A 143,869-nucleotide genomic window follows, 5' to 3' on the forward strand; every position below is an offset into this window, starting at 1 on the left:
GCTACTCTTCCTAAATGGGTCAGCTTCCGGCGCAGCAGAGTCTTTAGCTGCTGCGCTTTCGGCCTTGCCCTGAGTCGTCTCCTTAATTATGCTAACCGGGCCAGGGCCACGGCTCGCCATTCTTAATAATTCCTTTCCTGTTTCTACCTAACGCCTATGTGTATGCTACACTTTGGGTCGGAGGAGAGCTTTCTTTAGAGCTTTCCCCGCAGGTTGACAGCGCGGCTTACGCTCGCTGAGAGTTGGCAACTCTGAAGCGCAGCTGATCAGTCAACTGACCACGAAGATGGCAGACCTAATCACCCAATTCGGAAAATTGAGTGAAAAGGGCTTTCACTCACCTGCAGGGGGGGTATCACCCCTTCGTCCCAGTGCCGAGCCGACGCTACTGGAGCCAGAGAGATTCTGGGGTCCAGGGAAGACCTCCGCACACTGGTATGTTTATCCTTCCACAACTATGGGTCGCTACAACCCCTTCTCTTCAATTTTAGATGTCGCACACGCGGATCACAACGTAGGAAACTTGTTTTCGCGCACTCGAATATAAAACACGTCCGGTACGCAACGACTTTCCCGCAATCACCTGCGCCTGTGTGGCGGCTTGTACTTGCGCCTGGGTGGCGGCTTTTATGAGCGCTCGTGGAGCAGCCTCGGTGTGCGCCCGTGTGGCGGCTTTGGAGTGCGCCCGTGTGGCGGCTTGGGGTTGCGCCTGTGTTGCGGCGGCCGGTGAGTGCGCCTGGGTGGCGGCTTCGGTGTGCGCCCGTGTGGCGGCTTGTACCTGCGCCTGTGTGGCGGCTTCGATGTGCGCTCGTGGAGCAGCCTGGGAGTGCGCCTGTGTGGCGGCTTCGATGTGCGCCTGTGTGGCGGCTTCGATGTGCGCCTGTGTGGCGGCTTGTTTGTGCGCTCGTGGAGCGGCCTCGGTGTGTGCTCGTGGAACAGCTTGTGTTTGCGCCTGGGTGGCGGCTTCGGGGGTGCGCCTGTGGAGCGGCTCGTGTTTGCGCCTGGGTGGCGGCTGAGGAATGCGCCTGGGTTGTGGCGACGGATGAGTGCGTCTGGGTGGCGGGTGTGTGCGCCGGTGTGGCGGCACGTTTGCTCCGGATTGGTGCCGGCGAGCTGGTCCTCGTCGGTTGGTCAGGAATGGGTGGCTCGAGTTGGAGAGTCAGGCCCCCACACTGTAATGTGGCTCCTCCATAGCACAGGAAATCCATCCCGAGTAGAAGGTCGTCCAGCACATCCGCCATGATGAGGGCGGAGACGCTGACCCGAGCCTTTCCCAGCTGGATCGTGATTCGCAGGGCCTACGTAAGCTCCCTGCCGGTTCCGTCTGCTAACTTCACACGCGTTCGTACGGCACGATGATTCTTCCCGTCGGGGAGTGCCCTTGCCAGGCGCTCGCTTATAAAGCTATGCGAGGCCCCCGTATCCAAGGTGGCGGTGAGTGGGCGTCCCTCGACCGTGACCTGTGCGCGGATACGGTTCCGATCCTGTTGGATGGCGTTGGTTACTGGGTGTGGGAGTTCGGTGGGTTCCTCGAGTGACTCCCTGATACTCGAGGCCCTTGCCCGTTTCCCGGCGTCTGATTCCGGCAGCACTCGACAGTGCGTATGCCTTGGCGACCGCAGTCCCAGCAGAACATGGTCCTCTGGTTCCGGCATTCCGTGGCGTAGTGACCAGCCTGGCCGCAGTTTCGGCAGGCGGTCCTGGGGTCGGTTGACCTGGTGGGCGTGGCCCCTTGGTTAGAGTTTCCTCCGTTGCCTCGACTGGCGGCGTCGTTGGTCGCATTCCCAGGGCGTGGCACCTGCGGTGTGTGGGCAGGGTTCGCCCTAGGTCGTGCGTTCCTGCTCTGGGGTGGATACTCGGCGTCTGCGTTTGCCGACGGGTATCCACGGAGGGGTCGGCCTCCGCGGCTGCGGGCGACTTCGTAGTTGACCACCAGGTGTGTGAGCTCGGTCAACGTCTTGAAATCCTGGCGGCGGGTGAACATCTGATACTCGGGCAGCATGTTCTCGTAGACTCGTTCTAATTCCTGCTCTGGCGAAAATCCAGCGCGGCGCATCTGGAGGCGAAGATCTACCAGGTACTCCTTGAACGGCTCGTTCACTTTCTGGAAGTGGGTACGGATCTCGTCGTCGAGGCGTTGGTAATACCGGGGCGGCAGGAAAAATTCCAAAATTCCCGGCGGACTTCGGTCCAGGTGCGTCCCTGCAGATCACTGGTTCGGAACCAGCTCTCCGCTCGGCCAGTCAGGAGGACGGTGATAGCGTGCGACAAGTACTTCCGGTCGATCCGGTAGGTATCCGCTCGTTCTTCGATGTGCTCCACGAAGCTGAGCGGATCGGAAGTGCCGTCGAAAGACAATCCCCATTTGGTCGCCTTGTCGACCACCACCGCGTAGACGCCTGTGTCGGACTGGGATGCACTGGCGCGTGCGGTGCCCTCTGATTTTCCTCGCGTCCCTGGGGACGGGGAAGTGCTGCGTGGTACTGCCAGCGTGTGGTTGCTGCTGGGTACCTTCTCCTGGTAGGGGGGTATCGGCGACGGTGGTTTGATGTCTCCGGAAGGGGTGTACTTGCGTTCCAACTCCCCAAGCCGGATCAGTGTGTCCTCGGAGTGTTCCGGTTGCCTGGCGAACGCGTACAGTCGGGCTCGTTGTTCCTCGACCGTGCCGTTCTGCTCCAGGCCGAGATCGAGAAGAATAGCCTCGAGCTCGTGCTTCTTCCTGTATGAGATCCAAGAGACTCCCATGTTGCCTGGTGTGTCCTGGTTGTGCTTGTAGTCCTGTGTGTCCTTGTAGTCCTGTGTATCCTTGAATGTCCTGGCTAGGGTGCAGGAGCGGCGATGTGTGTCCTTGGACTGTTGAGTATCCTTGAAGTCCTTGGGAAGGATGTGTATCCTTGTTATCCTGGAAGGGAATGTGTATCCTTGTGGTCCTTGAGGGGATGTGTACCCTTGATGTCCTTGAGTGATCCTGCAGATCGATGTGTCCTCCTGTAGCTCTGATGATCGACTGTCTTCCTGTAGCTCTGATGATCGACTGTTCTCGGTGTGTGTCGGCTGGCGACCTAAATACTTCTCGGCTTTGCCGGCGTCGGGCGTCCCGTGTTGTAAAGGGACCAGTTGTGCGCAAGGGAACTAAATTTTCCTAATCGCGTGGTTGCCGGCTACGGCGTCCACGTGGCTTAAGTTTGGCGGCTCTCTTTCTCTCCATCTCTCCGTTCTCTCCCGTATGACTGTACTTTTCTGTCGTGTGCGACGACATTTTTCCTCTCTCTCGTAGTTATTTTTTTCTATTCCTTTTTTTTCCGTCCAAAAACGTGTTTCCCTAGCTTTCGTCCCTAACCTCAGATTTTTCCCTAATTTTGACCCTATTTTTCTTCTGGTGGTTTTTTTACGCCACGAAGGATTAAAATGTCCTTTTCTTATCCTGCCTTGTCCCTGTTCGGGCGCCATCTGTAAGGATGCTAATCACGGGCCAGGATAAATACTCAGTCTATCCAGGGTCCCCTACAGAAATAATTTATAATTTACGGAGACAGACAGGACAAGGAGGCGGGTTCCCTAATTAGGTGTGGGTTCGAGGGGGAAAGTTTCGGTTGCATGCCGTGGTTACGCCGTCGGCCCGTCACCCGGGCAACCAGCGGACCTGGGCAGGCCAAGGGCGACCGATCCCGTCAACCGGGAGTCGGCTATCCGGCCCCGTCAACCGGGTGCCGGAGCCCTGCTAGGGGGGCGGAGGGTTACGAGCGGTCGATCCCGTCACCCGGGAGTCGACTTGCCAGCCCCGTCAACCGGGTGCTGGTGACCAAGGAAAAGGAGGTAGTGAGCGACCGATCCCGTCACCCGGGAATCGGCGTGCCGGCCCCGTCATCCGGTGGCCGGTGCTCGGACTACGAGGGAGGGGATTTTGAGCGGCCGATCCCGTCACCCGGGAATCGGTGCTCCTAAATACAGGTTATGAGCGGCTGATCCCGTCACCCGGGAGTCAGCATGCCGGCCCCGTCACCCGGTGGCCGGTGCTCCTAAATACGGGGTATGAGCGGCTGATCCCGTCACCCGGGAGTCAGCACGCCGGCCCCGTCACCCGGTGGCCGGTGCTCCTAACTACGGGATATGAGCGGCTGATCCCGTCACCCGGGAGTCAGCATGCCGGCCCCGTCACCCGGTGGCCGGTGCTCGTAGGTATGGAGGGGGGAGGGGGAAGGAGAATTTGGGAGAGATATTACTTCAGTCGATTGTGCTTTTCTTACAATTTTATTATAGCTTCTGTATACCTGAGAGTCCCTATTTCCCTATGCGCACATCCTGGCCACCCCGTAGGGATGGCCCGCGGCCGGCTCACCCGTTTAGTGGAGGGACTCCATGTCCACGTGTCCTTGTTGTTCCTCTTTTATCCGCTTCAGACTGCTCACTTCGGGGGTCCAAACTCAACTCCTCGATCGGCGAACAGCGAAGGCTGTTCGAAGCCCTCGCTGCTGCCGTCGACCGCGGCAGCGGCCCTTTCGCTGCCTCCGTGCAGTCTATTGGCGTCCTATTTCTTCTGCTGCTTCCCGCACCCGCGTCTCTCTACGCGATCGTGCTCCTCTCTTCCTTTTCGTGGCTCTCCGGACTCGGCCGTCGGTTCTGCCGGTAGTCGGCTGCCGAGAGCGCAAGTTTGGAGAGATGGTAGTGTTCCCGGAGATGATGTTGCTGACGTGGTGTCGGCGATGTTGCCGATGCTGATGTTGCTGGCGTGGTGTCGGCGATGTTGCCGATGCTGATGTTGCTGGCGTGGTGTCGGCGATGTTGCCGATGCGGATGTTGCTGGCGTGGTGTCGGCGTGGCCGGGGATGTGGCATGTGTTGGGGCGTACCACACCCAAACTCAAAAGTGATTGCCCCATCGGGGTCTAGCTAAAGGGAAAAGGGATGCCCTTCGTGGGCCTTAAATCTAACAAAGGGGTGCCCCCCGTGGGTCTTGATTATCCTTAGCCTAAACCTTATTATTCTACCTTATACTCTACCTTATAAAATACACCTAACTAATATGTACATGAGGGGGAGGGGGGCCCTTGTGAGGGTTACCTCACACCCCATCCCTTCCTCGGGGGTGAGGAAGGACCTTGACCCGGCCGCTTACCGAGATCTGCACTCTGTAGCGGACGCCGGCTACCTCCTCTAGGTAGCGCACCTTCCGGCGCCTCGGCTGGCGTAAATGTCCGTCGATGCCTCTCAATAGTGCGATGGGTACCCACCCGTCTGCGGTGACCCATCCGTCGAGGGCGCGGACCTGGGCGTTTGGCAGGGGATCCTCCGGGAGAGGCTCCTCCTCCGAGTCGGCGTTCTCCTCCTCGTCCTCCTCTGCGTCTTCTTCCACGTCCTCGTCCGTGCTGGCCTCCTCCATGGGCCATGGGGCCGGGCGGCGGCGTAGGATGCCTGGGCGGCCGGCTGGTTCGTCGTCGGGGTTGGCCGGAGGCTGGCGGCAACGCCAGCGCTGCTGGTCGGTGGCCGGCATTGGCCTCACCCGCCGCACGGGCCTGGATGGCAGAACGGCGGCCACTGCTGCAATGGCCGCGGTACCGTCAGGCGGCGTCAGTGCGCGCGCCGTGGTGGCGGCGCCCTGTTGGACGGCCGGCTGGGTGGCGGCGTCTGGCTGGGTGGTGGCGGCCGGTTGGATGGCGGCGGACGATCGGGTGGCTGCGTCTGTCTGGGTGACAGCGTCTGGCCGGGCCGTGGCGGCCGGTTGGATGGCGGCGGACGATCGGGTGGCTGCGTCTGGCTGGGTGGCTGCGTCTGGCTGGGTGACAGCGTCTGGCCGGGCCGTGGCGGCCGGTTGGATGGCGGCGGACGATCGGGTGGCTGCGTCTGGCTGGGTGGCTGCGTCTGGCTGGGTGACAGCGTCTGGCCAGGCCGTGGCGGCCGGTTGAATGGCGGCGGACGATCGGGTGGCTGCGTCTGGCTGGGTGACAGCGTCTGGCCGGGCCGTGGCGGCCGGTTGGATGGCGGCGGACGATCGGGTGGCTGCGTCTGGCTGGGTGACAGCGTCTGGCAGGGCCGTGGCGGCCGGCTGGATGGCGGCGGCCGATCGGGTGGCTGCGTCTGGCTGGTTGACAGCGTCTGGCAGGGCCGTGGCGGCCGGCTGGATGGCGGCGGCCGATCGGGCGATGGCGACCGGCTGGATGGCAGCGTCCGGCAGGGCCGTGGCGGCGGCCGATCGGGCGATGGCGACCGGCTGGATGGCGTCTCCCGCCGTGGGGATCGTCGCCAGGATGGTCCGTACGGCGGCCCGGACGGCCTCCCGCTGCTGGGATGTGGCGGATGTGGTGGGTCCGTCGGGAGACGCGGCCAGCTTCCCCAGTAATAGTTTGAGCAAGTCGTCCCCCGTGGGGGTGCTGGCTCCCGCCCGGACTGTTGCCGCGTCGGCGGTGTCGTCGGCGGCGGTGAGTGTGGGGGTGGCTTGCCAATCGGTAGCGGCGTCGGTGGCGCTGTCGGCGGCGTTGGGTGCGGGCATGAATTGACCCGTGGCAGCGGCGTCGGTGGCCCGCACCGCCATGGTGGCAGCGGTGCTGACCCCGGCTGAAGCTGGAGGGTCGGGTTCCGGATACGGGCCCGGTCCGAAAAGCTCCTCGTATGAGGGCGGTGGCGTCTCTCCGTGTGGCGGTGCCCACGGCAGTGTTTCTCCCTCCTCGTCGAGCAGGACAATCGTGGCCGTCGCCGCACCCCGTGGCTCTTCGTCGTCCGAGCTGAGGGTCACAACCTCAGCTTCGGAGACCTCCTCGGCCACCACGTCCTCCAACGTCAGCCCGTCACACCACGTGGGGCTAATGGCGGGCGATGGCTGGGCGTCGCTGTCGGCGATGGCTGGGCGTCGCTGTCGGCGATGGCCGCTAGTGGGGTGGACCCGGTTGCAGTGGGCGCGGCCGGTGGCGGATGTGGTGAGCACTCCATGCCGGTGGCGACCAAACTCGTCGGCGTCGGTGGCCGCGAGGCGCGCCTGGGGCTGGCGGCGTTGGCTGAGAGATGCAGCCCCTCCAGTGCGGGCATCGTGGTGGCTGGAGCCGCGATGTTCGGGTGCTCACCTGGGTCCCGTGTGGTTTGTCGGTCGCGGCGGTGGCGATGGTGGCGGCGTTGCTCGTCCTCCGGGTGGCGAGAGTGGCGGTGTCGCGAATTTCGGTTGCGTTCCCTTGGCATTTTCCTTTCTTTTGCGTCTTACTATTTACCGATTTGAATCGCGTGGGTCTGCAGAGCGAAGATCGCGCTATCTTTATCGATATCCGATAGCGCGATGTCCCGTGTGTATCGGAGTTGCTTTTCGGTCGATCTGGCAATTCCAATAACGAATATTTGGGATCTATGAAAATAAACAAACGTATTAGTAGAGTCCACCCCTCTTTTAGTCTGCTTGAGGGTGGTGCCCATCCTAAGCTCCTGTTCTCCTATAGTTCCTTAGGATCAGAGCCGATGTCAGAATGGAGGCGTCCGGACTGATCACGGGCGTCGTGGTCGTCGTGGACTGGAGTGATGCTGAGGCTATCCTCGTCCTGATGTTCGTCGTCGTCCGCGTTGCCTTGGTGATATGCTTTCAGGTTGTTTATGCTAGCCGTGCGGCGACGGCGGCTCCCGATATCTTGCAGCCGGACAATGTTCGGCGAGAGGAACTTGATCACTCGGAACGGGCCTTCATATTTCGCAGCCAGTTTGGCCGCGAAACCCTCGGCGGCGTTTGATAGCACATGATGGCGGGCGAGAACGAGGGAGCCCAATGGTGGCTTCCACTCCCGTCGTCGCAAATTGTAGTGCCGGCCTTGCTCGGCCGTGGCACGCTCGGCGTTGTCGCGGGCCACTTTAAATATGCTGTGCAGCTGCTCGCTCCTCTCCGCTGGGGGAATCAGGGCGGTTCCTCGTCCCGGGGTGACTTCGTCGTAAAGTGCGTTGGGTAGGCGTGGTTCCCGGCCTTGTACCAGAAAGGCGGGGCTGAATCCCGTTGTGTCTGACACGCTGCTGTTGACGGCCAGCGAGATTTCTGGCAGGAGTTGATCCCAGGTGTTCTGCGGCGCGTCGCCCAGGTATTGCGCGATCATGGTTTTCACGGTCCTGTTTGCCCTCTCCGTAGGATTTTGACGGGGCGTGTAATGCGCGGTATACTGCAGTTCCATTCCTAGCGATTTTCAAAATGTCCGGAAATCCCGGCTGGTGAACTGGGTTCCGTTGTCGCAGACCAGAGTCTTCGGGACTCCGACCCGCCTCAGGATCCGTTCTCTAAACGCTCGTTCGAGATATGGTACCGTGGCCCGTCGCAGTGGGACGAGTTCCACCCACTTGCTGAATGAGTCGAGGAACACCAGTAGGACTGTGTTCCCTTGCTTGGAACGTGGGAGGGGAAGTCCTTCGTTGGAAGTCCGCACATAGTATGTGGAAAGGTTCGTCGACCTGGCGGGTGAACATTTTCCCGGCCGGTTTTTCTTGGCTTACCTTAAACTTCTGGCAACTTGTGCATCGTCGTACGTATTTGGCCACTTCTCGAAATAATCCGGGCCAGTAGTACTTTTGGGCGACTCGAGTGCTTGTCTTCCGCACGCCCAGGTGGCCTGCGGTGGGGTGGTCGTGGCATTCCGTCAGCACTCTTGCGCGGTCGTTGGTGCCCACGCATAGTTTCCAGGGGGTGTATTCCTCATCCTCCGGGCGCAGCCCGATGCGTCTGTAAAGTTGCCCGTTCTCCTCTCGAAAATCTGGATACTTGGCCGGCTCCTGTCGGATCCTGTGTAACATTTTCGTGATCCACTTACAGTTGCTGTCCTGAACTTGTGCCTGCTGCATGGTGGCCAGTGGCTGGCGCGATAGTGCGTCCGCGACCAGGTTCTGGGTTCCGCGTCGGTATGTCACGTCGTACTGGAACTGCTGCAACTCCAATGCCCACCGAGCGATCCTGCCCGTGGGGTTGTCGATGGAGTTCAACCACTTTAGCGAGTGGTGGTCGGTGAGCACCTCAAAGCGGTATCCTTCGAGATAGCAGCGCATCTTACGGATGGCCCATACTATCGCGAGGCATTCCTTTTCCGTAACAGAATAGTTGCGCTCGGCGGTGTTTAGCCGGCGGCTAGCGTAGGCGATTACGCGCTCCTGCTGGTCGATGGTCTGGGTGAGTACGGCTCCCACGCCGTATTCGCTTGCGTCGGTTTGAAGTACAAATTTCTCCTCGAAATCTGGGCACGCCAGAATTGGTGCCTCCGTAAGCAGGTCCTTCAACTTCTGGAACGCCTGTTCCTGCTTCTCGGTCCATCTCCAGCTTTGATCCTTCTTGAGTAGCGAGGTCATTGGTTCGACCACGTCCGCGAAGTTTGGCACAAAGCGTCTGTACCAGGACGCTATGCCGAGACATCGGCGAAGCTCCTTCAGGTTCGTGGGTGGGGTCAGTTCCCGGATGGCAGCGACCTTGTCGGGGTCGGTCTGTATCCCGGCCTCGCTGATTACATGGCCAAGATATTTTATACTCCGCTGGAAAAACTGGCACTTGTCTCGGTTGAGACGGAGATTGGCCTCTCGAAGCCGTCGAAATACCTCGCGTAGATTCCGCACGTGCTCGGAGAGAGTGACGCCGACGACGATGATGTCGTCCAAGTAGGCGAAAGCGTGTGGTTCCATGTCGGGGCCGATGACGGTGTCCAGCGCCCGTTGAAATGTGGCCGGCGCCGAGTGAAGCCCGAAAGGCATCACCTTCCAGTGAAATAGTCCGCGGCCCGGGACGGTGAATGCGGTGCATTCGCAGCTGGCCGGGGCGACTGGGATCTGCCAGTACCCGTTCTTCAGGTCCAACGTCGATATATAGCGGGCGTTTCGCAGCCGCTCCAAGATGTGGTGGATCCGCGGCAGCGGGTAAGCGTCGGGGATCGAGTTTTCGTTTAGCTGTCTGTAGTCGATGCACATCCTGGCCTCTCCATTCTTCTTTGCCGCGATGACTATCGGCGCGCTATGGGGGCTCTTGGAAGGCTCTATGCGTCCATCGCGGATAAGCTCGTCGATCTGTTGGTCGATGACGGCCCTCATCGCGGGATTCCGTGGATGATAACGTTGCTTAATAGGGCGATCGTGGCGCATCACGATCTTGTGCTCGGCGATGTGGGAGACGTTGGCGATGTTGTTGAAGCGGGACAGCTCTCGTTCGAGAAACTTCCCAATCCAGGGCTCCGGGTAGTTGTCCTCGTGGCCTCTGGTTCTTGGTTCCTCCTCGGTGTCGTACTCGGCGTCAGCGATGCCGCAGGATGGAGGCGGCGGCTCCAGGTCGCTGAAGCGGACTCTCTTGGCCCCTTTGCGAAATGGGTTTCGCTGAACCGCTACTGGATCAGGCGTAGGTAGTGCTCCGGCCCAGCTTGGGACCGTGCGCACGTTGGGTGCGTCTGGGTGGCTGATGAGTATGCCCGTGGGTGCGCCAGAGCGGCGGCTTCGGGGTGCGCCTGTGTGGCGGCTTGTGCCGTCGTCCGTGGGGCGGCCTGAGTGTGTGCCTGTGTGTGCGCCTGGGTGTGCGCCGGTGTGGCGGCCTGAGTCTACGCCGGCGTGGCGGCTGAGGGGTGCGCCTGCGTTGCGACGGCTGATGCGTGTGCCCGTGGGGCGGTTTGTGTTTGCGCCGGTGTGGCGGCTTGTGTTTGCGCCTGCGTGGCGGCTTCGGTGTGCGCTCGTGGAGCGGCTTCGGTGTGCGCCTGGGTGGCGGCTTTGATGTGCGCTCGTGGAGCAGCCTCGGTGCGCGCCTGGGTGGCGGCTTTGATGTGCGCTCGTGGAGCGGCCTCGGTGTGCGCCTGTGTGGCGGCTTTGATGTGCGCTCGTGGAGCGGCCTGGGGGTGCGCCTGTGTGGCGGCTTGTACTTGCGCCTGGGTGGCGGCTTTTATGAGCGCTCGTGGAGCAGCCTCGGTGTGCGCCCGTGTGGCGGCTTTGGAGTGCGCCCGTGTGGCGGCTTGGGGTTGCGCCTGTGTTGCGGCGGCCGGTGAGTGCGCCTGGGTGGCGGCTTCGGTGTGCGCCCGTGTGGCGGCTTGTACCTGCGCCTGTGTGGCGGCTTCGATGTGCGCTCGTGGAGCAGCCTGGGAGTGCGCCTGTGTGGCGGCTTCGATGTGCGCCTGTGTGGCGGCTTGTTTGTGCGCTCGTGGAGCGGCCTCGGTGTGTGCTCGTGGAACAGCTTGTGTTTGCGCCTGGGTGGCGGCTTCGGGGTGCGCCTGTGGAGCGGCTCGTGTTTGCGCCTGGGTGGCGGCTGAGGAATGCGCCTGGGTTGTGGCGACGGATGAGTGCGTCTGGGTGGCGGGTGTGTGCGCCGGTGTGGCGGCACGTTTGCTCCGGATTGGTGCCGGCGAGCTGGTCCTCGTCGGTTGGTCAGGAATGGGTGGCTCGAGTTGGAGAGTCAGGCCCCCACACTGTAATGTGGCTCCTCCATAGCACAGGAAATCCATCCCGAGTAGAAGGTCGTCCAGCACATCCGCCATGATGAGGGCGGAGACGCTGACCCGAGCCTTTCCCAGCTGGATCGTGATTCGCAGGGCCTACGTAAGCTCCCTGCCGGTTCCGTCTGCTAACTTCACACGCGTTCGTACGGCACGATGATTCTTCCCGTCGGGGAGTGCCCTTGCCAGGCGCTCGCTTATAAAGCTATGCGAGGCCCCCGTATCCAAGGTGGCGGTGAGTGGGCGTCCCTCGACCGTGACCTGTGCGCGGATACGGTTCCGATCCTGTTGGATGGCGTTGGTTACTGGGTGTGGGAGTTCGGTGGGTTCCTCGAGTGACTCCCTGATACTCGAGGCCCTTGCCCGTTTCCCGGCGTCTGATTCCGGCAGCACTCGACAGTGCGTATGCCTTGGCGACCGCAGTCCCAGCAGAACATGGTCCTCTGGTTCCGGCATTCCGTGGCGTAGTGACCAGCCTGGCCGCAGTTTCGGCAGGCGGTCCTGGGGTCGGTTGACCTGGTGGGCGTGGCCCCTTGGTTAGAGTTTCCTCCGTTGCCTCGACTGGCGGCGTCGTTGGTCGCATTCCCAGGGCGTGGCACCTGCGGTGTGTGGGCAGGGTTCGCCCTAGGTCGTGCGTTCCTGCTCTGGGGTGGATACTCGGCGTCTGCGTTTGCCGACGGGTATCCACGGAGGGGTCGGCCTCCGCGGCTGCGGGCGACTTCGTAGTTGACCACCAGGTGTGTGAGCTCGGTCAACGTCTTGAAATCCTGGCGGCGGGTGAACATCTGATACTCGGGCAGCATGTTCTCGTAGACTCGTTCTAATTCCTGCTCTGGCGAAAATCCAGCGCGGCGCATCTGGAGGCGAAGATCTACCAGGTACTCCTTGAACGGCTCGTTCACTTTCTGGAAGTGGGTACGGATCTCGTCGTCGAGGCGTTGGTAATACCGGGGCGGCAGGAAAAATTCCAAAAATTCCCGGCGGACTTCGGTCCAGGTGCGTCCCTGCAGATCACTGGTTCGGAACCAGCTCTCCGCTCGGCCAGTCAGGAGGACGGTGATAGCGTGCGACAAGTACTTCCGGTCGATCCGGTAGGTATCCGCTCGTTCTTCGATGTGCTCCACGAAGCTGAGCGGATCGGAAGTGCCGTCGAAAGACAATCCCCATTTGGTCGCCTTGTCGACCACCACCGCGTAGACGCCTGTGTCGGACTGGGATGCACTGGCGCGTGCGGTGCCCTCTGATTTTCCTCGCGTCCCTGGGGACGGGGAAGTGCTGCGTGGTACTGCCAGCGTGTGGTTGCTGCTGGGTACCTTCTCCTGGTAGGGGGTATCGGCGACGGTGGTTTGATGTCTCCGGAAGGGGTGTACTTGCGTTCCAACTCCCCAAGCCGGATCAGTGTGTCCTCGGAGTGTTCCGGTTGCCTGGCGAACGCGTACAGTCGGGCTCGTTGTTCCTCGACCGTGCCGTTCTGCTCCAGGCCGAGATCGAGAAGAATAGCCTCGAGCTCGTGCTTCTTCCTGTATGAGATCCAAGAGACTCCCATGTTGCCTGGTGTGTCCTGGTTGTGCTTGTAGTCCTGTGTGTCCTTGTAGTCCTGTGTATCCTTGAATGTCCTGGCTAGGGTGCAGGAGCGGCGATGTGTGTCCTTGGACTGTTGAGTATCCTTGAAGTCCTTGGGAAGGATGTGTATCCTTGTTATCCTGGAAGGGAATGTGTATCCTTGTGGTCCTTGAGGGGATGTGTACCCTTGATGTCCTTGAGTGATCCTGCAGATCGATGTGTCCTCCTGTAGCTCTGATGATCGACTGTCTTCCTGTAGCTCTGATGATCGACTGTTCTCGGTGTGTGTCGGCTGGCGACCTAAATACTTCTCGGCTTTGCCGGCGTCGGGCGTCCCGTGTTGTAAAGGGACCAGTTGTGCGCAAGGGAACTAAATTTTCCTAATCGCGTGGTTGCCGGCTACGGCGTCCACGTGGTTTAAGTTTGGCGGCTCTCTTTCTCTCCATCTCTCCGTTCTCTCCCGTATGACTGTACTTTTCTGTCGTGTGCGACGACATTTTTCCTCTCTCTCGTAGTTATTTTTTTCTATTCCTTTTTTTTCCGTCCAAAAACGTGTTTCCCTAGCTTTCGTCCCTAACCTCAGATTTTTCCCTAATTTTGACCCTATTTTTCTTCTGGTGGTTTTTTTACGCCACGAAGGATTAAAATGTCCTTTTCTTATCCTGCCTAGTCCCTGTTCGGGCGCCATCTGTAAGGATGCTAATCACGGGCCAGGATAAATACTCAGTCTATCCAGGGTCCCCTACAGAAATAATTTATAATTTACGGAGACAGACAGGACAAGGAGGCGGGTTCCCTAATTAGGTGTGGGTTCGAGGGGGAAAGTTTCGGTTGCATGCCGTGGTTACGCCGTCGGCCCGTCACCCGGGCAACCAGCGGACCTGGGCAGGCCAAGGGCGACCGATCCCGTCAACCGGGAGTCGGCTATCCGGCCCCGTCAACCGGGTGCCGGAGCCCTGCTAGGGGGGCGGAGGGTTACGAGCGGTCGATCCCGTCACCCGGGAGTCGACTTGCCAGCCCCGTCAACCGGGTGCTGGTGACCAAGGAAAAGGAGGTAGTGAGCGACCGATCCCGTCACCCGGGAATCGGCGTGCCGGCCCCGTCATCCGGTGGCCGGTGCTCGGACTACGAGGGAGGGGATTTTGAGCGGCCGATCCCGTCACCCGGGAATCGGTGCTCCTAAATACAGGTTATGAGCGGCTGATCCCGTCACCCGGGAGTCAGCATGCCGGCCCCGTCACCCGGTGGCCGGTGCTCCTAAATACGGGGTATGAGCGGCTGATCCCGTCACCCGGGAGTCAGCACGCCGGCCCCGTCACCCGGTGGCCGGTGCTCCTAACTACGGGATATGAGCGGCTGATCCCGTCACCCGGGAGTCAGCATGCCGGCCCCGTCACCCGGTGGCCGGTGCTCGTAGGTATGGAGGGGGGAGGGGGAAGGAGAATTTGGGAGAGAGAATACTTCAGTCGATTGTGCTTTTCTTACAATTTTATTCGTGGCTCTCCGGACTCGGACGTCGGTTCTGCCGGCAGTCGGCTGCCGAGAGCGCAAGTTTGGAGAGATGGTAGTGTTCCCGGAGATGATGTTGCTGACGTGGTGTCGGCGATGTTGCCGATGCTGATGTTGCTGGCGTGGTGTCGGCGATGTTGCCGATGCTGATGTTGCTGGCGTGGTGTCGGCGATGTTGCCGATGCTGATGTTGCTGGCGTGGTGTCGGCGATGTTTCCGATGCTGATGTTGCTGGCGTGGTGTCGGCGTAGCCGGGGATGTGGCATGTGTTGGGGCGTACCGCACCCAAACTCAAAAGTGATTGCCCCATCGGGGTCTAGCTAAAGGGAAAAGGGATGCCCTTCGTGGGCCTTAAATCTAACAAAGGGGTGCCCTCCGTGGGTCTTGATTATTCTTAGCCTAAACCTTATTATTCTACCTTATACTCTACCTTATAAAATACACCTAACTAATATGTACATGAGGGGGAGGGGCGGGCCCTTGTGAGGGTTACCTCACAAAGTCCCGAACGTCTCGACGTAGCGATTTTGCTCCCTGTAGACTGCTTGCTTGGGATCCTCGTGTCCTTCGTCCACGCCGTTGATCCTTCCTCGTCCTGCTCTTCCTGTTCGTCCTCGCTTGAATCCTTGCTTGTATCCTCGCTTGACTTCTCGCTGTCTGACGTGTACCTGAGTTTTACTTCTCTTTGACTGATCCTGGCTGAACTGCGGGCCCCGCTTATATAGGGCCCCCTGGTCCCGTTAATCCTCGGCGTCTCCTTTTCCTCCGGGTACAAGGTCCAGCCGCGATCCCGTTACTTCTTCGGTCGAATCGCGTGACCGGGTCCAAGGTCCGCCGCGATCCCGTTACTTCTTCGGTTGGATCGCGTGACCGGGTCCAAGGTCCGCCGCGATCCCGTTACTTCTTCGGTTGGATCGCGTGACCGGGTCCAAGGTCCACCGCGATCCCGTTGCTTCTTTGGCTGGATCGCGTGACCGGGTCCAAGGTCCACTGCGGCCACGCTATCCTTTGATCCAGCCCATGACTATTTGTGGGGAGTTATTTTTTTTTTTTTTTTTAATTTTCGCGCGTAGTCCCACGGCCCACCACCCGCCCAACCGACCGAGGGGCGACAGCCGTGTATCGTACGGCACGATTCGCGGAAAATTTGACGCGATGTTAATTAAGAAAAAAAATTAAAAACGAAGAAAAATTTTAAATTTAATTTAAGTTTAAATTTAGCAATCTAATTTTGTGCCAGAAATGTTAAAACTAATTGCTTAAGGAGCTGCAGAGAGTCAGAAGAGGATAAAATAGGAAAAAGTCTATTTTAGTCAGAACAAAGTACTCTGAAAGGCTCATGCACGTTATAATTACGTCTACACTGATTTAAAACTAAAGGAACATAATTTCTAGTTAATCTACTTGGTACCGAGAAATTTAGTCTACTCAGCAAATAAGGACAGTCAATATCACCACGTATAAGGTTATGAATAAATACAGTACCAAGCATCGTTCTACGGTTAGTAAGGGAGGGCAGGTTAATGAGGAGCAATCTATGCGAATATGAGGGTAGGAATAGGTTTGCATTCCAGTTAAGGCGGCGTAGTGCAAAAATTAAAAAGTTTTTTTGTACTGATTCAATGCGATCAGCATGTACTCCGTATTGAGGACTCCAAACGGGTGCCCCATACTCGAGGATTGGCCGGACCAACGATATAAATAAAGCCTTGGTAACGTAAGGATCCTCAAATTCCTTCGACCATCGTTTAATAAATCCAAGCATTCCCCTAGCTTTATTAACCATGCTCGAAATATGCAGAGTGAATTTAAGTTTGGGGTCCAATAGGACGCCAAGATCGTCAACAAGCGCTATTCTTTCCAAGGCACCACCACTTAGCGAATAGGTTACGTTATGCGGATTGACCCGACAGAACGTCATCAGCTTGCATTTGGAGCTGTTTAATTTTAGTAAATTGTCGTGACACCAGTTTTGAAAATTGTTTAGGTCTGCCTGAAGGCTTAAATGACGGGAGCAATCATTATACTGCAGACAGAGTTTTACGTCGTCCGCGTACATAAGTACGCGGGAATGCGTAATGATCGATGGAAGATCATTAATGAACAAAGTGAAAAGTAATGGTCCCAGATGGCTTCCTTGTGGTACACCAGAGGTAACTCTGAGGAGACCACTTAAGGAATTTTTGAAAAGGACTCTTTGAGTTCGGCCACTGAGATAACTAAAGATCCAACTTAAAAGATCTGCTGGAAACCCCATCATGTCAAGTTTGCGAATCATTAGGAAGTGATTTACAGAGTCAAATGCTTTACTGAAGTCTGTGTAAATGACATCAGTTTGGAAATTATTTTTAAAGCCATCTATCACGAAGGATGTGAGCTCTAGAAGATTTGTTGTGGTAGACCTGCGTTTCATAAATCCGTGTTGGCATGGAGATATGATTGATCTACAAAGGTGCTGCAAGTGGGGGGGTTACTGCACGTTCGAAAAGCTTTGGAATTGCTGACAATTTAGAAATACCTCTATAATTGCAAGCATCCGACTTGCTTCCCTTTTTATGAAGGGGAATAACAAATGACTCCTTCCAAATAAGGGGAAACTGACAAGTTTGTAGGGATAGGGTAAACAGCTTGAGAAGGGGTTTACACAATGCATTTGCACAGTGTTTAAGAACGCACCCAGGAATCCCGTCAGGACCTGGGGAGTAAACTGGTGTAACACGTTGAAGATCCAAAAGTAGGGAGCTTTCGTTTAAGGTGGGACGAAATATTAGGTTCGACTTAGGTATTGCGTATAAATATTGCTCACTTGAAGACACTGTTGAGTAAGTTGTTTGAAAGAATTGGGCAAACAGATCGGCTATTGCCTGATCAGTGTTAGCCGTCCTACTTTCAAACGAAAGCGAAGGCGGAAAGGAACATGATCTGCGCTTAGTGTTGACAAAATTATAGAACTGTTTGGGATCCCGTAAAAACTGGGACCTGCAACGGACTAAATAATTTTTGTAACACTGAGCGTTAAGCACGGTAAAGTTTGACCGAGCTCTTATGTATTTTCCAAAAACAGACTGACAACCTGAAATTTTATATTTTTTATAAAATCTGGACTTTACATTCCTAAGGTGTGTTAACTCCTTACTAAACCAAGGTGGTTTATGGGATGTTGACGGGTTATATAGCGGAACACACGAGTTAAAAAACAGTTTGATTGCCGAATAAAAAATTGTAATGGCGTCTTCCATATTATTGCAGGAATAGAGATCGGACCAGTCATTGCCAGATATAAGATGATTAAGTCTCAGAAAGTTAGCCTTGCGAAAACAATGAATTCGCTTGGCTGACTTTAAAGCATTATTTTTTACTGTTATACCAATGTCGATAGTCACCTCGAAAGCAGGGTGATATGGATCTTCAGGCAGCGTAAGTGGGGTAGCTCTAGAAAGAACAACACTTTCAGGATTTGAGACGAGGCACAAATCAAGTAAGCGATCTAAAGAATTTCGAACATGGTTTACCTGACACAGAGGTATGTCAAGTAGACCGTCAATGAATTCATTTTGGCCTAAGGGTTGTAAAGCATTGGAATTATCATCCGAGGACCACGTAGTTCCAGGTATATTAAAATCACCTAGAACTACTAACTGATCCATATTGGACAAAGAACTCGAAATTGACTTTATAACTGATAGGTGCCTAAAATAGTCCTCAAGTTCGGACGAAGGAGGTATGTAAGAGCAGGTAATTAAAATTAACCTGCCAGCAACAGACAGTTTTACGCATACAAATTCTAGCTCAAAGTTTAAATGATCTTCTGTCAAAACCTCTTCTGACGTGAGGTTAGCGTCCACTGCAATAAGGACGCCCCCTCCTCGTCTAGAGGGACGGTCATGCCTATATATTGTGTACTTACCGGGAAAAACTTCGGAGCTAAAGATCTCCGGCTTTAACCAGGTTTCTGTGAACACAATAACTTGGGATGCAAACGAAAAGCTATCAGTATACAATTTGGTTAGCTTGCTACGCAAACCTCTTGTATTCTGATAGCTAATTAGGAGGTTAGTGGTTAGTTTTTTGGGGGTAAAGACGGCGCGGTTTGTTGGTCCCGGCCGGGGAGTTTAATTCCCGTAGGGCCTTTCTTTTTATTTTCGCTACGAACTCCTTAACCACCATTTTTGCTGGCCAAAAGTCGCTCGAGCATATGGTGTTAAAAGTTCGTCAGGAACACTTATCTTGAAAGATGAAATGTTCCTAGCGTATGAAAAATTGAATTTTTCCACCTTTACTTTATCGGCATTAATTTTGTCTTTAATGTAAGACGTGACATCAAATGATGTGAGATCAGGGGCCAGCCGAGAAACAAATATTTGTCTCATTTGTGGAACCACTGTGAGGGGTTTTGCTACTGCAGGCAGTGGGCCTGCGGTGGCAATTTGGGCCGGTAGTCCGGTCTCAGAAGCCTCTTGTGGGGGTATATTTGGTTGGTTAGGTGGAATTACATTTTGAGAACCACCTTCGGACAAATCGGAACTTTTTAGAGGCGTTGGTCTACACTCCACTGTGGATTTATCGGGGTCCGAATCTTTTTTGGCTGCCGATCTTAGCAACATTTGAGGGGTTGCTAAAGTCGGCTGCTCATCCGCAGAGGAGTTCTGCCGGTCGCTTCGGAGTTGCGGGACGATTCCCTCAGGCCTACCACCAGCAGCCTTCTTGCGCTTCGGGGACTCCTCTAATAGCTTAAGGCTATTAAACTGCGAGTCCAGCGCTAAGAGTAGATCACCAGCCCTGGCAAAACTATCTCTAGCTATGCCAAAACTAGCGATCAGTCCCTTAAGGCCGCCTTTGGTTTGGCTCATGAAGGACTTCATTTCCTTCGCAACTTCGCGACAAGCTTCGCAGCAGAACTGCAAACCAAGGTCTTTACTTAAATCGTCACTTGTCCGCCCTGTGAATCCAGCGCACTTAGTGTGCACCATCCTATCACAAAGCCAACAAGTGAGTTTGCCCTGCTCAGGCTTTATTACCTGAAGGCAGGTTTTTTTCAAACAGAAATGGTAAGAGTCCATGTTTATTAGATTAGGGACCACTGTGCCAAGATGAAAATGAAATCGAAATTTTTAAGCGAGCAACTCAAATGTACCGCAAGAGCGTATAAATTGCACGCTTAGAACTTTCGAGTTTGTTAGTCCAAAAAAAGAAGAGCGAGATAGCGGGAGAGTGAGAGAGTGAGAGAGCGGAAGAGCGGGGACAGTTAATGTGCATGCACTTGTTACAACAACACTACTGTTGACGGACGAAGCACAAAAGAAAGTCAGTAAGACAAAATTAAATCGCTAAATAAACACAATATGCACAAAAATTCACCCGCGAAACGAACGGTTTCGAACACAAAGGTATTTAAACAATTAAATATTCAAATTTAAGAAGAGAACCACCGCTGGTTGTATCAAAAAAATAAAAAATTCGGAGCGCACAAAAAAACACGACCGTTCGCTTGAAAAGAGAAAATCGCTGTTATCCAACTCCTCACATTCCCCCTTACTTCGGAAAGGAAAACGAAGCTCGTGTCTCCGCTCCGGCTGTCTCCTCCTGACTCCTTCGTCGCCGATGCATCCCTCGTAGACGTTTTCCCCACAGACTCTTCCCTCGTCGGCGTATACCTTTCCCCATAGACGTTTCCCTTGTAGATGTTACCCTCGTAGACGTTCTCCTCGTAGACATAGACATTTCCCTTGTAGGCGTTCCTCTCGTAGACGTTCCCCCCGTAGACGTTTCCCTCGTAGACGTTTCCCTCATAGACGTAGACGTTTCCCTGGTAGACGTTTCCCCCGTAGACGTTTCCCTCGTAGACATTTCCCTCGTAGACGTAGACGTTTCCCTGATAGACGTTTCCCCCGTAGACGTTTCCCCCGTAGACGTTTCCCTCGTAGACGTAGACGTTTCCCTCGTAGATATAGACATTTTCTCGACTCAAACTTCGAATTTAACTCTGCACGTCTTCTTGTTGCAAACTGATAATTTGAATTTGCGCGCCCTCTGCGTCTTCCCGATGCTCCCTCTGGTCATGCTGTCAGCTGGCTGATCTGTTCCCACCTGCACATGTCAAAGCCGGGTTGCCACTTGATCATGGCGCTTAGTGCAGTGCGACCCATCACTTATTGGCCATCAGCCTATCGATAGTTCCGCCTGCCGATCCTACTCTATCGAAACCTTCCCACCCCGAGGTCCACACCGGAGCGGAAAAATTCCCATGGTAAGTTTACTCTTTCACCTTTCTCTTTTTCCATGTTTTCTTGCATTTTCCCCTACAGCTCTCCATGCTCTTGACTTGCCCTTCAAACTGGACCTTGGATGGAAAAGGTTAATGCCCCCCAAACCGCATGTACATGCCAAACTTAGCTGCCCACGCTAATTACCCTCTTCTTCTTGCAGCTCACATCCAACGATTCCCCCTCCCCCTGTTTTTTTTTTTTTTAATTTTTTTGAGTGCTACATGTGATACTGAGTGTTTTTTTTTTCTTGTGCAAGTGCGTTTTTATGCGGTCGCTTAAATTTCCCCCCTTTTCTTCTTTCCGTTGAGCTGGGCCCCCCCCAATCTTTTGTTTACATTTTGTTTTTTTTTTACTATTAAAACTCCGCTGAGGGTTTTTATTTGCTTCCCGTCTGACTTTCTTTTCCTCAACTTTCCTGTTTCCGTTTCTTTCCTTAGTTTACCATCATAAATATATATATTTTTTTTTATTCTTTCGGTTCTTGTTCATGCCTCTTTTCTTCTTTTTTTTTAAATCTTGGCCTTTAAAACTTCCTTTTTTTTTAGTTTATTTTTTTTTCATTCTTTTCCTTTTTTTTAGACTTTCCATTCCCCTTCCCCTTTTTTTTTTTTAAATTCAAGCTTTTTTTTCATTATTTTCCTTTTTTTTTTATTGGTCCTTTTTTTTTTGCTCCGCCGTTTGACTACTGGGTATACACCCTAAGGCCTCCTGGCCCCACTCGGACCCGGAACTTCTTTGCCCCTTGCTGCACCATTACGCAGCACCGGCTACCGCGCCTCCGAGCGGCTTCGACGGCTCCGCACGTCTCAACTCTCGCGGGCCACTGCGTCCTCGGCACCTCCAGCCATCTCCGTCCGTCTGGCGCCCACATATATACATACATGCGTTTCTTTTTCATAAAGATAAATACATAATAAGAAAAGTATACATTTAATCAAAGGAAAACGCCGAACACATATAAATTTATAGAAAGCAGTTAAGGTAAGCCTAAAAAAAACAAAATCATATTATTCGAATAATAATTATTTATTCTTTTCAGATAAAGATTGGAAAACCAATGTCACACTTTATAAATAAATACTTTATATATGAATAAATATCATAAGAAATTAAATTATTTTTTTGAGTGTACTCTGCACTATCGACAACTATCGACGATAGATTTTCATTGCTATCGCCGATAGTCGATAGTTTATGAAAACTATCAAGCGCTATCGATGGCGCAGACTATCGATAGTTCTCCACCTCTATTGCAAACAACAATACATGCAGATTCTGTGATAGCGAGGATGAAACCTCCCGACAAATAATATAAGACTGCCCAGCACTAAGTAGCCTGAGGAGTAGAACCCTTGGGTCCAGGTTCCTTACACTTGGGACCTCTGGAAGCATCGACCCAACAAAGCTCCTTAGCTTTATCGGAGGAACCGGGTTGATGGGTGAGCTTTTAGCTTAGACAGGGGGTACAATAGATCCAGTTGGGTAGAGGTAACATTTTCAAAACTCGGTTTTATTTATACTCAGTTGTCAATTTTCTAACGCATCCTCTAGTAGTACAAAGCCAAAATATACCATCGAACAAATAAATGGTACGTCAGCAATTTATCTAGACCCAATGGGCAATGTGGAGATTGTGGCTTTTTCTTGGAATTTAGTAATTTACTATAATATGGATGTCTATTTTGAAATGTTAAATAAAGGCAAAGAACTATTACCCAAAATGAATGTGATTTGGCGAAAAACTTCACAGTTTCGCGATTTAGTTTTGGATAATAAAGAAAAAAAGATCTCAGACTTGGAAGAAGTTTTGTGGGATCACTTATCGTATATTGCTTGGGATAATGGACGTAGAAGATAGGGTACAAATGGAAAATAACATGAAAAATGTAGTAAGCAATCAGCAAAGTCTTGTTGAGTTAAGTAAGAATCAAACATCCATAGTCGACTCTACAGCTAATATTTTGAAAAATACGACAGAGGATATCAACGCTAACTTTAAGGGAATGAATAATAGAATAGCCAATATGACTGCTCTACTTAAAGAATCACATTATGTTTACAAAGAATCCATCAATTTCTTTATGATCACTAAAGAATTAAGCAATATAATAGATGATTGCAAAAAAATACAATCTGGAATCATAGGCCAATTAATTGACATTAATCATGGTCGACTTAATACCAACATGGTCAAACCCAGTCACGTAAAACTTGAAATAGCTAAAATTAGGGACATATTGTTAGAAAATTTAGTCTTGCCAGGAAAAAGGACAGGGACGAAGTTAAAAGACGTTTATTCTTTACTGACAGCTAGAGGGTTATTTGTGGATAGTGTAAGGATGTTTTCTAGCCGGTATATGAATCTCAGTCGTATTCCGGGGTCCTTTACAAGAAAATTTGTAAATCACTGAGACACTGAGCTAAAGAGGGGGTTTTAAACCTGTGATAGCCGCCACTTTTCCTGGATCCATCTGCACTCCTTCGCTGCTAATGACGTGTCCCAAGTAGACCAACTTTTGCCTAAAGAAAACACACTTCTGGGGATTGACCTTCAGATTAGCACTTTGCAATCTTCGGAAGACTTCGGCCAAATTAGCCAGATGCTGCTCTTCTGTGGAGCCTATGACAATTATGTCATCCAGATATGCGAAGGTGAAGGGGTCCATGTCTGCTCCGATAACGCTATCTAAGGCTCGTTGAAAAGTTGCGCCGGGCGAATGGAGTCCAAACGGCATGACCTTCCATTGAAATAGACCTCTATCTGGGACCGTGAAGGCCGTGTATTGGCGACTGTCTCGAGCCATGGGTATCTGCCAATAGCCGTCTTTGAGATCCCATGTAAAAATATACCGCGCTTGTCGCAACTTCTCCAGTATATGGTTGATCCTCGGGACTGGGTATGCGTCTGGCACCGAATGGGCATTTAACTGCCGATAGTCTACACACATACTCCAGTCGCCTGTCTTTTTCTTGACTAACACAATCGGAGCACTGTGAGGACTCCGCGAGGGTTGGTCGGGCCTTAAATCATCCGTTCCCGTCTCTGGTTTGCCACCCTCCGTCTCACAGTCCTCGTTTGGTCTCGGTATCTCCGACAACCTTTCGTGTGCTGCCGCCTCCTGGTCGTGTAACTCGTTAAACCTCGTCGTCTCAGAACTAGCTACCGAATGCATGATTCTGTTGTTTGACGGAGCCATCGCTTTCCTCCGCCTGATCCATTTTCGGACTCTTGAAGCTAGATTCTTCCCTCGTCTGCGCTGTCTTCCTCTTTCTTTCCAACTTTCCTGTGTTTATCGTCATGGCCGGGATCGACTCCGCCTGACACGGGAGTAGCCGGGCATCTTCCGCCGACGGACTCAACGTCATCGCCAGAGCCGCTGTCCCGCATTGTATCCGCGTCCCCATCGCGGGCAAGAAATCCATAACCAACATCATGCGATGTAACATAGTGGGCATAATCAAGAACGGCTTCGTTACCTGTTTACCAGCAAATTTTACCCGGGTGCGTCATAGCTCCTCCATCTTCAAGTTCGATCGGTCCGCCAGTGAAATCGTGGTTGTGATTCCATAAATCTTTTCCCGTTTGGCCACCATGCGGGCGAGTTCCTCACTAACAAAACTCCTCGACGCTCCCGTGTCAATCGTTGCGTCCACCCATCGTCCGCCGATCCGCACTGTAGACGTGATCAGACCATTGTGCAGCCTCAACTGCGAGTTGTGTGTGGCCGGGTCGTCTCTTCGAACGCCTCCTCAATTCGACCAAGTAATCTTTAAATCCTTTTCCCACTCCTTAAACGTGGGTCCTGATCTCGTCTTCTAGACGCTTGAAATAGCGGGGCGGTAAAAAGAATTCCAGAAATTCTCGCCGGAACGTCGCCCACGAGGCCGTCTGCAAGTGACTCGTTCGGAACCAACGGGCTGTCCTCCCTTCGAGGATCTCGGACATGGCCCGGGGGACTTCTTCCGGATCGACCCCTTTCGTAGCTATTTTCTCCTCTAGCTCTGCGATCAGCATCAACGGATCGGACTCTCCGTCGAACCTTAAATTCCACTTGCGCATTCGTTCCGGAAGCAAGTGTCGAGGAAGAGGGACCCCTCATTACTGGGTGCGGGTGGCAACAACAAGGTCATCATCATCCATCATCATCCGTCGAGCTAGGATGAACTCCGCGTCGGGTGGTACGGCTTCCAGGCGATGAGGTGCCGGCGGAGGTCGCTGCCTGCCCAACCGGAAAAGTTTCGGCTCCTTGTGCTAGGCCTACGCTTTTCCCCTGTCTGTTGGGACTCGGAGCGCGAGAGCTATAGAATTTTGTAATTCCATGAGTCGTTTCCACACTGTCTCAGGAAACGATCCCCTGCTCACCAGCGTGGCGAACGCCTTCTGCGTATCTGCTACTGTGCCGTCTGCACTGAATCCAAATTCCTGCGCTAGGGCCGCGAGCTCGTCTTTACGTCGGGCATAGATCCACCGTACATCCACTCCGGGATTCTTCGTCAAATCCGCATCTTCATACTCGCAATCCGACTCCTTTGGGTCGACCATGGCTCACGCAGTTAGTCTGTGGCTGTTTCTTTGTAAAACTCTGTATGGGGCGCTGGTTGGATTTTTCGATCCACCTCGCAAGACAGTTTGTATGCTTTAGTGGGTCTTCACGCCACTTTGTGTTCACTCTAGCTGGCCTCAGTTTTTTCTAGTCGGGATATGAATCTCACTCGTATTCCAGGGTTCTTTAGAAGAAAATTTTTAAATCACTGAGACACTGAGCTAAAGAGGTCTGTCCGTTTGACGAGCAGAGGTTTGTGGATTGTCTTGAAGGGCCTCTTTGGACCCAAAAATCCCACGGGCTGGAGCTTCGGGCGAGGCCGCAGCCGATAGGAAAACTGCGCGCTTTGCCTGGTGGGGACGGAAAATTCCACCGGCTGGACCTTCCGTCGAGGCCGCAGCCAATATGAAGATTGTAAGGAGTTGTAAAACTCCTTACAATTTCGAGTGCAGGGGAGCTGCATGGCAACAGCGGAATGCGCGGTGTGCGGTGGGAAAAGGGAAATAAGGGCTCTCTGGACTTTGAACTCAATGCTGCGGTGAGTCGGCGGACTTTGGACCCAATAACGGTGAGTCTGCGGACTTCGGACCCGCGCAAAGAGGAGAGACCGTGAACTAACGGTAGCGTTCTGGGCTTTGTACCCGTTATAACGGTGAAGTCCTGAACTTTGTACCCGTATAACGATAAAGTCGGCGGACGTTGGACCAGCACAAAGAGGAATGACCGTGAACTAACGGGACTGGTCCTGCACTTTGGACCCGATCACGCCACTTGTCCTGCACTTTGGACCCGATCACGCCACCGAGGAAGGGAAATTGCGGGACCAGGATGGCGTATAAAAGGAGGACGCGCGCACGCTTCTGGAAAGTCAAGTGAAAGTCGTGCAAGTGACCGTATCAACGCGAATAAAGCCCAAGTGAACAACAAGTGCCAGGATATCCGGATCAAGATCGCCGAGCCGAGAAGCCCAACGACGGTCACGTCTACATAAGCTGAGACTGCCAAGCTGAGATCCCGAGGGTACAGGGTAAGTTGTAGGGTGCGTCTACGAGTCTCGAAAACGACGATATTGGTGGAGTCCGAGTAAGTGGATGTTGTGCGAAAGGTACCCAGCGTCGGTTCGCATGAGAGACTGAGAACCTGCTGAGAGCCAGCCGACGAGAATCCAAGGGAGTTGTGCGAAAGGTGCCCGGAGTCGGTCCAGCCGACGAAATCCCGACCGACTTCAGGGTGAAGCGTAGAGTGTTGACTTCAGCAACGCTGCTTAGCCCTCCAGTAAGGTTTTCTGCTTAACATCCGCCAAGTTGTGAGAGACTCGTAGCGAGCCGAGTACGCGACCGGTGCCCGAAAGACTCGGCAAGGCAGAGGACGCACGACAGGCGTGCCGCCGTAGAAGTCGACGTGGGAGCCACTACCGGCGTCAGCGAGGCCGTTATATTCATCAGCGATCGGAGCCAGAGGTCGAATATTTTATTGTAAATCTACAAGCAATAAACCCAACACACATATTCTAAATCTAACATAACTCTGCGTTCTTCTTTGGTTTCGGGGTCACGCAACAATAAATTTGGTGGGACGAACACACAAACTCAACTGAGCTAGCCGCACGTTAACGTAGCGATCGAAAGTCAAAAAGCAGTTCGTTACAAGATCTTGGGCTGAAAAGAGTCTCTCGTCTGACGGAGACGGAAAATTTCACCGGCTGGACCTTCGGGCGAGGCCGCAGTCGACAGAATGGTTCGGGGCTCAGAAAATCACTCACACGCGATAGGGAAGTTCCGCCGTCCCTTTCCCAATCTGCCTAGGGAGGATCGGCCTTCCCGAAACGACTGCCCTACAGGGAGGATCCGCCTACCCTTTTCCCGTCCTACTTAGGGAGGATCGTCCGTCCCCAAAACGAGTCGTCCCCAAGGGAGGATCCGCCTTCCCTTTCCCGTTCTGCCTAGGGAGGATCGTCCGTCCCAAAACGAGTTGTGCACTAGGGAGGATCCGCCTTCCCTTTACCGTCCTAACTAGGGAGGATCGTCCGTCCCAAAACGAGTTTTCACTGTGACCGTGGTTGGCATAATATGTGAAGAAACTTAATTCACTTGGAAATGATAAATGAAAACCACAAAAATTGAGTTAAAATGCTATGGTAGCGTGTTTGTCAGTGTGATGAGGTAGCAACTCGCTTTATATGCGACAATATTGCAATTTTCTTACGGATCCCTGATGTTTTTCAAAATAAATTATAGCCTATTTTACTCCACGATAATATAGCTTTCTATCGGTGAAAGAATTTTTTAAATCGGGCCAGTAGTTCCGAAGCCTATTCGTTGCAAACAAACAAACAAATTTTACCTCTTTATAATATTAGTATAGAAGTATAGATTAATTAAACAATTACAACAGTAACACTATTAAACAATATTAGTAAGAATTTATGTGGTTCATTTGGCAATGGCAGCAGTGAACATGTCTATAGGAAATTTGCCATTACCAATGTCAATGAGTTGTTTAGAAAATATGTTTCCAGATTGGTCATTTTGCAACTCGACACGCATATTCTTGCTTAAATGAATTACTTTGACATGTTTCCACAAATTGGAGGACTTTAGACATGCATTGAGTTCATCAAATGGCGTTAATCGTGGAATCACTGGCAATGTTTGACGAAAATCTCCTGCTAATAAAATCATTGCACCACCAAATCGGTTATTATTGCTCCGTAGATCTTTTAATGTTCTGTCTAAAGCCTCCAAAGATTTTTTATGTGCCATCGTGCATTCATCTCAAACAATCAATTTACATTGCTGCAAAACCTTTGCCATTGCAAAGTTCTTCGAAACGTTGCAGGTTGGAGTTTCATTGCTTTGCATATTTAATGGCAATTTTAGTGCTGAATGGGCTGTTCGACCACCTTCAAGCAATGCTCCCAGAAGGACTTATAAAGAAAAAAAAGTTACCTGCGCCGTTTACAAAAACGGGTTAAATGGCAAAAGAGGCTTGTCATTCACAAATGTGTACTCTTGTGTAAATGGTTCGTATTTTTTTCAGTCTAAATTATTTTTTGATCCATCGGATCTTCGAACGAGCAAATGGCAAATGGCGATACCGAATTGCGCAAAACGCCGATTACGATAAAAAAAAAAAACATCCGAATTGCCTGAAAACGCAGACGGACAGACGGACCGACGGACAGACGTACATACATACAGGGTGGGCCACTTAAAGTTGACCCACTTGATTCTTAAAACAAAACTAGAAAAAGTGAAAAATTTTTTTTTTATTCCAAAAATCATTTATTTTGGTCCAAGGAGATTTTTTACAAATTATTATTAAAAATGATAACACGCAAATGGGCACCTATAGCTCTGACAGCCGAATGCATTCTTTTTTCAGCATTTTCCATGACTTTGGTCAATGTTTCAGACGATATGGCGGCTATTTCACGTCTAATGTTGTCTTTTAGTTGACTTAAGGTTTTTTGTTTATTAGCGTATACCTTGGATTTCAAATAACCCCACAAATAAAAGTCTGGTGCCGTCAAATCTGGTGATGTTGGGGGCCAGTCAAAATCACCACTTTTCGATATCAATCGTCCAGGGAACAATGTTCGCAATAAATCGATTGTTGCTCTAGCTGTATGGCAAGTTGCCCCGTCCTGTTGAAACCAGAAGTTATCCATGACATTTTCCGCATCAAACTGTAACTTTTTGGTCGTAAAGTGGCTGTTCTTCGATTAATTGAGGATTTTCGGTGGCATAAAAGACTTAATTGTGTTTTTAACTGGAGCACTATTAACTTTATTCATTTTACGAAACGCACGTTGGGTTAACACAATTGAGAATTTATTTTCAATGTAGAGCTGAACAATTTGAGCGAGTTCCTTTGGAGTGTATTGTTCCATGGTATCAATTGTCTTCGACTGACGCTTCCAACGTGGTATGACATTTGACGATCTATCGACGCTGTCAAAAGTTACAGGGTTGCCAAATGGGTCAAATTTAAATGGCCCACCCTGTATTTCGATTCAGATGGTGATGCTGATCAAGAATATATATACTTTCCAACGTGGTATGACATTTGACGATCTGTCGACGCTGTCAAAAGTTACAGGGTTGCCAAATGGGTCAAATTTAAATGGCCCACCCTGTATTTCGATTCAGATGGTGATGCTGATCAAGAATATATATACTCTACATACTTTATGGGGTCTAAGGTATCTCCTTCACTGCGTTGCAAACTTCTGACTGAAATTATAATACCCTTTTGCTCTGCAAGGGTATAAAAAAATAATATTTTCCTATAGGATTCTCATACAATATTTTTCTTAAATGTTTGGCATCAAGTCGGCACGGGTTACCGTTATCCGATTTCGATAATACATATTTAATATTTAGGTTCTTAAGATCAATTAGAAGAAATATGCGTTTTCAAAATTGAAAAAAAAAAAAATCAGCCCTTAGAGGATGGGACACCCTAACGCCCACCAATACGCGTGCGGAACGGATGAAATTGAAGCATAAACTTTGTATACAATTTACCCTTTATTTGATTATTAATGATAACATCAACTTAAAAAGGTCAAAGTAACATGCTAAAATACAAGTTTGATTGCATGTATATGTTTAAAATTAAATGCACACAAAGAAACTCTCAACAGCTTGGAACATTGGAATTTTAGAAATGCTCGATTTCGTATGATTTCTTCGGTTGTCGTATTCAATTTGTGGTCATTGCTTCACGACTATCGTTTCTAGCTTTATGTATAAATAAATATGGGCTTATATAATAAAATTCTTTGACACAAATAACTAAAAGGACTCGCGTCTCAAATGTTTAGTATGAAAGAAAATGAACGGCCACGATTCATCTGCTATAGTCATTCTCATTTCCCATCGTCCAATAATGGTCAAGGATATCTTCGCTAGTGAAGCGAACTTCCGGATCCGACTGCAGCATGTTAGCAATGAGGTCACGTACGCCGTCGCCTATATCCGACCAGTAGGGATCGGGAAACTCGTAAATACCCGATATTATCGCATCAAAGAGGGGTTCCTGCTGATTGTCAGGCGCCACAAATGGGGGAAACCCACAGAGCAATATATACAATATGATCCCAGCCGCCCAAACATCGATCTATGAAAATTACAAATAGAGCTATTTAGCGATCGCCGAGAAACAAATTGTTTTCAATCACCTTTAACCCATATCCCACTTCTAATAGTATTTCAGGTGCTACATAAGTGGGAGTCCCGCAGACAGCGTACAAAGGTTCTGTTACTTCGCATGCTAATCCAAAATCAGCTAACTTAAGTTCGATAACGTTTCCATGCTCATTCAGTTCAACCTGCAATTTAAATTGAAAAGTGCTTTTAAATTTAGAATTTAAATAAATTATTCATAATAGCAAGCATCTTACAAGGAGATTTTCTGGCTTAATATCTCGGTGCACAATGCCCATGGAATGTAAGTACGACATGGCAGAGCCCAAATGCCGAATCATAGTGCGGGACTGGCTTTCTGAAAACCTCGTCACCTGGGTTATTGCATCGAAAAGATCGCCACCTATAAAGATTTATCTTATTAATCTGGAAGATGCTGTACAGAAATGCTCGAGTTGAACCTACCACTTACATATTCCAGTACCAGATACATATTTGTATTCTGGTCTATATCCATTATAAGTGATATTATATGCGGATGATCGAGCTTTTTCATGACTCGAACTTCAGCATCAATATAGTGCTCCTTACCCTTGCACTTCTTTTTATCAATTATTTTTAGGGCATAAGCATTACCCCTGTGGCGGTCCTTGATCTTTAGTACAACAGCAAAGTTTCCATCCCCGATAATGTGTTCCAATATGTAATGATCGCGAATATCTGTTGGAAAATTATTGATTTCTACGCCAGTGCTCTTAAGCAATGCCGCATGCTCATCAACTTCTAACGCAGGAGCCGCTTTGTACGAATTCGAATCTACTAGGAGAGGATAAACCTTTTTACTTTTAACAGGCATCTTGGGCTTGGGCCCTTTACAGGCAGTTCCATCCGTACGCAATGTTTTGCGAATAATATTGATAGCACGCTGCTCTTCCGCCTCAAGTTTAAAATCCTCCACCGTGTTAACACGCTCTGTTCCGTAAGCAAAAAAAACATCATCCGGTCCAAAAAAATCTGCGAGTTGGAGTACTGATATCCCTGAAAGAGTAAATACTTTTCTCACATATCCCGTATCTAAGCGAACCACTTGCGTAATGGCAGTCAGGACGTGATCAAAACTTGGACTGTTACGTTTGTTCAGCAACAACCGCGCAATTCGGCGTGGCTTAGTTCCATTTCGTATCAGCGTTACGATACGCGGATAAACCACAGTGTCACGCTCGCTGAATCTATATACGTTCAAGGGACTGCCGATTGCCGCTCCTACACCGCAAGGCAACACTGGCCCATTACTGCCTGTAAATTGTCCATTTTTCAGTGGAGAGGCAGGCCGATGAAGCTTTGTCAGCCGCAGATTGTTTGAGCGATTATTGTTGCTCATCGTCAAATTGGCCAAAGGTTGGGAAGTAGTGTTGTATTCCACCTTCTTAAAATTCTCGTTATTGCAGGAGCAAACATAACTCTGTCCGTCTTCCAACTCTTCAAAGGAGGTAATCTGCAGATGCAAAATTTTAAGATTGAAAACCTGAGCTGATAGGAGAGGTACCAACCTTTTTTCCACACATGCTAAAAATGTTGCGAACAGCGCCTGGTATCTTAACATTCTCCTCCAGCAACCGGGTAAGATCTACGTAAAGACTCTCAAAGGATCGATATCGTTCGTAGGAGACAGGAATAGTTATTCCAGGGTAGAAGCGATCCCCGTTCCGATAGAATTTAATCCGATGGGCCTTGCGTGTCGGTGTACGGCTGCTCGATATGCGCTTCTTAACGTGGGCGGCGGCAGCTAAGCACGAAGTGTCTCTAACAGAGCCGATTTCAGTGCCACTTACGATGGTACTCGATCCGGGTGTAGCCGAGGCAGTTGATGAGGAACCACTTATCGAGCCATTAGAATTTTCCACAATTCCGCTACCCTGAAAATTGTTGAGCTGGTGTAAGTCTTCTTCCTTTTTCAGCTCCAATATGGAACCGGCAGGGCTTGCCCATGTTCCATTTTTGCTATTAAAGTCCTCTTGCAAATTTGGTTGTTGATTCTGGGGCTCTAAGAGAATGGATTCAGCAACGGCATTCTTGGATACTGTCTTCTTTGGAGTGGCTTTGGGAGAGACTGCCGATGAAGCAGATGCTTGAAGGGAGGAGAGCATGGCCGTAGTGCAATGCAAACTGCTCATCTTTGCTGCTCGCACTTCCATTCTACAAAAAAGGAAGTGTTGAATACTAGAAACTATTATTTACTTTTCTCCATTAAAATACTAACATTTTGTAAGTAGATTGACTAAAGCTAACATACAATTAAACGTTTAATCTACACATACTTGAGCGAGTGACTTCTATTTTAACCTAGTGTTAACAAGACCAGCACATGTATTAAAAATTTGACCTATATTTGTTTTATTAAGACCTTTTTCATTGCCTTCTTTGTTAATGAGTAGTCATATGCTACTCTAAAAATAACATAGGTATACATATCTAGGTGTATATAAAAACGGTTAAACAATTTTAAGACACTCTTGTTAAGCCACAAAAGTTTGAACTCAACTGCAATGTACTTTTTTTCTTATAATTTGTTAAAATTTTTAAATCCAGCAAAATTCGAAATTCAATTGTCTTTAAAAAGTCGAAATTCAAAATATCATGACTGTCAGATAAAAAACAAGAAAGGAAGCGATCACAATTTTTTCAATCATACCCGATCATTGACTCGAATATTTTGTGATTCAAAATATTGCTTCAACAGAAATGTTGAAGCGATCGTGCTCAAAGCTAACATTCAGTTCCAATCACTCTTGCTTGCTTCAAAATGAGCTTGTCTGATCGAACGCTTTGTGTGAGCAGTAATGAATGTTTGAGAATGCTGCTTGGATTCAGTTCGATCACAATTATACCGATTGTTTATACCGGGTGGTTCGATTAAATCCAAGCTATTGTTTTTAGTTATTGTTTTTAAATTCATTTTATAAAAGTTTAAGCAATTTAGATTTAATCCAGAAAAAAAATTTTTTTAATTTTAAGTATTTGCTGATCTCAATGAAGTTTGTGTTCATTACGCAACAATTCAATTTTAATTTTAAGCGTTAATAATGAAGAAATACATGAAGTAATTTGTTTTGAATAATTTCTTGCATCATTGAACTTGATCGGCTTTTTCTGTACAATAAATTTCGATCATCATACCGACACCAAAAAAGAAGAACAATCAAGCGAATGCACAGTGGTCCGGATGCAGCCAAAAATCCAATTTTTCAATAGTCCTGGATTTAAAAATGTCTATTTCTAATCAATTCTTGAATATTTGAACTATGGTTCCCCAAAGTATTAGCTTGTTTTGATTCCGTTTACATAAAAATTTTAAACCTTAAAAGTGACAAGTGGCGAAAATCCTATAAAAATATTGGGTCTACAACTTTGCTTCCGCCGTTTTCCAATAGATGTCTCTAGGGTCAAGCACTGGTCGATATAAATCGATTAAATACTTTTATATCGATCTTACACATACATCTGTCCAACAAAAGCCAACTAAATATTTGTAGATATCTGTTTGCATCCCAAATTTATTCTCAACTGAAAATCTCACTTTTTGAGCCGAATTCTCGACATTTGCGGGAAATTTTGCTTTTCTTTTTTAATTCCAAGAAAAGGGCTGCTGAAGCTCATCGAATGCTTTCGGATACGTACGGTGAGGATGTTCTGAGTCAAAGAACATGCCGCGAATGGTTTCAACTTTTTAAGAATGGTGATTATGAAGTCAAAGACCGGCATGGTGGTGGAAGGGAGAAGATTTTCGAAGATGCTGAATTGGAAGCATTACCAAGATGCGTTTCAAACCCAAGAGGAGTTGGCCAAATCATTGCAAGTGACACAGCAAGCCGTGTCAAAACGCCTCAAAGCCATGGGGATGATTCAGAAACAAGGAAACTGGGTTCCTTACGACTTAAAACCAAGAGATGTCGAACGGCGCTTTTTTGCATGTGAACAGCTGCTCCAAAGGCAAAACCGGAAGGGATTTCTACATCGCATCGTAACTGGCGACGAAAAATGGGTCCATTACGATAATCCTAAGCGAAGAAAGTCATGGGGAAAGCCTGGACATGCCTCCACGTCGACGGCAAAACCGAACATTCACGGCGCCAAGGTTATGCTCTGCATTTGGTGGGACCAGCTGGGGGTGATATATTATGAGCTGCTAAAGCCAAGTGAAACCATCACAGGAGATCGATACCGAACGTAATTAATGCGTTTGAGCCGAGCACTTAAAAAAAACGACCACAGTACGAGGAAAGACAAGATAAAGTCATTCTCCAGCATGACAAGACGATGAAATGGGAAATCTTACCCCACCTGTTCCGATCGATGGCACACGGTCTAGCTAAAGAGCACTTCAGTTCTTATGAAGAAGTCAAAAATTTGATTAATACTTGGATCGACTCGAAAGATGAGGAGTTCTTTCGTCACGGAATACGCATGCTGCCAGAAAGATGGTCAAAAGTAGTAGCTAGCGACGGCTAATATTTTGAATAACATTTCTGAAACCGTTTTTTTACAATAGAGCCTTGAATTTACAAAAAAAAAAACGGCGGAAGCAAAGTTGTAGACCCAATATAATATAATTTCTTTTTTATTTACGAACATTTTTTCGATAAATTTTTTTTTTAACAGTTCATTATTACTGTAAACTATATCACCAATAAAAATGTTTATCAATATGTATTGTTGTAGTGATGGGATTCTCATTTAATTAGCAAAAAATTGTTTGTTTTTTTTTAAATAAATTTTTTTGAATCGAGTATTTTTAGCCTTCCATCAGCTTCCAACCAGAGACCATATAGGTAATATTAGTATATATCTGTACTACAATACCCAATTTAAAACTTTTGCGCAAAATTGCGCAAACGCAAATGCGAACATTTTTTCCACACCTATTGCCGAAATTAAGCAACAGCCTAATCAGCAGCGACAGCGAAAGCGACAAAAACAAAAGTTACTGATTTTATCTTCCCTAGTTCTCCTTTGCGCTCATTCTCATTCTCTCACGTGTGCTTATGCATATGCAGTAACTTTCATTTTGGCAGTTGTGCTGCTTTATTCTAAGTATACTTTGTACTAGAATATTCTTTTATTCCAATTTATGCGGTGACATTGGGAGGAGGCTAGGGTAAAATCAATTTTGTAACCGTTAACAACAACCACGAAATTGGTAAATTCAGGATTACTTTTACTTATGAGTGGCTATTTACAAATGTATTTATTAATTTCTTTTGTAATTGTAAAAAAAAAGTTGAAAAAGTTTAGTTTTAGTGTGTTGTTCTGCTAACTTGATATCAAATTAGCAGAACATCAAAGTTTTTTTTAATAAAAAATCTAAAAATTGAGCCGCAAATTTGATTCTTTCACGAATAATTTACGGATAATTAACGGCAAATTATGAGAAAGAAAAAAATATATATCAAAAGTCGTTCTGCTAACTTGATGCACATCATTTAAAATATAAATGTAGACTGCGATTAGACTCTTCATTTTATAGTAAAAAGATTTTTAAAGTTAAGCTTCTTAGGCGTCGATGCGATATGAAGAATATAGGGTCAAATTTTAAGGCCATGTAACGTTTTGGGCATTTTCATTCCCTGAGAGAAAAAAGATATAAGAAACCAATTCCTTAAACATATCAGAGACCCACAATGAATAAGATCGATACGGTTTGATCAACCTTGCTCAAACCGGTCATAACTCAACACAGCGCTTCGCTACAAAATTCTTCGATCGAGTTTCGTACACAAAAAGGAATAGTTCGATCAATTCGCTTGATTGCTCTGCATACTGACTCAAACTGATTTAAGGGGAGGTTCTTTTCTTTTTTTTTTGAAAAAATCGATTTTTTTTTTTTTTTTAAATAATTAAAGTTACATATGTTTAGAATATACGTGCCAAAGGATATTTCGATACGACGCGTATTTCTTGAGCTAGAGCGTGTCAAACATACCCATGTCACATGCGCTGTGGTACGCTCTAAAAACTTTAAACGCGTTTTTCTCGGAACCATGTTTTCAAACCTCTTGTCGCGCACAGGGGTCGTTCTATTGATCCGATTTCCTTCGTTCAAAAAATTTTTGAAAGTATATACTTTTTTGTATGCCTTATACCTAAAATTGGCATAAAAAATTGTTTATTTATAATTTTTAAACGAGATCGAAGTAAAAAAAAAAGTCCATTTTTTTTAAATGTCCATAAAATTGGTTTAATTTTACCAAAATTGATTCTAGTTAGGTATAAGGCATAGGAAATTCCATCAATTTTAATAAATAATTTACATTTTTAATTTCGGTTTACTACCAGCGGCCCGACACTCGACAAAGCAGAAAAATAGAGGTCTACGAGATCCGCCATTTTGAAGCCGCCATTTTGAATTTCCTGAATATTGAATTTTTTTTTTTAATCGTTAATAAACAACGAATCAAAAGTTCAAAAGCATAAGTTCGTATGTCTTTTCATTTTTCCGCAATTAATTCTCAAAGTTTGCTTAGTTTTCGAAAAAAAGAAAAGAACCTCCCCTTAAATAATAATACATTTATGATCGTAAGTGAGAATTCTCAAAGCGAACATTTATTTCGTTATGTTCAGCATATGTTACTGGCTGAATTAAAATTTATTACCATATACAACGAAAATGAGATTGTAATTTTAAATCATCGGAAAGAATTCGAGTTTTCTTTAAATATTGATAAAAACAATCGAAATACCAAATGCAGAATTCTGTAAATGAAGAAATTAAATTTAGACAATGAAAAATGATCAACGTGTCTTTGTGCAGGCAGTTTTTTTTATTGTGTCCCGGTGCGATGGAATGAACAGCGGTATGCGACAAAGTTTTGTGTGGCGTTGTGCCACCTTCCACAAAGAAATTTCAAAACGCATTCCTCCTTAAAAGCCTCTTCAAGCATTTGATAAGTTTCCGTTGCACTCTTGCCTAAAAAACCATATGTTTGCGTATTATATATGATCACAGTGGATATTGATGAGGAAGATGGCTTGGCAAACGGCACTGTGGGCAAGTTGTTACACCTTGACTTAAATGATAGTGGAGAAGTCAGCATGGTATGGCTCGATTTTTTCAATTCAACAAACACTGGCTAGCAGACTATCAAGCGTTAGTTTATGTTACTTTATCACGCGTTACCAGTATTGATGCATTTTGGATTATAACAACTGGAGAAGATTATAACTGCCACCACGGGCGAAGAATATCAATAAGCCATGTCTTATTTACAAGACGAATTGCACGGACTGTCATTAAACCGACTGGAAACCATGGACAAACAGATAATTAATTTATGTCTAAGAAAAGTGAAGTAACTTTGTATACTCTCCAAGCTCATTTTTTGCTGATTTAACTGACGCTGTTGCACACGAGTCAAATATTGTTATGCTGCCAAAAAGATAGTTGCAAGATGCGTTTTTAATATAAACTACCAAATGTTCGAACAAAGGGTGTGACACCATATCATAATCATTGTGATACTATTAATATCGAAACACCTAACAAGGAAATGACTGCCAGATCCCAATCATCTTCATCCACAGTAACATCAGTTGAAGATATATGTATTGCTGAAATTCAAGCACCAAATGGACAATATATCAGGATGACCAGGAACACGATGATATATTATATTTTATACCATATATTTTATTACCTTACTGATCTACAGTTACACATTCGCCAATGATCTTGGTGCTCGCAGTTGAGGAAAAAACCCGGAACTACAATTGATGATATATTAATATATAGAATCACAGACATATATATATTTTAGTTACTGTTTAGAACAGACCGCCAGAACATAATCTGATACGCATAGGTATACAGATTTATCATCCGCTCTTCAAGCCGCTCATATGTTTGTTTATCTTTGTTATCTATACTCGTGAGAACGACTATATAAAGAAGCCGCATTTTCGGCTAGACCCGTCAAACATACAAATTATCTCGCATCCATACATACATATGTACACCCCTCATATTTCGAAAACATAAAAACGAATAGTTGCTGCTCCAAAATACATACATATATGTATATATAACTAAAATATAAAAAAACTCGTGTCACAGTTTTTGTTACCATACTCCTCCGAAACGGCTATACCGATTCTAATGAAATTTTGTGAGCGTATTGCATAGGTCTGAGAATCAACCAACATCTATTTTTCATCCTCTTAAATCCTGTTCGACATACTAAAAATCGCACATAAAGTGAGTTACTACCTCATCACACTGACAAAAACACGCTACCATAGCATTTTAAATCAATTTAAACTGCGGGAAAAATTATTCATCATTAATCATTCTATTTATGAGTGTTTTGTCCAGTGAGCAATGCCAAGAAAACGCAAAGGGGGAGATTTGAGCCATGATAGAAGTAGATATCGATACATGCGAAATAGAAGATCCGAAAGAATAGCGCAATTGCATCAAGAAGAGCCAGAAGCTACACGAACTGAACGCAATGAAGTCAGAGAAGAGCCAGAAGATACACGAGCTGAACGCAATGAAGTCAGAAAATTAGAACAACGACAACCACGCCGTTTCACGTTGTTGGAACATAGGTCGTAGTACAGTGATTGCTAGAAGAGTAAGTTGCAATCAGGTGGCGAAACGGAGTTCGCCGGGGTTTGCTAGTATATATATATGTATTTAAGTTTTTATATGAATTTTTTTAGTTTAAATTCTTTAGAGCAGGTAACATGCATATGTACATATGCATATATGTATTTGTCGCAGTTCTAGGAATTATTTGAATTCTATAAGACCTTGACTTATTTATCGGGCATAGAAGTTGATTGCATAATTCCAGAAAGTGACAAATTCCTAGAATCCAAAGTGTTCGTTCTCTCTGGAGAGCGAGAGTGCAATATTAGCGAGATGGTGTTGCAAGACGTTTAGAATAACGGCATAACCATCGAGTGTGGCCCGATTGCGCAAGAGAAGAGACTAAGATAATTTCGGGGAAGGATAGGCGTTGAAGTTGAACAGCGCGACACTTCGATTTTAACTCTTGCCGCGATCGGGACTCACTGCGCTAAAATGCAAAATTCAGAAAACATTGATTCTCCGATATCAGAAGTGGGAACGGTCCTGCCCCAAGACAGTATCAGTATCATGGCTGCATTGGAGGCCCAAAATCGCGCGTTAATGGAATTAGTTAAACAAATGAACGCGACTCGTGGGCCGGTTTCGGAAGTGAAAACTACTTCCATATTGTTGCCAAAAATTTGATCCTGATAGTGCGGGTGCCGATGCAAGTGCGTGGTGTAATACGGTCGAATTAATTTTCGCTGAGCATATGCTTACGGGAAGTGCACTAGTGATGGCTCTAAGCAAAGCTATGCTAGGAAGTGCATCTCAGTGGTTGGCCCAAATTTGTTTCAGCGGCATGACCTGGCCACAATTCCAGGAATTGTTCGCGCAACGGTTCGTCGGAATTGAAACTCCGGCGGCAACCTTGATGAACATTTTTAATGGGCGTCCGAATCCAGGAGAGAATATTCCGGAATACGGTAGCCGCCTTGTGACGTCTCTCATGGCTAAATTCAAAACCATTGAATTGGAGGACCTCGTGGTATCCATCGTTTTAACACATCTTTCCAACTTGGATTCTCGCCTACTGAAGTCCATGTTTACGGGTACCGTAAAAACTCGTAACGATCTGCAGCAACAGCTTAAGGCTTAAGGCTTAAGGCGCATTCGTATGTACGGAAAAACGAGTCTGGTGGAAACGAAGTTGAAAGGAAGAAGATGAAGATGCCATCACAGGTGAAGTGGCATCACTGCGGCCGTATTGGACATAAAATCGCCGATTGTCTCAAAAGGCGAAGTGAAGAACGACACCGGACCAGTGCAGCTCCAGGAATAAAACCTGGTCCACAAAACAACAGGACTTGCTTTAAATGCGGGGAGCTTGGTCACTACGCTTCGGACTGCCAAAGGAGTCGTCATAGCCCTCAAGAAGACGCTGGAAAACGGGTGAACTTGGTGTCCTTAGAACCTGAGGGTGTTCTAAAACATTTTGGTGAGTCCATTCCATTTTGTTTTGATTCAGGCGCTGAATGTTCCCTTGTAAAGGAAAGCGTAGCGGCAAAATTGTAAGGAAAGCGTCTGTCTGACTCGGTTGTTTTGAGGGGAATTGGCAGTGATCCTGTATGGAGTACATCGCAGATACTTTGCAAAGTTATTATAAACGAACATTCTCTTGAAATAAAGCTGCATGTAATAATGGATAAATTTCTTAATTTTGATATTTTAATTGGACGAGAGATTTTAAGTCAAGGCTTTAGAGTCGTTATTGAAGCAAATAAATTTGAAATAGGTACATAAATCAAAAAATTGTGCAAGCGGTGTCTTATGATTCTAGTTTGGGAAATCGTTTCAATTTTAGTAATGATTTGAGTGAAGTTGAAAAGGAAAGATTAACTGAAATATTGGGAAAATATTCGAAATCGTTTATTGAAGGCATTCCACACACACGAGTAACAACAGGACAACTTAGTATACGTCTTAGTGATCCGCATAAAACTGTTCAGCGCCGCCCATATAGACTAGGGGAAGAAGAAAAGGCCAACGTTAGAAGAATGATAGACGAATTGTTGTCCGCCAAAGTTATTCGCCCGAGTAGTTCCCCGTTTGCTAGTCCGATGATGTTGGTCAAAAAGAAAGAACGGCACAGACCGCCTATGCGTTGACTACAGGGAACTAAATGCAAATACCGTGGCGGATAAGTATCCATTACCACTTATTTCTGATCAAGTAGCTCGTATGCGGGGAGCAAAGTTTTTTTCTTGTTTAGACATGGCGAGTGGCTTTTACCAAATTCCAATTCACCCCGACTCGATCGAACGTACGGCATTTGTAACGCCCGAGGGACAGTATGAATTCCTCGCAATGCCGTTTGGACTAAAAAACGCTCCATCGGTTTTCCAACGAGCAATAATTAAGGCTTTGGGATCAGTAGCGTATACATTTGTCATTGTTTATATTGACGACGTTTTGATAGTCGCAGAAACCAAGGAGCAGGCAATGGAAAGATTAGATCAAGTTATAAAAATCTTAATGGAAGCAGGTTTTTCCTTTAATATTAACAAGTGTACATTCCTGACCCAAAAAATAGACTATTTAGGCTATGAAGTTAGTGCGGGAGAAATTCGACCAAACAGTCGCAAAATAAAAGCTCTTGTAGAACTACCCTCTGCAAACAGTATCGCAGCTAAGGCAATTTATTGGATTAGCTTCCTACTTTCGCCAATTCGTGCCGAAATTCTCAGAAATGTTGAAGCCATTGTTTTTATTAACTTCTCAAAAATGCAAGGAACTGACTTGGCAAAGCGAACACGAAACAATAAGGCAGAAAGTAATATCAATCCTAACTAGTACTCCTGTATTGACTATTTTTGATCCCAAACATCCTGTAGAACTGCACACAGATGCAAGTATGATTGGCTACGGGGCCATTTTATTGCACAAGATAGATAAGAAGCCGCAAGTAATCGAGTACTTTAGTAAGTGTACAACGCCAGTGGAGGCAAAATATCATTCGTACGAGTTAGAAACCCTTGCTGTTGTAAATGCCGTAAAGCATTTTAGGCATTATTTACAAGGAATAGAATTTGTAATTTTTACAGACTGCGATTCATTGAGGGCAACCCGTTCGAAAGCAACATTGACACCGAGGGTACATCGGTGGTGGGGATACTTGCAAGCTTTCCAATTTCGGATTGAATACAGAAAAAGGGAGAAAATGGCCCATGCAGATTTTTTAAGCCGTAATCCAATTCCAGCCGAAAAAAATACACCATTGCAAAAGGTAGTCGAAAAGCGCGTAAATTTGACGGAGGTCTCTGACAACTGGTTACTTGCTGAGCAGCAACGCGATCCAGAAGTTTCAGAAATAATTGAGAAAATACAAAATGATGAGTTCGGTGAAGATTTACTTAGAACGTACGAATTGAGAAAGGGCATGCTTCATAGAAAAATTCAACGTAATGGTAGAACACGTTGCCTACCCGTAATACCTAGAGCTTACAGATGGTCTGTAATTAACCACGTACATGAAGCTGTAATGCACTTAGGTTGGGAAAAGACACTAGACAAAGTATATGCGCATTATTGGTTCGCCAATATGTCGAAATATGTGAGGCGTTTTGTGGAAAATTGCATTACTTGCAAACTAAGTAAGGCCCCAAAAGGAAAAGTACAGGCAGAGCTTCATCCAATTCCAAAAGTTGCTATACCCTGGCATACTTTGCACATTGACATTACAGGAAAGCTAAGTGGCAAGAACGATCAAAAAGAGTACATTATTGTTGTTATAGATGCTTTTACTAAGTTCGTATATTTATGATACCGAAAGTTGTGTAAGGGCTATGAAAACTGTTGTGTCGTTGTTTGGTTTGCCTATTCGTGTAATTGCTGATCAAGGTAGGTCCTTCGCCAGTTCAGGGTTTCGGGAGTTTTGCACGTCGCAAAAAATTGATCTCCATTTGATTGCCACAGGTGCCAGTCGAGCCAACGGGCAGGTTGAGCGAGTTATGGGGACACTTAAAAGTATGCTTACTGCAGTCGAAACGAGCCATCGATCATGGCAAGACGCGTTATTAGAAGTCCAATTGGCCATGAATAGTACAGCAAATCGAGTGATCAAAATAAGTCCCTTGGAGATGATGATTGGCAGGGAGGGTACACCATTTGGTTTGTTGCCCATCACTGATGATGAGGAAATTGTAGACTGAGATAAAGTTAGAGTACAAGCCAAGGAAAATATAGATCGTAACGCACAGTATGACAAAAAAAGGTTCGATAAGAACAAGGCTAATATTGTAATGCACCAGGTTGGTGATTATGTTTTGATAAGAAATGAAGAGAGAAACCAGACAAAACTCGATCCGAAATTTAAAGGCCCCTTTGAAATAATCGAAGTTTTAGAGGGTGACCGATATAAGTTAAAGTCTCTAACAAGTAAACGTCAATATAAATATGCACATGAACACTTGCGGTCCTTACCAGATATAGAAGTACTGGCAGAAATTGACGAAGATTTTGACAAGACAAATGATGAAGAGAGTCAGACCCGAAGTGAACAAGACGAAATGTAAAGGCAAGTAATGTCGAATGTAAAGCTGCACCAAGATCCTGTGTGGATGCTTGGCGGGAGCATATGAGAAGCTGCACCATGATCCTTTGAGGATGCTTGGCGGGAGCATATGAGAAGCTGCACCATGATCCTTTGAGGATGCTTGGCGGGAGCATATGAAAAGCTGCACCATGATCCTGTGTGGATGCTTGGCGGGAGCATATGTGTGGCTGCACCATGATCCTGTGTGGATACTTGGCGGGAGTCAGGAGGACGAGTTGTCTTTGAAAGTATAAGTTGGAATTAGTGTTAATGAATAAGTGATGAACACAGCATTTAAGTAGTAATGCTTATTGGGTATAAATATCATACACGAGGACGTGTGCCTGTCAGGAAGCCCGTGTCGCAGTTCTAGGAATTATTTGAATTCTATAAGACCTTGACTTATTTATCGGGCATAGAAGTTGATTGCATAATTCCAGAAAGTGACAAATTCCTAGAATCCAAAGTGTTCGTTCTCTCTGGAGAGCGAGAGTGCAATATTAGCGAGATGGTGTTGCAAGACGTTTAGAATAACGGCATAACCATCGAGTGTGGCCCGATTGCGCAAGAGAGGAGACTAAGATAATTTCGGGGAAGGATAGGCGTTGAAGTTGAACAGCGCGACACTTCGATTTTAACTCTTGCCGCGATCGGGACTCACTGCGCTAAAATGCAAAATTCAGAAAACATTGATTCTCCGATATATTTAATATTGCGATCATGCATGTTTGACATACTATGTACAGTGGCTCGCAGCTTATTTCAACCAGCACCTCAAAAAAACTTTAAAGCCATATATCTAGCAAACCATGAGAGCAAATATAAAAATTCAAATGGGGATTTGTAGTGTGAGCCTTTAAGTTAACATTTTTGTTACCATTTTTTTTTTAACATTTTTTAAATATTTAATAAAAAATTTTAAACAAAAATACTGCTCAAAATACTCCAGCAACTTGTTTCAACCAGCTAGGAAAAAATATTTTTTAACTGACTTAAATGAAAAAACAAGAAAAATTAATACTTGTTTTGGCCACCATTGTTGTCAATGAACATTTTAAGCCGTTTTGACATCGATTCCACCAGCTTTTTCTCCCCAATAGGACTATTTTTCCTCACTCTGTCACCATACCGTTTTTTAGAGCAGATTTGTTAGAAAACTGGCTTTTTTTGATATTTTGGTAGGGAATTGCCCAGAAATTTTTCATTACGTTTATGTCTGGTGCCTAGGCGGGGGGTTCCATCACATGTAGGCAATTCCAAATCAGCCAAGACTGAACAATATCCGATTTGTGGTTTGGGTCATTGTCTTGGTAGAATCGAAAATCCTCCCGATTTCCAAGTTCTACCGCATTTTGAACAAAATTGGCTTTCCAAATTTCAAGATAGTGAACCTTGTAAATCGTAGACTTTATAAAGTGCAGTCTTCCGACGCCAGCTGCCGACATACAGGCCCATACCGTGAAACTACCGCAGCAATGCTTAAATGTAGTATTTAGATAATGAAAAATTTCTGGGCAATTCCGTACCAAAATATCAAAAAAAGCCAGTTTTCTAACAAATCTGCTCTAAAAAACGCTATGGTGACAGAGTGAGGAAAAATAGTCCTATTGGGGAGAAAAAAGCTGGTGGAATCGATGTCGGCTTAAAATGTTCATTGACAACAATGTTGGCCAAAACAAGTATTAATTTTTCTTGTTTTTTCATTTAAGTCAGTTAAAAAATATATTTTCCTAGCTGGTTGAAACAAGCTGCTGCAGTATTTTGAGCAGTATTTTTGTTTAAAATTTTTTATTAAATATTTTAAAAATGCTAAAAAAAAAAATGTTAACAAAAATGTTAACTTAAAGGCTCACACTACAAATCCCCATTTGAATTTTTATATTTGCTCTCATGGTTTGCTAGATATATGGCTTTAAAGTTTTTTTGAGGTGCTGGTTGAAATAAGCTGCGAGCCACTGTATATAGAATAGGCCTTACTGTAAGCTATCATACAATAGAACGGCAAACCTAAACTTGTCATTTTAGTTTCATATATGTACGTATACAATTTTGTATATGTATTTACTAAATATAATAGTAAACAAGAAAAAAAGTTGCTTCGGCAAGCCGAAGCTTATATACCCTTCCAGTCATCAATTATTTCGAACAGAATACACAAAGGCTAAACAACAGCGAAGCTACGACGACTTTTCTATTAATTTTCCGCATTTTTGACTATTGTTCATATGGCAGCTATATGATATAGTCGTCTGATTTTGATAAAATTTAATTTGTTATTCAAAAGTCGTTAGAAAACTCTATATTCCAAAAATCATTATTTCTAAAAAGATATAACGATGTTATCATTTTATTTCTGTTAATTCTATATAGATTTTCCGATGTTTCCTATGGCAGCTATATGATATAGTTGTCCGATTTTAATGAAAATTTTTTTATAAATCAAGGCTAGTTAAAAAACTTGATACTGAAAAAATCATAGTCGTGTGATGAAAAACAATGACGTTATCAATTAATTTCCATTAATTCTATAAATATTTTTTGACCTCTCCTATGGCAGCTATATGATAGAGTTATCCGATTTTGATAAAATTTAAACCAAAATTTAATAGTAGTTAGAAAACGCCATCTGGAAGAAATCATCGATAGAAATCATCAGTCGATCTGATCAAAAAAAAACGGAGTGAGAATTTTTTATTTCATTCTCTCGTATGGGAGCTATCCGATATAGTCGGCCGATCCGTCTCGTTCCGACTTATATACTGCGTGCAATAACTACACAACTTTTCGGAAAGTTTGAGCACGATAGCTTCAAAACTGAGAGACTAGTTTACATAGAAACAGACAGACGTACAGACGGATTTCGATTCAGATAGTGGCACGATTTTAGTTTCCGGGGCGCCAAGATTTGAAGACATATTTTGAGTAATTGGCCGAAAATAAATACTTTTTACGAAAACAAAATTTTTTGATATCTCGCACCGTTTACGAGATATCGAACCTTAAATATCGGCTTATAGTGCGGCCGTTACACTGGGAAAAAAAATTTTTTAAGAAATTAACTCAAAAATAAATATTTTTTGAGGTAATTGTTATAAAAAAACTAAGCTAAAAACTGAACAAATAAATTTAAGTGTTCGTCTTCGACCGAAAGTACCGCAAATCTTGAAAGTTCCACGAATAATATGTGCAATAAGTAATTTCGCCTGCTACCAGCCCTCACTATAATCCGTAATTTAGGGCTCGATTTCTCGTAAACGGTGCGAGAAATCGAAAAATTTTATTTAGTAAAAAGTGTTTATTTTGGGCCAATTACCCAAAATATGTCCTCAAATCTTGGCGCCCCGGAAACTAAAATCTCCCCCAGATAGTGATGCTGATCAAGAATATATATACTTTATAGGGTGTGAGGAGCCTCCTTCACTGCGTTGCAAACTTCTGACTGAAATTATAATACCCTTTGCCCTGCAAGGGTATAAATATGATAAGTTTAGTTAAAGATGGTATTTAAGCAGGGGCGGGCGCCGGAAAAAATTTTGGGGGTCAAATCGAACCCTGGAACACCCCCTTCTTCCACCCTGTATTTAAGGTATTTCATTTGGATGGATTAAGTAGTTAAAGGCTCACCTTGTCATCAAAACAATGTATTTATGTACATTTACATATATGAAGATAGTTCGTTAAGCCAGCACAGCAGTTTCTAAGCACTCATACTGCCTGTTTTGTTTTCGATTTTCGTAAATCGTTTTACAAAGTAGTTTTTTTTTACATTACTAGCTGCAGCCTGCTCCTAATTTTCCATTTGTTATTCGTGCCCAAAAATAAAGCAATCATAAGCCGTGGATAAATGAAAAAATTGGGAAAACACTTGCTCATTTCTTTTATAAATCTACCTTCTTCCAGCACTTATCAAGTTAATACCTTTCGGCACTCCTATAGCCAGAGTTCACACAATTCGCAGGCTACCCCCTGCAATGAGCGGTAAAAGCTTTTCCCCTCCCAATTTTACTTTGTAAAGTTAAACCAATATAGAAATTATCCCGAACTTAACTACAGCAAGTTAGACTTCCGACGTTTGTATGACCAACCACAGTATGTTTGCATATATTACATACAGTAAGGGTATTCTTTATAGCTTGACTCCATTGACATGTTTGTTCACACTTAACATAAACATTAAATGTAAATATAATAGAGAAAATGAATTATTCTCAATTTTCATCTTAGAAGTTATGAAAAGATTTGTATATATTATGTTAAGTGCGTCATATGTCATGGTGGTTTATTATTTTCATATTTTTTTTTACTGAATATGTAACTCTAAACCGAAAGTCCTTCTATACATTTAAGGCAGGTTCTCACCCTTCTAAACTTTGCGTCCATCAGTGGAAGCATCTTGGCGAGGAGGTGTCCCGCTAACGGAAGAGATTCCGTCAAAATGCGTAATTCAATTACAAAAACCAAAAAGATTCTTAATAAGTATATGTGTTGAATGAACTGCAATCATGGAAAAAATATAAAAATTGTAAAAGTTATTCGCTTTTATAAAAAAAATTACAATTTTCGTTTTTTTTTTTTGTTTGTTTTTTGGCTGATCGTAGTTCATTATTAGAAAAAACATTGAGGAAAATTAAAAAAAAATTGATGACGATTGGTCTGTTCCAACACCTGCAGTCATTTCCGTAAGTTCAAAAAACGTGGTTTTGAGAAAAACGCGTTTAAAGTTTTGGCTTTAAAAGCACACTTTTGAAACACGATAAGCAAAAAATTTGTTTCTCCACAAGGTGAGAACCTGCCCTAAGAAAGGGTTTTTAAGGACATTTTTTGAAATCAAGTTATTTTGCATTAAGGCAGGTTCTCACCTTGTGGCAAAAAAAAAATAATTTTTTTTTTGGCTTATCGTTCCGAAAATGTTCTCAAAAAATTTCAGATCCAAATTTGAAATATTACAAAAGTTACAGGCCCTTACATGGAGCACATGTCGAGCACCGGCCATTGGAAGCCAAAACTTTAAACGCGTTTATCTCGGAACCACGTTTTCGGACTTTACGTAAGTAATGGAAGGAGTTTGGGGTTAACCAATCGTCATCAAATTTTTTTTAATGTTTCTAATTGTTTCCTTTAACTGATAAACTAGGATTATCCAAAAATATTGAAAACTGTTTAATTGAGAAAATAATTAGTGAGAAAAAAAGCGCGAAAATCTAAATTTTTTTCAAAAGCTAATAACTTTTGCAATTTTTTTTTTTTTTCTGATCCTAGTTCATTTTATGCACAGTACTGTACACTTTAAGAATCTTTTCGGTTTTTGTGTCTCCGATTACCCGTTTTGGCTTAATCACTTCCGTAAGCGGGACACCTTTTTGTCGAAATGTTGCAACTGAGGAACGCCCCTCCCGCCCCTTTTTTGATTTTTCAATTTTGAAATTTTTTTCGCATAATAAATATGTTTTCAAATGAAGTTACAAATTTCAGATTTTTATGTTTAACCGTTTTCTCAAAACAATTTTTTTTTTTTAAATGTCAATTTTTCGGCCCTACAAGGTGAGAACCTGCCTTAAATGTGACGAAACGTGCCCAATGGGTCAAGTCTTTACAATGATTTTATTGAAATACAATTTTCGTTGTATTTTTGATTTCACTGTCGTTGTATTGGTAATTGTTTACAAGTGCGGTGCACGGTAAATACAGCTTAAAAAATAAAGTAAAATATGGAAACGATGTAGTTTTTTTCTAAAACTTGTAAATCCGTTGGCGGAGAGTGAAAATGTTGCACCGTTTCTTTGTTATTAACAATTAAAAATTCGATTTGTAGTACAAATTCGGATCTGAGAGACCGTATTTGCATGTGATGTGCCGATTATTGCACTCGTCTGGTGGCGGTTTATTTTAATTACCCGCTTAAAATCAAGTTTATTAAAACAACTATCAGTGGGCGTAGCACAAAAATATAACAAACTTTCGATGCGTTCGTATAACTAGAATCTTCATTTGTAATCCCAATATTCTAGACCCAATAGTTCCTTAGATCTCGACTCATCTGAATTAATTCTGTTCCGTAATAAGATGCATCTGCATCTGTTTCTAAGCATTAACTCATTATGCGTCTGTGAAAAGACTATTAAACTTCATCGTCAGGTGAATTTTTGTATCGAATGTGATACACCGACTCATAAAGAACACTATCAAAAACTGATGCCTGATTCGCCCGAATTGACAAATTGTTTGTAAATGATTTAATCAGAAGAGGAATTTTCCACAATTGAAATCTCTTTAACTTAATTGACCTTCAAAAGAATGTATCACATCAATCGTGAAGATACTTTTTTGATTGCATATGTGTTGAGTCCCATGATTTCACCAACAAAATGTAACAATACCCAGCGGGAAAGTGAGAAGTAGGTTTTTTATTTGAGTGGAAAACCTCCTTCTTTTAGCAGGCGTAGGGGTAGGGATAGTTGAAAATCTACTTCTTTTGGCAGGCGTTGGGAAGGGATAAATAATTTCGGACCGCTAAATGGGGTGGGTTTCTGAATATGACCATAAGTTACAACGAAGTTGTGACTAATTATTGTCTTTCTTCGGAATGTTGTTATGATACACGGTCACATCAGTATAAAATTTCGTGCAAAAAGTGTAAAAAGTGAAAAAAGTTGTGTTAATCTTAAAAAACAAGATAAAGGTAAGTTATAACATAAATATTTTTGTTTGTATTTCCTTATTTCAGCGTAACGGATATGGTGAGCATAGGCATTTTTACTAAAACTATATATAAGCCACCAGAGGCGGTTGTCAAGTAAGTAAGTTTTTTATTTAAATTTATTTTTCAATTTTACAAGATCAAACAATGTTTTTTTTAGAATTTGTAATAGATTCGACTTCAAAGATTCTGGCCCTTGTGTTAATATTAACGGCAAAACTGAACGTGCGCAAGCGGACATTCCGATTTCGTCATTTGAAGAACTCGGCCATTTGGACTCCGATGCCGAAGCCAATCCAAAAGCATTTGTAAGTACTCGCTAAATTTTTAATAAGTTTCAACAGCCCTGTGTTCCCATGCTTTTTACTATGTTTATTACTTACTTTTCTAAATTTCTATAATTTTCCCATTACTTTTTATATATTTATTATTTGTGTTAATATGTAATATATTAATGTATTATGGTTTTTATTTTCAGAGTCACTCAAAAACGACAATTACAGTCTTCCCCAATATCAAGATGATCTGTGTTCACCGTTCACTAAGGCAAATAATAACATACAACAATACTTATGATAAAGGCCCTTGGACTGTAAATAGATTAATAAATGTATATACCAAATTAAAAAGTATTATTTTTTATTGTGGAAATTCTGTAAAGCGGGAAGGCCAAAAACCAGTGGATTTTGCCCTGCATTCAGCAGTTAGAGATCCACTGGATTTTGTCCTGCATTTAGCAGCTGTAGGTCCAGTGGATTTTGCCCTGCATTCAGCAGCTGTAGGTCCAGTGTATTTTGCCCTGCATTGAGCAGCTTTAGGTCCACTGGATTTTTCCCTTTACCCCTTACTTTTGTGTGTCACCCCCGTGTATTTTGAAAGGAGAGACGGCAGATTTGTAAGGGGTAAAGGGGATTTTCCACATTCCGCTTGTATGAAGAAACCACTGGAAAATAGCATATTTTCCACAGGTTTTTTCCCGCTGGGTAGTAAACAAGTAAACATGCAACAATATATTCTCATGGGCACGATTTTAGTTTCCGGGGCGACAAGATTTGAGGACATATTTTTAATAATTGGCCGAAAATCAACACTTTTTAATAAACAAAATTTTTCGATATCTCGCACCGTTTAGAAAAATTGGCGCGCACTTATGCATTGATGCATATACTATATTATTTTTTGAGGTAATTGTTATAAAAAAAAACACCGGTAGCACTCCGGGAGTGCCAGCAGAAGTGAAAACTTCAATATTAACTTTGTGTTTAATTATAAGCAGGGCTAACAGAGTTATGTTTTTAAATGAAAAAATATTTATTTCCATATTTTCGACTTTTTTTCAATCAATTAATCAATCCAAATATGTATCATCGAATGTAACAATAATGATGCAGTTTATATTTTATGATTCAGATTTTATTCCATATTTCATGCTTTCGTTTCATGCATATCGCGAATGTTAGCAGGAAATCTCATTGATAGTTCTACAGAAGGTGACGATCTTATCCTGAATGCATATAGTTAGATCGTGGTTGATGTTACTATCCTAATTGCTAATTAGGTACCGCGAAGACTTATTTTAATAAAGAAATCTCGTTTAAATCGTTTCAACGAGCTGTTGCTTCTGCGGTCTGTACACGACTGCCAGCTTTGAGCTTTTATTGTAATGTTTTATCTTTATTCTTAGGCTAAGCTTATACATGTAGGTTATAATTAGGGGTATACAAATAGTTATAGTAATAGTAATATTGATAGAAATAGTAATAGAAATAGTAATAGTAATAGTAATAGATATAGTTATAGTAATAGTAATTGGATATGTGACTCCCCCACGACAAGTTTCTGCAATCTTAATTGTAGAAATTTATAAATTGTAATTACATGTATAACTCTTATAAACTTATTTTAATTTTGGAATGTGTATTTTCTTTTGACTTGGTCTTTGTATATTTTTGCGTTTGCGTCTTCATTTGATATTAGGTAGTTTCCATCTTGATGATAGTTTTGTACTAGCTTATACTTAGGATTTGATTTACCAATTTTATAATTTTTAACATAATCATTTTCAAAATTTTCCCTATTAATATTATTATTTTTTAAATTTAAGAGTTCCTTATTATGTTTGATTTTTTTTCGCGATGTTTTGTTGTTGTTCTGCACTTAGGATGTTGTTTAGGAAATCGATTGGTTTCATCTTTGTAATAGAGTGAATAGTATTATTATAGCATACCATTGCTTTAAATACTTTATTTTGAATCGTATCATTGTTTTTCTCGTCTGCATTAAAAAGTCGGATGTGCTCATTTAATGTCAAGTGTAGTCTCTCAACATCTGAGTTCCCTGTTTTTTTATACGGTGTCGTGAAATGGATTTCTATATTATTATCTATAAGAAATTGTTTTATGCAATTTATATTAAATTCATTATCCGTTATAATAAGCTTGGGCTTGCCTAAGTACTGAATTCTCTCTTGTATAGCCTTTAGCAATGAAACCCAAGATCTATCTTTAATATAACAAGCAGTAGCGTATTTTGTGAATTTGTCTATTGTAGTAAGATACATAATGTTTCGCATGGGGAACCAAATATCTAGATGGATTATCTCGTTGTGTTGCGACGGGGTATCGGTTATGTTTAGCTTATATTTTAGGGGGCTTCGATCATATTTGGCCAAGTTACAAATTTTACAATTATTAACATATTTCTGAATTTCTTTCTGAAGATTCGGATAGTAATACATTTTTTTTATTTCGGCAAAGATTTCGTTAATACCTCTATGGTTGTTTTTTTAAATGTTCTTCATTTATTACTTTTAAAATTTGTTCTTTATCTGTTACATCTTTTAGCAAAATAAACGATCTTATTAGTTTTAAATTTTCGTTGCATGCAAAGTATTGTCTGTAACATTCCTGGAATTTGACGTACAAATTAACGTCTTCGCAATAAATGGCTACTAGGCCTTTATCTGGTAAGATTTCCTGCATTAATTCCAAAATGGTGGACTTATTTCCTATTGTTTCTATAATGTGTCTTATTTTTCGTTTATACAAGATTTTGGTGGCTCGCGATTCCTTTTGCGATACTTTTAGTATTATTTGCGACTTATATATGTTTAACGCGTTATCTGTATTTTTTATATAGTTTAAGTTATCGGATTGAGCACTGTGGATGGTTTCACAATTAGTGGATTGATTTGAAAAAAGGTTTATTAGGTCTAGCGAAAAGTCATTGTTCAGCTCGTCAATTGTTTCGGCGGCTTGCATTGTATTGTCGAGTTCGCCTACCAATATACAAGCTTCATTCAGCTGGATTAGATCACTTCTATTTGCTTCGGGACAATCTAACAAATTATTATCAGTGCATATCCTACTTAGTCCGTCTGCTAAAGCATTTTCTTTTCCTTTAATGAAGGCCATATCGAAATCATATTCGTTTAGTTGAATTTTCCATCTCTGTAGCTTTAAATTGGGTTCTTTTAAGTTGTTTAGCCATACTAGTGGGCGGTGGTCGGTTTTTATTAAAAACTTTCTCCCGTATAAATAGTAATGAAAATATTTGACGCCCCAGAAAATAGCTAGAAGTTCCTTTTCGATCGTGCTATAGTTCAGTTCGTGGGTTTTTAAAGTACGGCTGGCATAACATATTACTTTGGTATCCTGCATTAGCACCGCTCCCAAGGCATGGTTGCTAGCGTCTGTAATAAGTGTAAACTGTTTTTGAAAGTCAGGGTAGGCTACAATTGGTTCGCTTTTAATTAAGACTTTTAGCTTTTCAAAAGACTCTATAAATTCTAAATCGTTTGTATTAATTTTAGAATTTTTTTTCAGGTATTTTATTAAATGTTTTGCAATTTTAGAGTAATCTTTTATGTATCGCCTTAAGTAGCTAGTCATGCCCAGAAAACTTTTTATTTGTTTTTGCGTTGTTGGCAATTTAATCCTATCGATTGCCTCAACTTTATTTTTGCTGGGTTTCAGACCGTCTGAATTCAAAACGTGCCCTAAAAACTCTATTTCGCATTTGGCAAACTCACATTTGTCAATTTGAAGCTTTAAGTTTGCATTCTCCAAGCAATTTAATATTTTGGTAAGATGCTCAATATGTTCTTCGATTGTTTTCGAAAATATAAGAATATCGTCCATGTACACAATAAAAAAATGGTCTATATAGTTTCTGAGTAAATGGTTCATAAGCTGTTGGAAGGTTGCGGGGGCATTTCGAAGACCGAATGGCATACGCAAAAATTCGTAGTGCCCGCTAGCAGTTGAAAATGCCGTCTTTTGGATATCGCCCTCGCTCATTTCAATTTGATAGAAACCCTTTGCCAAGTCTAAGGAAGAAAATATTTTACATCCGTCCAGCTTATGAAATATCTCATCTATATTAGGAATAGGATAACGATCCTCAATTGTTTGCGAGTTTAATTTTCTGTAGTCGACAACGAGTCGCCATTTCGGTTGATTTGATTTATCCAATTTCTTTTGGACAACCCATAAGGGACTGTTGTACGGACTATTCGAATGTCTTATTATTCCTTGTTTTAGCATATCGGATATTTGTTTATTTACTTCGTCATTATGGGCCTCGGGATACCTATAAGCTTTCGAATAGATAGGAATATCATTTTTTGTATGAATTTTGTGTTTAACTTCACTCGTAAAGGTTAAATTATCTCCTTCTTTATAAAATATACCTTCAAATCGTTTTAAAACTGGAGTGAGTAGTTTCTGATAAATAGGATTTAGATATTCTAGCGGCACGCTATGGCTAGTGTTCACTTCCGGACTATTTAACGTATTTGGGTGCCTTGTGTAGAAGTTTAGTTTAACGTTATTCAAAGTAATTGTCTGTTCTGAATAGTTTATTATTGCGTTTAAATCATTTAATATGTTGCCTCCTATTATGCCATCGAATATATCGTGGAAGTTGTATTCCAAGAACTCACACGAATAATTATTTGCTCCAAATTCTATAAATGAAGGAAACCTACATAGTTTATGTATCTGAATAATATTTCCCATTGCTTTTACTTGTACTTCGATGTTTGATTTCCATTTTGGGTGGCATATGTTTTCATTTATGATACTGAATTCCGCTCCAGTATCGATAATGAATAGGAGGTCTCTTTTAGATGATCGAAGTTTTATATAGGGTAGTCTTGCTGGTCCCCTAATTGAAAATTTGTATTAATATTACCTATGTCCATTTGACCTACCGAATTATTATTTTGAGTGTTACGGCTAGCTACCTGTTGAGGCTGGATAGTGTTATAGGACATTCTAGAATTTCTAGATGGATTAGCGGCATAATTGTTATTATAACTGGTTCTATTTTCATACCTATTTGTATTTTGCCTGTTGAAACTGCCAGGATTTTCCTCTATTTGTGGTTGATTATGGTATCCATTTGGAGTTCTTTCATTTTGATTGTTACTATCGTTACTGAAATATTTTCTAAAAGGGGGTTTGTTGCTAAATTGTTTTCGAATTGGTCCATACAAGGTATAACTTTGATGGCGGGCATCTTCAATAATTTTGTATGCGTCGTCCAATGATGGAGGGTTTCTGGCAAAAATCATTGTTTTCGTTGGTTCAGGAAGATTGTCCCTAAATACTCTAAGTGAAATTCTGTTTACTTCTTGAGTGGTATACGTCCCGTCAGAGTGTGTTAATATTCGATTGTGCAGTCTATTGGCAATTTCATTTATTTTGTCGTAATATTGCTCTATTGTGGATTCTATTCTACATAGTTTTAATGCGTCCATCAATTCGTCACTACTTTCCTTTTCCCCAAAATGTTTTATTAGTATTTCTTTTAGTCTTTCCCAAGACGTAACGTTTCCGTACCTATGCAAAACGGGTCTTACTAGTCCACAACATTTATTTTTTATATAGTTAAAGAGGACTTTTCTCGATTGCTCGTCGAACACTTGAAAACATGGCATTAATTCGTTGATTTGATTTATAAAGTCGGGAAGCTGGTTTTTATCTGAGCCATCAAAATCTTGGATATTTTTAATACAATTTAAATAAAGAGTAAATGATGCGGTTACTTCGGAATTCATTTTTTTAGGCCTAGTTTTTTTTTTTTCTTAACTTAAATGTAAATGTAAATTTAGTAAATGTAAAATTAGAACTTACTTAAGATTAACAAAGACTTCTGGATCGTGAAAAGAAAGTAATACACAATGATAGATTTTACGACTCCAGTATTCCTAGGCGGAAGCTTTTCCTCTCAGAATACTTTTTTTTGACCAGCGCTGTCTCCTCCGAAGTCCAAAATAATGCGAAATAGATGATACCGTAAATGATGACGTCGACAACGATGGTAATTGCTAGAGCTCGTAAGATCGAGGGGAAGGGAAAGGAACTAGTATCTCCCACTCTTTCTACCGTGCCTGAGTCATGGCACAATTATACAAGGTAGTCTCGTCGGCTGCAAAATCGCTCGGGTTTTTTCCCCCTATGGTTCAGTGCGCTCGGGATTTCGAAGTAAGAGGTTGTCCGCGGACGATTTTTTCTCAAAACGTTAACCCTTGTGTGCTTGTGAAAAATACTTGTTGCAATTATTGCAGCAAACACATACAAGGCGTAACATGTAATATTGCAGAAAAATATTTTGAAATGTGAACAATATGGGAGCGAGTCCTGAGGGCAGCTTTGTGTAAAAACCAAAAATTTCGGAAAAATTAATACTCATGGTCATATAACAGTCCTTTCAAACCCCGTGCACAGCATAAGGGTAAAACGACATCATCTTCTTGTTTCTTTCGCACTTACGGGAAAACACCCTCTCACTCGCACTCATTGTAGCGCCCAATAGGGGGAAAAAAAGCCGACGAGACTACCTTGTACTTAATCAAAACTGTTTGTTTCTTACTTCAGTTATCATAAACCAATTGTATCAGTTGTAAAAATTTGCGATGATGATTCTGATAATAACGATGGTGTAAAAGTCGTCGAAATTATGGATGGAAGTTGATTTTTCTGAGAGATAAAATTTAATGTAATATATAAATAACGATATAATATTTTAAATAACAACATATAAATTGTCATATTTGTGTACGATAGCGCAATAAATAAACATTGTTTTCTACCTCTCTCATAAATGATAGTACTTTTATACTTATAATCAGGGCTAACAGAGTTATGTTCTTAAAAACGTAAAAATATGTATGGATTTATGGACGAAAAAATATAGAAATATGGACGAAATATGGACGAAAAAGTTGACAAATATGGAATAAAATGGATAAATATAGATAAATATAGGTAGTATAGACGAAAAAAGGGATAAATATATGTATAAAAATGGATAAACGTAGACGATTATATCGATCATATTAACTTTTTATGACAATGAACAATTAGAAATCGATACAAACAAAAGTGCGCCGTTTGTATCAAAGATCATTGCAGAACAATATGACATGTTGTGTCAGATTAGTAAAAACAAAACTACGGCGTTTGGCACTCAATATGTGTTTATATGATGAAAATGAACGCTCAACATCGCAAGATGTAACAGGAGCATTTGCATATGCATTCAGGATAAGATCGTCACCTTCTGTAGAACTATCAATGAGATTTCCTGCTAACATTCGCGATATGCATGAAACGAAAGCATGAAATATGGAATAAAAACTGAATCATAAAATATAAACTGCATCATTATTGTTACATTCGATGATACATATTTGGATTGATTAATTGATTGAAAAAAAGTCGAAAATATGGAAATAAATATTTTTTCATTTAAAAACATAACTCTGTTAGCCCTGGTCATAACAAACTATAGGACAGTTTTACATATTTGCACTGAATTATAATATTCTATAACAAAGCAAAGAATTTTTCCTGATACAAAATTAGGCAAGAAAGTACTTTGTGTTACCTGATTTTCGTTTTTTTTCTTAAAACTGCAACTGTATTGAATTTCTTTGGTCGAATGAAAGTTCTGATGACGGAGCTTGTTCAGTAACCTCGAAAACGTAGGTAAAATAATTTTGAAGCGTATAATACTTTAACTTAATCTACAACAAAACAGCTAACTGTTTCGGTTGATAAATGAAACAATAACGCAATTTTTCACCTTTATGCAAAAACGAACGTTAAAATTGAATAATTATTCGGAGTGAGATATATGGGGATGTTGGTAATAGAATTCTCTACGACACCAAAAAGGAATTTTTTTACATTTCTTGCCCCACGGTACCGTTATAAAATTTCAAAGGTGAATAAAAATGCTAAAAATGCGATTTTATTGAACAAAATTTCCTACACTTTTGGCCATAACTTGTGATAGCAATAAGCTAGAAAACGTCAAATGGACTTAAAAGTTGCGTAATAGTATTACCTTTAAAACAAAGTAATGATAAACTCTATCGGATAAAAATTGTAGCTAATACTTGTAAGAAAGTCGGAGTCATTTTTTGAAAAATGGGAAAAATGGAAAATTGCCTCTACTGCGAAATTTCTACAACTTACTAACCCTTTTTTAAATTTTTTTTGTAGTCTTTCGTCACCCCTGATCCAAAAAAAAATACACCGTCCCCGTTGCAAAATCTTTGTAAGACAGTGTAATTAATTAATTAAATTAATTATATAATTTTCAAAACTTTTTTATTAATTTAATTAAAATATTAAACTAAAAAATTTGTTTTCAATTTTCAGCATTCCTTTTTTATTAGAAAATTTAGTAGATTAGAAATAAAATGTTTAAATATTATCAGCTTTATTATCAAGTTAAAAAGGAAAAAGAAGAATTAGCTAGAAGGCTAAGATTAGCAGAAGGAAGTCAGGGAGAAGAAAACGTTGAAGTTAGCGCTCAGGGTAATGAGAATTTTACGCAGGAAGATGTAGAGCTAGAAAGTTTAGATGAAGATCCAAGTCAGGAAGCAATTGAAAGCATGGAGGTAGAGCAGGGTCAGGAGGATCTTAATTATAAGCTTAGGAAGTGGTTTGTTAAACACAAGCCCAAGCGTAGCTGTGTAATAGAATTAGTAAAAATTTTGAATGAAGAAAATTTAAATGTTAGGACATTTTATAAATTTAATTGTACTGAAAAGCCAAATATTATGCAAGTTGGAGGTGGTTCCTATTTGCATATTGGCCTTTCAAAACAATTAAATAAACTTGATGTAGTTCCGGAACTACCGGATGTATTAAGTATTGACGTTAATGTTGACGGCCTTCCATTATTTAAAAGCTCACGTGCACAATTGTGGCCCATACTAATTAGAGTAAATAATATAAATAAATGTCCGGTTTTCCCCGTAGGAGTTTTTTTCGGGCCAAAATAAGCCATCCAATTCAGATGAGTATTTGTCTAGATTTACTAGGGAGTTGTCCGATGTAATGGAAAATGGTCTAACCATTTTAAATAAAAACATTAAAATTGATCTTAGAGCTCTTGTGTGCGACACTCCTGCAAGGGCATTTGTTACAGGCACACCTGGACATACATCCAGTTATGGCTGTACCAAATGCACTCAGGTGGGACGCAAAATAGATGCAACGTTAACATACAGCACTTCTTGTGCTGATTTAACTACAGATGTTGACTTTGCAGGTAGGAAATATCCAAATCATCACCAGAAAGATTACTTAGGCTCTCAGTCCGCTTTCGAAAAACTTGCCATCGGTATGGTTACACAAGTTCCCTTGGATTGCATGCATCTCATTGAGTTGGGTGTAATGCGTACATTTTTTGAAAGAATCTATTATAATAAAGTAATAAAAAAAATTTCTAAAGAAAATAAAATGAAGATGTCTGATACATTAACGTCAATGCGGGGCTACATACCTGGGGAATTCTTACGCAAGCCTAGAACATTGTTGGAACTTCCCAATTGGAAAAGCACTGAATTTCGCCAATTTTTATTGTACACTGGAATTGTAGTTTTTAAAGATACAATCCATGAAGAGCAGTACTATATTTTTTTGCTATTGCATTGCGCATATAGACTGCTCAGCTCACAAAAAGAGTTATGTTAATGTTAAATTTATTTGTTGAAAATTTCCCCATTGTCTTCGGCGAAAACAGTGTTTCCTACATTGTTATGGCCTACTCCATGTGAGAGAGACTGTAAATCAAATCGGAAATCCGATTGCAGGTTCCTCTTACGCGTTTGAGAATTACTTGCAGTTATTAAAAAAGTGGTCCGAAAGCCAACAAATATTCTAGAACAAATTTATAGAAGAACGGTAGAGGAAACGTATGTAGCTCCAGAAAGGAAAGAAATTAAGTTAGAAGGCAGGTTTCTTAAAATTAAAGACTGTAGGCTTAGCGATAGGAAACCAGACAATTTTTGTTTCGTTGGGGATGAGATCCCAATACAAATAGAGTCCTTTGAGGACAATGAAGGAGAAATATTTTTATTAGGTAGGGAATTCAATGATAAAACAAACTTTTTTGATGCGCCCTTAAGGTCGTCAAGCTTAGGAATTTATTTAGTAAATTTCAGAACGCTGATGAGCGTTAAAAAATTTTCAGTTAGGGAATTTAGGAGAAAGGCTGTAGTTATGCCTTTCAAACAGGAAGCAGTTTTAGTTCCATGCTTGCACTTTTCTTAGGGATTTTTAGGATTTTGGAGGTGTTTAGTCCGTAGGCGTAATTTAATTACGAATCGGGCATATTTAAAGCGACGGCGCTTTAAATATCTTTTGAAGATTCACCTTCCATGGTTCGAAACCAAAAAAAAAAAAAAAAATTAGGAAGTTTCAATTTATAAAACAATGATTTTAATTATGTTCTTTTTATTTCCTTAGAATGTCAGAGCCACCGAACAAAATTCGCCGTATCGACTTTTCCGAGTCGGGTGAGTATAAATTCCATTACACAACACTGAAATTAAAATATTATTTTACTATTCACAGATCATCCATCCGTATCTCGTGAGTTTCATGATTTTTTTTTTAATTTTTGATTACCTATTTAAATTTTTTAACAGATTCATGTGAAGAAAGAATAATCCTGTGCGAAGAAAGGATACTTTCCGCATTAAAAGGTATTAATTGCTATATATATTAATATATATAATCCTTTCTAAATAAATTTATTTACCATTTCAGAACAAAACATCTATCTTGCGGAGCAAAATGCGGCTTTGCACCGCAAGATAGATGTTTTGGCCGAGAAGCTGGCGGAGAACACGGCAGTAGTGAAGCTTAAGATAAAAGCGGAAGAGAAGACGGTGGATACAGGGGTTCCCTTCCCCCTCAAGACGGAGGACGACATAGAGCTCTTCGAGAGCTCTATGACACCTGAGCGGCGGGAGTTTTACGTAAGTTTTTTTATACTGTAAGAGTAAAGATTTTAACTTTTTATCATTACAGAAAGCAAAAATTACTAACTTCGCAAAGAAGGATAACTTCGCAAAAGTTTTGCGAAAAAGAGGTTCAAAAACTTTACAAACCTCTTTGCTATTTTGAAAGGTAAACAAATGAACAATATTTTTCATTTATTTTAATAAATTATTCAAAGCAGCAATTTTAATAAATATCTTTTTATATTTTCAGACGTCTCACAAGAGGTATTTCCCCTTGAGGATGGCGAAAAAATAATAAGAAAGGCGATGCAAAACGCAAAAAATAGCATTTGCAAAAAAAATAGTAAAATTAATTTTAATTTTAATAATACTTTATAATAATAAAAATGTAAAATTATAATAATAAAATAATAATAATAATAATAAAAATGTAATATAATAATAATAGTAAAATAATAATATTTATAATAATAATAACGACAATAATAAAAATGTAAAATAATAATAATAATAATTAGAATAATAAGTCATATAAATAATATTTATAATTAAAAAAAATGTTTAAAAACTGTATTAAAAATGTGTTTTTTTTAGTCATTCCTCTTATGAAAATAGGTATGACTTTCCAAAAAAATGTATTGGGGAATTCATATAGGAAATTGTTTAAAAATTCATCGACGAATTCCCAAAGGGCATCCTCGCAAAAGCTTTCGAGGAAAACCCCGCTTCCACTTCCGCTACGAATTCCTCTATGCCTTATACAATTTTTTTCCCATACAAAATTCGTATAAGGCACCAAGGAATCGTTCGATGAAACGGTCAAAAAGGTTTTAAAAATTTTTTTTTTGCATTTTTTTTTTTATTTTTTTTTCTGAATGATCAATATGTCGAGAACATTGTGTAAAAATTTTGAGTCAAATAAAGTCGAACTAGCGGAGTTACAGCGTTTTAAACAACCGTATTTGGACGTATTTTCACGTAAAAAAATACTTTGAATCGATTTTGCCGAAGACGCTATTTTGAAAGTCGGTGAACATCAGAACTCAAAATCTACTGAACCGATCCTTTTCAAATTTTTAACACAAATTCTCAATATAAATACGCAGGTAATCAGGAAGAGTTTTTTTTAATTTTTAATTTTTTTCTATTTTTAAAAAATAAATTAACAGCGATTTTTTAAGCTAAAATCGCACTTTTCACTTTCAAGTGCTCCCAAAAAAAAACAAAAAATAAATTTTAAAAAAACTCTTCCTGATTACCTCGGGAAATTCATTATCTTTACAACGCATATCACATTTTATTTTAAAGATGATCCGTTAACGCCCTATGATGTTCACCGCAAAACAACTTTTTCTTAAGGCGCTTCGGAAGATTAACCGCCACAGGCTTATTTCTTAATATTTTTTAATAAATTTTTTTTTCTAATACTCTTCAAAAGTTAAACAATAACAAGTAATTAAGCTCAATAAAACAAACTTATTCATTTCGCCGCAAAAAGATCAAACATGGCCCTTTTTTTGGCCTTTAAAACCTTACCCCCCCCCTTAAGGTAACTTCGCTGGAAATTAAAAGCCACTGACTTATCAAACCGCCCTCGTACCTTTCTCAAAGCATATGCTCTGAGTGCTCTTTTATTTTTGTAAATGCTCTGAAAGCAAGCCGATATGCTTTTCTATAAGCTTACTTAATCTGGGCGATATTAACTAACTAACATAAACCTTTTCCCTTCTCTCAGTGCAAAGTTGTAAACAAAACTAAAAGCGTCGTTAAATGTGTGTACGTTTTCTTTTATTGGTGTGATTAAATGCTCTGCTGTAAAACGGATTCGAGCACTTTTGTATGACAAGGGTGTGTTTCAAAGTTTTGGTTTTAAATGCCAGAAAAAATTTGATCGCAATGGGCAAAATCGGAGCAAGTCTTTATTTAAAAATAAAAAAACGTGATTCCGACTTGGACTTCAACTACAGTACTTCCTGCAATGTAATAATAAAAGTTGCGCTATAATCGTTGGTAGCAGCCAATTAGATGACAATATATATTTCTATTTATCCCGGCCAATTTGACTTTGGGCCAATGACTTTTCCAATACATTTATTATTTCGTCCAGTTTTTCGGTGTTAATTTGAAATACCAATGCATTTTCTATGCTTAAATGACGAAATGACAAATTTACAGTTGCTTGTTGATAAAAGTTTCCTCCAAAGCGGCTATCTCCTAATATGAGCCGTGTATCCCATCCGAAATATTCTAAAATATTTTGTGTTTTGGAGTACTCCCAATGCTCAAAATGCCTAGTTACTTCAAGCTGACGTGCTGCAAAAACAATAGGCACAAGCCGACTCATTTCAGGAGTAATGGAGGAAGGAGGGGGTATTACGTTTTCACGTTTGTTAGTTTTTAAAGTGAAGTCCTTGTAATATTTTGACATCGCTTTTGTAACCATCAGAAAATCTTCCGCATTTTTAAATCCGTACTTGTGGGAAGAGCGAAGAGTTTGTTTGTCATTTATATTCCCAATCATGTAATCTATAGCCAAATGTAGAATCTTGTAAAAAATATTTTACTGCCAAGCATATAAATTCATTCATTGTTTGCTTACATTAATAAATATTTCCTTATTATCGATGCATTTTAATACGTCCATATTTAAGCTCTGCTATATCATCACTCGTACACCTTGTTCCACAAAATAATCTAAAACATACACTGAACAATCTCTATTGAATGCGAATTTTTACCTTTCTGTCACATCGATAGTTTTTTGTCACTATCGATGGGGTTGGCCAGTTTTCACATCACTGACATTAGCACAGAAGAGGCACAGTAACCAGTAACTAAAAATTTAAAGAGCATTCGTTGCCTCGAATAAAATGCAAGGCTTCTGAAAACCACCGAACTCCATTTCAGTTTCTTAAAAAAAAAAAAATATTGATGAGTTGCCAAAGGCAAAAGACCAGACGCAACTATTGAACTTCGACAGTATTTTTATTTTTTTATTACTCAGTCAAAGAATAAGATTTGAATTTTGTTGTTTTGCTGATTTCCGTTTAAGTTATTAATGTTTGGTAAATCATACTGAATTAATACAATAGTGTTTTTTTCTTGTATATCTGCCTCTAGTTATATAGCCCTAAAGCACTTAATATTTAAAATGCGAAATATAAATTCAAAGTGGCTTTTAATTTGATTTTTTTTATAAAAAACCTTCGATTGTTTTCTTTTCTAGCACCTACCACAACACAAAAGAAACATGCAGAGCAATTTCCTTAGCTAAAAATTTCCGGTTTATAGTAGATTTCCACAGAGCACCATCCATACCGCTCTATCTTTAACAGGCATTTTCAGACTTTATTTACGAAAAAGCAAAATATTAATATAACAATCAGAACACATAATTTTTTCGATGCATTATGTACAGTAAAAAAACAGGGAATATTCATTTCCATATATTAAGGGGTTACATGGGTTTCACGGTTTCAAAAAATCGATTTTTTTTTTTGTCTTATTAAATTCTATAACATTTCTAGAATATTGTCCTAAATTTTCAAGTTGATCCGAGTAATAGTCTCGGAGATACAGCCTTGAGAAGGTGGACGCTTGAGACCACTTTTATTGTCTCTTAAAACTTTAAACGCGTTTTTCTCAAAACTATGTTTTCAAAGTCGGTTGTCAAAATTTCTCGCAAACTACTCAACCGATCTTAATGAAATTTTACACAAGTATTCGAGATATCATTTACAAGGTATTGAACGAAGGATTTTTTTTTTTCAATTACAACTATTTAAAAAAAAAAAAGTCGAGAAATTTTCATCGAAATTTGCATTTTTTTGTAAAAACGTCTGCCAAAAATCCAATTTTCATTTTTTTTTTCCTTCGTCCAATACCTAGTTTATTGTCTATACTGAAACACGTTTTTTTTATTTTTACTTTGGATGATCCCGAAAGAAGTTCTGCTGACAACGCGGAGGCACCTTTTTTCCGAGGGACTGCCGGAAATGGCGTCGTAATGGCCGACATTTTGATATTTTTTTTTTGAAAATTTCACAAAATCTTTATTAAATATGTATCTTTTAAATAATAAAAAGTTTCATTGAAATATTTCATTTTTTATATGCAAAAAAATGTTTGAAAAAAGGCCGTTTTTTACCCGACGAAACCCATGTAACCCCTTAAGGTCAAAATATTAATAACTTTTTTTAGTTTTTTGGCGAACTAATTTATCAGTCTTGTCTATATTTATACAAATCTAGAACTGTAGATTTCCGAGACTTAAAGAAAGGGAAAAAGGAAGATATGTTAGGAATTTAATTGTCATTAAAATATTAAGTGTTAAAAATTAATATAAATTATAAATTTAGTTTTGTTAAATTTATTTCTTTAATATTTACATTATTACCGCGATTTCTATAGGCATTGTTTTTAAAAAATATTATTAAATTAAAAATCATCGTTTTTTTTTTGTAAATAGTAAAAATACCTGACCTAAATTTAAATTTATACAAAATCATTGTAAACTAATAATAACTATAGAAATTACAGGTTTTAAATTAAAATTTTGTCAAGAGATTTTATGAAATATTAGAACTTACATTATAATATTAGAACTTATTAATTAAATTTTGTTTCTGAACTTAAATTTAAGAAATGCGAATTTATCAAATATTTTATTTTATGGAAAATAATTTATTGAATTACTAAATGACGAGTGACAACTTAAAATGCAACATGTTATTTGTAAATATTAAAACTACCTAACCTTAACACCAATTGTAAATAAACAAAAAGATAACAGATATATTACTTATTCCGAGTATCTACTTCGTACAGGACGACTTTAAAATCTATCACAAAATATTATTCATAAAGTTTATTTATTAATGTAGAGAATTGCTTCTTGACTCCAATTCATTTGATAGATGTATAATAATATAAGCACTTTATTTAATATACATAGATATGATATGCAGCTTTTACAGTTTTTCCACTTCGTTTTACAAATTTATTTTCTTATAGAACACACGACCTTCTTCCTTTCAAGCTAATTCTCTACTCACTCAATTTCTTACATTTCCTTCTCTTTACGCTCCCTTCTGTTAAACCTAATGCTAAGAATCAGATGTTCTGTTAAATAAAGATTTCTGGAATCGCTCATAAGATATGGCAATCCTACATAAATTTAACTCACTGTTTATATACTGCATAATGCTAATAATATTGTAAATAGATGAAAAATCTGCGTTTACTGCAAATGACTTTATGCGACAGATTTGCCATCTAAAGCTCTAATAATTGACTAGTAAACGAATACACAAACCAATATAGCATTATTATTATTATTATTTCTCAATATCCATTATTCTCTCTCTCTCTTTCAGAGGTGCTCTCTGGCACCTCTCGCTCCATGGCCCTGTGCGTGATACGACAATTGCTCTTTCTCACTTTTTCTCTCGATCTTTCTCACTTGCTTGCTTCCTATTCTGACCCCATCGCTAGTTGCTGCCATGGTACAATCATGGTACAATTATACAAGGTAGTCTCGTCGCCGGCAGAATTTTTCGGGCTTACTCCCCCATTGCTTAGTACGCTAGGTTTATCGGAAGTGAGAGGTTGTGCGCGGACAATTTTTTTCTCAAAACGTTATGTGCTTATGAAAAAATACTTGTTGCAATTGCAGCAAGCACATGCAAGGGGTTACATTTATTATTGCTGAAACATGTTTTAAAGGGGGAACAATATAGGAGCGAATCCTAAGGGGCAGCTTTGGGTAAAAACCAAAAATTACGGAACAGTTAATTTTCATTATTATATACCAGTCCTTTTATTAAAAAAAGGTTTAAGGTATTGCTTTTTCTCCTTCTCTGTCGCAGAACGAAAATCCCCAAAATATTACAGGGGCATACATTTATTCTTGCCCATCCCATCGACGCCTTAGAAGTTTCACTTCAAAAAAGGAATATATAGGTAATATATATAAATTTCATATAATGAACAACAGATAAATTACAAATTAACAGTCACGGACAGGAGGGGTAGGAACACATAGAAAGATGTGCAATGGAGTACTTAAATTCTAAGGTGAAAAAGGGAAGCGAAACATAAACTTTTTCGAAGTAAACCATTAACAAAAATAAATGGAACAGCTCTATATAAGATGCAATAAAGCGCTTGCTTCTTATCCCGCTCTGCAAAAGAGCTGAAGGGAACCTTCATCTACTGGCAATGATCTTTTTTCTTCTAAAACAAGCTTAAAGGAAAATTTTTTAGCACATTATCACTACCGATTGGGTTTAGCCAAATTGGCAAGGATGTGACTGATGATATATGCTTATCTTTAATTGATTTATTTTTCCTCTGGAGGAAATATTTAGATTCAGCATTGTCTGCAATGAGTTGAGAAAATTCGCTTTAAATCCACATATATCTGAAAGTTAATGTTGTTTATGGAAATCAGCTGTTCTGCCCTCTTGATACTACCGGTAGCTGTGTGGACCATAGCAACTCTGACGATGCCGTCCTTGCCGAATATGACTTTTTGAATGCGTTCAATTGTCCTCCTTCAACAACAAGATTCTTCCGACCTTGATGATGGAAGCTTCGAAACGTCATTTTCTCCTTTCTGGGCGAATTGGTCAGGCCTTTCAGCGTTTTCTGAAATTGGACAGAACGGACGTGAAGTAAGAATAGCAGAATATCGTATGCAAGAGCTCTCAATTCATCGAGGAATAAAGGTATGAACTTAAAATCTATTCCACGAAGAAGCTTTCGAAGCTGTATGTGGTTCGCTCAAAAATAGTTCCTTCAACTCGCCTAACTCGCTCTTAGCGCCGACAAAGATTGTCGCATTATCACTCCAGATAGATCGCAGACTGCCTCTGAGGCTGATGAATCTACACAAAGCTGCTAAGAAGGTATCTGTTGTGAGGTTCTGGACAACTTCCAAGTGAACGGCCTTCGTGGAAAAACAACCAAAGACGGCGATGTAGAACTTGTGCGGTGCCTTGTTCTGGGACTCTGGTTTATAATAGAATGGCTCACAATAGTCCACTCCTGTCGTATGAAATTCTGGGTTAAGATGAACTCGATTCGCTGGAAGACTACTCATGACGTGCTCCCAAGTCACAGCCTTCATCTGCATCTGACGCATTTGTTGATGACGGTAGCCACGAACTTTCGACCTCCAATCGGCCAATACTTTTGTCATAATGTGGCAAGCAACGCCTGCGATCCTGCGTGCATGTACTTTTTTATGAAAATACACGATAATTGCCTTGGTGACTGCATGGTCCTTGGAAAGCCATTTTTGATGCCGTTTCGTAGTCCAAGTTTGCATTCTGAAGCCTTCCACCCTTGTGAAGTAATCTACCGGAGCCAAGTATTGGCCTCAGAGAAATCAGCTTGCTCTTCTGTGGACCAGTGCTGCCAGATGTACGTACATATTTATACGCATTGTACGTATTTTTCGGCTCAGGCCGACTATGTACGTATTAAATTAAAGGGATTTTTAGAAGTAACAATTCTCTATTAAATTTTATACTCTAAAGTGCGGTATTTCCATACACCTCAATGATTCGTAAAATAATACAGAACCCTATATATATATATATATATATAAAGAAAAATCGATGAGTTGCATATATGCAACATGCGACTCATCGATTTTTCGAGAGGTCTACTAGAGAGTATTTAATCCTCTCTGATGTACCTATATATATACTGACAGCGTGTCTGTCCTTGTCTTACACATTGAGTATTAGCGGTCATCTTGGGTACGTATTTGTACGTGTTTTCAGAACGCTCTCCCCACTACTTTTCTCGCTCCCTACGTATTTCTTGAACCATGAACCTGGCAGCACTGCTGTGGACACGGCTTGCTCTGGCTAAGAAATCCATACTCCTTGGCTAAGTGAACCTGCTGGATACTCCTCAGAAGAAATACGGTTCCCAAGTAGATTTCCTCAAAGGAAAGACGGCCATTTAAAGGTGAAATTCGAAAAAAAAAAAACGATATAATACGCAAATACACGCTGCAACTTATCAAACAAGTTAGAGAATTTGCAGTTAGTAGAAATGTAACTTAAACGGTCTCAATTAGCGTCACGAAACGACGCTCCCGAAGAGCGTTACTACATCTAGCAGGGACGGCCATTCCGATGAGCCTTACAGAAGAAATGGATGTCCGTTAGGGAATGCTCTAACAATTTCGTAGGGGTAAAGCCTCGCGACACGATATCCGGCAGATTGAGATTGGTTAAAACATGAGATTCCCCGGACTAAGATTGGTTGGATTGGAGGTTGCCGAATCCACGCCAACACAATAGAAGGGTCAGACCAGCAATAAAAGGCGCAATCGAAATCTATGGTTTTCTTGACGTTAACTCAGTTAATAAAAGTGCTGCTGAAAATTCTAATCTTGGAATTGTTAAGGCCTTCAAGAAGGCCACTCTCGACTGGGCGCAGAGCAAATAAATTTTTGTACCTTCATTGTCAAGGGAAGGTTTTTCTAACCCAGCGAGGAGAACTCATTCGAGGGAACGCATTTCACGAACTCCGGCAGTCGTGGAAAAGGCTCAGGCGCTGATTTTGGAGGACCCGGGACAATCGTTGCGGAAATTGGCATCAGTATTGGGTGTCAGCGAGCGAACCATGCGTCGGATTGCAGAGGAGGACTATGACTATGTGGCGGGAAATTCAAATTCAAATTTGTCCGGAGTTAAGCGCCGCACCCTGTATATGCACGCTCTATAAGCTGATATGCTAGCATCGCAGAACGGATGCTTGCGGTCGCGTAACGAGTCGGGGAAGTTTTAAGTTCTGGACAATCGATAACTGAGAGGTCAACTCCCCCCATGACGAAAGAATGGGCTCTGGCAATATGTCATCCCAATCCACATTATCTTTCCATAGAGATTGCAAAGAGATTTTCAATTTCGTAACAATTGAAGTTATTAATTTGAGTGGATCATAAAACTTGCCTTTTGTTGACAAGGCAATTTGGTGACTTGATGACTTGACGATATTTATGAAAAATTGAATAGGAATTAATCAAAAAAAGGATCCCAAACTAGCTCCAATGCCATGGCGATTTCTGATCCATCGTAATCCATCGAAGTCCGTCGGCTATTTAAGATTGCTATGCAGAATGTGGGCGCGACACTAGAGCGGATTAAGTAGACTATAATTGCAGAAAGTTGAAGAGTGGGACGGATGATGGAGACGAAAATGAGTTAGATAATGCTGAGGCGTCCGTGGCCATATGCAATAATGAGTGATGCTTCATGCGACAATATCTCCAATGAGTTGCCTTACATTGCTGCAAAGTATGCCCCTTGCAAAACAGTTAAAGCTTCTATAAATCGAATATTAGGCCTCAAATTTAAAAATATCGAGCTCTTCGGCAAAAAAGGATTTCTATCGTTACAAAACAGACATACCGTAGGAGTTGAGTTCGTAGCAAAAGTTTGAATTGCATTTAAGCTGTATCTATGCAAGTTTTTCCCACCTGTTGGCCCGGTGTTTGAATTATCAAACCTTGATCCAGGTTTTCCATCATCCTGAACCTCTTATCCAAAAACGACTCCATAGCAATCCATGTTGTCCGCGCCAAGACGGGACACTTCTTTATGGCAGTGTAACAAATAACAGACCAGAGAGCAGTTCTCTCCAGATGATCTCTCATCTCGCTCTCTTGGTCTGCTAATTGTCTCCACACCGCTCTGCCGCCCTCTCCTGGATTTACATCCAGTTAGTGTAAAAACTGACCTACTGCAATAAAGTGCATATTTCCGAATTCGACCACCGTCTTTTATTTCCGCGACGCGAAAAAATATTCATTTTCCGTTTCGAGTGATAAAATCCAGAAGGAAGTCCACCCCCACTCAACACATGTAGATAGCTCAGCAATAAGCAAGTCCTCTTCCCATTTTTCAATCGTCTTCTGATCCTGATTGTGAACGACGATGTGAATCAGGAATATATCCAAAATTAGTTCTTTAGTGGCCAGGGCTCGAAATGCTCGAAGTTTAGAACTCATATAATCGCTGAGCTCCCGAAGACTCTTGGCAGATCCCTTCTCAACAGGCTTCAAACCAAATATTGAATATACGTCTGCCTGAAAATGTAAAACTTTATTTTCAAATCGATTTATCAGTTAATTCAAAGCCTTTTTATAATTTTCATTTGACGGTTCGAGCGAGCGTATGGTCTCCAGAGCCACGCCACCCAAACTAGATCGTAAATATTATATAATACTAAAGTTTTTCAACTCCACTAAGCGCGTCTTCATTGACAATGACCATACAAAAGTTGCAAGAAAGTCTGGCCAATCGGAGTGGGATTCATGAAAACGATGGCTATCGTAATAATCAAACACACGAATAGGGTTTATTAAAAGTATGTATTCATTTGCGAGCTGCAATTTTTATCGAATTGTTATGTGAAAACAACAGACCAGTTCCTGCCGTGGGTTATACGAAGGAGAATATCTAAGCGGAGATCAGTCCCTCGCAAACTGTGGACACTTTTTTGGGCGCCACTCAAATCACTCAAATGCCGGATGATGATGGGGAATGTTTGCAGCATAAACTCTTTTGTAAACATCAATGTTATTGATCATGGCTTAAAGGAGTTTCGAGTTATATTTAATCATCATATGCAATTTAATAGAGGTCTTACGGCGCTAATGCACAAAAAACCACAAAGGTAGACAAAATAATCTTATTTTGCGTTCTCTTTTGTTAGAAAGAGGGGTATTGAAAATTTGTGAGGTCATCACCCCACTCAAAACTGTTTCTCCGGGCCTAGCTATACTTATACCCGTATACGTGTAGATGCTGACAGTCTGCTCTGAACATACTCCCCGCGTTGGAACAGGTACGGTTCCAACTTTGTGGGAATCGATGGGCAGAACGGCTAATTTGGCGACGGTTTTCTTAATGATACCTGTAGCTGTACGAGCCAGCGTTGCCAGTTTAGCTTGTTTATAAGCTAGATTTTTAATAAAATAAGCTAGAATAAGCTAAAATTTTCCAGTTTTAAATGCTATTTTGATGTTATGTTATGTAAAATCTGCGGTTATACACTTTGAAACTGGAAAATTTTAGCTTATTCTAGCTTATTTTATTAAAAATCTAGCTTATAAACAAGCTAAACTGGCAACGCTGGTACGAGCCATAGTTTCTCAAACGATGCCTTACTCACCGGGTATCTCTTCTGGAATGTGACTAAGCTGCCATTTTAAGTGTGGAATGTCGTTATCCAACAACCACACAATGCTTCCAACCCAAATTTTGGAGGATTCGAAACGCCATTTGCTCGTTTCTTGAAGAGGTGAGTTTCTGCATCTGAGTCTTCCCTTGCCATCTGTTAAGGCGGCCTTCCAGGAGATATGTGACGTCCAGCTAAGCTAATCTTTTATAGCTGAAACTTTTTAGAAAAGGCGTCGGCGTTAGCATCTTAAGGCTTTCAGCATTTCTTGAAGCTGGATAGAGTGGACGTGAGTTAGGGATGACAGAAATCTCATATGCAAGACTTTTCAATTTATCAAGCCTATTGATAAATCCGGCGAGGTAAGCTTGCCGGCTCCAAGGGGCTGTTTTAAAGACTTCCATACAAAGGGCATGCAAGAGGATGAGTCTGCGTCATGCAAGATCCTAACCAGGACCTTCTTAAAGTCTTGTACTCCAAAGAATTGTATACTTATGCTTTTTAAGTATTTTTTTATTTAATCAATCTCAATGAAGAAATACTTGATTGTTTGTCTATTTATTGTTGTCATTAGTTTTATACACAAGCGAAATGAATTTGTTAAAATTATCACCTCATAAAAAATTAGTATAATTTTAAACAAGAACAAAAATATTCGTTTCTAATTTTGTTTTTTTGTTTTGTTTTATTTACTCGAAACAACTCCTTGGGTCGCTGGGTCAATCTGGCTCGATTGGATCAAAAAAATGAAGCAGCGGGGCGTCCAACTGAAGGCAGCAGACTTGTGGTGCAGCGACGGCTGGCGGTGGTGAGCTGTGGGGGCGAGAAAAAAATACTCGGCGATCGCGGAAAAGAAAACAGACTTGGAAGGTTCGATGTGGCGCGGACAGGCCGGGCGTTTATTCATTGGTTAACGATTTGGAACCAAATTAAGCTTATCTAAGCTAGGCGCTTGGAGGCGCAGCGGAGACTTCTTGCGCTCGGGGAGTGGAGAGCCTGGACGGCCGAGCGCGACACGCTCAAAGCTCCGGGAGAGGGAGAGTGCGATGTGGGGAGAAGCTCAGGGAGAGGGAGAGCGGGTGAGGCCTGAACAAAGGGTTTTCTCACAGCTGCTACGCAAATATGCTGAGTTGGCCGTCTGAGCGGATGCAAACAGTTCAATGCTGGGTCAGCAATGAATCCGTTGCATGGGCGCGGACTTATTGTCCGGTTAACTAAGTTAACTTGTATGTCAAAGTCGAGACCAAACGTTTAGCGTTCATCCGATTCAATCAGACAAAGCTGCGATCTGATGACTATATACACTTGCGTGATGCTATGTATTTAGATGGTTCAGAATATTGGACGTGTGACGATTCTCCCATCACCTTATATCACTTAACTTCACATTTAAAATTTAAGGCAAAAGAAATTCTTATCAATCATTTTACGAACCCGAAAACGAAAACCTTAGTTGCAGTGCAAAAGATCTAGGAAAAAAAAACGATTTAAGAGTTTACAGATGACCTCAATAGCACAGTTTGAAAGTTCAGTGATACGTTTTGGAGTTATTTGGTCACCGCCGGGGGCCTTTTTCGGTTTTAGCTCCCGGATGATTTGGGTCGAAACGTTGTTAGCGTGGATTCACTTTCAGTTTGGATTTGCTGTAGAAAAAAAGGATTTTCAGCAGGATTCGGCTGGAGATGTGAGGCAAATGTTTCGGTTCTGTCTGTGTCGCTGCGCGCCCAGCCACCTGAAGAATTTCTTATCGGGGAGACGGATTCAACCGGAGAGCTCAGGTTTGGGTGAGCCCTCCACAAGGGATGCTTTGCACTAGTTGTAGAGAGTTTCTTACTATATCTCAGTTGTGCATTTTCGGCATCTTGCTTCAGAACCCGGTTTAGTTTGCGGGTGGCTTCATTTAGACGTTGCTTTGAGCATGGCGATCTGCAGGTTTGCCACGCCCGTCGCAGACGCCTCTTTTCCAGAACGAGCTGTTCAATTTGCAGGTTGGTTTTGAACTTCTTTATTTGCACATCATGTGGTTGTGGTTTTGAGATCCTGACTGCTGTGACGAGTACCTCTTTCAAGGCGGCGCACAGTGGTCCGGATGCTGCCATAAATCCAATTTTTCAATAGTCCTGGATTTAAAAATGTCTAATTCTAATCAATTCTTGAATATTTGAACTATGGTTCCCCAAAGTATTAGCTTGTTTTAATTCCGTTAACATAAAAATAAGTGACAAGTGGTGAAAATCGTGTAAAAATATAATACAATTTTTTTTTTTATTTACGAACATTTATTCGATAAAATTTTTATCAATATGTATTGTTGTATTGATGGGATTCTAATTTAATTAGCAAAAAATTGTTTTTTTTTGAAAATAATTTTTTTCGAATCGAACATTTTTAGCCTTCTATTAGCTTCCAACCAGAGACCATATAGGTAATATTAGTATACATCTGTACTACAATACCCAATTTAAAACTTTTGCGCAAAATTGCGCAAACGCAAATGCGAACATTTTTTCCACACCTGTTGCCGAAATTAAGCACCAGCCTTATCAGCAGCGACAGCGAAAGCGACAAAAACAAAAGTTACTGATTTTATCTTCTCTAGTTCTCCTTTGCGCTCATTCTCTCACGTGTGCTTATGCATATGCAGTAACTTTTATTTGGGCAGTTGTGCTGCTTTATTTTAAGTATACTTTGTACTAGAATATTCTTTTATTCCAATTTATGCGGTGACATTGGGAGGAGGCTAGGGTAAAATCAATTGTTTTTTTTAGTTAAAAAATTGTCTTAAAAATTAAAAAACAAAATTCCAAAATAAGAAGTAACAAAAAAACAAAAATTCAAAAAAAAAAAAAAATTAAAAGAAGCATTTAAAAAAAATTAAAAACAAATTTTTAAAAATTTAAAAAAAAAGTGTAAAACAAGAAAGGAAGCTAGCAAAAAATCATGCTCGTGGGATAAAAAACAGCGATGCTATCAATTTATTTCCATATATAATATATATATTTTTCGATCTCTTCTATGGCAGCTATATGATAGAGCTATCCGATTTTGATCAAATTTAATCTGAAATTCAATAACAGTTGGAAAACGCCATCTTGAAGAATTCAAGTCGATCTGGTGAAAAACAACGGCGTGAGAATTTTTCATTTCATTCCCTCATATGGGAGCTGTCCGATATAGTCGGCCGATCCGGCCCGTTCCGACTTATATACTGCGTGCAATAACTACACATCTTTTGGGAAAGTTTCAGCAAGATAGCTTTAAAACTGAGAGACTAGTTTGAAGAGAAACAGACAGACGGACAGACGTACAGACGTATTCTGATTCTACTCGTGATGCTGATCAAGAATATATATACTTTATGGGGTCTGAGGTGTCTCCTTCACTGCGTTGCAAACATCTGACTGAAATCATAATACCCTTTTGCTCTGCAAGGGTATAAAAAAGGACAGTCAAAATTTACCGTTAACCTCCACGTGGTACTCTCTGGGGTCGTGAAAAATGAGATAATATATTCCCCAGCTAATTACGGAAATTACAACTGCAATACTGGAGCCGCCATTTTGAGTTTTGAAATTTCCACTTCATATTCGAAATAAGCGACCCCCAAAACCCCCGACTACAAATTTTGAACTCTCTACGTTGAGTTTCTGATTTATGACCACTTTTTCCATATAGCCGGACCACTGTGCGGGGGTAGAACAGTCGATGTCCGCTTCGATATTGACCTGGGTGGTTAGCTCAATGTGGGAACTCACATACTTCCTGTATTTTATCCAGTCAGTTCTGTGCGACGTCAGCCTGTAGGGGTGGTTCGTAATTTCTGGGCTTTGAAGAAGGGTTATCAATAATGGAGAGGGGTCTGATGAGAGATCCGGTAGGGCCTTGGCGCTTATTACGTTGGGTGGGATTTGTCACCGCGAAATCAATTGGATCTGGAATCTTTCTGGGATTTGCTGGCCAATATGTGGGGCTACCAGAAGAAACGTAGTCCAACTTATTTTTCACAATTATTAGTGCATTATAGCATTACGAATCGTCGTCGCATGCAGACGTGTATTTATTGTGCTCCGGGAAAAAAGTATTCAATAATATCAAAAAAGTGCAGTGACTGGTTTCGTAAAACAACAACAACGCGAAAAGACGCTTTTAGCGATGAAATCGCTAATGTTTATATTGATTAATTAATTAATTAATATAAATCATAACACTTAAAACTCGAACAATCTCAACCTCGATTGCAATGAGTCTAAACGACGTTCGCATACAACGTCAACGTGAGCAAGACGAGAGACGGCTCTCAGTACAAAGAAACAACGCTTACTTCACTTTCAAAGCAACCGAAAGTAATGCAAGCTCATCACAAACACGGTCAATTACCCCAAACTTGACCAAATTCTTAAACGTAGGGAGCGAGAGACCGCGATCTTGCTCCCCATCGCTACCATCGATGTCTCTGCAGCCAAATAGCGAAGTAACTAGCACCACAACTTCTTTGACAACGTCAACCGTAACAACAACAACAACCGCAACTGTAACGACAGCGCGTTTAACGACGTCATCAGTTAGCAGCGCAGACATTAATACTTCTGCCGCTGCGCTGCCCGAAAAAGAAACCAAAAACAATAACAAGGAAAATATTAAGCCGGCTGTGCAGACTGGTATGGATCGGTACATCCAAATCAAAAGGAAGCTGAGCCCCCTTAACTCTCAACGCAAAATAACCCGTGGCAATGCTAACATAGCTGCAATAGAAACACCCACGAACTCAAACCGTTTTAAAATCTTGGCAGACTATGAGGATGACGCCGAATCTACAGAAGTCGAAAAAATGAAGCCTAAGCCACCGCCAATTAACATACGAGCAAAAAGTCCAACGTTCTTGTCAACAAAATTATAGAGCTTATTGGCAAGGACAACTTCCACATAATACCACTCGTAAAGGGCAATATCCAGGAAACAAAAGTTCAAACGAAGTCTGAAGATAACTACAGAGTATTATCGAAATACCTCACCGACAAAAAAAAGAACTTTTACACGTATCAGCTAAAAAGCAGCAAGGGCCTGCAAGTCGTACTTAAGGGCATAGAGCCCGAAGTATCGCCTGCAGAGATAACAAAGGCGGTACAAGAGAAGGGATTTAGCGCCAAGACAGTCTTCAATATCCTTAACAGGGATAGAAAGCCACAGCCACTCTTTAAGGTTGAGCTCGAGCCACAAATTAAGCCCCTAAAGAAATACGAAGTGCACCTATATACAATCTTCAGTTCCTGCTGCACCGCAGAATTACAGTTGAGGAGCCGCACAAACGCAATGGCCCGGTACAATGTGCGAACTGCCAAGAATATAGCCATACAAGGTCTTACTGTAAACTGCGCCCGGTGTGTGTAGTTTGTGGTGAGCTTCATGACTCCGCACACTGTCCAGCGAGCAAAGATGACCAGAACTCGAAAAAGTGCGGCAACTGCGGTGGAAATCACAATGCTAACTATAGAGGTTGCCCAGTTTATAAGGAGCTGAAAAGTCGCATCCACCAGAGGGGATCTACTGCCCGCACCCAAAATAATCAGTTCATAGCCTCCAGGTCAAACCCTGAAGTCTTCTTCTCGACTGCAGCCAGATCCTCACTAGGACCCATAAACTCTGCCAAAAATGTCACATACGCAAGCGCTTTAAAATCAGGACTGGCTACCCCAGCCCCAAAAATCTCACTGCCGCAATCAGCACACCAAGAACCGAACACGGCTCAGCAGCATCAACCGCCGGAGCAGCCAAAAAGTAACTTTGAATCTTTGATATGCAGTCTACAACAAAGCCTTACGGAGTTTATGTCGTTTATGCGCACAACTATGCAAGATCTAATGCAAAACCAAAATCTACTTATACAAATGCTGGTTTCACAACAATCCAAATAATGACTTTCCTACGAATATCTACGTGGAACGCTAACGGCGTTTCGCAGCACAAACTCGAGTTAGCGCAATTCCTTCTAGACAATCAAATCGACGTAATGCTGCTTTCAGAAACACATCTTACAAACAAATACAATTTCCAACTACGAGGATATACATTCTATGGAACAATTCATTCAGATGGTAAAGCACACGGCGGGACTGGAATTTTAATCAGAAGCCGTATTAAGCACCATTACCATACGAAATTTGTTAAAAACTACCTACAGGCCACATCAATAAATATACACCTAAATACTGGCAAGCAACTAACTCTAGCCGCCGTATACTGCCCCCCACGCTTCACCATAGCCGAAGATGAGTTTATGCAGTTTTTCAACTCACTCGGAGACCACTTCATAGCAGCAGGAGACTACAATGCCAAGCACACACACTGGGGATCTCGTCTCGTGGCCCCAAAAGGAAAGCAGCTCTATAATGCAATTATCAAAGCTAACAACAAGCTAGACTATGTTTCTTCTGGCATTCCAACATACTGGCCGGCAGACCCAAAGAAACTTCCCGATTTAATAGACTTTGCGATTACCAAAAACATTCCTAAAAATATGATAAGCGCCGAATGCCTTTCGGATCTTTCATCTGACCACTCGCCTGTCCTCTTTACTCTACTCCGACACCCAGGAACATGGGATCACTCATCAAAACTGACCTCACATAAAACCAATTGGGTTAAGTACAGGAAGTATATCGGCTCACACATTAAGCTGAGTCCTCACCTCAGCGACGAAGCCATCGTAGACAGTTTTGTTAATCAACTGGAGTCTGTACTCGTCTCTGCAGCTCGAGTTTCAACACCTCAAACTACAAACACACAATACATTCAAAAGAAGACAAATCTACAAATCGAACAGCTCGTCCTTGAAAAGCGAAGCTTACGTCGAGAATGGCAATGTCACAGATCGCCATCTGCTTAGCAACGCTTAAAACATGCCTCACGTCAACTTGATCAAGCTCTACAGCAAGAAGAAACGTATGTCCACCGCCGCTACATAGAGCAATTGTAAACTAACAGTACAAAACACTCACTATGGAGAGCTCACCCAACTATGAGCTCACCGAAAGAAACCGTGATGCCAATTAGAAATTCCACAGGCGGGTGGGCGCGCAGCGATGCCAAACACCTCAAAAATGTCTTCCAACCAAATCCTGCCACCAATGCGTTTACTTTGCCGACTCTATCATATGAACCCCAGCCTCAACACGAGCCAATCGAGTTTCGCCCAAACGAAATCGTTAACATCATCAAAAGACAACTGAATCCGAAAAAATCCCCGGGCTGCGACCTCATAACTCCCAAAATGATCATTGAGCTCCCATACTGCGCCGTTTGCACTCTCACCCAGCTATTTAATGCCATCGCAAAACTTGGCCACTTTCCAGTGAGATGGAAAAAGTCAATTATAATAATGATAGCAAAACCGGGGAAAGACCACACTATCCCCACGTCGTATAGACCTATAAGCCTACTATCTTGCCTATCCAAACTCTTTGAAAAATGCCTAATGACTCGGATAAACACATACCTGAGAATCCAGGAAGGAATCCCGTCACACCAATTTGGGTTTCGTGAAAAGCATGGAACAATTGAGCAGGTCAACCGGATAACATCCGAAATTCGGAACGCGTTCGAAAAACGGGAGTACTGTACTGCCATATTTTTAGATGTCTCTCAAGCATTTGATAGAGTCTGGCTAGAAGGTCTAATGTACAAGATCAAGACAATGCTCCCCTACAGCACCCACAAGATTTTAGAGTCTTACCTTTACGACAGAAAATTTGTCGTGAGGTGCAACACTGCTATATCTGACGATTACACCGTTGGAGCTGGAGTTTCTCAAGGTAGCGTGCTAGGACCAATTTTATATGTCCTGTACACAGCAGCCATCCCGACAAGCACACGTCTAACTACATCTACGTTTGCCGATGACACAGCTATTCTTAGCCGCTCAAAATGCCCGATTCAAGCAACTGCGCAGCTAGCCCTTCATATGGTCGATGTTGAAAAATGGCTGTCAGATTGGCGAATTAATGTGAACGAACTAAAATGCAAGCACGTTACGTTCACTCTGAACAGGCAAAACTGCCCGCCGATTACATTAAACAAGACCTACTCCCACAAGCAAACGAAGTAACATACCTAGGAGTACATCTCGACAGAAGACTCACATGGCGCCGGCACATTGAAGCCAAAAGAACACACCTTAAGCTAAAAGCCAGCAGCCTTCATTGGCTTATCAACGCTCGGTCATCTCTTAGCCTTGAATATAAAGTCCTGATGTACAACTCGGTCCTAAAACCTATATGGATGTACGGCTCCCAGTTATGGGGGAACGCCAGCAATAGCAACATTGACATAATTTAAAGAGTTCAGTCGAAGATCTTGAGAACAATCACCGGGGCACCGTGGTTCGTTCGCAACGAAAACATACACCGCGACTTAAACATTCTACCAGTCAAATAAGTGATCGCTGAACAGAAGGTAAAGTACTTAACCAAGCTATCGGTGCACCCTAACCACCTGGCGAGAGGTCTAACAAAGTTGAGCAACCAATCACGCCTTCGTCGCAATTATTTACCCACCCAGCGACCGACCTGAGGGACGCGCAACCAGAATGCAGTCTGAGTATACTGTTAGTTACATTTTAATGTTAAGATTCGCCAACTTATTGTTAGTCTCAAAATTAAGAGTAGATTCAATAAATAAAAGCAAAGCTATAAAAAAAAAAAATAAAAAAATAAAGTTGCCTTCCCTTGGGAGTAACGAGGCGTGATCCCCAGTGCGTATGCATGGCGTTGCAGCTATGAAGCGATCCCCAAGTGAATTGTAGAAATCTATGAATTGACCTTCAGAGATTGTAAGGCGAGGTGGGCAGTAGACAGCGGCGATGCAAAGGTCGTCGTTTCCTGACTGCACTTTTATGGACGTGGCTTGCAAGTAATTTGTTGCAAACCTAAAATGCCGGTGCCGCCGTGGCTTTGCCATCGGGATGATCTGTGCGGTAGAAGATATAACCCCGTATATGGAAGTTATATCTGCTTATGAGGTGCGTTGCAACCAGCATCATGGCGTCGATGTGATTTACATTCAGGAAATGTGTTATTTCAAGTTTATGCCGTGAAATGCCTTTGGCATTCAACATGGATATGGATAGATTGGTCATTGATTATTTGAACTGAAGACTGACCGAAGTGCGCAGTATGTCCTGGTGTGCCCAAACTTTTGACAATTTGTGCATTGCACTGGGCCGTTCCGTTTGTGTGGTTCTTCCACTGTGATCCTCCGGTGCAGTAAGAACTGTAGCTTGTAGATCGGGTGCACTTCATTTTTCTTTAGTGTTTTGCCATCTGGCTCGAGCTCGACCTTAAAGAGTGGTTGCGGCTTTTTATTTTTGTTGATAATGTTGCTAACATTCTTAGCAGAGAATCCCTTGTCTTTAAGGGCTTCTAGTATCTCAGAGGGGGCGACGTCGGGTTCGATTCCTTTTAGTACTACTTGTAGCCCTTTATTGCTTTTAGTTGGTAGGTGTAAAGTTATTTTTTTTCCCTCCAGGTAATTCGATACAGCTCGGAATTGTTATGTATATTTGGTTTGAACTTTAATTTCGTGGATGTTCCCTTCAATAAGCGGAACAACATGAAAATTTTCATCCCCGACCAGCGCAACAATTTTGTTGACTAGGGCGTTTGAGCTTTTTTCATTAATATAAATAGGTGGGGGCTTTAGTTTCATTTGGGTCACCTGCTCCGGCTTAGCTTGGCTCTCACCATCTGCTATGAGGGAAAATCTGTTGCCGTTGTTGGAAATCCAGGTTTTTCCTTTGGTTTGGTTTGTACGATTAATTTTTGGTTTGTTACCAACCGTGTTTTGCGGACTAAGCTTACGCTTTATCTGGATGCAGCGATCCATACAGATCTGTACGGCCGGAACCGCTTGTTGTAGTTGTCGAAATATAAAGAAAATACAGTTTCGATGATATTTCGTTTTTCAAAATATATCAAATCGATCAAATATTTATCACCCAAAAAATATCGAGATATACGAATGCTTGATATTTTTTTTTACTAACCAACATTCAACATCAAAATAAATTGTTTTGTGGTTTAAAGAACACTTGTTGTGTGACGTGAAGGTCAGAATGGGGCCTCTGGTGCAACAAGCCACATACATTGTATTTAATTGCTGAGGCAACCCTATCTGATAGCACTACCGTGGAGGTTTCAGCTTAAATAACCCTAGCAAAGTCTCTGTTTGAGAAATCCATAATGATATTCCTGTTTTTTATGTTTGATGAGTTGCCGTTTTAACAATTCTACTGCAAATGCTACAAGTTACCTTGTAATTTTTGATTTCAAAAAAATAATTCCATTCTGCGCTCATCTTCTTTGTTTCCGGTTGTTCAGATCAGAGTAACCAATTAGGAAAAATAAAATATATACCTACATATATATAACATAAAATATAAAAAAGAGAGATTTGATATTTTTTTATTATATATAGTTTTCAAAACCATGCTTGAGTCGAGTTTACCGTTTCAGACAGAGCAGGTATATGTTAGTCGCTTTGTTTGGCGTGTACACTGGAACGTCAATTGAGAAGTCAAATGTTACTTACACAAAGTTAATATTGCAATTCACAAATTTGTTAATAACCATATATAATATAATATTGTTCCCTGCACCAAATAATTTTTTTTCAGCCCAAACATACACAACACAAGAAATTACACACAAAACTCTCGTTGCTTTATGACAGTGCAAACCACAATATGCCGGGCGATATTCTTGGCTGGGCAAATACGCGCATACGAGTTCCACTTTGTTGTACTCATCGTAGTATAAACATTTTAAGTTTATACCAAAAAAAAGGTGCAAAAAGGTCACTTTCCGCCAACTGATTTCAAAGTTTTATAAAAAAAAACGCGTTCTATTTTATACCAATAAGTTTAATCTACATGGTCTTTAAAAATTTTAGTTTGACAACTTTTGCCATAGAATATGCTCCAAACAGATATGTTTGTATATTTAGTTGTATTTGTTTATTAGTGCAAATAATCTACGTCGGCCACAACCAAAGATAAACCGAAATTACTGCTAAAAATAATTAAAGATCCGAATTTTTTCCAAAAATCATTTGTTTGCTTGGCTTTGGCTTGCAAGTCACGCTCTTTTGATTGGTTTTTACCTTTTTAATTAAGATCTTTATTTAAATTTTTTTACACTTTACACTTCCCTTATGCGTTTTATTAATGAACAACTATTATTTTAACAGCGGGGAATATTGTATAGACTTACAATTTGTAAAAAATGGCATTCCTTACAGATTTATATTTGGATTTTAAGCTTATTGCTATATTCCTTCCACAGACAATGGGTCCTTTAAATTCTGATTCATTAGTCTCCATCTGTAAAGTCTGTTTTAAACATCATTTAATATAAATAATAAAATCTATTCATACCAAAATAAGTTTTATTATAGATGCATAATCTTTGAGTTCAGGATCGATATCCAAAATTTCATCGTTTAGGACAAAATGTTCTTTCAAATAGTAGATCGCCGAAGCATCATCGCTTTTCAACATTCCGCTAAATTGATTTTCAATTTTATTTGCAGATTTAAAAAAAAACAGCTTTTCGTTTAAAAAGTAACATTTTAAATATTTTTGTTTTAGGAGCCTTGTGTTGTGGAATAAATCTGCTAGTCTGGGCAAAGTAAAACTTTTTAGCCTGACGTTCTGCATAATCATAGGCCTACAAATTTCCTTAGAAAGTGTGGGGCGATTGCTAGCAGCTTGAAATCGTTGACTAAAGACAGCACTAAAAATAGACTTGTTTTTTTCCACTGATATGGGATGAAGTACAGCTCTTATTTGGCTATGAATTTCAATGAAACCCACTAGCCGAAAATTTAAAATAGGCAGACGTTCGTTCATTAATTTTCTTATTACCAAAATCGCTCGAAATTCTTCGGTGATCAACACATTTGTTGGCAACAGGTACACAAAGAGATGATTTTCATAGAATGTAAATAGCTTCCAATATGTACAGCGCAATAAGAGCCGTTTGTCGACAATTACAAAGTTAAGTACAGCACATATGCAACCTGGAAAAAAGTCTATTTTTTGATCGGGCTGCAGCAACACAGCACCACTGCTCCAGCTAGGTAGGTGGCTATGGAATTCTAGTGAGGTCTTAATACCCGCACCGTATCTGTAGCTGTTTTCACTCAATGAAATCAGCTGCTTATCCTCACATTCGTGGTGCACGTTTTGTAGAAGCTTAGCTGGCAGCTGTTTGTAGATTTGCAAGGCTTGGGAGTTGCGCCGCAAACGCTTAATGACTGCAGGTGATACGTTTGACAACTGACCAGCTGTGTTTTTTTTGGAAACTGGAAAGGTGATGCGGTAAAAAATGTTGTTTGCGCTTAGACAAAGTAGCTCTTCTCTGTGCTCTAGCCAAATGCAGCTCTGAATGCCCGGTATTGGCTTTCTTAAGGTATGGACAAAACACTCGTCAAGCTCTTTGTTGTACTTAAACTTCAGTCGCACTATGTGAGTGCCGTCCGTATAGTAAAAGTTGCCGAAATTCGTGACATCATAGTCCAGCCATTCCGACCCCGTGTAATGAATCTGGCGCTGTTTAATTGCCAGAAGAGAAGACACATACCACAATTCCACACTTCCATTGCTAAGGAAAACCAAGCAAAGGTTCTCATCTGGCAGGAGTCGAATTAATCTTACATGAGCTGCGCACATGCATAAAAGCTCGATGTGGTAGTCTTCACCCGAACTTTTTGATCCATGTTTAAAACTAGATGACAAAGAAAACACATGCCCTCCTATGCTAAAGATGTGGACATAATGCTGTGTAACCCTGTTGGCCCCGAAAAGGCTCTGAGCAAACATTTGTTCCTTTGCAGATAGTAAGGTGGTGAGCGTGTACGCATCATTCTGCCAATTACCCTGAAATATATTTTGTTCGTCGCAAGAAATATCAAATGTGTGCCGCAATGTGCTCTTGGCCTGTTTTAAATCTGGGAGGTCCAGATACGTCTGTAAAAACAGACGTTGCTTCTCCTCTCGAATCACGCTAAATCCTTCATCAGTAGTCGCTAAACAGCGTACTCCGCTAAGCCACGTAATTAAATGCAGGGCCTTGAAAGAGCCATAACAGTAGACCTCCCCATCCGACATAAGTACTAAAGTGTTGTACTTTAAAGTATGGACGCTCCTAAGATAGCTTATTCCTCTCTTAGGGAGTGGGATTCGCACAGCAGTCATTTTTACCCAAAGGCTATCTTTCTGTTTCTTTACACAAAAGTTTTGCAAATAATTCTCATTCCATGTGATAAAAACTGTCTTTTTGTGATGGTTCGCTGCCAAAACAAGTCCACATGAATGCAAAAGGTAGTCATCCTTAATAAGCCAATGTTTATGACAGAAACCGTCGTCCTGGTAAAAGGGTCCCATTGCCAAAGTTCGATTTTGATGGAAGCACACGAACTAGATCTGGAACAAGCATCAAAGTTTTATCAATACACAAGAATTCCAAAACTAAAAACTTCCATGTTTACATTTTATTTTATTTTTGTTTTTGTCTGTGTTTTCCATGGACAAGTATCGATAGTTTGCATAGCACGGCAACGAGTTGTATACAACGTGTAATACAGCCTTTCCACATACCGACATCAAAAAGTTGATGCGTAGAAAGCAAAGAAAAACCGAGTTTTTTAAAATACCCCGAAATAACTAACCCATCACCATTCTCTCAATTAGCTTGGTTCGATAAATTAAATTATTAAACAAATTAAATTATTGCGAAGTTTTCCGAGATAGAAAACAACAACGCGTGGAATATACTAATGTGGGATATACTAACTGGGACTAGGGTTTCAATAATGAAGTCCAAAATAGCAGGATATGCTTCATAAAATTGGCAAAACAAGTCTCGCTTGGTTAAAATAAAATGAAACCAGCAGAAGTCTTCAAATGGAAAAGTATTTGTATTTGTATTCAAAAAATTCGATTTCTAAGCCGCTGCGAGAGTTTACGGTATTTTCTTTGTCTATCCGAGTACAGGACCACGGCATCTCCGAAATGTGTGGATCATAGCTGGCGTTCTAGGAACAAAGAAGTAAGATTGACGAGATACGAACGGTGGATAGAGGAGGTGAGGTAAAAAACTCCTCACCATCGGAAATCGTTAACCACCCTTTAGCCCATTAAGACTATTTTCCCTTCTGTTAAATTTTTGGCTCGGAATTTACTTGTACCCATTCTGTAAGATTAAAGCCTTGCCTTGAGTCCTGAGGAACAACTATACAGCTCATTTGAGATATATTGTTCTGACCTTTGTTTTATCTATCTAAATGCTGCGATAAAAAACGTCGTCCACGAAATGTTTCCCCCAACCTATGGATTTGCCTCCTTTTCTCTTATGGCTGGCGCTTGTAATTTTTGTCGATATGACTACTAGGCGATTATTGTTTGTTGGTGCCTGTACATACATATGTATATATATGTATTACCGAAACGCAGCGAGGAATAGGAAGTTTATAAACATGTGACATTTTTTAAAGTTTTTTCTGTAGGATGTATGCGCTTGCGTTTAATAATAATAAATCAAAATTCAAAATATTTAAAAACAAAACATGGTTTATGATCGCGGATTAAATATGTCACAAGCATCAACGTAATAGCTTAGTTACACTGTATCCTGTTACCTATCGAGTTAGCCATTAGCCCCGTACTCCAAAAAAGCGTTACAGTACATTAACTCTATTGTTTCTCTATTATTTCAGGTTTTTTTTGTACACAATCAATCAAAGTTCTCTTCCTCTTAGATAAATTAACATAAATACGGACTTAACTTATAATATTTTGTTGGGGTATGAGCAGTTAAAAAAAGTGACTGTTTTAACAAGGGGCCGTTCAAGTATTACGTAAACCCTATGTGGGGGCGGGGGGTTCTATGTATTCCCCATTTTGGATGACACGGGGGGTAGGGGGAGTCTAGATGATGATTACGTCATCGGAAGTGAAATTACTTTTTTACACGAATGGCATATTAATTTAATCTTTGAAGAACTTTAACATCAAAAGAGTATATATATATAAGAGTATATATATAATAAAAATTGAATAATAATTGAAATAAATCTGCTTACGTAATATTTGAACGGCGCCCAAGAGCAGCTTAACATTTTTATGAGTCTGTGTAATCTGCAACTCTAGAACACTTAACAACTGATTTTATTTACTAAGCCGACGTCGCCGCCGTTTTTGGAAGAAATTAATCAATTTTACATTCCCTTGTTAATATTAATAAAAAATCTGTTAATCTGTTAAATGTTAAGAAATCATTTTAATAGATTAACAGATTTTTTATTTCTATTCAAACAAGACTGCTCATACCATTGGCTGTTATGCAATAAATCTAAGGCGATCATATCACTCTAAGGAAAGAGCGATACATAAATCGTACACTAATATTTGCTTAGAAGTTGTTGTTTCTGCGCTGTGTACACTGACGAAAGAGGAAACACACGTTTTCACAACACAACCGAAAAATGTAAAAATAAAATAAAAAATAATTTATGTACTATTATATTTATTTATTAGTACACACAAACAAAATTCTGATTTGGTCATTCAAGCATGCCTAACAGAATCACAATTTCTTGAAAGCTCTAACCTTAAGTGGAAAATGCAAAAACAAAATTGACATATTCAGGCAGGCTCCGGTTTTCACTTTCATAAGATTCTCTCGTTTTCGTTTTCGAAAACGAGAATCGGTGCTCCCGTTTTCACTTTCACAAGACTTTTTCGTTTTCAAAAACGGGCAAGATTTTGTTGTCGAAATGAAAAGTAAATGCCTTTTTCTACGTGAAATCGGTTCTTAATTGCAAAAGGAAAAAAATAGTTGACTCCTTGGTCTATTGATGTTCATTTCCCACCATCATTAGATCAATCTAATTCGTATTTGTTTTATAAATAATTTTTTTCTGACCCCATCATGATTTGATAAGTAAATTATTTGCCGTCGGCAACAACAATTTTCGTTTTGCTAAGGGGCCGATAAATCTATTGCCAAAAGTTATCGTCAATGCTGCCGTACTTGTAGTGGAACAAAACAACCACTTAAAAATAATTATAAAATGAAAACAAAGAAAAAAATATTTTTAAAGAAAAGTAAAATAAGCTTTTTATAAATAAATATGGATAATTTAGTTTCTTAAATGATAAAAGTGCAGAGAAAAAGTTGTTGAGAATAGTGGAATGAAAACTGCAAAAAAGGTGGCAGTCTCTTACTGTGGGAAACAGCTGATTTCTGATGGGGGCTAATTTGATCTTTTGAAAATGTAAGTAAGACAACTTAATTCACCGATCGTCAGACATATTAATAACACATGTGTTGCATCTAAGATGTCTCGATTTTCTTAAATCAATCAATTTCTGCCTGCTTTTGGCTTCAAAACAGGCAATTGAAAATATAAAAGGCATTTTTTCGCGTTGTTTACTTTTGACCAAAAAAAGTCAGCTGTTTGAACCATTCCGATAACGAAACGATGACAAAAAGTTTGTGAAAACCGGAGCACCTAAAACGAAAACGTACGTTTTCGCCCAAAAACGAAAACGAGAAAAAAAAGTGAAAACCGGAGCCTGCCTGATTATGTTATACTTCATTTTAAACAAAATAAGAGGTTTATTGTGCTACTGACTAGTCGAGATTAATTTAGTTCGAAAGGGGAAAACATAAACTAAGTTCGAAAGGGCAAAACAAAAAGGTTGTTTGTTGGATTACAGTATTTCTAAAAAAATAATAAATTATATTGGCTTAGCTTTGTTTCGATAAACAAATTTTTGTTGAGTGTCATCTCTATAGGAGCCATCTTTCTTTCTATTCGCAGCTCGTCGACCGCGTGGACGTCACAACGGTAGAGGTTAGTAAATATTTTACCCACTGCAACCAGATATAAAGAGAAATCTTACTATAGTGTTGTTACTTTTTTTTAGTGAACTGAACCAAAAATGACCAACTCGAAGGGATATCGCCGTGGTACAAGGGATATGTTCTCCCGTCCCTTCCGCAAGCATGGTGTTATTCCATTATCTACTTACATGCGCGTCTTCAAGATTGGTGACATAGTGGATATCAAAGGACATGGTGCCGTGCAGAAGGGTCTACCATATAAGGCTTACCATGGCAAAACTGGGCGAATTTTCAATGTTACACAGCACGCTGTTGGTGTAATTGTCAACAAACGTGTGCGCGGTAAAATCCTAGCTAAGCGTGTCAATGTGCGCATTGAGCACATCCATCACTCAAAGTGTCGTGAGGATTTCCTACGCCGCGTAAAAGAAAACGAGCGTCTGCTGAAGGAGGCCAAGGAAAAGGACAATGGGTCAGCCTTAAACGCCAGCCCGAGCAACCAAAAAAGTCGCACTTTGTTAAGAAGCTGGAAGAGCCGATCTCTTTGGCTCCAATTCCATACGAGTTCATTGCCTGAGCGAGTTTCTGTGTTTGTTTTGATATTATGTAGTGTGGTTGGTTCAGCTGTAAATGAATTGATTTTCTATATAATACCTATAAACAATTATTTATGACCTTTTTTTTGGATTGTGGGAATCTAAGTGTTTTTGATTCTTGTCTTGTTAATTGGACATGATATGCTCGTTCTTTAAAAGTCAAAAAATAAGCAGAAAATATGCCTTATTTAGACATTTATCAAAAATTGAAAAAAAAAACAATTCTTACTAAAATTGTTTATTTAAGTTGTATTCATTTTGTTTAATTTTAATAACTGCAAAAACAAATTCATTTCTTTAAAAACTAAATTATTTTTGAGAACAACCATAATAACAATACTGGTTGGAATTATAATTTTCACAAATTTCAGATAAACATATATTTGTTTACCATTGCAGTGAGTAATTCAAAGATTCAAAGAATCGTGCTTGTATAATGAAATGGGGGAGATTTTAGTTTCCGGGGCGCCAAGATTTGAGGACATATTTTGGGTAATTGGCCCAAAATAAACACTTTTTAATAAATACAATTTTTCGATTTCTCGCACCGTTTAAGAGATATCGAGCCCTAAATTTCGGATTATTGTGAGGGCTGGGAGCAGGCGAAATTACTTATTGCACATATTTTTCGTGGAACTTTCAAGATTTGCGGTACTTTCGGTCGAAGACGAACACTTAAATTTATTTGTTCAGTTTTTAGTTTAGTTTTTTTTTTATAACAATTGCCTCAAAAAAATAATATAGCATATGTATCAATGCATAAGTGCGCGCGCACTTTTCAGTTTTTAGCATAGTTTTTTTTATAACAATTACCTCAAAAAATAAAAATAAGTGCGCGCGCACTTATGCATTGATACATATGCTATATTTATTTTTGGGATAATTTCTTAAAAAAAATTTTTTCCCAGTGTAACGGCCGCACTATAAGCCGATATTTAAGGCTCGTTATCTCGGAAACGGTGCGAGATATCAAAAAATGTTGTTTAGTAAAAAGTAATTATTTTGGGCCAATTGCCCAAAATATGTCCTCAAATCTTGGCGCCCCGGAAACTAAAATCGTGCCATGAAATGCAACATGATACATTTGTCCGATTTTTTTTTTAAATTTTTTGGTAAATGACAGTGGCGTAGCGTGGCTTGTCGGGGCACCGTATAAAAATTTTTTTGGAAACCCTTATATGGAGGTAAAGATTTTTTTCAAAAGAAAAAAAAAATTGTGAGAAGAAATATTTATTTATCACATTATTTACCCATTTTACTAATAACAAGAAAGAAAGCTAGCTTCGGCAAGCCGAAGCTTATATACCCTTGCAGTCATCAAATATGTCGAACAAAATACATAAATGCTAAACAACATCGAAGCTAAGACGATTTTTCTATTCATTTTCCATATTTTCGACTATATCTTATGGGAGCTGTATGATATAGTTTTCCGATTTTGATCAAATTTAATTCTTAATTCAAGAGTCGTTAGAAAACTTTATAATCCAAAAATCATGCTTATCTGATAAAAAACAACGATATTATAATTTTATTTCCGTTATTTTTATATAGATTTTTCGATCTTTTGTATGGCAGCTATAAGATATAGTTGTCTGATTTTTATTTTTTTCTCAATATAAGGGTTGTTAAAAAACTAGATATTCAAAAAATCATGCTCGCGGGATAAAAAACAACGATGTTATCAATTTATTTCCATTAATTCTATATATTTTTTTCGATCTCTCCTATGGCAGCTATATGATAGAGTTATCCGATTTTGATCAAATTTAATCCGAAATGCAATAACAGTTTGAAGAAATTAAGCCGATCTGATCAAAAACAACGGCGTGAGAATTTTTTATTTCATTCTCTTGTATTGGAGCTATCCGATATAGTCGGCCGATCCGGCCCGTTCCGACTTATATACTGCGTGCAACAACTACACACCTTTTGGGAAAGTTTCGGCAAGATGGCTTTAAAACTGAGAGACTATTTTGTAGAGAAACAGACAGACGGACAGACGTACAGACGTATTCCGATTCTGCTCGTGATGCTGATAAAGAAAATATATACTTTATGGGGTCTGAGGTGTCTCCTTCACTGCGTTGCAAACTTCTGACTGAAGTTATAATACCCTTTGCTCTGCAAGGGTATAAAAACAACGCGTCAATATTTTTTCGTTCTATTCTATGAGAGCTGGGGGATCGCCAAACGAAAACGGAAGTGGTCGGTGATTCGTCCTAAACAGTGGCCAAGCCAGGATGGACGGCCGGGAAGGTCGTGCTGTGTGTTTATGATTGAAAGGGAATCAGCCACTATGAGCGCTGCTCCCATATGGCCAGACTCTTCATTCTACCTTCTACTGCGAACAGTTCGACCGCTATATTTGAAGCAGGCGATCGACCAAAAGCGTCCAGAATTGGCCAACAGGAAGTGTTCCACCAGGACACCACCATATATCCCGGACATTGCGCCAAGGTGCATGTGCATGTCGAACGCCCTTGGTGGTGCAAAGTATTTTGGCAACCTTAAATAAAAATAAGTTGCTTTAACATATAAATTTAATATAAAAATAAGTTTATTCAATTTTTATGATTTTTGTTGACGCTGTATTTTACCCAAGTCAGTGCGTGAGCCCTCTCCTTATCTATAGGCAGTTGCTGGGGCTAGCCGAACTGCGCGAAAAAAATCATTAAATTAAACTGAAAAATAAACTTATTTTATATATCTATATATATAAAAGCAAGTTGTGTTAGTTACACCACTTATAACTTAAGAACGGCTGAACAGATTTGGCTGAAAATTGGTAGGAAGGTAGCTTAGAGCCCGGAATAGGACTTAGGGTACTTTTTATTCCGTTCGACATACCAAAAATCGCATATAAACTGAGTTATTACCTCATCACACTGACAAGCACACACTACCATAGCATTTTAACTCAATTTTTTTGAAGTGAATTGAAATTATTTGTGATTTTGGTGATTTGAAGTGAAGTGAAGTTTTTCGTGGTTTTAGTGAATTGAAGTGAAGTGAAGTTTAATTAATAATGCCGCAACCAAGACGATCGAATCTTTCCCGACAAAGCCGTAATTCAAGAAGACTACAAAGTACTGTAAATGAAAGGACTGAAGGGGAACAAAACATTGCACGTGAACAGCGCCGCGTTTGTATGGGTCGACTTCGTGCTTCTCAATAAGAAGAACAAAGTGAGGCAACCCGTACCACGGCTCGGTTGACAATGCAGAATCGTCGAGCTTACAACAGAGGTCAAAAATAGATAATTTGCGACGCAAAAGATATTTATCAATTGCTGATTTGAATTGAGCAGTGTTTCAATACGATTGCATCACTGATTACAGCTTACATCCCAGCGTTTGCATTGGGCAAATGGACGTTGTTTGCAAGTATTGCGGTGCGTTGAAGTTTTACGGAGAAACGCCTGGATTATGCTGCTTTAATGGTAAAGTGAAATTGCCATTGTTGACTCCGCCACCTGAGCCATTGTATTCACTGCTTTGTGGTGAAACACAAGAATCACGCCACTTTCCTGCAAATACTCGAAAATACAATGGTTGTTTCCAAATGACGTTATTTGGGGCAGATTTTATTGAAGAACGAGGTTTAATCCGACATTTAAGGTTTTTTTTTTGGTATTACATAGAATTTAGTTAAAGAATAACTTACTTTATCTTAAAGGCAAGGGCAGATTCACCATCGAATTGGATCATTACTACCTTTCGAAGATACACAAAAAAATTTTTACAAATATATTTCATGGGCAACATGGAAGAACAATTTGATCGACGTCTAGCGATCAATGAAGGGATGAAGCGAGCAATTCTTCAAGACTTGCAGTGTCTGTGTTCATGAACATCATGCGATGGTCAGGTTGTTTAAGAGTGCTTTAGAGCGCATGCCAAATGATGACTATAAAGTTGTCATAAAAGCAGATAAACGACCATCTGGAACACATGAAAGGACAGTTAATGCTCCAACAATAGACGAAGTCGCCATCCTGATTGTGAACAATTTGGAAACCGAGATATTATGCTCAAACGACGCGATACTGGGCAGAAATCACGACATTGAGATGAATGAGGTACATAATCGGGTTTTACTCTTGATCGAAGATATGTGTTACCTCATGTGCGGTAATTTATTAATCAGGTTAAAATGCCAGCGCCAAATCGTGAAATGAATGAGGCATTTAATCGAGAATTAGAACGAGAACGTGAATATGATCACCAGGAATTAAATTTATTAGTTCAACAGAAGAAAGTTTATGATATTTTAAAGAAGGCAATCGATAAAGAAAATTGTGGTTTATATTTCCTAGATGCCCCTGGTGGAACTGGCAAGACATTCCTCATGTCATTAGCTTTAGCAACTGTTCGGGCTAGATCCAACATAGCTGTTGCAGTTGCTTCTTCGGGAATAGCAGCCATATTGTTAGAAGGATGCCAAACGGCTCATTCAGCATTAAAATTACCGTTAAATCTTTAAATTATTGAAGAACCAACGTGTAATATTGCAAAACACTCAGCAATGGCCAAAGTTTTAATGGTATCGAAATAAAATTTTTCCTTTTCATATATAAAACAAAAAAAAATTTTTTATCTTTTAAACACCAAACGAAATTTTACATAAAACTATCGCCATCTGGTGGTGGAACGGAGTTCGCCGGGTTTACTAGTAATATAATATAATACAAAAATAAATATAGGTAATATAAAAAATAAATAAATAATATAATATAAAAAAAAAAACTAATATAATGTAATAATATACAAATTTTGATGTTTTTTTTTATCGTAATCGGCTTGTCGCGCTTCGGACATTAATTTTTTATGTGCAAAATGGGTTTTTTAGGCAATTCGGATGTTTTTTTTTTTTATCGTAATCGGTTTTTTGCACAATTCGGTAACGCCATTTGCCATTTGCTCGTTCGAAGATCCGATGGATCAAAAAATAATTTAGACTGAAAAAAATACGAACCATTTACACAAGAGTACACATTTGTGAGTGACAAGCCTCTTTTGCCATTTAACCCGTTTTTGTTAACGGCGCAGGTAACTTTGTTTTTCTTTATAAGTCCTTCTGGGAGCATTGACCCCGACTAGATTTCTCCATCTTACTATATTTCTTGCTGTCTGTGTCCCATGTGGAAGGACGGTACGTCTCCATGTTGTTTTGGGTCTGCCTACTCGTCTGCTTCCTTGTGGGTTCCACTCTAGCACCATTCTTACTATGCTATTCTGATCCTTTCGCAGTGCATGGCCTATTCATCTCCATTTTTTCTTCCTGATTTGGAGTCTTATTGCTATTTCGCCCGTCATATTCCAGAGGTCATTGTTGGAGATTCTGTTTGGCCAGAAAATCCCGCATATTATTCTGAGACACATGTTGGTGAAAGCCTGCAATTGCTGGATTAATATCTGTGTTGTGAGCCACGTCTCGCTTTCGTCCACTTACACTTACACTGGTCAAAACCCCGTTCGAAGATTTTGATTCTATATATATAAAGGCGCCACCATAAAATGTTAATAATGAAACTGCAAAGGCTGATATACAATTTGGTCATTATTTATTTTTTTTAAATTTAACTGATCCACAATTATTTTTGCAATTTGTTTTAATGGCATCCAAGCTTTGGAACATTGGGTAATCAAAAATAATTATAAATACTCCTCTAATAAAAATTTAAATGGTAATCACCCAGACAAAACAGACAAAAATGGAAAATATAATACAATTATGGCTCTTAGAAGACCTTAATTGGGGCTTCAAAAATTATTAAAGTACAGGATCGAATTTATCATTTGCAAATTTCTGAAAAACCATCTACGTTTCTCCAATTTTACAGTGGCTCCAAGCTTATTTCGTGCAAGAATAAAACAAAGTTTTATATCGACACCGCAACCAAACTAGCAAAGATATCAAAAAAATTTGAACGCAGAAAGTTAAGGAAACTCTTTTACTATCTAAATAACAACAAAAGTTTTTCCTAATTTAAAAAACAAAAGAATTTTTTATACAAAAACTAAAAAATAGGACGACTCTGACGCACAAGCTTATTTCGTGCAAGCAGTTTAATATAAAATAACTCTACTAATTCTTAATTTTACGACTTTTTTTTAACTCCCCTCTGTTTGTAAAAGACTTTAAATTAATTTTACATGTATTTGTAAATTTTTCTAGTTGTTTTCATGGGTATTTTACCTCACTTCCCCAACAGGGAAATCTTAAGATCATTTTCGATGGAAAATTCACATATCCGAAAATTTCCCACAAATGCTCAATGAAATTAAAGTCTGGAGACTGAGTGGGGGTTTAAATCCCCTTGAGGCAGTTCCAGCTCAACCAAAGCTTAGGCTTCGGGTCATTGTCTTGGTTGAATCTAAATTGATTCAATTTGCCTAAGTTATCGACATTTTTAACCAAATTTTCCATGTAATTGGTTAAATATATCTTGGCATCCATGATACCGACAATGAAAACATAATTCCCGACGCCGGACGCAGCCATATAAGCCCAAACAATGACATGGTTCCCGCCGTGCCAAATCATTGCGTTTAACCTTTTAGTTTTCTGCTCCGTATTGGAATACCGCTCCATGTAGCGTCTCCCAACCGACTAAAAAAATTTAATATTGATTCGACTACAGAAATTTTGTCATCTAAGAAAAAAATCGGGCGAATTTATGTACCAGTGCGGACTTGGCCCAATGCATCTTATTTTTATACCTTTGAAAATATTCTTTCTTGCAACTAGACCATTAAAAGCATGGTAGTGCAATATGTTCCAAACTGTATTTGGGTAATATTTGTTGACCATTTCGTTCTCAATCTCCACACAAATTTTGAAGCCGATAGCTTGAGGGGTTCCTTAGTTTTTCGGACAAAACAGCGCTCCTCGGAGTCGTTGAATATTTGGGGTTCCTTAGTTTTTCGGACAAAAAAAAAAAAAAAAACTAAGTTAGTATATAGTGTTACCTAGTTCGTGAACGAAGGATTTTACGAAAAAAAATTTTTTACAGTTACAGTGTTTATTTTTCAAAAAAACCGATTTTTCGAGGTCTAATAATTTAGTTTTTCGCCCCAAAAAAATATAAAAATTTGTCGAAAAAAAATTCCTTCGTTCACGAACTAGCTATTGTATCTACAAACAATCACCCAAAATTTCAAATCGATCGATGTAGTGGTTACCGAGATATCGTGCTCACCGAAATGACCTTTTCTCAAAAATGCGATTCCGAGATAATCGCGTTTAAAGTCTTAGGTGGACATTAGGTACACCGTACAGCGTGCGCTATGAACGGCTGTATCTTAGGTTCTAGTGCTCCGATCTCTAAAAAATTTTGCAGAAAAATTGTTGAAAGTATGTACATCAAAAAAAAATTATAAAATTTTTTTCGATTTTTTGATTCTGAAAAAGGTATATAACCCCTTAATGGAGAAGTGGGGTAAAATTCGCGTAAAGACAACTAGAAAAATGTTCAAATCTATTGTATGTGAAATTAATTTTAAAGCCCTTTACAAACAGAAACCAGTTAAAAAAAGTTATTAATTTAAGAATTAATTAAGTTATATAACATTAAAGTGCTTGCACGAAATAAGCTTGTGCGTCAGTATCGACCTATCTTTTAGTTTTTGTATGAAAAATTGTTTTGTTTTTTAAATTAAGAAAAACTTTTGTTATTATTTTAATAATATACGATTTTCCTAAAATTACTGCGTTTACATTTTTTTGATATCTTTGCTAGTTTAGTAGCAGTATCGATTTAAAACATTTTTTTATTCTTGCACGAAATAAGGAGCCACTGTATTTATTTGGTGAGGATGATGCAGAAGCCGGACTTAAACCACACGGGTTAGGGTGAATTAGGTTGCAATCCATACTTTAAGGATTTAAAAACTGCTCCCAAACGAGGTCCAAAGAGGTCAAATTGTCGAATGATCAAAATGGTCAATCACGCAACACAAAGAAAGGTAGCGAAGACAATGTTATGCCAATGTTATACCATACATAGTACAGGACCCAACTTCATTCTTAGATCTTAAAACAGTTAAACATGTTAAATAAGCCATACTTTAATTGTCCTGTAAGGCAGTCACTGGCTTACTAGAAGATGAACAAAAAATTCCCCTGCTAAATAATAAAGGCTAAACAGCAATGTCGAGCTGTATGATACAGTTGTCCGATTTTTAACTACTATTGAATTTCGGATTCAATTTTATCAAAATCGGATAACTCTATCATATAGCTGCCATAGGAAAGATCTAAAAAGTATATATAAATAATGGAAAAAATTATAATATCATTGTTTTTAATCCCAAGAGCATAATTTTCAAAATATGGAGTTTTTTAATAAACCTTGAATCGAGGAAGAAATTTCATTAAAATCCGACAACGTTTTTATATAGCTGCCACAGGAAAGATCGAAAAAATCTATATAGAAATAACGGTATTAAAATGATAACATCGTTGTTTTTCAGCAGACAAGCGTGATTTTTGGAATATAGAGTTTTTAATTAGAATTAAATTTCATCAAAGTCGGTCGACTATATCATAGCCGTCATATGAACAATAGTCGAAAATATGGAAAATTAAGAGAAAAATCGTCATAGCTTAGATGCTGATTATGTATTTTGTTCGACATATTTGATGACTGCAAGGGCAAGCCGAAACTTCCTTTTTTATTGACATTCACTTACATATATGATATATTGAAAACGATATATGTACCTATTTATCAATTTTAAACATAAATTTGATCGAAACCATGATAAATTAGCAAAATAAATTTTATTGTTAAAAATCAGTAGTCGAAAACGGGTGTGTCTTGTTGGGCTTTTATTTTTGTACGAATGAATCCATCTCTAGCTTTTGGTCCACAAACTACCAACGAAGTCTCCGTTACTAGCTTGACACACCTTTCAACAGCCTGAGTGTGGCAAGGATACTTTTCGAAATCCATCAAAGCTCCTGAAGTAATCAGGTTTGAAATTTCTGTGTCGCTATATTTCATTGTCATAGGAGGTTTCCTTTCGTCCAATCTATTAACTCATAATAAGTAAGCCTTTAGTTCTGGGACTCGAAATTTGCGAACCTTCACGCTGATTATTGCACGCTGAAGCTAGACTTACCTCTCATCCGCTGAGATTCACTAGGGTATCGTTTGAGCTTTATTTTTCTATTATCTTATATATATAAATCTCCTGTCACGATGTTTGTCCGCGATGGACTCCTAAATTACTTAACCGATTTTAAATTCAATTGGCACACCGTGAGCAGTCTGGTCCAACTTGAGAGATAGGATAGCTTAGATCTTTAATTATAGTCGCAATTTTATTTTATTGCAAATTATTTGTCTATAATAAATTGACAGTCACAATATCTTTCAGCATTGCCAGATACGATTATATTTGACTTCACAAGCAAAGCGCGAAATTTGAATGTAAAAACCGGTATGTCATTACCAAACAACCTAATATATAAAAGGAAGTCGTGTTAGTTACATCACTTATAACTCAAGAACGGCTGAAGAACAGATTTGGCTGAAAATAGGACATAGGATACTTTTTATCCCAATCCATATACCAAAAAGTGAGTTACTACCTCATCACACCGACAAACACACGCTACCATAGCATTTTGACTCAATTTTTGTGGTTTTGGTGAATTTAAGTGAAGTGAAGTTTTTTGTGATTTTGGTGGTGGGTTTGTTTTGAGTAACATTTCGACAGCGTTCCCGTGTGACGGGAGGAGTGTGAAAAAATCTTCTGTACGCGTGTTAGTCATTGAACTCCTCCTAAACGGCTGGACCTTTTTTTATGAAATTTTTGTGTGTATTCCAGGCGGTTTGAGGATGATTTAGATTCACAATATGTTAAAAAAATATTTATTATTTTTAGGGTTTTTAATGTTTTAATAATTTTACAAATTTTTCCGCTTATACATTGCAAACTCAGTAGGTAATCACACTAATATTATAAAGAGGTCAAATTTGTTTGTTTTTTTGTAAAGAATAGGCTCCGGAACTACTGGCCCGATTTGACCGATAAAATGCTACATTATCGGGGAGTAACATAGGCTATAATTTATTTTGAAAAAATGTGTGAAAGGTAACTATTTAAAAAAAACCGGGCGAAGCTGGGACGGGCAGCTAGTCTATATATATATAAATGGAGATAAAAAATGTGCGGAATCGCATCACATGAGAACGGCTGGGCCGATCTGGCTCAAATTTTTTTTCAGTTGTTTGTACTTGCCAGAAGAAGGTTATAGCATAAGAAAATTTGGGGAAAACTTTTTGGAAAAGTCGCTAGCGGCTCAACAGATGTACACAATGTTGTATGTAAAATTCTAAAACATAGCTGCGTTTATATTGTGTATCGATGAAGTCGGTAAAAAAATATTTAAACAAAATCTCGAGTGAGCTTAAACAATTGGAAATAATGCCTGCTGTTAGAAGATGGGGGGACGGTGGCCCAGCAGGTAGAGCGCTGGCCTCCGGTCCGGAAGGCCCGGGTTCAAGTCGAGCCCCAGGCTCCCCGAGAAAAAGAAACGGTCTCTTTTTCCAAATCTCCACCACTTCTATGCTCTACCGCTCACTTAACATTAGTAACAAATTTCGGTATAGTAAAGTGAATAAATATAACTTATGGCACAGAAACTATCTACTCGAGATGAATAATGGAAAATATCCTTCAATCAAAGATGCTTGTGAAATAATTGCTACCAATATCAAAAATATATGGGCTAAAGCATCTATCCCTACAGTTAGTTATCAACAAGTTGTCGCAAGATTGATTGTGTATTACAATAAGTATAAAGGTGTGAAGAAACTGAGTAATGACTCCAAAAAACAAACATTTTTTGAAGGTTTTTTGAAAAAGTTATTTGATATCGGAACATATTATATATAATATCAAGAGAAGCATGCAAATGTGTAACTAAAGTGTCTGTTGCTGAAGAAATATTCTTGCACGACCAATGAACTGATCGCAAAATGTATAGGCTACGTATAACTGTCCATGTGAAAAACATTGATATTCCAGATTTATCCCGAAGACTTCCATCGACTGACCTTGCGATTTATTGGTTGTCATCGCAAATGCAAATCGAACTGGGAACTGAATCCTATTAAATTGGAATGGAAGATCTGTTGGAATAATCGGAACTCTTGGGATAAGAACTTCCTCTTCTTTAAAGGGTTGTATCCAGTTGCGATTTTGAAAAAATCGATTTTTAAACAGGTATTTACAGGTATGCTAGTTCTTGTTCTAGTTATGTACAGTAAGGTTAAACTTATATGTTATTGTAAAGGTTTGTGGATTTAAGGAATTGGATAGTTGTGGTTATATACATACATGGGGTTTACTATTTCTTCTAAAGTTTTTTGGAGGAATTTACGTCTGTGTTCAGTGTAGTTAGCCCAGCGGGAAAGTGGGAAGTAGGTTTTTAGAGTACTGGAAAACCTCCTTCTTTTGGCAGGCGTAGGGGTAGGGATAGATGAAAACCTACTTCTTTTGGCAGGCGTTGGGAAGGGGATAGACGATTTCGGACCGATTTCGGGGGTGGGTTTTTACCGAAAGAAGGAGGTTTTTATTCAGCGGTAAGGGAAAAATCCAGTGGATTTTGTCCTGCTTTGAGCAGCTGTAGATCCACTGGAAAACCTCCTCTACCCCTGCCTTTTGTGTGTCACCCCCGTGTATTTGGCAAGGAGAGAAGGCAGAAAAGGAAGGGGTGAAGGAGGTTTTCCACATTCCGCTTGTATGAAGAAACCAGAGGAAAGAAGCATATTTTCCACAGGTTTTTCCCGCTGGGAAGGTTAAGGTTACATTGTTGACATGTGGGTGGAGGTGTTTTATCAAATAAGTGGCTGTGTGTCAGTTTAGTGTGTCCCATTCGGAGTCTCATAAATTTAATCGTGTCTATTCGAGAGATAGTTGGTTTTAAAAGTTCCATGTTCTTCTCTTTTTTTATATTAATAAGTTTGTAGTGAACTGATGTGTTATTCCATATAAGGTAATTTAATCATGTGGTTTTTAATGTATTTAAGGGTATCTGGTACGTTGTAGTTTATTTCAGATATTAATGGCAGTGCGGTTGCTTGCTTAGCAGCTTGGTCTGCAAGCTCGTTGCCAATAATGCCGGAGTGGCCTGGGATCAATATCAGAGTGAATTTAAATTTGTATTTATAGATAATTTTTCTAATTTCTAATATACAGTGGTGGCCATAAGTATTTTGTCAAAATAAAGGTGAAATATACTTGAAACCTGAACTTGCTTCTTTTAACTTTTGGTATCAATGGAAAGGTAATTCAAATGCCTTTTGAATGATACCATACTTTTCTAAACTCATTCGATAGTTATTGAACAGGGCAATTTAAAAAAAAAGTCAAAAAAACTTTTCCCTCGGCTTCAAAACTAAAATTTTTGGATGCAAAAAGTTTCTTTAAGCAAAACTAATAGTAACTGCAAAAAGAATTTTTCAAAAATAATTTTTCTTATATTTTTAATGATTTTTTGAAAATGACTAGATATACGCATTTCAGTCATATTTTGCTCTTTTCCATACAAGTTTTTTCCGACATTGTCACCTTCAAAAAATCATAAAAAATAGAAGAAAAATTATTTTTGAAAAATTCTTTTTGCAGTTACTATTAGTTTTGCTTAAAGAAACTTTTTGCATCCAAAAATTTTAGTTTTGAAGCCGAGGGAAAAAGTTTTTTTGACTTTTTTTTTAAATTGCCCTGTTCAATAAATATCGAATGAGTTGAGAAAAGTATGGTATCATTCAAAAGGCATTTGAATTACCTTTCCATTAATACCAAAAGTAAAAAGAAGCAAGTTCCGGTTTCGAGTATATTTCACTTTTATTTTGACAAAATACTTATGGCCACCACTGTATAGTAGGTAAAGTTATTTGGGTTTTCTAATGCTGTAAGGGCTGAGAGTGAGTCGGTGCATATAGCGAATTTTCCTATTTGTTTTTCGGCATATCTACATGCGTAAAGAATGGCTGCTATTTCAGCAGTGAAAATGGATGAATAAGGTGGTAGAATTTGCTGGGTTATGATCAGGGCTAACAGAGTTATGTTTTTAAATGAAAAAATATTTATTTCCATATTTTCGCCTTTTTTTCCTATAAATCCATATTTTACACAATCACTTGAATAAATCCATATTTTGAGCATTAAAGTGTCTGAAAACCTATAAAAAGATATGTTTGGCTCAAATATTATGAAATTTCTGTCGTTTGCCTTATACTCGATAATAAATAATGTAAACAAAACATCGTTGCGTCGTTAATCAATCAAAATATGTATCATCGAATGTAACAATTATGAATCTGCGATTTCTTCAGGACATATCGCGAATGTTAGCAGGAAATCTCATTAATAGTTCTACAGAAGGTGACGATCTTATCCTGTATTTATCACCTGCTGAACTGAATGCATATGCAAATCAGCGTTGCCAGTTTTTTTTTTTGCCAAGTCGGGACTTAGGAACTTTTTTAGTGAAAAAAGCGGGACTCTTACGTCGAAAGCGGGACATAATAAAAAACGTATATAACCTGAAGTTTTTAAAATATTTATCTTTTTATTTCCATCCAAATTAAGTGAAAGTGCAATAGATAGTAAAATTAGCTATAGAAAATATATTTTACCAAAAATATAATATTTCCAATGATATTTCCTTTTTCGTTAAATATTTGGGTTTTATTCGTTCTCTGAATAAAAAAAATAATAATAAACAGAAATCAAAATCAAATAAGTACTATTCATTAGAACCATATGGCGATTTAACCAATAGTCTGAGGAGTGAATGTTTCAAATTTTAACTTACAATAAGAGAATAACTATTTATAAAAATCACTTATTCATGATATTTCTGTGAAGATTTCACTTCTTTTAAAGTTTCTTTTTTCTCTTTAATAAAAATAAAGAACTCTATTAGTTGCATTCATCTTTAAAGGATTCTAATAAGTAAACTCCAATAATTCACGAACAAAAACACGTGAAAAACTTACTTTTGTTTGCTTAATGAAATCAAACTAAATTACGCACGCAATGCAACTCACTTAAAGATCACTGCTTCACTGCACTAAAACAAATGGTAATCGTTATTCTTTCGTTGATAATCGTACGTTTTCGTAAAACAGAAAATTATAAGCAAATGAAAATAAGGAAAGAGCGAAGAGAAAGAGAGGAAGTCATCATCAGCCCGCACGTTCGAATTATCATTAAAAAGCGGGACTGAACCTGTCCCGCGCGGGACATTTAATTTTAATTTAAAAATCGGGACGTCCCGCCAAAATCGGGACGTCTGGCAACGCTGATGCAAATGCTCCTGTTACATCTTGCGATGTTTAGCGTTCATTTTCATCATATAAACACATATTGAGTGCCAAACGCCGTAGTTTTGTTTTTACTAATCTGACACAACATGTCATATTGTTCTGCAATGATCTTTGAGACAGACGGCGCACTTTTGTTTGTAGCGATTTCTAATTGTTCATTGTCAAAAAAAGTTAATATGATCGATATAATCGTCTACGTTTATCCATTTTTATACCTATATTTATCCCTTTTTTCGTCTATACTACCTATATTTATCCAAATTTATCCATTTTATTCCACATTTGTCAACTTTTTCGTCCATATTTCGTCCATATTTCTCTATTTTTTCGTCCATAAATCCATACATATTTTTACGTTTTTAAGAACATAACTCTGTTAGCCCTGGTTATGATGTTATTACGCTGTAGGTAACTCCATTGGCAGACTTGGAGCCGTCTGTGTATAAGAATGTGTGGAGTTTAAGGGTACCCTGCAGTTCTGGCTGTCACCTGGTGTCTCGTGGCATTCAAGCAATCAATGTGTAGGAAAGGGAAAGGGATATTCCTAAGTTTCCCTCTCTTCCTCACTCTTATAATACGATTTCGTTGCTTGCACCCGACGGCGGCCCGACTCCAAATTTGTTTTCTATTCTTTCGTTTTTCTAATTGCACTGTTGTCATTCTCCGTTAGAAACAAAAAATTGGTTACCAATGGAAAATACAGCTAAGGGGCGCTCGACTTATGTATACTCTTTTGATGTTAAAGTTCTTCAAATATTAAATATAATATATATTATATTTTATATATTTTCAACATTATATAAATTATTAAACCAAGATAAGCATAACACAACATTGATTGCAAATATAGATATAATATAACTCGCGTGTCATTTATGGTCGGTTATACCCAAAAAAGAAGGGTATACTAAAAGGGTGCAAAATAAAATTGAACTGCTCATTCTTTTGCGTTGTGCGTTGACAGTTAGTTGTGAAATTACTTAATTTGCGCAACGGGCAGCGGAATTGTTTAAAAATCATGTAAGTGTCGTTAAGATTACAAAAATATTATGTCTTTTACTACAAACTTATTTAAATCTTTTAGGATTCAGCCTGTATGTACGATAAATTCGTTTGAAAGGTAAGTTTGCTTTAAATAAAAAAAAGTAATACATATATAATAAGTAATAATAAAAATATTTTTTGTACCATAGATGGACGCAAAGCAGCCGTTGTCCTGCAAATATTCCACATAAATGGTAAACAAAAACTTTCTAATTTCATATAATTTATGTACTTATCTCTTATGTTTCAAAATAAGATTAATTAATAAAATAAAAAAATAAATATATATATATTGTTTTTCATATGAATTTGGGGATGACATTTTAGACATTGGCATAGATGACAACAACGCCTCCACGCCAGCAACGAAAGCATCAATAGCTTATACGAATTTTCTCCATACAAAATTCGTATAAGCCATCGATGCCACGTTCGATGAATCGGACAAAATGGTCATCGAGAGCGGCATGCATGTCAAATCCTTAAATGCTATACAAGAGCTTTATATGAAATGGCACCAGTGCGGCTCCAGGTGCTTCGGACACTGACATCAGTGAGTAGTCGTCCATGTCATCCACGACAAGGCACTTTTGGAACTGCAGGGTATCTTTCAATTCTTGGAACTTTTGATTGTAGAATATCGGTGGAGTGTTTGGTTTTGTTGATGTGTGTAAGGATTTGTTTATTTTAGAAAAGTTAAAGGACCACGTTGGCGTGGTTTCTTTTTTGATTGTTATGGAGATTGGGTGTAATAGTAATGCTTTGCAGTGGTCAATCGTATCTTTTATTGTTGATGAAAATTTTGGAATCCGTTTTGCTTTCAAGATTTTTTTAATAATCTGTTCTAGAGGTGTTTTCTTTGCGGTTGAAATCATTTTAAAGTTTTTTAAAATGGCATGCATAGTTCTCTGATCAATTGGTCTTATGTTAGCTTCATATAGCAGGTTGTTTATTGGTGAGGAGCGAAATGCTCCGAAGGCTATTCTAATCGCTGAGTGGTATATCGTTTTTATTTTATTAAGTTTTGCTTTGGGTGCTTTTCCGTATAAAAATAACCCGTAATAAATTTTTGACATGATAACTGAGTTAATTATATAAATAATAGTTTTAATGTGGCAGTTGAAACTTGTGCTTGAGAGACATTTTATAATATTTAGTCTTTTAGAAATTTGTACTACTAATTGGTCTATGTGTGTGTCCCATTTATAATTATTAGTTATAGTAACACCTAATATTTTTAACGACTTTTCGTTTTTTAAATTGAAAGTGCTATGTATTTTGAAGTTGCATTTCTTTTTGCGACAGACGTGTAAATATTTAGATTTAGGGATGGAAAGACTGGCTCCAGAGTAGTTGCACCATTCTTGAATGTCTGTTAGCAGTGGGTTGATATTTATTGACGTATCTCTTCTATTGTGTCTTTTTATAATTGTATAGTCATCTGCGTATGCTGTGAATTCGAACGATTTGTGAAGACCTATGATTCCATTTAATTTGTTATAGGCAATTGCAAAAAGGATTACGGATAATGGTGATCCTTGTGGGATTCCATTTTCAAGTGGTAAAGGTTGGGATTGGATGTTTTGAATTTGAACGCAGATTTTTCGGTTAGTTAGAAAGTTTATGATATATTTAATCATTTTAGGCCCTAATTTACAAATAACGAGTTCATCAATGATTGTGTAAATTCCTATTTTGTCAAATGCTTTTAAGAAATCTAGTGATATTATTGAAAGGTGACTTTTTCTGGATAGGGCGGTGGTAGTCAGATAATCTAGCGTTGCTAGAGAGTCTGAAACCGATTTTCCCTTTCTGAAGCCCATTTGACGACTATCGAGTAGCTCGCTGTTGGAAACTAGCCACCATAGTCTTTTGGATATTATTTTATCCATAACTTTGGATAAACAGCTATTTAAAGATATAGGACGATATGAATGTATTTCTGTTTTGTTTGAGTTCGGTTTTAATATTGGAATAATGTTACTAACTTTAAATTGCTGTGGAATGTGTGCGTTGAGGATATTGTTATAGAGCAGTATTTCCCTAAGTGTGGGTCGCGACCCACTGGTGGGTCGCGGGTAGATTTTTGGTGGGTACTAATTGCCATATAGATCTTGCAAGTTTGGAAACACTGTTATAGAGTTTAAGTAGCCTTTGCATTGACGCATCTGGTAGATTTTTTATCATTGGGTAACTGATGCGGTCCCTACCTGGTGTTTTACCTTTAAGTTGGTTTATGGTGCTTTTTAATTCTATAATAGAAATATTGCATTCTAAGGGTTGGGTTAGAGAGGATGTACTGTGGGAGAAATTGTAATTTATGTTTTCTTTGTGAGATCTAAAAGTGGGGTGGAAGTTATTATTGAGTGATGCATTTGACCAGAATTCACATAGGGCTTTGGAGATCTCATATTTGTTTTTATGGGTGTCGGAAATATTACTGGGGTTAATGAGACAATGGATCTGAATATTAGTTTTGAGGCCACAGAATCTATTGATTTTTTTTCCATATTGTTGGAATTGGAGTTTGTGGATTTATATCTGAGGTAAATTCGTGCAGGGCTTTGTTTTTTTTTTTTGCTTTATTTCACGTTTGAGAATTGCGTTGGCTTTTTTTGTAAGTTATTATATTTGATGTATTTATATTGCGACACATGTTTTGCCAGGCTAATTTTTTTTTTGGTTTTCAGTTTTTGCAGATCGGTGTCCCACCAGGGGACCTGTTTGGGTGATATTGGGGTATGGATAAATGAGCGCTGTGCCTTATGATGGCACAAAGGTGGGCAGTTTCCTGGTTTATTGGTTGGCTGAGTGGTCTTTCGTCGGAAAATTGTTTACAAAATTTTTGGAAGAGAGGCCAGTTGGCTTTATCCATATTGAACTTAGGTTTAATGACGGAGGGGTAAGTTGAATCATTTTCAAAGAGTTGTATTGAGATCGGGAAGTGGTCACTACCTGAGAGGTGGTTTTCGATTGTGCATTTATAGTATAGGTATAGTTCAGGGGAAGCTAGAGAAAGGTCAATATGTGTAAAGGTGTGGTGTGTAGTGAAGTGGGTGGGGGAGCCATTATTAAGAGTGGTTAAAAGAGATTGGTTTATAAATTTGAATAATATGTGATTTCCTCGTGAGTTATTGTTTTGTGATCCCCAACTTTTGTGCCAGCTGTTAAAATCGCCTGTTATCAGAATAGGGGTATTTATATAATTGTAGGTGTCCTGTAATTCTTGTAGAGTGAAAGGTTTGTTGGGAGGTATGTAGCTGGAAATAATAGTGAATTTTATTTTAGAATGTACGGTTACGGCGATTGAGTCAAAACTTATATTGCGGATTTGGGTTTGTTGTTGTTGTAAGGAAGGGCTACTCCGCCATAGGGGTTGTTTGAGTTATTTATGTGGTAGAGAGTGAAGTTTATTGAGATGGGAATATTATTTTTAGAGTGGAGGTGTGTATCTTGTATGGATATTATTTTAGGGTTGTGTTTTTTTATAAGTAAGAAGGGCTACTCCGCCATAGGGGTTGTTTGAGTTATTTATGTGGTAGAGAGTGAAGTTTATTGGGATGGGAATATTATTTTTAGAGTGGAGGTGTGTATCTTGTATGGATATTATTTTAGGGTTGTGTTTTTTTATAAGTATTTGTAGGTGGTTATAATTATTGAGGTATCCATTTACATTTAATTGTAATATTTTTAGCATGTTAAGAATAAGAATATAGGTTAAGGCTAACTAGAACTTAAATAATTTTGTTTACTATATTTTGTATAATTTTATAATTCCAAGTCTTCATCAGTACTTATTGTATACATATCTCCAGATATCTTGCTTTTAGTTTTCTTATCAGTTTTAGTTTTTTGGTTGTTTTTTTCTTTTGATTTCAGTGTAGTGCTTAACTTATTAGATTTAGCTGACAATATTTTAAGTTTTAGTTAGTCGCAAATTTCAGAGCGTGTGGAGTGTAATGATGTTTATGCACTCGTGTCCATGTGTTCTTCAGAGGAGTTTTCGTATGCACTATGTTGAATTTGACCCGTTTTTGAAATTAACAAGATTTTTGAATGCAGGTTTCTTGTATAATGAATGTTATTACTATAGGAACGTATTTTAGAAAAGTGGGCGTGTCAACGCCCCTTCCTCCGGCCACAGAAATGGAAAAAAAACGAATATCTAAAGCAATTTTCAAGTTAGAGACCCCAATTTTGAAACACATTATAAATGTCCTATTTCAAAACGTCCTGCACATTTGGTCCAAATCGGATAATAAATATGGAAGTTATTCAAGACAAAAAAAATTTTTTTTTGTATTATTCTATGTATTCTTCCTAATATATGCTCCCTAATAATTCAAATTACGCAGAAAACCGCAAAAAACGCATAATGAGCTTATATATTTTGAATTCAGAATTGAAAGATCTACAACATGTATATGGACACTCACTGATACAATTTGAACCTTTTGGAAAGTTCAACTTTTTTTCCAAAAGTGACAAGGGGACAACACTTGCTAAATATACAAATTGTTAGAAAAATACGAACAAAACACGCAACATATTAGTATCAACACATAGTACTAACCTGAAGAATTCATATTCATTTTGAATTTTGTTATTTAATGATTTTTTTTCAGAGATATGCCAATTTGAAATTGCACCGTGTTATGTGCGGCCAAACGGAAAAATTTAAAAACTAAAAAAAATGTAAACAATGTATGTTTACCAACGGCCGCCGATGATAAGTTATCGATTATGCGTGAGTCCAGGCAGGGTTGCGACTTTTTTTTTAAGCCTCAGGAACTGATTCCCCGAATATACTGAATCCCAAATAAACCGAAGTCGAGGTGAAAAATTTTTGAGTGGTTTTTGAGGAATAATGAAGAGAGGCTCAGATATCAAGGAGGTTAAACTTACATAATCAATTTATAAGTGAGTTATACAAAAAAAATTATAATAAAAAAAGGAGAGGATAGTGAAAACCCAAATTTTGTTTGTTTTGTTTAAAGAAATTCAAGAAAATAGAAGATTTACTGGAGGACTGGATTCCAAACGATTTGAAACGGAGACACAATACGAACGAGGGCGAATTTTTCGTAGTGCAAAATCGGCCACTCGCTCTGAATGGCCCCAGGTTTTTTTTTTATTTATTTATCTATTTAATCAGAAAAATTAATAAGATTTAAGTAACAACAAAAAAAACCCACCTAGAATTAAAAAAATTAAAATGGAAGAATACTAGTCCCAGAAATTCCAAAAGAAAATGAAGTGATTTGAATTAACCTATTTATTTAAATTATTGAGTTATTTATTTATTTATATACAATAGTAATTACATATATATTTAACCTCATATGATATTCTCCATATTTATTCATTATGTATTTATTTATTATTTATTTCTAAGTGAGATAAAATAAATATTTCCATGAATATGATATTAGGGAGGTGCAATATAAGATGCACCCATGGTTGGGAGGGCCTCAGAAGACTCTAATTCTATCTTTTGAGTCCATATGTATCTGTCCCAAAATCCGTTGTTTTTAGTCCATGTTCAGATTGTAGGTTCAAAATTCCGTTTTGTTTATTTTTGTTGTGACTGCCGTGTAAGTGTTCGCTATGGTTGTTCCCCTCCCTGGGATATCGATGGCTAGTCGGCAAGCGGCACCGTACACCAAAAGAAAAAAAGGAAGGACATAACAAATGGCGCCCAAACAAAAAAATAGAAAAGAAAATTAATAATATGGAATTAAGTAGAGATAAATAGTAGACACTCACCAGGGTAGAGGCCAGTAACAAAGATCTCGGAAACCATCTGTTTGGACCGTGGGCAGACTAAGAAGGTCAGACCCATCGTAGCCACAGTGGGAAAATTCCGGGAAATCAGTTTTTTTTTGCTGAGCACAGGCCTTGATGAGCAAGGAAGACCGGCTAGAAGGTACCCAGTGTCTGGAAAAAAATAAACAGTTGTCTTTTTTTAAATGTTGTCTAAAGTAAAGTAAATGTTTAGTAACTTACCTAAATATTTTGTGTCTTTGTTTGGGATTGTTTTGGTCCATGTACACTGTGTACAATGTGTAGAATCGATGCCCAGCAGTCGCCAATATGGACTGAAAGGAAAAAGAAATTAAATTAAATTTATTAAAAAAAAAAAGAGGATAAAGAAGTTTGCCAGTAATTTAAATTTTGCACGACGGATTAGGAGCAGGTATATAATTTGAGGGAAAAATTTGTGGAAATAATATATGACAAATCTCACCCCCTAGATTAAGAAAAATTTAAGAAACAGAGTTTAAAAAATAATAATAAAAAAAAAAAAAAATTGATTATAGGAAAATTGAGGAGGCAAGTAGGATATGCAAAATATTGATAAGGAGAAGATAAAAATCGGAAGAAAGATAAGGAGAAGTTTAGAGTTCATTAAAAACAGGGGACCAGTGGGAATGAGTCCGCCAATAACTCGATCAAAGTCCAACCGAGAAGAAAAACTGGAAAACACATCTCGTCCTGAAGGCATGGAGTCTGGTGAGGCGAGCGGGTATCAACCTACGGACGGAACAGGGGCAATCCCGAAAAATCTGCCATCGGAAATAAGGACTGGAGTGAATGGAGCGTTATTGCAAGCACAGCAGACCTACCAGATGGGAATGTCCATGGAGTACGAGGCATTTAAGCATCAGATGCAACAGGACATGATGCAGTTTATGAAAGATATAAACGACTGTATGTCGGAGTGGCGGCGAGAAGTTATGAAGGAGAACGCAGCATGGCAAACATCGGGTCAGAGCCATGCGGGTCAAGCTCAGCAGCAGCCGACTTCTGGGATTCCACCGCCCAAGCAAAAATTTCCGCAGCCGAACTCGAGTCAGCCAGTCGATCGTAGGACGCCACTACAACAAGCCCCAGGCATGGTATCAGTCGCACGTCGTCCTGGGGGAGTGCATTTTCCACCACAAGGGCCACCGTCTGACCAACAGAGGGGCGATCGAAACTGGGAAGGATTGTTGAGACCGACGATAACGCAGGAACAAATTTTTTCGAACCAGTTGTCCCTGAACATCGAACAGCCGGAGGAAGAAAGCGGTCGTCAAGTTCACTGGGCACGAACAGCATATCAGGAACCTCCGTCCGGCCAAAGCAGAATGCCAAATGGCAGTTATTCTGGGCAGGATCCGCGTCTGGGAAACGGGAATAAAAATGACCCATTAGTTCAAGTTGGTAAATTGCAGAAATGGGGTGTTACCTTTGATGGTAGTCCTAAAGGCATGCCGGTGTCCGAATTTATTTTCCGTCTTGAGCATCTGCAGAAGTCCTATCAGGTTCCATGGAAGGAAGTCCTAAGAGAGTTTCACGTATTAGTCGAAGGACAAGCCAAAGAATGGTATTGGATGTATGTGAGGTCCGTAGAGCGACCAGAGTGGCCTTACCTGAGGTACGCTCTGCAGCAACAGTTCCAGAGCCAGCGTTCAAATTTCGAAAAAGAATATGAGCTGCGGGAACGGAAGCAGAAGCCGGGAGAGACCATCGAAGTGTATATACAGACGATGTTGGCTCTGAGGTCGCGATTGGAGATGTCGTTTTCGGACTTCGACCTGATCAAAGTCATTAAGATGAATGTTAGGGATCAGGTGTCTAGAATCATATATCCAATATACATTACCAATTTGGACCAACTGCGGCAAGAGTGTCACGGTGCGGAGAAGATGCTGGCAACCCGATGGGCGAGACATCCGAGCAATCCAGAGCCGCACCGGGGATATAAGGACCGCCCGAGAGTAGAGGAGATTGGGCAGGAACCAAATGCAGAAGAAGGCACATCATTGGAGCAGGATGAGGTGGAAGCGGTACAGAAACATCGAGAAGACGGCAAGGAACGGCAACCACTTACCTGCTGGAATTGTGGACAACGGGGCCATACGTTCGTAGAATGCGTCTCGGATGTCCGCAATAGATTTTGCTACAAATGTGGGCTGCCTGACGTAGTACTTCCAAAGTGTCCACGGTGCCGAACGGGAAACGGTGAAAGGAACTTGGCCAAGAGCGAGGAGCCACGTTCCAATCCGTTTGCCAACACGAAATAGAAACCTCGCAAAATTGTATGCTAGATGATAGGAAAGACGATAAAATAAATAATATTAATAAGATTATGTTTAATTTAAATAAACCCAATCATACCTCAAGCTTTTCCAAACGCGAGCCAATAGAAGTAAGAAAAAACGATACCAAGAGGCACGGGACAGAATATTTGGGACACAAACGAACACGGTCCCGAACTTGTCGCCAAAGATAGCCAGAGCACGGGAGAGATGTAACCAGCGAAAGGCACAGCGACGAGAGATCTGTTCCGCGATCATGTCTGCAGTTAAAGGCGACAACAGACCATTCGCGCAAGTCAAAATCGAAGGACACGAGCTCATGGGCCTTCTGGATTCCGGAGCATCCGTCAGTTTACTGGGAGAAGGTTGCCTGGAAATAGTGAAGACGTTAGGAGTGGAGCTCGAAAAGTCTTTGTCAATTATGAAATCAGCAGGAGGTACACAGCACCGAGTAGTAGGGAAGATCCATCCCAACATCTCCTATAATGGGATTACCCAGCGAGTACCAATACTGCTGTGTCCATCATTGAAGCAAAAGTTATATTTGGGCATAGATTTTTGGAGAATGTTTAAATTAGCACCAGAAGTAGTCGGCGTGGAATCACTGCAGCAGATGGAATCTGAGTTCCTGTCCAAAGGAGAGCCAATAGAACCTCATACATTATCATCAGAACAGAACGAGAAACTAGAAGAAGCCAGAGCATGTTTTCTAACGTATGAAAAACAAGGATTAGGACTCACCCGAGTAGAAGAACACACGATCCAGTTGGTTGAAGGCACAGTACCCGTCAAGGAGAGATTTTTCCCAGTATCTCCGGCAAAACAGCAGTTATTATTCGCTGAAGTGGATGAAATGTTGCGCTTAGGAGTTATTGAACTCAGTGAAAGTCCATGGAACAATCGGACCACGTTGGTTCAGAAGCCTGGGAAGAACAGACTGTGTTTAAACGCAAGGAAGCTGAATGCCGTGACTGTGAAGGATGCTTACCCATTGCAGAATATCGAGTCGATTTTAAGACGAGTAGATGATACAATTTTTATCAGCAGCATCGACCTGCGAAGCGAATTGACGCTCGTTAGAGTCATTGGTCGGCGCACGCCCTGAGACCGAGCGCGCGGACTGTGCATTTTGATCTTGAATATTCTATAACTCAAAAACTACTTTTGATACCATTCTGAAATTTTAGTATGTTCATAAGAAGGATTCGAGGGATTTATTATGATAAAAAAAAAAAAAAAAATCAAAATTGTCCAAGTTGGAGAAAAATTAATTTGTTGTAATCTTATGAACTTTTTGTGGTGAAAAATTGTTTAAAAAAATTATTTCACGAAAGTTTTGCAAAGAAGAAGGAAGGATGAAATTTTTACTTCCTATAGATTTTTTTCTGCGACGTACGGTTATCGAGTTATTGGGGCTGGAAAACGCGACTGTCATCAATAAAAAGGCAGCTCATCAAAAATTCAAAAAATCATAACTTTGTCAAAAAAATTTTCTGAGCCATATAAAAAAATACGTGTCGATTTATTTTCGATAAAGAGCATGAAAAAAAATATCTCATCGAATTTCCCAATATCGACTGCAAATCTGATATGGATTCACCCATATATATTTAAGAATATTGCCTGAAAATTTTACAGTATTCCGGTAAATAGTTTTGGAGTAATGAGTGTATTTTTAAAGACATCTCCCACGTAGTTCAACTAGTAGCCTCGGGAGATCCTCTACAGGACCGACGGAGTCCAAAAATTTTTTTTTAAATGTATTCTAAAACTAGAAAAAATTACCTATCTTTTCATATATAGGGGAGGGTGGCCCGATACCGACCCCCTAAATGGCAAAGGCGATAAAGGTGAGAAAAATCAATTTTTCAGTTCAGTTCAAAAATTTACTATGTAGAGGGATCAGTTTACTATACATCTAATTGATAAGTAAGTGCGTAGGTGCTTTGAAGCGTTAGATATTCAGGCAAATATAAAACTCCACTTTTTGGTCGTACTCAAAAGTAGTGGTCCGAAACCGACCCCCTATTTCTTAACAGGAAAATTTAATAACATAAAATAGAATTTAATGATTTTGACGTTTATAAAGAAACTAGTAAACCCAGCGAACTCCGTTCCGCCACCAGATGGCGATAGTTTTAGGTAAAACTTCGTTTGGTGTTTAAAAGATAAAGAAAATTTTTTTTTGTTTTATATATGAAAAGGAAAAATTTTATTTCGATACCATTAAAACTTTGGCCATTTCCGAGTGTTTTGCAATATTACACGTTGGTTCCTCAATAATTTGAAGATTTAACGGTAATTTTAATGCTGAATGAGCCGTTTGGCATCCTTCTAACAATATGGCTGCTATTCCCGAAGAAGCAACTGCAACAGCTATGTTGGATCTCGCCCGAACAGTTGCTAAAGCTAATGACATGAGGAATGTCTTGTCAGTACCACCAGGGGCATCTAGGAAATATAAACCACCATTTTCTTCATCGATTGCCTTCATTAAAGTATCATAAACTTTCTTCTGTTGGGAATTCAACAGGGGTACATTCGTTTGAACTAATAAATTTAATTCCTGGTGATCATATTCACGTTCCCGTTCTAATTCTCGATTAAATGCCTCATTCATTTCACGATTTGGCGCTGGCATTCTAACCTGATTAATATATTACCGCACATGAGGTAACACTTATCTTCGATCAAGAGTAAAACCCGATAATGTATCTCCTCATTCATCAAATTGTTCACAATCAGGATGGCGACTTCGTCTATTATTGGAGCATTAAATGTCCTTTTGTGTGTTCCAGATGGTCGTTTATCTGCTTTTATGACAACTTTATAGTCATCATTTGGCATGCGCTCTAAAGCACTCCTAAACAACCTGATGTTCATGAAGCAGACACTGCAAGTCTTGAAGAATTGCTCGTTTCATCCCTTCATTGATCGCATTCTTCCATGTTGCCCATGAAATACGTGTATATTTTTAAATTTTTTTTGTGTATCTTCGAAAGGTAGTAATGATCCAATTCGATGGTGAATCTGCCCTTGTATCTAAGATAAAGTAAGTTATTCTTTAACTATATTCTATGTAATACAAACAAAAAAAAAAACCTTAAATGTCGGATTAAATCCTCGTTCTTCGATAATATCTGCCCCAAATGACGTCATTTGGAAACAACCATTGTATTTTCGGGTATTTGCAAGAAAGTGGCCTGATTCTTGTGTTTCACCACAAAGCAACGAATACAATGGCTCAGGTGGCGGAGTCAACAATGGCAATTTAACTTTACCATTAAAGCAGCATAATCCAGGCGTTTCTCCGGAAAACTTCAGTGCACCGCAATACTCGCAAACAACGTCCATTTGCCCAATGCAAACGCTAGGATGCAAGCTGTAATCAGTGATGCAATCGTATTGAAACGCTGCTCGATTCAAATCAGCAGTTGATAAATTTCTTCTGCGTCGCAAATGATCTATTTCTTGACCTCTGTTGTAAGCTCGACGATTCTGCATTGTCAACCGAGCCGTATTACGGATTGCCTCTCTTTGCTCTGCTGATTGAGAAGCACGAAGTCGACCAATTCTAACGCGGTTCTGTTCACGTTCAATGTTTTGTTCTTCTTCAGACCTTCCATTTGCAGTATTTTGTAGTCTTCTTGCATTACGGCTTTGTCGGGAAAGATTCGATCGTCTTGGTCACGGCATTATTAATTAAACTTCCCTTCACTTCAATTCACAAAAAGCACGAAAAACTTCACTTCACTTCAATTCACCAAAATCACAAATAATTTCTACTCACTTTAAAAAAATTGAGTTAAAATGCTATGGTAGTGTGTGCTTGTCAGTTTGATGAGGTAATAACTCAGTTTATATGCGATTTTTGGTATGTCGAACGGAATAAAAAGTACCCTAACTCCTATTCCGGGCTCTAAGCTACCTTCCTACCAATTTTCAGCCAAATCTGTTCAGCCGTTCTTAAGTTATAAGTGGTGGAACTAACACAACTTGCTTTTATATATATAGATATATTGAAGGTTCTTTCCAGAAAATAAAAATTAATGTATGAAATAAAGGGCACTGTAGTCAATTGATGAAGTCTGAGTTGTCCTCTTTCTCATAGTAAGTTTTCGCGTTGTTTTCGCGTTGTTTTCGCGTTGTTTTTCGAAAGCCGCTCGTTGATGACTGTCTCTTCGCTTTCTTCTGATGTTTTTGCTGTTTCTGTTACTTTTCTTTACTGAATCTTGTTTACTTTTTCATATTTTCCCTCAAAAATACGCTATGACATATTAAGCTGCCAATAAATGGGGGTCGGTTTCGGACCATCACTTCGCGGTCGGTTTCGGACCACCACAACCTTTTCTAATTAACTGTTCGCCATTATCTAATGACGCATAGAGCGATGTAATTCTAATAGCGTGAATGACAGCTAGGACTATCAACTATCAGAAAACCTTACCCTCCGATTTTTATGCGGAGAAAAAAAACTTTAAAAATATTTAAGCTCAAGTTCAGTAAAGAAAAAAAAAATGAATGTCACAGGCGTTGAAACAAAACAAACGGAAAAAATGCAGTGAAACAAAAGAAGTCAAATTGGCTATCTATCTCCAAAATGTCTGTGTCATAACAGCTTTTCACTGAAGTTACCGACAATTCGGCTAGCATCGCCATCTCTGAGAAACATGGGGGGTCGGTATGGTACGACCGGTCGGTATGGGACCACTCTCCCCTAACACGTATACATACAATAAATAGCCTCTCCAAAAATAATTTTCAAAAAAGCTCATTTTTTTGGCCTCGCAACTGGATATAACCCCTTAAATGTACCCTTGATGATCGTCGCTTGAATCACGTTGTTCATTAGTTTCTTAACGGACAACCGCGTACCGTTGCATAATCTCGGATGATTTAGATTCCGCAGCATTATAATAACTGATCCTACCTTCAGTTGTATATTATGCGGCGGAGTTCCTGGCACATCCAGTGAGTTCAAAAATTCTGTCGGATAGTTGGTCGCTTCATCCTCTATTATTTTGTCGGGCTTGAGGTGGGGTTCGTGCAGCGCGAAGCTGTGCCATTCAGGCACGTGTCGATGCATTTATTTCTGCACGTTCCTCTTGCGTCCGACACTTACGGAAATTCTGACTATTTATTACATTGCGTGAACGCCGTCCAAGTCTTAATCTTCTAACAGCAGGCATTATTTCCAATTGTTTAAGCTCACTCGATTTTTTTTTTTAAATTTTTTTTTATCGACTTCATAGATACAAAATATCAACGCAGCTATGATCTTTGTAGTGTGTTTTAGAATTTTACATACAACATTGTGTACATCTGTTGAGCCGCTAGCGACTTTTCCAGAAGGTTTTCCCAAAATTTTCTTATGGTATAACCTTATTCTGGCAGGTACAAACAACTGAAAAAAAATTTAAGTCAGATCGGCCCAGCCGTTCTCTTGTAATGCGATTCCGCACATTTTTTGTCTCCATTTGTATATACATATATAGATTATCTGTCTATAGGAGGGAGTCGCTGACTATGCACTGTCAAAGCCAAATCGAATTTATAAACTGTTCGGAGCAGAACGCCAGCACATAATTTGATGCACATACATAGGTGTAGGGAGTTATGAGCCGCTCTTCAAGCCTCTCTTATGTTTATCTGTATTATCTATGTTATCTATAATCGTCAAAGCGACGGTATAAAGAAGCCGCGCTTTCGGCTTATCTCACCTCACTCAAGCTATTACATCTCTCGTATACATTGTTCGCGAAAATATCGAAACCGAAAACATAAGAGTTGCAGCTCCCAATAAACTTATACTTTAATTAATAAACCTATTCGTGCGTTGATTAATTACAAGGGTGGCATATTGGTTGTCTTCCCCACAAACATTTTGGTGACCCCGACGTGATATTCGTTCACGTAATTTTCGTTTAAATCGGAGTCTGCAACTTAGTTTTCGTTCGTTTTAATTTAGCTTAAACATTTTGTCATTTGTCGTCGTTTGCGGGCATTCGGTCACAAACACACAAACGCGCATATAAAGTGCATTTAGCCGGGCGTTTGATTTTGTACATTTCGCGCTGTTCTTTCGCTTTTGCTAATCGGGCAAAAACTGTGCACAAACAACAACAACAAAACAAAGTTCCCTAACCTTTCGGTGACGCTTGGTGCTCTAAACTTTCGCGCTTTAAACCACAGGGTGTTTCGTGCAAGTGAACTCGTTTAGAAATTACATTTTGTTTTTTATTTCTTTTTGTGATTAATAAAATGCAAAATCCGGTGATCGAGAGTCAGCCTCAAAATGGCCCTAATGAAATTGAATTCTTTCGGGACAAAGTGCATTCCATTTTGCGGCAAGTCAACGCGGTCAAAAATTATTTAGTGGCCCACAATATCGACCAATTTGACGAAGCCGATATTCATGCGCGGTTAAAGTGGATCGAGGCACAGAACTTGGCGTTTGATTCCGCCCAGACAGCGCTGGAGAGGCTGGACTTAGCCGAGATGACGGGTGACACAAGGATGGAGTTTTCGGAAGTCGTCATGGATGTAGAGGCTAAGCTAAATCGATGCTTAGCGGCCCAACGTAAATTGCAATTTGCTGGTGCCACAGCTTCCAATTTAACATATTTGGACATGACGAATAACGCAGAATTTTCTTTTCGGCCCAGAAAACCTCGACTACCAGCTCTGGAGGTAGCTCGTTTTTATGGATCCTACTCAGATTGGCCGGACTTTTTCGCCACCTTCCATACGGTCATTGGAAATAATGAAGAGCTAACTGATATCGAAAAACTTCAGTATTTGCGGTCTAGTTTAGGCGGCGTGGCTTTGGAAACCATACGCTCGCTCGAACCGTCAAATGCAAACTACCAGAAGGCTTTGAATTTACTCCTAAATCGATTCAATAATAAAATCTTACATTTCCAGGCACACGTAAAGGCTATATTTGGGTTGAAGGGTGTCGAGAAGGGATCTGCCAAGGGTCTACGGAAGCTCAGCGATTTACTGAATTCTCATCTTCGAGCAATCCGAACCCTGGCTACTACGGAGCAAATTTTGGATGGACTTTTGATTCACATCGTCGTTCACAAGCTGGATCAGAGGACGCTGGAAAAATGGGAAGAGGTCTTGCCCAGTGTTGAGCCTCCAACATGGACTGCCATGGAGTCGTTTTTGGAGAGGAGGTGTAGGATGATGGAAAATTTGGATCAAGCCTTGGTAACTCAAACACCAGGCCAGCAGGTGGGAAAAAAACTTGCATAGACATTATTCGAATGTACTTTTCGCTTCTGCTAGCAACTCAAATCCCATGGTATGCCTATTTTGCAATGGTAGGGGCCATAATTTGCCGAAGTGCTCCCGGTTTCTGAATTTGAGTTCGAACCTTCGATTTCGAGAAGCAAAGAAGATGCACCTTTGCCTAAACTGCTTGCGCAAGGGGCATAAACTGCAGCAATGCAAGGCATCTCATTGCAGGCATTGTCGCAGGAAGCATAACTCATTATTGCATATGACCCCGAAGCCGTCAGCATCTTCCAAATCATTTTCGTCTCCATCATCCGACCCACTCCTGAACTCTCAGCCATTACCATCCACCTCATCTGCATCACAGTCTCATCATCATTTGACAAACCCTCCACCCAGAACCTCAAATATTACGCCGACTGACTACGTGTTGCTTCCAACTGCTATTCTCTACCTAAAAAATAGAGTTGGTACGCTTATACCTTGTCGAGCTATATTGGATTCAGGTTCTCAATCCAACTTCATAACTTCGCGCCTAGCTAGCCAATTAAAGTTGAAGCATAGGCCATCGCTTACGCCCATTTCGGAGATCGGAAAATCGTCCGTAAAGTCTGATAGGTCAGTCGACATTCTTGCACAATCACGAGATGCAAGCTATCGTGCGTCATTCGCAGCAGTTGTGACGCCAAGTATCACTGACTATCAGCCTCACTTCGACATAGATGCAACAGGATGGATTCAATAAATCGCAACATATTGACCTGCTAATTGAAGCTGGTCTATTTTTCGAAATAATTGCCATGGGGCAAATGCATTTGCCAACTTGCCAACTTTTCAGAACACCAAGCTTGGTTGGATCGTTTCTGGAAGGATGTCAAGGCTGCCAAAGCAAAGATCTATTTCCTCTGCCATTGTCCAGGATCCTACTGATTGTTTTGCTATTTCTTCCATAGGAAAGCGGTCTTCGAATATTGAGGACTTCTCATCAGGAAAGCCAGTTTCGTTGCCTGAAGACTGCGATCGGATGCATCGTATTGTTAAAGGAGGACCACATTCCATCTCTAACATGGCCGCTTGGACATAATCAGAGTAGCTATGGTCCGTACAGCTATGGACATCATCCTGGGAGCCGTCTCCGAACCGTTCTGCTCATCGATTTCCATATAGTTGGAACCCTACCTCTTCCAACGGGGGGAGTATGTTCGGAGCAGAACGCCAGCACATAATTTGATGCACATAGGTGTAGGGAGTTAGGAGCCGCTCTTCAAGCCTCTCTTATGTTTGTTATCTGTATTATCTATGTTATCTATAATCGTCAAAGCGACGGTATAAAGAAGCCGCGCTTTCGGCTTATCTCACCTCACTCAAGCTATTACATCTCTCGTATACATTGTTCGCGAAAATATCGAAACCGAAAACATAAGAGTTGCAGCTCCCAATAAACTTATACTTTAATTAATAAACCTATTCGTGCGTTGATTAATTACAAGGGTGGCATATTGGTTGTCTACCCCACAAACATTTTGGTGACCCCGACGTGATATTCGTTCACGTAATTTTCGTTTAAATCGGAGTCTGCAACTTAGTTTTCGTTCGTTTTAATTTAGCTTAAACATTTTGTCATTTGTCGTCGTTTGCGGGCATTCGGTCACAAACACACAAACGCGCATATAAAGTGCATTTAGCCGGGCGTTTGATTTTGTACATTTCGCGCTGTTCTTTCGCTTTTGCTAATCGGGCAAAAACTGTGCACAAACAACAACAACAAAACAAAGTTCCCTAACCTTTCGGTGACGCTTGGTGCTCTAAACTTTCGCGCTTTAAACCACAGGGTGTTTCGTGCAAGTGAACTCGTTTAGAAATTACATTTTGTTTTTTATTTCTTTTTGTGATTAATAAAATGCCAAATCCGGTGATCGAGAGTCAGCCTCAAAATGGCCCTAATGAAATTGAATTCTTTCGGGACAAAGTGCAATCCATTTTGCGGCAAGTCAACGCGGTCAAAAATTATTTAGTGGCCCACAATATCGACCAATTTGACGAAGCCGATATTCATGCGCGGTTAAAGTGGATCGAGGCACAGAACTTGGCGTTTGATTCCGCCCAGACAGCGCTGGAGAGGCTGGACTTAGCCGAGATGACGGGTGACACAAGGATGGAGTTTTCGGAAGTCGTCATGGATGTGGAGGCTAAGCTAAATCGATGCTTAGCGGCCCAACGTAAATTGCAATTTGCTGGTGCCACAGCTTCCAATTTAACATATTTGGACATGACGAATAACGCAGAATTTTCTTTTCGGCCCAGAAAACCTCGACTACCAGCTCTGGAGGTAGCTCGTTTTTATGGATCCTACTCAGATTGGCCGGACTTTTTCGCCACCTTCAATACGGTCATTGGAAATAATGAAGAGCTAACTGATATCGAAAAACTTCAGTATTTGCGGTCTAGTTTAGGCGGCGTGGCTTTGGAAACCATACGCTCGCTCGAACCGTCAAATGCAAACTACCAGAAGGCTTTGAATTTACTCCTAAATCGATTCAATAATAAAATCTTACATTTCCAGGCACACGTAAAGGCTATATTTGGGTTGAAGGGTGTCGAGAAGGGATCTGCCAAGGGTCTACGGAAGCTCAGCGATTTACTGAATTCTCATCTTCGAGCAATCCGAACCCTGGCTACTACGGAGCAAATTTTGGATGGACTTTTGATTCACATCGTCGTTCACAAGCTGGATCAGAGGACGCTGGAAAAATGGGAAGAGGTCTTGCCCAGTGTTGAGCCTCCAACATGGACTGCCATGGAGTCGTTTTTGGAGAGGAGGTGTAGGATGATGGAAAATTTGGATCAAGCCTTGGTAACTCAAACACCAGGCCAGCAGGTGGGAAAAAACTTGCATAGACATTATTCGAATGTACTTTTCGCTTCTGCTAGCAACTCAAATCCCATGGTATGCCTATTTTGCAATGGTAGGGGCCATAATTTGCCGAAGTGCTCCCGGTTTCTGAATTTGAGTTCGAACCTTCGATTTCGAGAAGCAAAGAAGATGCACCTTTGCCTAAACTGCTTGCGCAAGGGGCATAAACTGCAGCAATGCAAGGCATCTCATTGCAGGCATTGTCGCAGGAAGCATAACTCATTATTGCATATGACCCCGAAGCCGTCAGCATCTTCCAAATCATTTTCGTCTCCATCATCCGACCCACTCCTGAACTCTCAGCCATTACCATCCACCTCATCTGCATCACAGTCTCATCATCATTTGACAAACCCTCCACCCAGAACCTCAAATATTACGCCGACTGACTACGTGTTGCTTCCAACTGCTATTCTCTACCTAAAAAATAGAGTTGGTACGCTTATACCTTGTCGAGCTATATTGGATTCAGGTTCTCAATCCAACTTCATAACTTCGCGCCTAGCTAGCCAATTAAAGTTGAAGCATAGGCCATCGCTTACGCCCATTTCGGGGATCGGAAAATCGTCCGTAAAGTCTGATAGGTCAGTCGACATTCTTGCACAATCACGAGATGCAAGCTATCGTGCGTCAATCGCAGCAGTTGTGACGCCAAGTATCACTGACTATCAGCCTCACTTCGACATAGATGCAACAGGATGGATTCAATAAATCGCAACATATTGACCTGCTAATTGAAGCTGGTCTATTTTTCGAAATAATTGCCATGGGGCAAATGCATTTGCCAACTTGCCAACTTTTCAGAACACCAAGCTTGGTTGGATCGTTTCTGGAAGGATGTCAAGGCTGCCAAAGCAAAGATCTATTTCCTCTGCCATTGTCCAGGATCCTACAGATTGTTTTGCTATTTCTTCCATAGGAAAGCGGTCTTCGAATATTGAGGACTTCTCATCAGGAAAGCCAGTTTCGTTGCCTGAAGACTGCGATCGGATGCATCGTATTGTTAAAGGAGGACCACATTCCATCTCTAACATGGCCGCTTGGACATCATCAGAGTAGCTATGGTCCGTACAGCTATGGACATCATCCTGGGAGCCGTCTCCGAACCGTTCTGCTCATCGATTTCCATATAGTTGGAACCCTACCTCTTCCAACGGGGGAGTATGTTCGGAGCAGAACGCCAGCACATAATTTGATGCACATAGGTGTAGGGAGTTAGGAGCCGCTCTTCAAGCCTCTCTTATGTTTGTTATCTGTATTATCTATGTTATCTATAATCGTCAAAGCGACGGTATAAAGAAGCCGCGCTTTCGGCTTATCTCACCTCACTCAAGCTATTACATCTCTCGTATACATTGTTCGCGAAAATATCGAAACCGAAAACATAAGAGTTGCAGCTCCCAATAAACTTATACTTTAATTAATAAACCTATTCGTGCGTTGATTAATTACAAGGGTGGCATATTGGTTGTCTTCCCCATAAACATTTTGGTGACCCCGACGTGATATTCGTTCACGTAATTTTCGTTTAAATCGGAGTCTGCAACTTAGTTTTCGTTCGTTTTAATTTAGCTTAAACATTTTGTCATTTGTCGTCGTTTGCGGGCATTCGGTCACAAACACACAAACGCGCATATAAGGTGCATTTAGCCGGGCGTTTGATTTTGTACATTTCGCTTTTGCTAATCGGGCAAAAACTGTGCACAAACAACAACAACAAAACAAAGTTCCCTAACCTTTCGGTGACGCTTGGTGCTCTAAACTTTCGCGCTTTAAACCACAGGGTGTTTCGTGCAAGTGAACTCGTTTAGAAATTACATTTTGTTTTTTATTTCTTTTTGTGATTAATAAAATGCAAAATCCGGTGATCGAGAGTCAGCCTCAAAATGGCCCTAATGAAATTGAATTCTTTCGGGACAAAGTGCATTCCATTTTGCGGCAAGTCAACGCGGTCAAAAATTATTTAGTGGCCCACAATATCGACCAATTTGACGAAGCCGATATTCATGCGCGGTTAAAGTGGATCGAGGCACAGAACTTGGCGTTTGATTCCGCCCAGACAGCGCTGGAGAGGCTGGACTTAGCCGAGATGACGGGTGACACAAGGATGGAGTTTTCGGAAGTCGTCATGGATGTGGAGGCTAAGCTAAATCGATGCTTAGCGGCCCAACGTAAATTGCAATTTGCTGGTGCCACAGCTTCCAATTTAACATATTTGGACATGACGAATAACGCAGAATTTTCTTTTCGGCCCAGAAAACCTCGACTACCAGATCTGGAGGTAGCTCGTTTTTATGGATCCTACTCAGATTGGCCGGACTTTTTCGCCACCTTCAATACGGTCATTGGAAATAACGAAGAGCTAACTGATATCGAAAAACTTCAGTATTTGCGGTCTAGTTTAGGCGGCGTGGCTTTGGAAACCATACGCTCGCTCGAACCGTCAAATGCAAACTACCAGAAGGCTTTGAATTTACTCCTAAATCGATTCAATAATAAAATCTTACATTTCCAGGCACACGTAAAGGCTATATTTGGGTTGAAGGGTGTCGAGAAGGGATCTGCCAAGGGTCTACGGAAGCTCAGCGATTTACTGAATTCTCATCTTCGAGCAATCCGAACCCTGGCTACTACGGAGCAAATTTTGGATGGACTTTTGATTCACATCGTCGTTCACAAGCTGGATCAGAGGACGCTGGAAAAATGGGAAGCGGTCTTGCCCAGTGTTGAGCCTCCAACATGGACTGCCATGGAGTCGTTTTTGGAGAGGAGGTGTAGGATGATGGAAAATTTGGATCAAGCCTTGGTAACTCAAACACCAGGCCAGCAGGTGGGAAAAAACTTGCATAGACATTATTCGAATGTACTTTTCGCTTCTGCTAGCAACTCAAATCCCATGGTATGCCTATTTTGCAATGGTAGGGGCCATAATTTGCCGAAGTGCTCCCGGTTTCTGAATTTGAGTTCGAACCTTCGATTTCGAGAAGCAAAGAAGATGCACCTTTGCCTAAACTGCTTGCGCAAGGGGCATAAACTGCAGCAATGCAAGGCATCTCATTGCAGGCATTGTCGCAGGAAGCATAACTCATTATTGCATATGACCCCGAAGCCGTCAGCATCTTCCAAATCATTTTCGTCTCCATCATCCGACCCACTCCTGAACTCTCAGCCATTACCATCCACCTCATCTGCATCACAGTCTCATCATCATTTGACAAACCCTCCACCCAGAACCTCAAATATTACGCCGACTGACTACGTGTTGCTTCCAACTGCTATTCTCTACCTAAAAAATAGAGTTGGTACGCTTATACCTTGTCGAGCTATATTGGATTCAGGTTCTCAATCCAACTTCATAACTTCGCGCCTAGCTAGCCAATTAAAGTTGAAGCATAGGCCATCGCTTACGCCCATTTCGGGGATCGGAAAATCGTCCGTAAAGTCTGATAGGTCAGTCGACATTCTTGCACAATCACGAGATGCAAGCTATCGTGCGTCATTCGCAGCAGTTGTGACGCCAAGTATCACTGACTATCAGCCTCACTTCGACATAGATGCAACAGGATGGATTCAATAAATCGCAACATATTGACCTGCTAATTGAAGCTGGTCTATTTTTCGAAATAATTGCCATGGGGCAAATGCATTTGCCAACTTGCCAACTTTTCAGAACACCAAGCTTGGTTGGATCGTTTCTGGAAGGATGTCAAGGCTGCCAAAGCAAAGATCTATTTCCTCTGCCATTGTCCAGGATCCTACTAATTGTTTTGCTATTTCTTCCATAGGAAAGCGGTCTTCGAATATTGAGGACTTCTCATCAGGAAAGCCAGTTTCGTTGCCTGAAGACTGCGATCGGATGCATCGTATTGTTAAAGGAGGACCACATTCCATCTCTAACATGGCCGCTTGGACATCATCAGAGTAGCTATGGTCCGTACAGCTATGGACATCATCCTGGGAGCCGTCTCCGAACCGTTCTGCTCATCGATTTCCATATAGTTGGAACCCTACCTCTTCCAACGGGGGGAGTATGTTCGGAGCAGAACGCCAGCACATAATTTAATGCACATAGGTGTAGGGAGTTAGGAGCCGCTCTTCAAGCCTCTCTTATGTTTGTTATCTGTATTATCTATGTTATCTATAATCGTCAAAGCGACGGTATAAAGAAGCCGCGCTTTCGGCTTATCTCACCTCACTCAAGCTATTACATCTCTCGTATAAATTGTTCGCGAAAATATCGAAACCGAAAACATAAGAGTTGCAGCTCCCAATAAACTTATACTTTAATTAATAAACCTATTCGTGCGTTGATTAATTACAAGGGTGGCATATTGGTTGTCTTCCCCACAAACATAAACTATTTAAAAAAAAAACACTAAAGTTTAGTTACAATATTAATTATTTAAAATTAATAAACCATTTTTAAAAATGAAAAATTTTTAAAAAGTATTAAAAAGGTCTCGAAAAACAGTGAAAAACTTTTTAATTATGCCCCAGATGGCACTGTCAAGACATTTCTATTGAATTTGTTGTAACAAAAAAGCTTCACAACAAAACAAGAAAGGAAGCTAGCTTCGGCAAGCCAAAGCCTTGCAGTCATCAAATAGATTGAACAAAATACATGAAGGCTAAACAACTGTAACGAAATGCTTTTTAATTTCGCTCGCTACGTAAACTTGCGGCTAGCTCAGCTGAGTTTGTGTGTTCGTACCACCAAATTTGTTGATGCGTGATTCCAGAGACCAAGATATGGCACAGATTATGATTCGGTTTAACAAAAGGGGCTGGATTTATTGTTTTCGGGTTTTATATTTTACTGCTGCTATCCGCGAAAGACTCCTGCGGCAGCACGCCTACCTTGCTTCCGCTGCCCTAACGAGTCTTCTGGGTGCTGCGATCGTGTACAAGCTCCTTGCTCTTCTCGACTTGGGGATCTTACGCCGGACCTTCCTAGCGGGGCTAAGCTAGCGTTGTATGGTACACAGGTCAGACAAAGTTCTTCCTGCAACCTCTACTATACGCCCCACACTAGGAGCCCGTTCTGGATATTGTCGGCTCGGCAACTAGAAGGTCCGCACATTCGTGTGAACCGACGCCCGGTTGCCTACGCACAACTTTCACGCCCGGACTCCTCCAAATACATCGTACTTCAAACTCGTAGACGCCTACACCTTAAATAGCACAGTTCGGATCTCAGGGAGGCAGCCTCATCTTACGTTGACGTGACTGTCGTTGGGCTTCTTGACTCTGCGAACTTGATCCGGATGACACTGACACTTGGTTTCCGTTCACGTTGGGACTTTCACTGGGTACTACTTTCGTTTGATTGTCGTCCTGGCTTGGGTCCTCAAATTGAAAGACCTCCGTGATTGCTCCTTTCTAACTCTCCGTGCCTGTTGCTTGCGCTGTCCTTTTTGTATCCAGAGCGGCACCGTTATTTCCCGGCTGCTCCGCTCTGCGTCAGTCCCAGGCCCAATATTTCCCGTTCGACCTGGTCGGCTTTCGGCTCTGCCGCATCCAGCTCCTCCCGCTGTTGCTAAGCGAAGTTTGGCCTGCACTTGAAATTATGGACAGTTTTAAGACTCCTCACACAACCTCTAAGCTATGTCGAGTTTTCTATTAGGTCACTATATTTTTGACGATTGTTCATATGACAGCTGTATCATATAGTTGTCCGATTTTTATGTAATTTTTTCTCGATGCTTGTGGTATAAAAAACAACGTCATCATAATATTTTTCATTATTTATATAGTAGTATATATATTTTTCACACCCAACAGTATTACAAAATCTATCCTCTGATCATCTGCCTATAATCTTAAAATATTCAATAAATTTCTTACAAACTGAGAAACACCAACCGATCATAAGTAAAGCAAACTGGACAAAGTTTAAGGAAATTATCAATGACAGACTTCTAGACATAGGAATAAGTAAATATAAATCTTTCTGTTCGATCTCAGACATTGACTTCCTGGTCAACTCGTTCACAAAAATAGTCAACGATGGCTTTCGCGAAGCAGTTCCCCATAAAAACAAAAACTTACAAACTACAAGATACCTCAACATATATGCGAGTTGTTTAAAATTAGGAACAAAATTCAAAGGCAATGGATTAGGTCAAGACTGCCAATACTCAAAGCTAGATGTGACCATCTTAACTATATTATTCGACAAAAGCTATTTATCCAAAATAATATAGAATGGAACAATAAACTGCAACAGTTAGGAAAATGTAGTAAGCCCTTTTGGAAGATAACAAAAGCTTTAAAAAAGAGAAAACAGCTTGTACCTTGCCTCTGCCTTGGCGAAGCAAACTATGATACTGGAATTGAAAAAGCAAACGTACTTGCAGATATTTTTGAATAGAAACATAAGCTAACCACTTCCTTTTCAAATCCAGAAACGGTTAACCTAGTTCAATATTCCATTCATTCAATTGCAAATGATGATATTAATAGCTCAGTAGTGCTAAACACTACAAACTCAGAAATTTCCAGCATAATCAAAGCTTTAGTAACACGTAAATCACGTGGAGATGATGGTATTTCAAATATCTGTTTAAAAAACCTCCCTGTTTTTGCCATTAGCTTCCTATCACAAATCTTTAATCATTGTTTTCGCGTTGGATATTTTCCAAACGCTTGGAAAACAGCCAAAATAATACCGATTGTTAAACCAGGCAAACTAGCCAGTAGACCTGATAGTTATAGACCGATTAGCTTATTATGTGGCTTATCAAAAATCTTTGAAAAGATAACCAAAGCTCGAATAGTAGAATTTTTAGAAACACACAAAATACTGCCTTCCGTGCAATACGGATTCAGGACCAAACTTAACTGCACAATTCCTTCAGTAAAACTCACAAATTACATAAAAGAAAATATGCAGAATAAAAAATCTATTGGACTGGTTACCTTAGACATTGAGGCAGCTTTTGACACAGTATGGCACGATGGCTAAGTGCACAAGTTAAAAATCGTGGGAATGCCCACATACCTTATAAAAATCGTTCAAAGTTTTATAACACAAAGAAGTTTTTATATATCCTTAAACGGAGAAAAGTCAACTCAACGCTCTATTCTAGCTGGGGTACCTCAGGGATCGGTATTTGGACCAGTGTTATTTAATATATATACGCATGACATTCCCCAGACGACAAATTGTATGTTATCATTGTTTGCTGATGATGCAGCTATTTACACTTCTGGAGCATTATACAGTGAAATGAAGAACATTATGCAAAACTATCTTTTTAAATTAGAAGAATATTATCACAAATGGAAAATTAAAATAAATCCTAATAAGACCAAGCGATTGTCTACAACTATCATATGTAACACACCAATCGAGTGGGTTAATAATAATCGATATCTTGGAATACATTTTGATAAAAAACTCACGTTTAGTACACATATGTATGGATTAGGGCCACAACAGATAAAATAAACGAAATAATACGAATATTATATCCTATAATAAACAGAAAATCTAAATTAACAACTAAAAATAAGTTAATAATTTTTAAGGTAATATTCAGACCAGCTCTCATGTATGGATGCTCGATTTGGGGAAAATGTGCAAATACACATATTAAAAAAATTCAAACTTGTCAAAATAAACTTCTAAAACTATTACTAAATCTACCATACTATACAAGCACTAACTATGTGCACGAAATAGCTGGAGTCCAAACGGTACAACAATATATTTCACGATACAACAATTAGTCAGTAAAATTAGTTAAACTAGCAAATAAGTGTCAGATCAAGGTTTTGTTTCCTAATTTCCCTTGAAAGTAATATATGTTGTAAATAACAAACAAATAACATGAAAAGCATAGCTTTATGCTAAAACTCTGTAAAAACAAAAATGTGTAACAGTAGCTTTAATGAAGTACAATTTTTAAGGAAATAAAGCATACGAAATAATAATAATAATATTTTTCGATTTTTTCCAATTAATTATACACTTTATCACAAAAACACTTCCACAAACCTTTTTGGGGAAGTTACATTCCTCACCCACAACAAAATGACGCCTTTGACTTTCACAATTAGAGTTTTAGAAAGATATACGTTATTTATATATATATATATACGTATACGTTATTAAAATTCATTAGTTAGTCAGCATCTCACTCACCACCCATCACACCTTCTCACACATAGATCTCTTGATTGCATCTCTCCCTCTTTATTTGAACTCCAAACGGTATACAGATAGCTCCCTGTTATGCAGCGACCATTACCTAATCCACATGGACTTGTGAATGAACATGAACAAATCCACTGAATAACCAAGATTTAACCTCAATAAAGCAAACTGGCCCCTGTTCAAGGAAATCGCACATAATCTGACCACCGGAAAACCCACTAGCTCAAATATAAATAAAACAAGAAAGGAAGCTAGCTTCGGCAAGCCGAAGCTTATATACCCTTGCAGTCATCAAATATGTCGAACAAAATACATAAAGGCTAAACAACATCGAAGCTAAGACGATTTTTCTATTTATTTTCCGTATTTTCGACTATAGATAGATAGATGGGAGCTATATGATATAGTTTTTTGATCAAATTTTAATCGTAATTCAAGAGTCGTTAGAAAACTTTATATTCCAAAAAGCATGCTTATCTGATGAAAAACAACGATGTTATAGTTTTCTTTCCGTTATTTCTATATAGATTTTTCGATTTTTCCTATGACTGCTATAAGATATAGTTGTCCGATTTTTATGAAACTTTTTTCTCAATATAAGAGTTGTAAAAAAACTTGATATTAAAAAAATCATGCTCGTGGGATAAAAAACAACGGTTTTATCAATTTATTTCCATTAATTCTATCTAATATATAAAATTCTCGTGTCACAGTTTTTGTGACCTTACTCCTCCGAAACGGCTATACCGATTCTCATGAAAATTTGTGAGCGTATTGAGTAAGTCTGACAATTACCCAACGTTTATTTTTCATCCTCTTAAATCGTGTCCGACATACCAAAAATCGCATATAAAGTGAGTTATTACCTCTCCACACTGACAAAAACACGCTACCATAGCATTTTAAATCAATTTAAACTGGCGAAAAAATCCTTCATCATTAAGTAAAATCATTAATTCTATTTATGAGTGTTCTGTCCAGTGAGCTATGCCAAGAAAACGCAAAGCGGGTACTTTGAGCTGTGATACAAGTAGATCTCGATACATGCGAAATAGAAGATCCGAAAGAATAGCGCAATTGCATCAAGAAGAGCCAGAAGATACACGAGCTGAACGCAATGAAGTCAGAGAAGAGCCAGAAGTTACACGAGCTGAACGCAATGAAGTCAGAAGATTAGAACAACGACAACCACGCCGTGTCACAGTCAATAGAGGCAGAACAAATGACCATCAACGACAACAGGTACATCGAGAATTTATATATAATTCATTACTGCGTCTAGCATTCCAGTATGAGCCCGATATTGAGCATTATGCTCACTTAAAAGTGGTAATTGGTGCTATGGACAAGGAATGTCCGCATTGTCATGCTCTGAAATTTAAAAATTTGATTACAATTCAAAATTAGAGGCCAAGTTTATCATAAAATGGGCTCACTGCTGCCAATGCCAAATGAACAACATAAATTCGTACAAATCTACTTTATGGGCGGAGAGGATTCCGGAAGCGCACTTGCCAATCTGGATTCATTTTATGCCAGACGCATCGTCATATGACGAATATTAGCGGATATTGGAGAGCGTCATAAACGTTGTTTTGCTTGAGGCGTTGAACAGGACATTGAAAGATTTTAAAAACAACGACAAACTATTTGGCGGAACTCTGTTGGTCCTTTCAGGTGATTTCAGACAAACACTTCCAGTCATTCCACGTTCAACATACGCTGATGAGATCAACGCTTGCCTAAAATCATCTCCATTGTGGCGTAATGATGAAAAATTTCAGCTAAAAGTAAATATGCGCGTTCAAATGCTTCGAGATCCATCCGCTGAAACATTTTCAAAACAACTCTTAGATATCGGTGATGAAAAATATGGTATAGATGAAACTGGATACGTAAAAATACCATTACAAATATTTCCCGATTCACACTCACAGTACGTAAATCATGAGTGGCTTGCAGAAAGAGCAATTTTAGCGGCAAAAAATGTAGACGTTGACAGTTTAAATCAAAAGATACAAATGTTGTTGCCAGGGAACTTGGTATCATATAAATCTATTGATACAGTTTGCGACGACAGCGAAGCAATACATTTTCAAAAAGAGTTTTTGAACTCACTGGATTCGCAAGGCATGCCAACGCATAATTTAAAATTAAAGGTTGGATCTCCAATTATCCTACTTCGAAATTTGAACCCGCCCCGACTGTGCAACGGTACGCGATTAGTTATTAAAAAATTAATGAACAACGTGATCGAAGCCAGCATTTTAAATGGAAAGTTCAGAGGTGAAAATATACTAATAATTCAATTCAAACGAATTGAGTTTCCGATTTGATTGGCATTTGCAATGACTATCAACAAATCCCAAGGTCAAACGATGTCTATTTGTGGCTTAGATTTAAGAACACCATGTTTTTCACACGGACAATTATACGTGGCATGCTCTCGAGTGGGTAAATCATCCAGTTTGTTTGTATTAGCAAAAGATGGACTCACAAAAAATATTGTTCACGCTATAGCATTAAGAGACTGGTATTATTTAATAGTGTTATAAATTATAATAACTTATTTAAAGTGATGTTTGCTTTTTGTTATTTTTATATTCCCTCATGGTTTATAGGGTCTATATATAGGGTCTGAGGTGTCTCCTTCACTGCGTTGCAAACTTCTGACTGAAATTATAATACCCTTTTGCTCTGCAAGGGTATAAAAATCTCCAATATAACTAAAACAGTAATTCAGTCTGCCAATAAAGCTATCCCCCAATCACACCAATCTAAGAAGAAGAGCAATGTTCCATGGTGGGACCAAACTCTTCAACAAAAAAAAAAAAAACTGATTGGAGAAATCTAAACAGAAACATTAACGTTACTTATATACCAACAGCGAAAATTAATCCGAATTTTCCCATCAGAGAAATGTGGACCAAAATTAATCCCTTTTGCGGCCTGAATTCTAAGCACAATATCCATTGTCTTACCAATCCCAACGATACAACACAAAGCATTCAAGATAAAAACAAAATACCCAACACCCTGTGTACCCACAGGTCTGCATCACTCGACAGCAATTTCCACGTTATTTTAATACAACAGAAGTCTAATCCAACCCCTAACACACACATCACCTCACCTACTGCGCTTAGTATAGAAAAAGAAATAACTTTCATAGAATTTCTTGCTGCACTCAACCAACTCATAGAAAAAACTCGGAGCTGTAATCGCATAAGCTATACAATTCTGAAAACATCCTCAGATCATACATCTCTCAGTAATACAAGGTAAGCAGTACAAAACCCATACCCAAAGCAAATATGAACAAAACCAGCATCACCTCATACGGACCCATCTCAATCAACCCATGCATATCAAAGGTACTAGACACAATGTGTAGAATGAATGAAAAGAGTGTTCTCCGTTTCGCTATTTCTTTCATACTGATCTGTTTGTTCTGCTGCGCAAAGTGCAGCTTCCGTAACATGGCTATCGTAACATAATAAATACCAGAAAGTTAACAGTCTCTGATATGTATACAAGAAAATACTTAGGGAAACAAAGTTTGACCGAACATCCCGGCACCCTTGAAAGGATCCACTCTCAAAATTCCTCAGTCCTTCAGGTCAGATATAGGGATTAATGCCAACTTGTGTATTGGTCGAGACCGTCCTTCCCAACTACTACGAGTCAATACGCCCGAGTTTCCAATGCTGTGGAGGACGCTTGTCGTCATGGATGATGACTAAAGATCCAACGGTGACGTTTGTTAAAGGTTGTGACCACTTAGTGCGGGCTCGCAGTTCGTTGATGTATTCCGCTGACGGCGGTCAAAGCGCTGAAGATTGTTGATGTTGGCTGTGTTGACGTGGCGTTCCGGCAAGGCACGCAACGGCTTTCCAACCAGGAGGTGACCCGGAGTGATCGCTCTAAAATCACTCGGATCAGGAGATAATGGGGTCAAGGGGCGTGAGTTGAGTATGGCCTCGACTTCAGCTGCCACGGTGGTGAGCTCTTCAAAGGAGAGCCGGGTATTCATAAGAGTTCTGTTCAGCAGTCCTTTGGCACTTTTCACTGCCGCTTCCCAAAGTCCGCCGAAATATGGGGCTCTAGGAGGGATAAAATGAAAATTAATAAAATCAGAAGAAAAAAGGATTCAATTGCATCTTGCGTGTTGCGGTCAAAGATGAATTTCTTGAGTGGCATTGTCAAAATAAATGTCCGTGGGCAATGCGCATCGATCAATCCTTCGTTTGAGTGCAGCGAGAAACGCCTTAGTCGATAGTTCTAAAACGACTTCTATGTTTACAGCCTTTGATGCCATACAGTCGAAGATTGCCAAGTAGGACTCCACAGAACCCTTTCCACGGATGCAAAGACAAGTGTTGATTGGACCGCAAAAGTCGACGCCGCACTTGGATAAGGGTTGTTGTGGCAAAAGGCGTTCGACAGGCAGTGATACCATCAGTTGCTCTTGTAGTTTCGGTTTATAGCGAACACAAGACACGCAGGATCGAACGACTCGCCGGGCTAAGTCTCTGACATTGACTATCCGGAATTCCAAACGAATGAGCGCCACCAAAGCTTTCGGTTCAGCGTAAAAGTTTCGTAGATGAAGATGTCGAACATAAATCCAGGAGATATGCGATTTTTAAGCAAAAGAATAGGGTGCTTCTCACTTTCTGAGAGGTTGGCGTTTTCGAGCCTGTCCTTCTCTGATGAGCCGGAAACCTGAGGAAGATTCAATGAAAGTGTTGAGAAATTTCAGCTGTCCTTTCAGCGGTCGAGTTTTTGTAGCAGGGGAAATTCCATTGAAAACGCTAGTTGTTGAAGATTCCATATGATGCAGTTGGATGCATATTGTAGCTTCTCCGATGTCAATCCAGCCGCTTCGGTGTTATTCGTTTTGCTTCATGAAGATTCATGCGATTACGCGTAGACACAGAATATACGAGCTGATTGATTTCATCCTTTTAAGTAAATGGTTTGACCGCACAACGGCTGTGAATGTGTTTTTGCGCTTCTCTGAATTAACTACTTTCTGGTTAAGATTCCTCAGCTTGGGAGACTGAGGCCAGGGTGGTCCTGATAACCATACTGAAGCTTGGAGTTCATGAGTTGTAGCTCCCCTGGACACAATATCAGCTGGGTTGAGCGATGTGGGTACATATCTCCATTCTCCAGTCGATGTTGAATCTTGTACTTCGGACACTCGAATGTCGACAGTGTAACAGAATGCTCTTGTAGCCAATGCAGTACGATCTGGGAATCCGACTAAAAGTATGAGGTATACGGCTTGTCCTGTTGCATCGGGAGGACCTTAGTATACAACTGCGCCAGGAAGTGCGCTCCGCACAACTCCAATTTTGGGAGAGACCTTCTTTTTACCGGGGCCACTCTGGACTTAGTGTTGCAGGACAGGAATGATGTTCGAAAATTCTACCAACAAGTCAACCGTCTGACACAAGGTTTCAAGACCGGAGCATCTAACTGGAGGAAGCATTTCTCCAAGCTGCTAGCGGGCGATGACGGCACCAATCCCGCATTGGAGGAAGCAGCCACTACCTAGCCATGACGAGGTCCGAGTTGCTATAACGCGGCTCAAAAACAGCAAAGCAGCCGGTGCTGATGGACTGCCTGCAGAGTTATTTAAGGCCGGCGGCGAAGGGCTGATAAGGTGCATTCATCAGCTCTTGTGCAAAATATGGCTAGAAGAAAGCATGCCCAACGATTGGAATCTCAGCGTCCTTTGTCCTGTACTGAAGAAAGGTGACCCGGCGATATGCGCCAATTTCCGGGGAATCAGCCTGATTACGATCTCAAGATGATTACATCGAGCGTAATATGTGAACGACTGAAGCCGTATACCAGCACACTGATCGGACCTTATCAGTGCGGCTTCAGACCTGGTAAGTCCACCATAGATCAGATCTTCACATTACGCCAAATCCTGGAAAAAACCCACGAGAATAACATTGACACACACCGTCTCTTTGTCGATTATAAAGCTGCATTCGATAGCCCGACGAGGGAACGCTTATATGCCACCATGTCTGAGTTCGGTATTCCTGCAATGCTAATACGTCTTTGCAGAATGACATTGAGCAGCACCATCAGCTCTGTCAAGGTAGGAACGAACCTCTCCGAACCTTTTAATACCGTTCGAGGTTTCAGACAAGGCGACCCCCTGTCGTGCGACCTCTTCAATTTCGTGATGGAAGGGGTACTGCGGAAAGCCGGTGTACATCGATCTGGGACTATTTTTTATAAAAGTGTCCAGCTCCTTGCTTATGCCGATGATATCGACATCATTGGCCGCAGCAAGCGTGATGTCACTGCTGCATTTTCCGCTATCGAAAAAGAGTCGGCAAAAGTGGGTTTATCGGTAGACGAGGGCAAGACGAAGTATATGCTGTCTACAAGCAGGGATGCGCCTAGACTCCCATGTGGTAGCGGATAGCTATACCTTCGAAGTGGTCAAGGAATTCACGTACCTTGGCACTGCCATTAATACCGAAAATGACGTCAGCCTGGAGATTAAGCAAAGAATCACACTTGCCAATAGGTGCTACTTTGGTCTAAGTAAGCAAATGTGGAACAGAGACCTCTCTCGCCGAACAAAATTGACACTCTACAAGACCATCTTACCTGTGCTCTTATATGGCGCAGAAGCATGGGTTATGTCATTGACGGATGCAGCAGCGCTTGGAGTGTTCAAGGGAAAAATTCTTCGCAAGATCTTTGGTCCCGTTCGGATTGGGGACGACTTTCGCATTCGGATGAACCAGGAGCTGTACGAGTTGTACGACGACGTAGACGTGGTCCGGCGCATCACGATACAATGTCTGCGCTGGCTCGGCCACGTCGTGCGTATGGATGTAGAATCTCCAGCTCAGAAGGTATTTGAGGCGAATGTCGATAATAATAATAATAACTCTGGACTCAGAAGTAAACAGTAGAACAGCGATGGTTCCGTCGATGCATTCGGTACGTGGATAAACGGAGCAACCATATGCTCGGATTGATGTGTCACAGAATCCGTGAATCTGAACTGATAGGTATTGAGCTTGTAGACAATTCCAGGTCCAGAATGGCATCGAAGAGTAGTCCAGAGATTTATTCCATTTATTCTGAGTTTGTTGGTTACACTTGTCCATAACTTGCCCAGCGACTACAAAGAGCTAAATAGGGCGGATTCATTGTTGTGCATTCGAAGAGTTAACAGGCTGCAATTTAAAGATTGTTGTTATTGTTTCCATAAATATTAGCGCTGGCTTGTCATATCGAGCCTTCAACTTATCCAAAGCTTTGGGAAAGTTTTCGCTGGTCACTGGAAACGCCTCTACTGCTTCCAGTGCTGGGGCCTTCAAACAGCTGAGAAGATGGTTGAATTTTTCGATTGATGATAAATTCTCCCGTCCAGTAAGCTGCATAAACGAAGTCATGAAGTTTTTATACTCCCTGTGAGTACCATCAAAAGTTGGCAGCGGCAGCCTTGAGAGCTTTGACTGCAGCAGTGCCGTTGGATTGGATTCGAGCATTGTGCTGCTTAGATCTTCACCGAGTAGTTATTTGATAGCCTATTTAGTCGCTATGTATGTCTCCTCAATGTCAACATGCCCGTTTTCCGCTGAATCCAGAGTTTCAATTTTAGTTTGAATCACTAGCGCCTGTTTGAAGTAGGATTCCAAAATTTCCAGACGGTATTGGAGTTCAGCGGCAGAGCGGTTGAAAGACTCATCTTCAACATGTTCGTCAACCACTGATTTAATTCGCGAAATGTTTCGTTTGACATTGAACCTTTGAACTGCAAGCCACGATTCCCTTTCAATTTCGGTTTAATTGTGGAGCGGAATTTCAAGCGCAGAGCGAAATCGAAGATTTGTTCCGTTTGTTAGCGACACTTGACTGCCCGCACTTGTGTTCGTATGCGTATGTGTGCAGCTGTGTGCATACGGAACGCGCGAGAACGGTGAGACTTTTGGCACGTTTAATTTATAACACACAGCCCCACGTTGGGCGCCAAAATGTTGCATCCACAAACGTTTTTGTGGTGACATGAAACTAGGATCTGGGCGGTGTGAAAAAAAATTACACTCTTTAACTCCACCCGGGAGCATAGACCCTGTACAGTTTTGAAGAGGATTCATTTATCTTTGGTTTTTCGACCGTACTGGTGATAAGCCAGTAGCGACTTATCATAGCGGTGGGGTTACCACCTGGCGCCATCTAGGAGTGACGAAAAGTTCTATTGTTGGGTTCATAGTAACGTGGACGAGGGGGTCCAGGGAGCCGAAATTTGTTACTAATGTTAAATGAGCGATAGAGTATAGAAGTGGTGGAGATTTGGAAAAAGAGACCGTTTCTTTTTCTCGGGGAGCCTGGGACTCGAACCCGGGCCTTCCGGAGTTTCTTTTATACTGATCTCTTTATTCTGCTGCGCAAAGTGCAGTTTCCGTAACATGACTATCGTAACCAGGGACTGTAACGGTTATAATTAAAAAAGCAAAAAATTACAATATAAAAGTTATTTCTTAATTTTTACGAAAAAATTGATTTTTAATACTTAAAATTAATTTTAATAATAAAAAATTAGTAATAATTATTAAGTATCAATTTTTATATAAAAATTACGCAATAACTTTTATTTTCAATTTTATTATATAAATTGAAAAATAAAAATTATTCGATAACTTTTATTTTAAAAATTGAAAATAAAGATTGAATCTATATATATATCTAATATATCTTTTGATCCGTAGAACCCAGATCCAATGTGTATGTATATATATGATCTACACATCATTACCTTTGAGATGGTATATAATAAGTATGTATATATATATAGATTCAATCTTTATTTCCAATTTTTAAAATAAAAGTTATCGAATAATTTTTATTTTTCAATTTATATAATAAAAATTGAAAATAAAAGTTATTGCGTAATTTTTATATAAAAATTGATACTTAATAATTATTACTAATTTTTTATTATTAAAATTAATTTTAAGTATTAAAAATCAATTTTTTCGTAAAAATTGAAAAAAAAACATTTATCTTGTTTTTGAATTCGCCATGAAAATTTAACTTATGACAATTTTTTCCAATTTTTTGGAGACTGTTTTGGGCTTCAATTTTTTTAAACTCATAATAATTATATGCGGTCCCTGATCGTAACATAATAAATACCAGAATGTTAACAGTCTCTTATATGTAGACCAGAAAATACTTAGGGAATGACAAAGTTTGACCGAACACAATGAATAACAGCAAAACGGCTATCGAGGCTAGCTATAAACGCAAGCTTCTAGATAACCGTCAAATGGGATTTAGAAAGTGTAAAACCGTTTCTAGCTATGCTTCTCTAGCTACGCTAGATTACCATACCTACGTCCCTTTTCAAGAAAAAAACACACATTGATTATTCCGATATTGTCGTTACACAATAATTAGCAATTGCTTTCAACCAACTAATCAAAATACTAGCTATACACAAAAAATCTAATTCACTGAAATACTACGCTGACGACTTCACAATAATTTACGAAGTAGGGAAAATACAAAACGGCCTTTACTTAGACCCACCACTCAACGATATTAATCATTGGTGCACTACTTTGGTGCATCGCTTTTATTCAGTCAGTGCAAGCACTTTCATATCTGCAGAAAGAAAAACTATAACCTCACTCTGCAATCCAAAAACAAAAAACAAAAAATAGAAATACCTTACTCTATAACTGTTCAGATTCACGATCTGGCCCCACGGTGCCCAATACCTGCGGAGAGTTTGGACAAAGGGAGATATCGCTGCTGTTGGCGGGAGAGAGAAAAATTAGTCTGATTCTGCACTGCATCGCGACGCGAACGGAGCTGCGTTATTCTTTTGATCGCTTTGTAATATACTTATAATCAACTTCAAACACAAATAAATATTGAAGTTAAATATATTGTCTTATATTCTATGACCCCCAGCCGCCGGTAGGAGGGTTCACATCTTAACATGGTGGCCCATGAGGGGACCATCTGCAAACAATTGTGAACAATTTATGAAAAACTTAATTATATACAAAGCCTAATTAAAAGTCATTAGAAGTGCGCGACGCCAGCTCCGTTAGTTCGTGTAGTGCAAATCAACTCGGTTTGACGAACCCAAATAAAGCGGATGGGAATATTATTAAGCGCAGCTTAAGATAAGCGCTTATCTACGTTCATGCGCCGAGACGCCGTTTGTTATCTTCGCTTTGGCTTTGTGCTGGAATTTTGGGTAAGGAAAAAAAAAGTTTTTTGTGTGCGAGTAAGTGTCATATTTGAGCGGCATTGTTGGGAAGATTTTATTGGGAAGGTTTTATTTACACACGCCAACATGAACCCAGAACCAGAAACTTCGCCGTCTTTAAATAAATTTATTAACCTCCAAGTTGACAGGCACAACGCTTTGAAGCCAATTTTACAAAATTATAGAAAATATTCGGCAAGTAGAAAAACGCTGGTATACTTTAAAAAACGTTTTCAGCAAATAGAGGAATTACGGAGTGCGTTTCTGGCCGCTCACGAGCAGATTGTCAACATAGCCGGCTATGCGGAATCGGCGTATGCTGCCAAACATTTCCAATCCGAATTTGAAGAACGCAGGCAATGGACGCCTATTGCCTTTTCGCCAAGGACCAAGAGAAGCTTGTGCAGCTGACGCACCGACTGCTGAGGTTCGCATGACGATGCTCACAATGACAGTTCCAAAATGCTCAGGTGCGGCCGTGGACTGGCCAGGTTATTTTGATGCATTTAACAGCCTTATATAACAAGCCGTCGCTAACCGGGATGCAAAAGCTGCATTTTCTTAAGGAATCGCTCCCTGCCGGACGCGATAACGACGTGCTCCAAATGCAGCTCACCGATTCCAACTTCCCGGTGGCTTGGTCCCTGATGGTAAAGCGATACAACAATCCGCGTCTGGTCACATGAGCTCTATTTTTTCGCTGCTGAAATTGCAGAAGGAGACGTCGGAAGCGCTTCGAACTATGCTTAGTAGAGGTGGAGAACTATCGATAGTCTGCACCATCGATAGCGCTTGATAGTTTTCATAAACTATCGACTATCGGCGATAGCAAAGAAAATCTATCGTCGATAGTTGTCGATAGTGCAGAGTACACTCAAAAAAAAATAATTTAATTAGTGTTTTTAATGATATTTATTTATATATAAAGTATTTATTTATAAAGTATGACATTGGTTTTCCAATCTTTCGAATTATATGATTTTTTTTTTTAGGCTTACCTTAACTGCTTTCTATAAATTTATATATGTTCGGCGTTTTCCTTTAATTAAATGTATATTTTTATTATTATGTATTTATCTTTGTGAAAAAAAAAACGCATGTACAGTGGTGGCCATAAGTATTTTGTCAAAATAAAAGTGAAATATACTCGAAACCTGAACTTGCTTCTTTTAACTTTTGGTATCGATGGATAGGTAATTCAAATGCCTTTTGAATGATACCATACGTTTCTCAACTCATTCGATATTTATTGAAAAGGGCAATTTTAAAAAAAAAGTAAAAAAAAAACTTTTTCCCTCGGCTTCAAAACTAAAATTTTTGGATGCAAAAAGTTTCTTTAATCAAAAATAATAGGAACTGCAAAAAGAATTTTTCAAAAATAATTTTTCTTCTATTTTTTATGATTTTTTGAAGGTGACAATGTCGGAAAAAGTTTGTATGGAAAAGAGAAAAATATGGCTGAAATGCGTATTTCTAGTCATTTTCAAAAAATCATAAAAAATAGAAGAAAAATTATTTTTGAAAAATTCTTTTTGCAGTTCCTATTATTTTTGAT

At 40.5% G+C, this 143,869-nt stretch overlaps 8 protein-coding genes and 1 long non-coding RNA gene across 17 annotated transcripts; 4 read left to right on the plus strand and 5 right to left on the minus strand.

Annotated features, from left to right (window-relative positions):
- Positions 1-262: 262 nt before the first annotated feature.
- On the plus strand, positions 263-560 carry LOC122320491. The gene is made up of 2 exons (XR_006245699.1): positions 263-435; positions 492-560. It is a non-coding gene; the product is annotated as an uncharacterized LOC122320491 (long non-coding RNA).
- A 29,233-nt stretch (positions 561-29,793) lies between these two features.
- Positions 29,794-47,690, minus strand: LOC108099167 (serine/threonine-protein kinase GA29083). 5 transcript variants are annotated; one of them, XM_017202522.2, is made up of 7 exons: positions 47,509-47,690; positions 47,215-47,377; positions 31,981-32,650; positions 30,896-31,925; positions 30,688-30,833; positions 30,466-30,615; positions 29,794-30,404 (listed from the first exon to the last, which is right to left on the minus strand). In XM_017202522.2, the coding sequence occupies exons 2-7, from the start codon at positions 47,220-47,222 to the stop codon at positions 30,135-30,137; spliced, it is 2,274 nt and encodes a 757-aa protein (XP_017058011.1). In that variant the 5' UTR covers positions 47,223-47,377; positions 47,509-47,690; the 3' UTR covers positions 29,794-30,134. The 5 variants fall into 5 exon arrangements, with proteins under 5 accessions (XP_017058011.1, XP_017058010.1, XP_017058013.1 ...); XM_017202521.2 differs by having other exon boundaries at positions 47,481-47,690; XM_017202524.1 differs by lacking the exon at positions 47,215-47,377 and having other exon boundaries at positions 31,981-32,626.
- Positions 47,691-49,784: 2,094 nt separating this feature from the next.
- Positions 49,785-51,976, plus strand: LOC108099034. The gene is made up of 4 exons (XM_017202289.2): positions 49,785-50,383; positions 50,448-50,595; positions 50,766-50,916; positions 51,972-51,976. The coding sequence occupies exons 1-4, from the start codon at positions 50,325-50,327 to the stop codon at positions 51,974-51,976; spliced, it is 363 nt and encodes a 120-aa protein (XP_017057778.2). The 5' UTR covers positions 49,785-50,324.
- A 2,770-nt stretch (positions 51,977-54,746) lies between these two features.
- On the minus strand, positions 54,747-56,680 carry LOC122320489 (hybrid signal transduction histidine kinase M-like). Its single transcript, XM_043208601.1, has 2 exons — positions 55,315-56,680; positions 54,747-55,253 (listed from the first exon to the last, which is right to left on the minus strand). The coding sequence occupies exon 1, from the start codon at positions 56,346-56,348 to the stop codon at positions 55,428-55,430; it is 921 nt and encodes a 306-aa protein (XP_043064536.1). The 5' UTR covers positions 56,349-56,680; the 3' UTR covers positions 54,747-55,253; positions 55,315-55,427.
- Positions 56,681-59,340: 2,660 nt separating this feature from the next.
- LOC122320490 lies at positions 59,341-61,932 on the plus strand. 2 transcript variants are annotated; one of them, XM_043208602.1, is made up of 6 exons: positions 59,341-61,106; positions 61,165-61,182; positions 61,239-61,295; positions 61,360-61,571; positions 61,624-61,722; positions 61,807-61,932. In XM_043208602.1, exons 1-5 carry the CDS (start codon positions 61,058-61,060, stop codon positions 61,717-61,719), a joined length of 432 nt encoding a protein of 143 aa, XP_043064537.1. In that variant the 5' UTR covers positions 59,341-61,057; the 3' UTR covers positions 61,720-61,722; positions 61,807-61,932. The 2 variants fall into 2 exon arrangements, with proteins under 2 accessions (XP_043064537.1, XP_043064538.1); XM_043208603.1 differs by having other exon boundaries at positions 61,624-61,932.
- A 1,390-nt stretch (positions 61,933-63,322) lies between these two features.
- On the minus strand, positions 63,323-64,763 carry LOC108091717. Of its 3 annotated transcripts, XR_001771411.2 has the most exons (3): positions 64,156-64,763; positions 63,934-64,082; positions 63,753-63,869 (listed from the first exon to the last, which is right to left on the minus strand). XR_001771411.2 is itself a non-coding variant. In XM_017191057.2 (2 exons), exons 1-2 carry the CDS (start codon positions 64,198-64,200, stop codon positions 63,598-63,600), a joined length of 549 nt encoding a protein of 182 aa, XP_017046546.1. In that variant the 5' UTR covers positions 64,201-64,755; the 3' UTR covers positions 63,323-63,597. The 3 variants fall into 3 exon arrangements, 2 of the variants coding, with proteins under 2 accessions (XP_017046546.1, XP_017046547.1); XM_017191057.2 differs by having other exon boundaries at positions 63,323-64,101; positions 64,156-64,755; XM_017191058.2 differs by having other exon boundaries at positions 63,323-64,082; positions 64,156-64,291.
- Positions 64,764-68,179: 3,416 nt separating this feature from the next.
- Positions 68,180-86,349, minus strand: LOC108095676. Of its 2 annotated transcripts, XM_043208605.1 has the most exons (4): positions 86,298-86,349; positions 84,184-86,232; positions 84,020-84,129; positions 68,180-68,204 (listed from the first exon to the last, which is right to left on the minus strand). In XM_043208605.1, exons 2-4 carry the CDS (start codon positions 86,191-86,193, stop codon positions 68,195-68,197), a joined length of 2,130 nt encoding a protein of 709 aa, XP_043064540.1. In that variant the 5' UTR covers positions 86,194-86,232; positions 86,298-86,349; the 3' UTR covers positions 68,180-68,194. The 2 variants fall into 2 exon arrangements, with proteins under 2 accessions (XP_043064540.1, XP_043064539.1); XM_043208604.1 differs by lacking the exon at positions 86,298-86,349 and having other exon boundaries at positions 84,184-86,291.
- Positions 86,350-89,606: 3,257 nt separating this feature from the next.
- LOC108095660 (60S ribosomal protein L21) lies at positions 89,607-90,323 on the plus strand. Its single transcript, XM_017196836.2, is given in 3 exon segments — positions 89,607-89,666; positions 89,721-90,112; positions 90,115-90,323. Coding segments are annotated over 2 exon segments (477 nt in total). The 5' UTR covers positions 89,607-89,666; positions 89,721-89,754; the 3' UTR covers positions 90,234-90,323.
- A 20,810-nt stretch (positions 90,324-111,133) lies between these two features.
- Positions 111,134-111,731, minus strand: LOC122320492. The gene is made up of 3 exons (XM_043208606.1): positions 111,653-111,731; positions 111,413-111,583; positions 111,134-111,284 (listed from the first exon to the last, which is right to left on the minus strand). The coding sequence occupies exons 1-3, from the start codon at positions 111,691-111,693 to the stop codon at positions 111,134-111,136; spliced, it is 363 nt and encodes a 120-aa protein (XP_043064541.1). The 5' UTR covers positions 111,694-111,731.
- Between the last annotated feature and the right edge of the window lie 32,138 nt (positions 111,732-143,869).

Source organism: Drosophila ficusphila, unplaced genomic scaffold, assembly GCF_018152265.1.
Source record: "Drosophila ficusphila isolate 14025-0441.05 unplaced genomic scaffold, ASM1815226v1 contig_580, whole genome shotgun sequence".
NCBI classification, from domain to species: domain Eukaryota; kingdom Metazoa; phylum Arthropoda; class Insecta; order Diptera; family Drosophilidae; genus Drosophila; species Drosophila ficusphila.

Bases quoted from the DNA above. Each gene is read 5' to 3' on its own strand.
- LOC108099167 (XM_017202522.2), bottom strand. The intron at 30,834-30,895 runs GTAGGTTCAACT...AAATCTTTATAG, and splicing joins GGTACTGGAATATGTAAGTG to GTGGCGATCTTTTCGATGCA. The intron at 30,616-30,687 runs GTAAGATGCTTG...TTTAAATTGCAG, and splicing joins TTAAGCCAGAAAATCTCCTT to GTTGAACTGAATGAGCATGG.
- LOC108099034 (XM_017202289.2), top strand. From the start codon at position 50,325: ATGGTGAGCATAGGCATTTTTACTAAAACTATATATAAGCCACCAGAG. The intron at 50,384-50,447 runs GTAAGTAAGTTT...TGTTTTTTTTAG, and splicing joins CCACCAGAGGCGGTTGTCAA to AATTTGTAATAGATTCGACT. The intron at 50,596-50,765 runs GTAAGTACTCGC...TTTTATTTTCAG, and splicing joins AAGCCAATCCAAAAGCATTT to AGTCACTCAAAAACGACAAT.
- LOC122320489 (XM_043208601.1), bottom strand. From the start codon at position 56,348: ATGAATTCCGAAGTAACCGCATCATTTACTCTTTATTTAAATTGTATT.
- LOC122320490 (XM_043208603.1), top strand. From the start codon at position 61,058: ATGTCAGAGCCACCGAACAAAATTCGCCGTATCGACTTTTCCGAGTCG. The intron at 61,296-61,359 runs GTATTAATTGCT...TTACCATTTCAG, and splicing joins GATACTTTCCGCATTAAAAG to AACAAAACATCTATCTTGCG. The intron at 61,572-61,623 runs GTAAGTTTTTTT...TTATCATTACAG, and splicing joins CTGAGCGGCGGGAGTTTTAC to AAAGCAAAAATTACTAACTT.
- LOC108091717 (XM_017191057.2), bottom strand. From the start codon at position 64,200: ATGGACGTATTAAAATGCATCGATAATAAGGAAATATTTATTAAT. The intron at 64,102-64,155 runs GTAAGCAAACAA...ATTTTTTACAAG, and splicing joins ATAAGGAAATATTTATTAAT to ATTCTACATTTGGCTATAGA.
- LOC108095676 (XM_043208605.1), bottom strand. From the start codon at position 86,193: ATGGGACCCTTTTACCAGGACGACGGTTTCTGTCATAAACATTGGCTT. The intron at 84,130-84,183 runs GTATGAATAGAT...CAGACTTTACAG, and splicing joins CTATAATAAAACTTATTTTG to ATGGAGACTAATGAATCAGA.
- LOC122320492 (XM_043208606.1), bottom strand. From the start codon at position 111,693: ATGGACCAAAACAATCCCAAACAAAGACACAAAATATTTAG. The intron at 111,584-111,652 runs GTAAGTTACTAA...ATTTTTTTCCAG, and splicing joins CAAAGACACAAAATATTTAG to ACACTGGGTACCTTCTAGCC. The intron at 111,285-111,412 runs GTGAGTGTCTAC...CTTGCCGACTAG, and splicing joins TGTTACTGGCCTCTACCCTG to CCATCGATATCCCAGGGAGG.